Raw genomic sequence first — 139,039 nt, forward strand, 5'->3', positions numbered from 1 at the left:
TAGGCCCCCGGTGAGGCTGAGGGTCGAGATCGGGGAGCGGATGCGTGTTCGGGGGCGTGGGCGTCATAGGGCGCGGCGTGCCGTTAGGCTAGTGCTCAGGCTTAAGGCTGCGGGGGAGGCCCAGAGGTCAGGGTCAGAGCTGGGGCTAGGGTTAGGGTTAGGCCCCCGGTGAGGCTGAGGGTCGAGATCGGGGTGCGGATGCGTGTTAGCGAGCCTGAGCGTCGTAGAGCGCGCCGTGCCGATAGGCTAGGCCTCAGGCTTCAGGGTGCGGGGGTGGCCTAGGTGTCAGGTTCAGGGCTGGGGTAGGGTTATGGTTAGGCCCCCGGTGAGGCTGAGGGTCGAGATCGGGGTGCGGATGCGTGTTTGGGGGCGTGTGCGTCGTAGGACGCGGCGTGCCATTAGGCTAGGACTCAAGCTTCAGGCTGCGGGGGCTGCCTAGGGGTCAGGGTCAGGGCTGGGGATAGGGTTAGGGTTAGGCCCCCGGTGAGGCTGAGGGTCGAGATCGGGATGCGGATGCTTGTTAGGGGGCGTGTGCGTTGTAGGGCGCGGTGTGCTGTTAGGCTACGCCTCAGGCTTCAGGCTGCGGGTGTGGCCTAGGTGTCAGTTTCAGGGCTGGGGCTAGGGTTAGGGTTAGGCCCCCGGTGAGGCTGACGGTCGAGATCAGAGTGCGGATGCGTGTTCGGGGGCGTGGGCGTCATAGGGCGCGGCGTGCCGTTAGGCTAGGCCTCAGGCTTCAGACTGCGGGGGAGGCCCAGAGTTCAGGGTCAGAGCTGGGGCTAGAGATAGGCTTAGGCCCTCGGTGAGGCTGAGGGTCGAGATCGCGATGCGGGTGCGTGTTAGGGGGCGTGGGCGTCGTAGGGTGCAGCGTGCCGTTAGGTTAGGCTTCAGGCTTCAGGCAGCAGGGGAGGCCTAGGGGTCAGGGTCAGGGCCGGGGCTAGGGTTAGGATTAGGCCCCCGGTGAGGCTGAGGGTCGAGATCGGGGTGCGGATGCGTGTTAGGGGGCGTGTGCGTCGTAGGGCACGGCGTGCCGTTAGGCTAGGCCACAGGCTTCAGGCTGCAGGGGAGGCCTAGGGGTCAAGGTCAGGGCTGGGGCTAGGGTTATGATTAGGCCCCCGGTGAGGCTGAGGGTCGAGATCGGGGTGCGGATGCGTGTTAGGGGGCGTGGGCGTCGTAGGGCGTGGCGTGCCCTTAGGCTACGCCTCAGGCTTCAGGCTGCAGGTGAGGCCTAGGTGGCAGGACCTGGGCTGGGGCTAGGGTTAGGGTTAGGCCCCCGGTGAGGCTGAGGGTCGAGATCGGGGTGCGGATGCCTGTTCGCGGGCCTGTGCATCGTAGAGTGCGCCATGCCGATAGGCTACGCCTCAGGCTTCAGGCTGCGGGTGTGGCCTAGGTGTCAGGTTCAGGGCTGGGGCTAGGGTTAGGTTTAGGCCCCCGGTGAGGCTGAGGGTCGAGATCGGGGTGCGGATGCATGTTAGGGGGCGTGTGTGTCGTAGGGGTTGGCGTGCCGTTAGGCTAGGCCTCAGGCTTCAGGCTGCGGGGGAGGCCTAGGGGTCAGGGTCAGGGCTGGGGCTAGGGTTAGGGTTAGGACCTCGGTGAGGCTGAGGGTCGAAATCGGGGTGTAGATGCGTGTTAGGGGGCGTGGGCATCGTAGGGCGCGGCGTGAAGTTAGGCTAGGCCTCAGGCTTCAGGCTGCGGGGGAGGCCTAGTGGTCAGGGTCAGGGCTGGGGCTATTGTTAGGGTTAGGCCCCCGGTGAGGCTGAGGGTCGAGATCGGGGTGCGGATGCGTGTTCGGGGGCGTGGGCGTCGTAGGGCGCGGCGTGCCATTAGGTTAGGCCTCAGGCTTCAGGCTGTGGGGGAGGCCTAGGGGTCAGGGTCACGGCTGGGGCTAGGGTTAGGGTTAGGCCCCCGGTGAGGCTGAGGGTCGAGATCGGGGTGCGGATGCGTGTTAGGGGGCGTATGCTTCGAAGGGCGTGGCTTGCCGTTAGGCTAGGCCTCAGGCTTCAGGCTGTGGGGGAGGCCTAGTGTCAGGGTCAAGCCTGGGGCTGGGGTTAGTGTTAGGCCCCCGGTGAGGCTGAGGGTCGAGATCGGGGTGCGGATGCGTGTTCGGGGGCGTGGGCATCGTAGGGCGCAGAGTGCCGTTAGGCTAGGACTCAGGCTTCAGGCTGTGGGGGAGGCCGAGGTGTCTGGGTCAGGGCTGGGTCTAGGGTTAGGGTTAGGACCTCGGTGAGGCTGAGGGTCGAGATCGGGGTGCGGATGCGTGTTAGGGGGCGTGGGCGTCGTAGGACGCGGCGTGCCATTAGGTTAGGCCTCAGGCTTCAGTCTGTGGGGGAGGCCTAGTGGTCAGGGTCAGGGCTGGGGCTAGGGTTAGGGTTAGGCCCCCGGTGAGGCTGAGGGTCGAGATCAGGGTGCGGATGCGTGTTAGGGGGCATGTGCGTCTTAGGGCGCGGCGTGCCATTAGGCTAGGCCTCATGCTTCAGGCTGCGGGGGAGGCCTAGAGGTCAGGGTCTGGGCTGGGGCTAGGGTTAGGGTTAGGCCCCCGATGAGGCTGAGGGTCGAGATCGGGGTGCGGATGCGTGTTAGGGGGCGTGTGCGTCGTAGGGCGCGTCGTGCCATTAGGCTAGTCCTCAGGCTTAAGGCTGCGGGGCCGGCCTAGGGATCAGGGTCAGCGCTGGGGCTAGGGTTAGGGTTAGGCCCCCGGTGAGGCTGAGAGTCGAGATCAGGCTGCGGATGCGTGTTAGGGGGCCTGGGCATCGTAGGGCGCAGCGTGCCGTTAGTCTAGGCCTCAGGCTTCAGGCTGCGAGGGAGGCCTAGGGGTCAGGGTCAGGGCTGGGGCTAGGGTTAGTGTTAGGCCCCCGGTGAGGCTGAGTGTCGAGATCGGGGTGCGGATGTGTGTTAGGGAGCGTGGACGTCGTAGGGCGCAGCGTGACGTTAGGCTAGGACTCAGGCTTTAGGCTGCGGCGGAGGCCTAGGGGTCAGTGTCAGGGCTGGGGCTAGGGTTAGGGTTAGGCCCCAGGTGAGGCTGAGGGTCGAGATCGGGGTGCGGATGCGTGTTAGGGGGCGTGTGCGTGGTAGGGCGCGGTGTGCTGTTCGGCTACGCCTCAGGCTTCAGGCTGAGGATATGACCTAGGTGTTAGTTTCAGGGCTGGGGCTAGGGTTAGGGTTAGGCCCCCGGTGAGGCTGAGGGTCGAGATCGGGGTGCGGATGCGTGTTCGGGGGCGTGGGCGTCATAGGCCGCGGCGTGCCGTTAGGCTAGGCCACAGGCTTCAGGCTGCGGGGGAGGCCTAGGGGTCAGGGTCTGGGCTGGGGCTAGGGTTAGGGTTAGGCCCCCGGTGAGGCTGAGGGTCGAGATCGGGGTGCGGATGCCTGTTAGCGGGCCTGTGTGTCGTAGAGTGCGCCATGCCGATAGGCTACGCCTCAGGCTTCAGGCTGCGGGTGTGGCCTAGGTGTCAGGTTCAGGGCTGGGGCTAGGGTTAGGGTTAGGCCCCCGGGGAGGCTGAGGGTCGAGATCGGTGTTCGGATGCATGTTAGGGGGCGTGTGTGTCGTAGGGGGTGGCGTGCCGTTAGGCTAGGCCTCAGGCTTCAGGCTGCGGGGGAGTCCTAGGGGTCAGGGTCAGGGCTGGTGCTAGGGTTAGGGTTAGGACCTCGGTGAGGCTGAGGGTCGAAATCGGGGTGTGGATGCGTGTTAGGGGGCGTGGGCATCGTAGGGCGCGGCGTGAAGTTAGGCTAGGCCTCAGGCTTCAGGCTGCGGGGGAGGCCTAGGGGTTAGGGTCAGGGCTGGGGCTAGGGTTAGGGTTAGGCCCCCGGTGAGGCTGAGGGTCGAGATCCGGGTGCGGATGCGTGTTCGGGGTCGTGGGCGTCGTAGGGCGCGGCGTGCCATTAGGTTAGGTCTCAGGCTTCAGGCTGTGGGGGAGGCCTAGGGGTCAGGGTCAGGGCTGGGGCTAGGGTTAGGGTTAGGGCCACGGTGAGGCTGAGGGTCGAGATCGGGGTGCGGATGCGTGTTAGTGGGCGTGTGCGTCCTAATGCGCAGCGTGCCATAAGGCTAGGCCTCAGGCTTCATGCTACGGGGGAGGCCTAGGGGTCAGGGCCAGGGCTGGGGCTAGTGTTAGGGTTAGGCCCCCGGTGAGGCTGAGGATCGAGATCGGGGTGCGGATGCGTGTTATGGGTCGTGTGCATCGTAGGGCGTGGCGTGCCGTTAGGCTAGGCCTCAGGCTTCAGGCTGCGGGGGATGACTAGGTGTCAGGGTCAGGGCTGGGGATAGGGTTAGGGTTAGGCCCCCGGTGAGGCTGAGGGTCGAGATCGGGTTGCGGATGCGTGTTAGGGGGCATGAGCGTCGTAGGGCGTGGCGTGCCGTTAGGCTAGACCTCAGGCTTCAGGCTGCGGGGGAGGCCTAGGAGTCAGGGTCAGGTCTGGCGCTAGGGTTAGGGTTACGCCCACGGTGAGGCTGAGGGTCAAGATAGGGGTGCGGATGCGTGTTCGGGGGCGTGGGTGTCGTAGGGCGCGGCGAGCCCTTAGGCTAGGCCTCAGGCTTCAGGCTTTGGGGGATGCCTAGTGGTCAGGGTCAAGGCTGGGGCTAGGGTTAGGGTTAGGCCCCCGGTGAGGCTGAGGGTCGAGATCGGGGTGCGGATGCGTGTTAGGGGTCGTGCGCGTCGTAGGGCACGGCGTGCTGTTAGGTTAGTCCTCAGGCTTCAGGCTGCGGGGGAGGCCTGGGGGTCAGGGTCATCGCTGGGGCTAGGGTTAGGATTAGGCCCCCGGTGAGGCTGAGGGTCGAGATCGGGGTGCGGATGCGTGTTAGGGGGCGTGGGCGTCGTAGGGCGCGGCGTGCCGTTAGGCTAGGCCTCAGGATTCACGCTGCGGGGGAGGCCTAGGGTTCAGGGTCAGGGCTGGGGTAGGGTTAGGGTTAGGCCCCCTGTGAGGCTGAGGGTCGAGATCGGGGTGCGGATGCGTGTTAGGGGGCGTGTGCGTCGTAGGGCGCTGCGTGCCGTTTGGCTAGGCCTCAGGCTTCAGGCTGCGGGGGTGGCCTAGGTGTCAGGTTCAGGGCTAGGGCTAGGGTTAGGGTTAGGCCCCCGGTGAGGCTGTGGGTCGAGATCGGGGTGCGGATGCGTGTTAGGGGGCGTGTGCGTCGATGGGCGTGGCGTGCCGTTAGGCTAGGCCTCAGGCTTCAGGCTGCGGGGGAGGCCTAGCGTCAGGGTCAAGCGTGGGGCTGGGGTTAGTGTTAGGCCCCCGGTGAGGCTGAGTGACGAGATCGGGGTGCGGATTCGTCTTAGCGTGCGTGGGCTTCGTAGAGCGCGGCGTGCCCTTAGGCTAGGCCTCAGGCTTCAGGCTGCGGGGGAGGCCTAGGTGTCAGAGTCTGGGCTGGGGCTAGGGTAAGGATTAGGCCCCCGGTGAGGCTGAGGGTCGAGATCGGGGTGCGGATGCGTGTTAGGGGGCGTGTGCTTCGAAGGGCGTGGCGTGCTTTTAGGCTAAGCCTCAGGCTTCAGGCTGTGGGGGAGGCCTAGTGGTCAGTGTCAGGGCTGGTGCTAGGGTTAGGGTTAGGCCCCCGGTGAGGCTGAGGGTCGAGATCAGGGTGCGGATGCGTGTTAGGGGGCATGTGCGTCTTAGGGCGCGGCGTGCCATTAGGCTAGGCCTCATGCTTCAGGCTGCGGGGGAGGCCTAGGGGTCAGGGTCAGGGCTGGGGCTAGGGTTAGGGTTAGGCCCCCGATGAGGCTGAGGGTCGAGATCGGGGTGCGGATGCGTGTTAGGGGGCGTGTGCGTCGTAGAGCGCGGTGTGCCATTAGGCTAGTCCTCAGGCTTCAGGCTGCGGGGCAGGCCTAGGGATCAGGGTCAGCGCTGGGGCTAGGGTTAGGGTTAGGCCCCCGGTGAGGCTGAGAGTCGAGATCAGGCTGCGGATGCGTGTTAGGGGGCCTGGGCATCGTAGGGCGCAGCGTGCCGTTAGTCTAGGCCTCAGGCTTCAGGCTGCGAGGGAGGCCTAGGGGTCAGGGTCAGGGCTGGGGCTAGGGTTAGTGTTAGGCCCCCGGTGAGGCTGAGGGTCGAGATCGGGGTGCGGATGTGTGTTAGGGAGCGTGGACGTCGTAGGGCGCAGCGTGCCGTTAGGCTAGGACTCAGGCTTTAGGCTGCGGCGGAGGCCTAGGGGTCAGTGTCAGGGCTGGGGCTAGGGTTAGGGTTAGGCCCCCGGTGAGGCTGAGGGTCGAGACCGGGGTGCGGATGCGTGTTAGGGGGCGTGTGCGTGGTAGCGCGCATCGTGCCGTTAGGCTAGGCCTCAGGCTTCAGGATGCGGGGGAGGCCTAGGTGTCAGGGTCAGGGCTGGGGATAGGGTTAGGGTTAGGGCCCCGGTGAGGCTGAAGGTCGAGATCGGGGTGCGTATGCGTGTTAAGGGGCGTGTGCGTCGTAGGGCGCTGCGTGCTTTTACGCTAAGCCTCAGGCTTCAGGCTGTGGGGGCGGCCTAGGGGTCAGAGTCAGGGCTGGGGCTAGGGTTAGGTTTAGGCCCCCGGTGAGGCTGAGCGTCGAGATCGCGGTGCGGATGCGTTTTAGGGGGAGTGTGCATCGTAGAGCGCGGCGTGCCGTTTGCCTAGGCCTCAGGCTTCCGGCTGCGGGGGAGTCCTAGGGGTCAGGGTCAAGCTGGGGCTAGGGTTAGGTTTAGGCCCCCGGTGAGGCTGAGGGTCGAGATCGGTGTGCGGATGCGTGTTAGGGGGCGTGTGCGTCGTAGGGCGTGGCGTGCCGTTAGGCTAGGTCTCAGGCTTCAGGCTGCGGGTGAGGCCAAGGGGTCAGGGTCACGGCTGGGGCTAGGGTTAGGGTTAGGCCCCCAGTGAGGCTAAGGGTCGAGATCGGGGTGCGGATGCGTGTTAGGGGGCGTGGGCGTCGTAGGGCGCAGCGAGACGTTAGGCTAGGCCTCAGGCTTCAGGATGCGGGGGAGGCCTAGGTGTCATCGTCAGGGCTGGGGATAGAGTTAGGGTTAGGCCCCCGGTGAGGCTGAGGGTGGAGATCGGGGTGCGGATGCGTGTCAGGGGGCGTGAGCGTCGTAGGGCGCGGCGTGCCCTTAGGCTAGGCCTCAGGCTTCAGGCTGCGGGAGAGGCCTAGGGTTGCAGGGTCAGGGCTGGGGCTAGGGTTAGGGTTAGGCCCCCGGTGCGGCTGAGGGTCGAGATCTAGGTGCGGATGCGTGTTAGGGGGCGTGTGCGTCGTAGGGCGCGGCGTGCCGTTAGGCTACGCCTCAGGCTTCAGGCTGCGGGGGAGGCTTAGGGTCAGGGTCAAGCGTGGGGCTGGGGTTAGTGTTAGGCCCCCGGTGAGGCTGAGTGACGAGATCGGGGTGCAGACTCGTCTTAGCGTGCATGGGCGTCGTAGGGCGCGGCGTGCCCTTAGGCTAGGCCTCAGGCTTCAGGCTGCGGGGGAGGCCTAGGTGTCAGAGTCTGGGCTGGGGCTAGGGTAAGGATTCGGCCCCCGGTGAGGCTGAGGGTCGAGATCGGGGTGCGGATGCGTGTTAGGGGGCGTATGCTTCGAAGGGCGTGGCGTGCCGTTAGGCTAGGTCTCAGGCTTCAGGCTGCGGCGGAGGCCTAGTGTCAGGGTCAAGCCTGGGGCTGGGGTTAGTGTTAGGCCCCCGGTGAGGCTGAGGGTCGAGATCGGGGTGCGGATTCGTCTTAGCGTGCGTGGGCTTCGTAGGGCGCGGCGTGCCCTTAGGCTAGGCCTCAGGCTTCAGGCTGCGGGGGAGGCCTAGGGGTCAGGGTCAGGGCTGGGGCTAGGGTTAGGTTTAGACCCCGGTGAGGCTGAGGGTCGAGATCGGGGTGCGGATGCGTGTTCGGGGGCGTGGGCGTCGTAGGACGCAGAGTGCCGTTAGGCTAGGACTCAGGCTTCAGGCTGCGGGGGAGGCCGAGGTGTCTGGGTCCGGGCTGGGGCTAGGGTTAGGGTTAGGACCTCGGTGAGGCTGAGGGTCTAGATCGGGGTGCGGATGCGTGTTAGGGGGCGTGTGCGTCGTAGAGCGCGGCGTGCCGTTAGCCTAGGCCTCAGGCTTCAGGCTGCGGGGGAGTCCTAGGGGTCAGGGTCAAGCTGGGGCCTGGTTAGGTTTAGGCCCCCGGTGAGGCTGAGGGTCGAGATCGGCGTGCGGATGCGTGTTAGGGGGCGTGTGCGTCGTAGGGCGTGGCGTGCCGTTAGGTTAGGTCTCAGGCTTCAGGCTGCGGGGCAGGCCTAGGGATCAGGGTCAGGGCTGGGGATAGGGTTAGGGTTAGGCCCGCGGTGAGGCTGAGGGTCAAGATCGGGGTGCGGATGTGTGTTCGGGGGCGTGGGCGTCGTAGGGCGAGGCGTGCCGTTAGGCTAGGCCTCAGGCTTCAGGCTGCGGGGGAGGTCTAGGGGTCAGGGTAAGGGCTGGGGCTAGGTTTAGATTTAGGCCCCCGGTGAGGCTGAGGGTCGAGATCGGGGTGCGGACGCGTGTTAGGGGGCGTGCACGTCGTAGGGTGCAGCGTGCCGTTAGGCTAGGCCTCAGGCTTCAGGCTGCGGGGGAGTCCTATGGGTCAGGGAAAGGGCTGGGGCTAGGGTTAGTGTTAGGCCCCCGGTGACGCTGAGGGTCGAGATCGTGGTGCGGATGCGTGTTAGCGGTCGCTTGCGTCGTAGCGCGCGGCGTGCCGTTAGGCTAGGCCTCAGGCTTCAGGCTGCGGGGGAGGCCTAGGTTTCAGGGTAAGGGCTGGGGATAGGGTTAGGGTTAGGCCCCCGATGAGGCTGAGGGTCGAGATCGGGGTGCGGATGGGTGTTAGGGGGCGTGTGCGTCGTAGGGCGCTGCGTGCTTTTACGCTAAGCCTCAGGCTTCAGGCTGTGGGGGCGGCCTAGGGGTCAGAGTCAGGGCTGGGGCTAGGGTTAGGTTTAGGCCCCCGGTGAGGCTGAGCGTCGAGATCGCGGTCCGGATGCGTTTTAGGGGGAGTGTGCGTCGTAGAGCGCGGCGTGCGGTTTGCCTAGGCCTCAGGCTTCCGGCTGCGGGGGAGTCCTAGGGGTCAGGGTCAAGCTGGGGCTAGGGTTAGGTTTAGGCCCCCGGTGAGGCTGAGGGTCGAGATCGGTGTGCGGATGCGTGTTAGGGGGCGTGTGCGTCGTAGGGCGTGGCGTGCCGTTAGGCTAGGTCTCAGGCTTCAGGCTGCGGGTGAGGCCAAGGGGTCAGGGTCACGGCTGGGGCTAGGGTTAGGGTTAGGCCCCCAGTGAGGCTAAGGGTCGAGATCGGGGTGCGGATGCGTGTTAGGGGGCGTGGGCGTCGTAGGGCGCAGCGAGACGTTAGGCTAGGCCTCAGGCTTCAGGATGCGGGGGAGGCCTAGGTGTCATCGTCAGGGCTGGGGATAGAGTTAGGGTTAGGCCCCCGGTGAGGCTGAGGGTGGAGATCGGGGTGCGGATGCGTGTCAGGGGGCGTGAGCGTCGTAGGGCGCGGCGTGCCCTTAGGCTAGGCCTCAGGCTTCAGGCTGCGGGAGAGGCCTAGGGTTGCAGGGTCAGGGCTGGGGCTAGGGTTAGGGTTAGGCCCCCGGTGCGGCTGAGGGTCGAGATCTAGGTGCGGATGCGTGTTAGGGGGCGTGTGCGTCGTAGGGCGCGGCGTGCCGTTAGGCTACGCCTCAGGCTTCAGGCTGCGGGGGAGGCTTAGGGTCAGGGTCAAGCGTGGGGCTGGGGTTAGTGTTAGGCCCCCGGTGAGGCTGAGTGACGAGATCGGGGTGCAGACTCGTCTTAGCGTGCATGGGCGTCGTAGGGCGCGGCGTGCCCTTAGGCTAGGCCTCAGGCTTCAGGCTGCGGGGGAGGCCTAGGTGTCAGAGTCTGGGCTGGGGCTAGGGTAAGGATTCGGCCCCCGGTGAGGCTGAGGGTCGAGATCGGGGTGCGGATGCGTGTTAGGGGGCGTATGCTTCGAAGGGCGTGGCGTGCCGTTAGGCTAGGTCTCAGGCTTCAGGCTGCGGCGGAGGCCTAGTGTCAGGGTCAAGCCTGGGGCTGGGGTTAGTGTTAGGCCCCCGGTGAGGCTGAGGGTCGAGATCGGGGTGCGGATTCGTCTTAGCGTGCGTGGGCTTCGTAGGGCGCGGCGTGCCCTTAGGCTAGGCCTCAGGCTTCAGGCTGCGGGGGAGGCCTAGGGGTCAGGGTCAGGGCTGGGGCTAGGGTTAGGTTTAGACCCCGGTGAGGCTGAGGGTCGAGATCGGGGTGCGGATGCGTGTTCGGGGGCGTGGGCGTCGTAGGACGCAGAGTGCCGTTAGGCTAGGACTCAGGCTTCAGGCTGCGGGGGAGGCCGAGGTGTCTGGGTCCGGGCTGGGGCTAGGGTTAGGGTTAGGACCTCGGTGAGGCTGAGGGTCTAGATCGGGGTGCGGATGCGTGTTAGGGGGCGTGTGCGTCGTAGAGCGCGGCGTGCCGTTAGCCTAGGCCTCAGGCTTCAGGCTGCGGGGGAGTCCTAGGGGTCAGGGTCAAGCTGGGGCCTGGTTAGGTTTAGGCCCCCGGTGAGGCTGAGGGTCGAGATCGGCGTGCGGATGCGTGTTAGGGGGCGTGTGCGTCGTAGGGCGTGGCGTGCCGTTAGGTTAGGTCTCAGGCTTCAGGCTGCGGGGCAGGCCTAGGGATCAGGGTCAGGGCTGGGGATAGGGTTAGGGTTAGGCCCGCGGTGAGGCTGAGGGTCAAGATCGGGGTGCGGATGTGTGTTCGGGGGCGTGGGCGTCGTAGGGCGAGGCGTGCCGTTAGGCTAGGCCTCAGGCTTCAGGCTGCGGGGGAGGTCTAGGGGTCAGGGTAAGGGCTGGGGCTAGGTTTAGATTTAGGCCCCCGGTGAGGCTGAGGGTCGAGATCGGGGTGCGGACGCGTGTTAGGGGGCGTGCGTGTCGTAGGGTGCAGCGTGCCGTTAGGCTAGGCCTCAGGCTTCAGGCTGCGGGGGAGTCCTATGGGTCAGGGAAAGGGCTGGGGCTAGGGTTAGTGTTAGGCCCCCGGTGACGCTGAGGGTCGAGATCGTGGTGCGGATGCGTGTTAGCGGTCGCTTGCGTCGTAGCGCGCGGCGTGCCGTTAGGCTAGGCCTCAGGCTTCAGGCTGCGGGGGAGGCCTAGGTTTCAGGGTAAGGGCTGGGGATAGGGTTAGGGTTAGGCCCCCGATGAGGCTGAGGGTCGAGATCGGGGTGCGGATGGGTGTTAGGGGGCGTGGGCGTCGTAGGGCGCAGCGTGCCATTAGGCTAGGCCTCAGGCTTCAGGCTGCGGGGGAGGCCTAGGGGTCAGGGTCAGTGCTGGGGCTAAGGTTAGGGTTAGGCCCCCGGTGAGGCTGAGGGTCGAAATCGGGGTGCGCATGCGTGTTCGCGGGCGTGGGCGTCGTAGGTCACGGTGTGCCGTTAGGCTAGGCCTCAGGCTTCAGGCTGCGGGGGAGGCCTAGGAGTCAGGGTCAAGCCTGGGGCTAGGATTAGGGTTAGGCCCTCGGTGAGGCTGAGTGTCGAGATCGGGGTGCGGATGCGTGTTCGGGGACTTGGGCGTCGTAGGTCGCGGTGTGCCGTTAGGCAAGGCCTCAGGCTTCAGGCTGCGGGGGAGGCCTTGGGGTCAGGTTCAGGGCTGAGTCTAGGGTTAGGATTAGGCCCCCGGTGAGGCTGAGGGTCGAGATCGGGGTGCGGATGCGTGTTAGGGGGCATGTGCGTCTTAGGGCGCGGCGTGCCATTAGGCTAGGCCTCATGCTTCAGGCTGCGGGGGAGGCCTAGGGGTCAGGGTCAGGGCTGGGGCTAGAGTTAGGGTTAGGCCCCCGATGAGGCTGAGGGTCGAGATCGGGGTGCGGATGCGTGTTAGGGGGCGTGTGCGTCGTAGGGCGCGGCGTGCCATTAGGCTAGTCCTCAGGCTTCAGGCTGCGGGGCAGGTCTAGGGATCAGGGTCAGCGCTTGGGCTAGGGTTAGGGTTAGGCCCCCGGTTAGGCTGAGAGTCGAAATCAGGCTGCGGATGCGTGTTAGGGGGCCTGGGCATCGTAGGGCGCAGCGTGCCGTTAGTCTAGGCCTCAGGCTTCAGGCTGCGAGGGAGGCCTAGGGGTGAGGGTCAAGGCTGGGGCTAGGGTTAGTGTTAGGCCCCCGGTGAGGCTGAGGGTCGAGATCGGGGTGCGGATGTGTGTTAGGGAGCGTGGACGTCGTAGGGCGCAGCGTGCCGTTAGGCTAGGACTCAGGCTTTAGGCTGCGGCGGAGGCCTAGGGGTCAGTGTCAGGGCTGGGGCTAGGGTTAGGGTTAGGCCCCAGGTGAGGCTGAGGGTCGAGATCGGGGTGCGGATGCGTGTTGGGGGGCGTGTGCGTGGTAACGCGCATCGTGCCGTTAGGCTAGGCCTCAGGCTTCAGGATGTGGGGGAGGCCTAGGTGTCAGGGTCAGGGCTGGGGATAGGGTTAGGGTTAGGGCCCCGGTGAGGCTGAAGGTCGAGATCGGGGTGCGTATGCGTGTTAGGGGGCGTGTGCTTCGAAGGTCGTGGCGTGCCGTTAGGCTAGGCCTCAGGCTTCAGGCTGCGGGGGAGGCCTAGGGTCAGGGTCAAGCCTGGGGCTGGGGTTAGTGTTAGGCCCCCGGTGAGGCTGAGGGTCGAGATCGGGGTGCGGATTCGTCTTAGCGTGCGTGGGCTTCGTAGGGCGTGGCGTGCCCTTAGGCTAGGCCTCAGGCTTCAGGCTCCTGGGGAAGCCTAGGGGTCAGGGTCAGGGCTGGGGCTAGGGTTAGGGTTAGGCCCACGGTGAGGCTGAGGGTCGAGATCGGTGTGCGGATGCGTGTTAGATGGCGTGTGCGTCGTAGGGCGTGGCGTGACGTTAGGCTAGGCCTCAGACTTCAGGCTGCGGGGGAGGCCTAGGGGTCAGTGTCAAGCTGGGGCTAGGGTTAGGGTTAGGCCCCTGGTGAGGCTGAGGGTCCAGATCGGAGTGCGGATGCGTGTTCGGTGGCGTGTGCGTCGTAGGGGGCGGCGTGCACTTAGGCTAGGCCTCAGGCTTCAGGCTGCGGGGGAGGCCTAGGTGTCAGGGTCAGGGCTGGGGCTAGGTTTAGGGTTAGGCCCCCGGTGCGGCTGAGGGTCGAGATCGGGGTGCGGATGCGTGTTAGGGGGCGTGTGCGTCGTAGGGCGCTGCGTGCCGTTAGGCTAGGCCTCAGGCTTCAGGCTGCGGGAGTTTCCTAGGTGTCAGGTTCAGGGCTGGGGCTAGGGTTAGGGTTAGGCCCCCGGTGAGGCTGAGGGTCGAGATCGGGGTGCGGATGCGTGTTAGGGGGCCTGTGCGTCGAAGGGCATGGCGTGCCGTTAGGCTACGCCTCAGGCTTCAGGCTGCGGGGGAGGCCTAAGGTCAGGGTCAAGCGTGGGGCTGGGGTTAGTGTTAGGCCCCCGGTGAGGCTGAGGGTCGAGATCGGGGAGCGGATGCGTGTTCGGGGGCGTGGGCGTCATAGGGCGCGGCGTGCCGTTAGGCTAGTGCTCAGGCTTAAGGCTGCGGGGGAGGCCCAGAGGTCAGGGTCAGAGCTGGGGCTAGGGTTAGGGTTAGGCCCCCGGTGAGGCTGAGGGTCGAGATCGGGGTGCGGATGCGTGTTAGCGAGCCTGAGCGTCGTAGAGCGCGCCGTGCCGATAGGCTAGGCCTCAGGCTTCAGGGTGCGGGGGTGGCCTAGGTGTCAGGTTCAGGGCTGGGGTAGGGTTATGGTTAGGCCCCCGGTGAGGCTGAGGGTCGAGATCGGGGTGCGGATGCGTGTTTGGGGGCGTGTGCGTCGTAGGACGCGGCGTGCCATTAGGCTAGGACTCAAGCTTCAGGCTGCGGGGGCTGCCTAGGGGTCAGGGTCAGGGCTGGGGATAGGGTTAGGGTTAGGCCCCCGGTGAGGCTGAGGGTCGAGATCGGGATGCGGATGCTTGTTAGGGGGCGTGTGCGTTGTAGGGCGCGGTGTGCTGTTAGGCTACGCCTCAGGCTTCAGGCTGCGGGTGTGGCCTAGGTGTCAGTTTCAGGGCTGGGGCTAGGGTTAGGGTTAGGCCCCCGGTGAGGCTGACGGTCGAGATCAGAGTGCGGATGCGTGTTCGGGGGCGTGGGCGTCATAGGGCGCGGCGTGCCGTTAGGCTAGGCCTCAGGCTTCAGACTGCGGGGGAGGCCCAGAGTTCAGGGTCAGAGCTGGGGCTAGAGATAGGCTTAGGCCCTCGGTGAGGCTGAGGGTCGAGATCGCGATGCGGGTGCGTGTTAGGGGGCGTGGGCGTCGTAGGGTGCAGCGTGCCGTTAGGTTAGGCTTCAGGCTTCAGGCAGCAGGGGAGGCCTAGGGGTCAGGGTCAGGGCCGGGGCTAGGGTTAGGATTAGGCCCCCGGTGAGGCTGAGGGTCGAGATCGGGGTGCGGATGCGTGTTAGGGGGCGTGTGCGTCGTAGGGCACGGCGTGCCGTTAGGCTAGGCCACAGGCTTCAGGCTGCAGGGGAGGCCTAGGGGTCAAGGTCAGGGCTGGGGCTAGGGTTATGATTAGGCCCCCGGTGAGGCTGAGGGTCGAGATCGGGGTGCGGATGCGTGTTAGGGGGCGTGGGCGTCGTAGGGCGTGGCGTGCCCTTAGGCTACTCCTCAGGCTTCAGGCTGCAGGTGAGGCCTAGGTGGCAGGGCCTGGGCTGGGGCTAGGGTTAGGGTTAGGCCCCCGGTGAGGCTGAGGGTCGAGATCGGGGTGCGGATGCCTGTTCGCGGGCCTGTGCATCGTAGAGTGCGCCATGCCGATAGGCTACGCCTCAGGCTTCAGGCTGCGGGTGTGGCCTAGGTGTCAGGTTCAGGGCTGGGGCTAGGGTTAGGTTTAGGCCCCCGGTGAGGCTGAGGGTCGAGATCGGGGTGCGGATGCATGTTAGGAGGCGTGTGTGTCGTAGGGGTTGGCGTGCCGTTAGGCTAGGCCTCAGGCTTCAGGCTGCGGGGGAGGCCTAGGGGTCAGGGTCAGGGCTGGGGCTAGGGTTAGGGTTAGGACCTCGGTGAGGCTGAGGGTCGAAATCGGGGTGTAGATGCGTGTTAGGGGGCGTGGGCATCGTAGGGCGCGGCGTGAAGTTAGGCTAGGCCTCAGGCTTCAGGCTGCGGGGGAGGCCTAGTGGTCAGGGTCAGGGCTGGGGCTATTGTTAGGGTTAGGCCCCCGGTGAGGCTGAGGGTCGAGATCGGGGTGCGGATGCGTGTTCGGGGGCGTGGGCGTCGTAGGGCGCGGCGTGCCATTAGGTTAGGCCTCAGGCTTCAGGCTGTGGGGGAGGCCTAGGGGTCAGGGTCACGGCTGGGGCTAGGGTTAGGGTTAGGCCCCCGGTGAGGCTGAGGGTCGAGATCGGGGTGCGGATGCGTGTTAGGGGGCGTATGCTTCGAAGGGCGTGGCTTGCCGTTAGGCTAGGCCTCAGGCTTCAGGCTGTGGGGGAGGCCTAGTGTCAGGGTCAAGCCTGGGGCTGGGGTTAGTGTTAGGCCCCCGGTGAGGCTGAGGGTCGAGATCGGGGTGCGGATGCGTGTTCGGGGGCGTGGGCATCGTAGGGCGCAGAGTGCCGTTAGGCTAGGACTCAGGCTTCAGGCTGTGGGGGAGGCCGAGGTGTCTGGGTCAGGGCTGGGTCTAGGGTTAGGGTTAGGACCTCGGTGAGGCTGAGGGTCGAGATCGGGGTGCGGATGCGTGTTAGGGGGCGTGGGCGTCGTAGGACGCGGCGTGCCATTAGGTTAGGCCTCAGGCTTCAGGCTGTGGGGGAGGCCTAGTGGTCAGGGTCAGGGCTGGGGCTAGGGTTAGGGTTAGGCCCCCGGTGAGGCTGAGGGTCGAGATCAGGGTGCGGATGCGTGTTAGGGGGCATGTGCGTCTTAGGGCGCGGCGTGCCATTAGGCTAGGCCTCATGCTTCAGGCTGCGGGGGAGGCCTAGAGGTCAGGGTCTGGGCTGGGGCTAGGGTTAGGGTTAGGCCCCCGATGAGGCTGAGGGTCGAGATCGGGGTGCGGATGCGTGTTAGGGGGCGTGTGCGTCGTAGGGCGCGTCGTGCCATTAGGCTAGTCCTCAGGCTTAAGGCTGCGGGGCCGGCCTAGGGATCAGGGTCAGCGCTGGGGCTAGGGTTAGGGTTAGGCCCCCGGTGAGGCTGAGAGTCGAGATCAGGCTGCGGATGCGTGTTAGGGGGCCTGGGCATCGTAGGGCGCAGCGTGCCGTTAGTCTAGGCCTCAGGCTTCAGGCTGCGAGGGAGGCCTAGGGGTCAGGGTCAGGGCTGGGGCTAGGGTTAGTGTTAGGCCCCCGGTGAGGCTGAGTGTCGAGATCGGGGTGCGGATGTGTGTTAGGGAGCGTGGACGTCGTAGGGCGCAGCGTGATGTTAGGCTAGGACTCAGGCTTTAGGCTGCGGCGGAGGCCTAGGGGTCAGTGTCAGGGCTGGGGCTAGGGTTAGGGTTAGGCCCCAGGTGAGGCTGAGGGTCGAGATCGGGGTGCGGATGCGTGTTAGGGGGCGTGTGCGTGGTAGGGCGCGGTGTGCTGTTCGGCTACGCCTCAGGCTTCAGGCTGCGGATGTGACCTAGGTGTTAGTTTCAGGGCTGGGGCTAGGGTTAGGGTTAGGCCCCCGGTGAGGCTGAGGGTCGAGATCGGGGTGCGGATGCGTGTTCGGGGGCGTGGGCGTCATAGGCCGCGGCGTGCCGTTAGGCTAGGCCACAGGCTTCAGGCTGCGGGGGAGGCCTAGGGGTCAGGGTCTGGGCTGGGGCTAGGGTTAGGGTTAGGCCCCCGGTGAGGCTGAGGGTCGAGATCGGGGTGCGGATGCCTGTTAGCGGGCCTGTGTGTCGTAGAGTGCGCCATGCCGATAGGCTACGCCTCAGGCTTCAGGCTGCGGGTGTGGCCTAGGTGTCAGGTTCAGGGCTGGGGCTAGGGTTAGGGTTAGGCCCCCGGGGAGGCTGAGGGTCGAGATCGGTGTTCGGATGCATGTTAGGGGGCGTGTGTGTCGTAGGGGGTGGCGTGCCGTTAGGCTAGGCCTCAGGCTTCAGGCTGCGGGGGAGGCCTAGGGGTCAGGGTCAGGGCTGGGGCTAGGGTTAGGGTTAGGACCTCGGTGAGGCTGAGGGTCGAAATCGGGGTGTGGATGCGTGTTAGGGGGCGTGGGCATCGTAGGGCGCGGCGTGAAGTTAGGCTAGGCCTCAGGCTTCAGGCTGCGGGGGAGGCCTAGGGGTTAGGGTCAGGGCTGGGGCTAGGGTTAGGGTTAGGCCCCCGGTGAGGCTGAGGGTCGAGATCCGGGTGCGGATGCGTGTTCGGGGTCGTGGGCGTCGTAGGGCGCGGCGTGCCATTAGGTTAGGTCTCAGGCTTCAGGCTGTGGGGGAGGCCTAGGGGTCAGGGTCAGGGCTGGGGCTAGGGTTAGGGTTAGGGCCACGGTGAGGCTGAGGGTCGAGATCGGGGTGCGGATGCGTGTTAGTGGGCGTGTGCGTCCTAATGCGCGGCGTGCCATAAGGCTAGGCCTCAGGCTTCAGGCTGCGGGGGAGGCCTAGGGGTTAGGGTCAGGGCTGGGGCTAGGGTTAGGGTTAGGCCCCCGGTGAGGCTGAGGGTCGAGATCGGGTTGCGGATGCGTGTTAGGGGGCATGAGCGTCGTAGGGCGTGGCGTGCCGTTAGGCTAGACCTCAGGCTTCAGGCTGCGGGGGAGGCCTAGGAGTCAGGGTCAGGTCTGGCGCTAGGGTTAGGGTTACGCCCACGGTGAGGCTGAGGGTCAAGATAGGGGTGCGGATGCGTGTTCGGGGGCGTGGGTGTCGTAGGGCGCGGCGAGCCCTTAGGCTAGGCCTCAGGCTTCAGGCTTTGGGGGATGCCTAGTGGTCAGGGTCAAGGCTGGGGCTAGGGTTAGGGTTAGGCCCCCGGTGAGGCTGAGGGTCGAGATCGGGGTGCGGATGCGTGTTAGGGGTCGTGCGCGTCGTAGGGCACGGCGTGCTGTTAGGTTAGTCCTCAGGCTTCAGGCTGCGGGGGAGGCCTGGGGGTCAGGGTCATCGCTGGGGCTAGGGTTAGGATTAGGCCCCCGGTGAGGCTGAGGGTCGAGATCGGGGTGCGGATGCGTGTTAGGGGGCGTGGGCGTCGTAGGGCGCGGCGTGCCGTTAGGCTAGGCCTCAGGATTCACGCTGCGGGGGAGGCCTAGGGTTCAGGGTCAGGGCTGGGGTAGGGTTAGGGTTAGGCCCCCTGTGAGGCTGAGGGTCGAGATCGGGGTGCGGATGCGTGTTAGGGGGCGTGTGCGTCGTAGGGCGCTGCGTGCCGTTTGGCTAGGCCTCAGGCTTCAGGCTGCGGGGGTGGCCTAGGTGTCAGGTTCAGGGCTAGGGCTAGGGTTAGGGTTAGGCCCCCGGTGAGGCTGTGGGTCGAGATCGGGGTGCGGATGCGTGTTAGGGGGCGTGTGCGTCGATGGGCGTGGCGTGCCGTTAGGCTAGGCCTCAGGCTTCAGGCTGCGGGGGAGGCCTAGGGTCAGGGTCAAGCGTGGGGCTGGGGTTAGTGTTAGGCCCCCGGTGAGGCTGAGTGACGAGATCGGGGTGCGGATTCGTCTTAGCGTGCGTGGGCTTCGTAGAGCGCGGCGTGCCCTTAGGCTAGGCCTCAGGCTTCAGGCTGCGGGGGAGGCCTAGGTGTCAGAGTCTGGGCTGGGGCTAGGGTAAGGATTAGGTCCCCGGTGAGGCTGAGGGTCGAGATCGGGGTGCGGATGCGTGTTAGGGGGCGTGTGCTTCGAAGGGCGTGGCGTGCTTTTAGGCTAAGCCTCAGGCTTCAGGCTGTGGGGGAGGCCTAGTGGTCAGTGTCAGGGCTGGTGCTAGGGTTAGGGTTAGGCCCCCGGTGAGGCTGAGGGTCGAGATCAGGGTGCGGATGCGTGTTAGGGGGCATGTGCGTCTTAGGGCGCGGCGTGCCATTAGGCTAGGCCTCATGCTTCAGGCTGCGGGGGAGGCCTAGGGGTCAGGGTCAGGGCTGGGGCTAGGGTTAGGGTTAGGCCCCCGATGAGGCTGAGGGTCGAGATCGGGGTGCGGATGCGTGTTAGGGGGCGTGTGCGTCGTAGAGCGCGGCGTGCCATTAGGCTAGTCCTCAGGCTTCAGGCTGCGGGGCAGGCCTAGGGATCAGGGTCAGCGCTGGGGCTAGGGTTAGGGTTAGGCCCCCGGTGAGGCTGAGAGTCGAGATCAGGCTGCGGATGCGTGTTAGGGGGCCTGGGCATCGTAGGGCGCAGCGTGCCGTTAGTCTAGGCCTCAGGCTTCAGGCTGCGAGGGAGGCCTAGGGGTCAGGGTCAGGGCTGGGGCTAGGGTTAGTGTTAGGCCCCCGGTGAGGCTGAGGGTCGAGATCGGGGTGCGGATGTGTGTTAGGGAGCGTGGACGTCGTAGGGCGCAGCGTGCCGTTAGGCTAGGACTCAGGCTTTAGGCTGCGGCGGAGGCCTAGGGGTCAGTGTCAGGGCTGGGGCTAGGGTTAGGGTTAGGCCCCCGGTGAGGCTGAGGGTCGAGACCGGGGTGCGGATGCGTGTTAGGGGGCGTGTGCGTGGTAGCGCGCATCGTGCCGTTAGGCTAGGCCTCAGGCTTCAGGATGCGGGGGAGGCCTAGGTGTCAGGGTCAGGGCTGGGGATAGGGTTAGGGTTAGGGCCCCGGTGAGGCTGAAGGTCGAGATCGGGGTGCGTATGCGTGTTAAGGGGCGTGTGCGTCGTAGGGCGCTGCGTGCTTTTACGCTAAGCCTCAGGCTTCAGGCTGTGGGGGCGGCCTAGGGGTCAGAGTCAGGGCTGGGGCTAGGGTTAGGTTTAGGCCCCCGGTGAGGCTGAGCGTCGAGATCGCGGTGCGGATGCGTTTTAGGGGGAGTGTGCGTCGTAGAGCGCGGCGTGCCGTTTGCCTAGGCCTCAGGCTTCCGGCTGCGGGGGAGTCCTAGGGGTCAGGGTCAAGCTGGGGCTAGGGTTAGGTTTAGGCCCCCGGTGAGGCTGAGGGTCGAGATCGGTGTGCGGATGCGTGTTAGGGGGCGTGTGCGTCGTAGGGCGTGGCGTGCCGTTAGGCTAGGTCTCAGGCTTCAGGCTGCGGGTGAGGCCAAGGGGTCAGGGTCACGGCTGGGGCTAGGGTTAGGGTTAGGCCCCCAGTGAGGCTAAGGGTCGAGATCGGGGTGCGGATGCGTGTTAGGGGGCGTGGGCGTCGTAGGGCGCAGCGAGACGTTAGGCTAGGCCTCAGGCTTCAGGATGCGGGGGAGGCCTAGGTGTCATCGTCAGGGCTGGGGATAGAGTTAGGGTTAGGCCCCCGGTGAGGCTGAGGGTGGAGATCGGGGTGCGGATGCGTGTCAGGGGGCGTGAGCGTCGTAGGGCGCGGCGTGCCCTTAGGCTAGGCCTCAGGCTTCAGGCTGCGGGAGAGGCCTAGGGTTGCAGGGTCAGGGCTGGGGCTAGGGTTAGGGTTAGGCCCCCGGTGCGGCTGAGGGTCGAGATCTAGGTGCGGATGCGTGTTAGGGGGCGTGTGCGTCGTAGGGCGCGGCGTGCCGTTAGGCTACGCCTCAGGCTTCAGGCTGCGGGGGAGGCTTAGGGTCAGGGTCAAGCGTGGGGCTGGGGTTAGTGTTAGGCCCCCGGTGAGGCTGAGTGACGAGATCGGGGTGCAGACTCGTCTTAGCGTGCATGGGCGTCGTAGGGCGCGGCGTGCCCTTAGGCTAGGCCTCAGGCTTCAGGCTGCGGGGGAGGCCTAGGTGTCAGAGTCTGGGCTGGGGCTAGGGTAAGGATTCGGCCCCCGGTGAGGCTGAGGGTCGAGATCGGGGTGCGGATGCGTGTTAGGGGGCGTATGCTTCGAAGGGCGTGGCGTGCCGTTAGGCTAGGTCTCAGGCTTCAGGCTGCGGCGGAGGCCTAGTGTCAGGGTCAAGCCTGGGGCTGGGGTTAGTGTTAGGCCCCCGGTGAGGCTGAGGGTCGAGATCGGGGTGCGGATTCGTCTTAGCGTGCGTGGGCTTCGTAGGGCGCGGCGTGCCCTTAGGCTAGGCCTCAGGCTTCAGGCTGCGGGGGAGGCCTAGGGGTCAGGGTCAGGGCTGGGGCTAGGGTTAGGTTTAGACCCCGGTGAGGCTGAGGGTCGAGATCGGGGTGCGGATGCGTGTTCGGGGGCGTGGGCGTCGTAGGACGCAGAGTGCCGTTAGGCTAGGACTCAGGCTTCAGGCTGCGGGGGAGGCCGAGGTGTCTGGGTCCGGGCTGGGGCTAGGGTTAGGGTTAGGACCTCGGTGAGGCTGAGGGTCTAGATCGGGGTGCGGATGCGTGTTAGGGGGCGTGTGCGTCGTAGAGCGCGGCGTGCCGTTAGCCTAGGCCTCAGGCTTCAGGCTGCGGGGGAGTCCTAGGGGTCAGGGTCAAGCTGGGGCCTGGTTAGGTTTAGGCCCCCGGTGAGGCTGAGGGTCGAGATCGGCGTGCGGATGCGTGTTAGGGGGCGTGTGCGTCGTAGGGCGTGGCGTGCCGTTAGGTTAGGTCTCAGGCTTCAGGCTGCGGGGCAGGCCTAGGGATCAGGGTCAGGGCTGGGGATAGGGTTAGGGTTAGGCCCGCGGTGAGGCTGAGGGTCAAGATCGGGGTGCGGATGTGTGTTCGGGGGCGTGGGCGTCGTAGGGCGAGGCGTGCCGTTAGGCTAGGCCTCAGGCTTCAGGCTGCGGGGGAGGTCTAGGGGTCAGGGTAAGGGCTGGGGCTAGGTTTAGATTTAGGCCCCCGGTGAGGCTGAGGGTCGAGATCGGGGTGCGGACGCGTGTTAGGGGGCGTGCGCGTCGTAGGGTGCAGCGTGCCGTTAGGCTAGGCCTCAGGCTTCAGGCTGCGGGGGAGTCCTATGGGTCAGGGAAAGGGCTGGGGCTAGGGTTAGTGTTAGGCCCCCGGTGACGCTGAGGGTCGAGATCGTGGTGCGGATGCGTGTTAGCGGTCGCTTGCGTCGTAGCGCGCGGCGTGCCGTTAGGCTAGGCCTCAGGCTTCAGGCTGCGGGGGAGGCCTAGGTTTCAGGGTAAGGGCTGGGGATAGGGTTAGGGTTAGGCCCCCGATGAGGCTGAGGGTCGAGATCGGGGTGCGGATGGGTGTTAGGGGGCGTGGGCGTCGTAGGGCGCAGCGTGCCATTAGGCTAGGCCTCAGGCTTCAGGCTGCGGGGGAGGCCTAGGGGTCAGGGTCAGTGCTGGGGCTAAGGTTAGGGTTAGGCCCCCGGTGAGGCTGAGGGTCAAAATCGGGGTGCGCATGCGTGTTCGCGGGCGTGGGCGTCGTAGGTCACGGTGTGCCGTTAGGCTAGGCCTCAGGCTTCAGGCTGCGGGGGAGGCCTAGGAGTCAGGGTCAAGCCTGGGGCTAGGATTAGGGTTAGGCCCTCGGTGAGGCTGAGTGTCGAGATCGGGGTGCGGATGCGTGTTCGGGGACTTGGGCGTCGTAGGTCGCGGTGTGCCGTTAGGCAAGGCCTCAGGCTTCAGGCTGCGGGGGAGGCCTAGGGGTCAGGGTCAGTGCTGGGGCTAGGGTTAGGGTTAGGGCCACGGTGAGGCTGAGGGTCGAGATCGGGGTGCGGATGCGTGTTAGTGGGCGTGTGCGTCCTAATGCGCGGCGTGCCATAAGGCTAGGCCTCAGGCTTCAGGCTACGGGGGAGGCCTAGGGGTCAGGGCCAGGGCTGGGGCTAGTGTTAGGGTTAGGCCCCCGGTGAGGCTGAGGATCGAGATCGGGGTGCGGATGCGTGTTATGGGTCGTGTGCATCGTAGGGCGTGGCGTGCCGTTAGGCTAGGCCTCAGGCTTCAGGCTGCGGGGGATGACTAGGTGTCAGGGTCAGGGCTGGGGATAGGGTTAGGGTTAGGCCCCCGGTGAGGCTGAGGGTCGAGATCGGGTTGCGGATGCGTGTTAGGGGGCATGAGCGTCGTAGGGCGTGGCGTGAAGTTAGGCTAGGCCTCAGGCTTCAGGCTGCGGGGGAGGCCTAGGGGTTAGGGTCAGGGCTGGGGCTAGGGTTAGGGTTAGGCCCCCGGTGAGGCTGAGGGTCGAGATCCGGGTGCGGATGCGTGTTCGGGGGCGTGGGCGTCGTAGGGCGCGGCGTGCCATTAGGTTAGGTCTCAGGCTTCAGGCTGTGGGGGAGGCCTAGGGGTCAGGGTCAGGGCTGGGGCTAGGGTTAGGGTTAGGGCCACGGTGAGGCTGAGGGTCGAGATCGGGGTGCGGATGCGTGTTAGTGGGCGTGTGCGTCCTAATGCGCGGCGTGCCATAAGGCTAGGCCTCAGGCTTCAGGCTACGGGGGAGGCCTAGGGGTCAGGGCCAGGGCTGGGGCTAGTGTTAGGGTTAGGCCCCCGGTGAGGCTGAGGATCGAGATCGGGGTGCGGATGCGTGTTATGGGTCGTGTGCATCGTAGGGCGTGGCGTGCCGTTAGGCTAGGCCTCAGGCTTCAGGCTGCAGGGGAGGCCTATGGGTCAGTGTCAGGGCTGGGGCTAGGGTTAGGGTTAGGCCCCCGGTGAGGCTGAGGGTCGAGATCGGGGTCCGGATGCGTGTTAGGGGGCGTGTGCGTGGTAGCGCGCGGCGTGCCGTTAGGCTAAGCCTCAGGCTTCAGCCTGCGGGGGAGGCCTAGGTGTCAGAGTCAGGGCTGGGGCTAGGGTTAGGTTTAGGCCCCCGGTGAGGCTGAGCGTTGAGATCGCGGTGCGGATGCGTTTTAGGGGGCGTGTGCGTCGTAGAGCGTGGCGTGCCCTTAGCCTAGGCCTCAGGCTTCCGGCTGCGGGTGAGTCTTAGGGGTCAGGGTCAAGCTGGGGCTAGGGTTAGGTTTAGGCCCCTGGTGAGGTTGAGGGTCGACATCGGGGTGCGGATGCGTGTTCGGGGGCGTGGGCGTCGTAGGGTGCAGCGTGCCGTTAGGCTAGGCCTCAGGCTTCAGGCTGCGGGAGAGGCCTAGGAGTCAGGGTCAGGTCTGGCGCTAGGGTTAGGGTTACGCCCACGGTGAGGCTGAGGGTCAAGATCGGGGTGCGGATGCGTGTTCGGGGGCGTGGGTGTCGTAGGGCGCGGCGAGCCCTTAGGCTAGGCCTCAGGCTTCAGGCTTTGGGGGATGCCTAGTGGTCAGGGTCAAGGCTGGGGCTAGGGTTAGGGTTAGGCCCCCGGTGAGGCTGAGGGTCGAGATCGGGGTGCGGATGCGTGTTAGGGGTCGTGCGCGTCGTAGGGCACGGCGTGCTGTTAGGTTAGTCCTCAGGCTTCAGGCTGCGGGGGAGGCCTGGGGGTCAGGGTCATCGCTGGGGCTAGGGTTAGGATTAGGCCCCCGGTGAGGCTGAGGGTCGAGATCGGGGTGCGGATGCGTGTTAGGGGGCGTGGGCGTCGTAGGGCGCGGCGTGCGGTTAGGCTAGGCCTCAGGATTCACGCTGCGGGGGAGGCCTAGGGTTCAGGGTCAGGGCTGGGGTAGGGTTAGGGTTAGGCCCCCTGTGAGGCTGAGGGTCGAGATCGGGGTGCGGATGCGTGTTAGGGGGCGTGTGCGTCGTAGGGCGCTGCGTTCCGTTTGGCTAGGCCTCAGGCTTCAGGCTGCGGGGGTGGCCTAGGTGTCAGGTTCAGGGCTAGGGCTAGGGTTAGGGTTAGGCCCCCGGTGAGGCTGTGGGTCGAGATCGGGGTGCGGATGCGTGTTAGGGGGCGTGTGCGTCGATGGGCGTGGCGTGCCGTTAGGCTAGGCCTCAGGCTTCAGGCTGCGGGGGAGGCCTAGCGTCAGGGTCAAGCGTGGGGCTGGGGTTAGTGTTAGGCCCCCGGTGAGGCTGAGTGACGAGATCGGGGTGCGGATTCGTCTTAGCGTGCGTGGGCTTCGTAGAGCGCGGCGTGCCCTTAGGCTAGGCCTCAGGCTTCAGGCTGCGGGGGAGGCCTAGGTGTCAGAGTCTGGGCTGGGGCTAGGGTAAGGATTAGGCCCCCGGTGAGGCTGAGGGTCGAGATCGGGGTGCGGATGCGTGTTAGGGGGCGTGTGCTTCGAAGGGCGTGGCGTGCTTTTAGGCTAAGCCTCAGGCTTCAGGCTGTGGGGGAGGCCTAGTGGTCAGTGTCAGGGCTGGTGCTAGGGTTAGGGTTAGGCCCCCGGTGAGGCTGAGGGTCGAGATCAGGGTGCGGATGCGTGTTAGGGGGCATGTGCGTCTTAGGGCGCGGCGTGCCATTAGGCTAGGCCTCATGCTTCAGGCTGCGGGGGAGGCCTAGGGGTCAGGGTCAGGGCTGGGGCTAGGGTTAGGGTTAGGCCCCCGATGAGGCTGAGGGTCGAGATCGGGGTGCGGATGCGTGTTAGGGGGCGTGTGCGTCGTAGAGCGCGGCGTGCCAATTGGCTAGTCCTCAGGCTTCAGGCTGCGGGGCAGGCCTAGGGATCAGGGTCAGCGCTGGGGCTAGGGTTAGGGTTAGGCCCGCGGTGAGGCTGAGAGTCGAGATCAGGCTGCGGATGCGTGTTAGGGGGCCTGGGCATCGTAGGGCGCAGCGTGCCGTTAGTCTAGGCCTCAGGCTTCAGGCTGCGAGGGAGGCCTAGGGGTCAGGGTCAGGGCTGGGGCTAGGGTTAGTGTTAGGCCCCCGGTGAGGCTGAGGGTCGAGATCGGGGTGCGGATGTGTGTTAGGGAGCGTGGACGTCGTAGGGCGCAGCGTGCCGTTAGGCTAGGACTCAGGCTTTAGGCTGCGGCGGAGGCCTAGGGGTCAGTGTCAGGGCTGGGGCTAGGGTTAGGGTTAGGCCCCCGGTGAGGCTGAGGGTCGAGACCGGGGTGCGGATGCGTGTTAGGGGGCGTGTGCGTGGTAGCGCGCATCGTGCCGTTAGGCTAGGCCTCAGGCTTCAGGATGCGGGGGAGGCCTAGGTGTCAGGGTCAGGGCTGGGGATAGGGTTAGGGTTAGGGCCCCGGTGAGGCTGAAGGTCGAGATCGGGGTGCGTATGCGTGTTAAGGGGCGTGTGCGTCGTAGGGCGCTGCGTGCTTTTACGCTAAGCCTCAGGCTTCAGGCTGTGGGGGCGGCCTAGGGGTCAGAGTCAGGGCTGGGGCTAGGGTTAGGTTTAGGCCCCCGGTGAGGCTGAGCGTCGAGATCGCGGTGCGGATGCGTTTTAGGGGGAGTGTGCGTCGTAGAGCGCGGCGTGCCGTTTGCCTAGGCCTCAGGCTTCCGGCTGCGGGGGAGTCCTAGGGGTCAGGGTCAAGCTGGGGCTAGGGTTAGGTTTAGGCCCCCGGTGAGGCTGAGGGTCGAGATCGGTGTGCGGATGCGTGTTAGGGGGCGTGTGCGTCGTAGGGCGTGGCGTGCCGTTAGGCTAGGTCTCAGGCTTCAGGCTGCGGGTGAGGCCAAGGGGTCAGGGTCACGGCTGGGGCTAGGGTTAGGGTTAGGCCCCCAGTGAGGCTAAGGGTCGAGATCGGGGTGCGGATGCGTGTTAGGGGGCGTGGGCGTCGTAGGGCGCAGCGAGACGTTAGGCTAGGCCTCAGGCTTCAGGATGCGGGGGAGGCCTAGGTGTCATCGTCAGGGCTGGGGATAGAGTTAGGGTTAGGCCCCCGGTGAGGCTGAGGGTGGAGATCGGGGTGCGGATGCGTGTCAGGGGGCGTGAGCGTCGTAGGGCGCGGCGTGCCCTTAGGCTAGGCCTCAGGCTTCAGGCTGCGGGAGAGGCCTAGGGTTGCAGGGTCAGGGCTGGGGCTAGGGTTAGGGTTAGGCCCCCGGTGCGGCTGATGGTCGAGATCTAGGTGCGGATGCGTGTTAGGGGGCGTGTGCGTCGTAGGGCGCGGCGTGCCGTTAGGCTACGCCTCAGGCTTCAGGCTGCGGGGGAGGCTTAGGGTCAGGGTCAAGCGTGGGGCTGGGGTTAGTGTTAGGCCCCCGGTGAGGCTGAGTGACGAGATCGGGGTGCAGACTCGTCTTAGCGTGCATGGGCGTCGTAGGGCGCGGCGTGCCCTTAGGCTAGGCCTCAGGCTTCAGGCTGCGGGGGAGGCCTAGGTGTCAGAGTCTGGGCTGGGGCTAGGGTAAGGATTCGGCCCCCGGTGAGGCTGAGGGTCGAGATCGGGGTGCGGATGCGTGTTAGGGGGCGTATGCTTCGAAGGGCGTGGCGTGCCGTTAGGCTAGGTCTCAGGCTTCAGGCTGCGGCGGAGGCCTAGTGTCAGGGTCAAGCCTGGGGCTGGGGTTAGTGTTAGGCCCCCGGTGAGGCTGAGGGTCGAGATCGGGGTGCGGATTCGTCTTAGCGTGCGTGGGCTTCGTAGGGGGCGGCGTGCCCTTAGGCTAGGCCTCAGGCTTCAGGCTGCGGGGGAGGCCTAGGGGTCAGGGTCAGGGCTGGGGCTAGGGTTAGGTTTAGACCCCGGTGAGGCTGAGGGTCGAGATCGGGGTGCGGATGCGTGTTCGGGGGCGTGGGCGTCGTAGGACGCAGAGTGCCGTTAGGCTAGGACTCAGGCTTCAGGCTGCGGGGGAGGCCGAGGTGTCTGGGTCCGGGCTGGGGCTAGGGTTAGGGTTAGGACCTCGGTGAGGCTGAGGGTCTAGATCGGGGTGCGGATGCGTGTTAGGGGGCGTGTGCGTCGTAGAGCGCGGCGTGCCGTTAGCCTAGGCCTCAGGCTTCAGGCTGCGGGGGAGTCCTAGGGGTCAGGGTCAAGCTGGGGCCTGGTTAGGTTTAGGCCCCCGGTGAGGCTGAGGGTCGAGATCGGCATGCGGATGCGTGTTAGGGGGCGTGTGCGTCGTAGGGCGTGGCGTGCCGTTAGGTTAGGTCTCAGGCTTCAGGCTGCGGGGCAGGCCTAGGGATCAGGGTCAGGGCTGGGGATAGGGTTAGGGTTAGGCCCGCGGTGAGGCTGAGGGTCAAGATCGGGGTGCGGATGTGTGTTCGGGGGCGTGGGCGTCGTAGGGCGAGGCGTGCCGTTAGGCTAGGCCTCAGGCTTCAGGCTGCGGGGGAGGTCTAGGGGTCAGGGTAAGGGCTGGGGCTAGGTTTAGATTTAGGCCCCCGGTGAGGCTGAGGGTCGAGATCGGGGTGCGGACGCGTGTTAGGGGGCGTGCGCGTCGTAGGGTGCAGCGTGCCGTTAGGCTAGGCCTCAGGCTTCAGGCTGCGGGGGAGTCCTATGGGTCAGGGAAAGGGCTGGGGCTAGGGTTAGTGTTAGGCCCCCGGTGACGCTGAGGGTCGAGATCGTGGTGCGGATGCGTGTTAGCGGTCGCTTGCGTCGTAGCGCGCGGCGTGCCGTTAGGCTAGGCCTCAGGCTTCAGGCTGCGGGGGAGGCCTAGGTTTCAGGGTAAGGGCTGGGGATAGGGTTAGGGTTAGGCCCCCGATGAGGCTGAGGGTCGAGATCGGGGTGCGGATGGGTGTTAGGGGGCGTGGGCGTCGTAGGGCGCAGCGTGCCATTAGGCTAGGCCTCAGGCTTCAGGCTGCGGGGGAGGCCTAGGGGTCAGGGTCAGTGCTGGGGCTAAGGTTAGGGTTAGGCCCCCGGTGAGGCTGAGGGTCGAAATCGGGGTGCGCATGCGTGTTCGCGGGCGTGGGCGTCGTAGGTCACGGTGTGCCGTTAGGCTAGGCCTCAGGCTTCAGGCTGCGGGGGAGGCCTAGGAGTCAGGGTCAAGCCTGGGGCTAGGATTAGGGTTAGGCCCTCGGTGAGGCTGAGTGTCGAGATCGGGGTGCGGATGCGTGTTCGGGGACTTGGCCGTCGTAGGTCGCGGTGTGCCGTTAGGCAAGGCCTCAGGCTTCAGGCTGCGGGGGAGGCCTTGGGGTCAGGTTCAGGGCTGAGTCTAGGGTTAGGATTAGGCCCCCGGTGAGGCTGAGGGTCGAGATCGGGGTGCGGATGTGTGTTAGGGGGCGTGGGCGTCGTAGGGCGCAGCGTGCCGTTAGGCTAGGCCTCAGGCTTTAGGCTGCAGGGGAGGCCTATGGGTCAGTGTCAGGGCTGGGGCTAGGGTTAGGGTTAGGCCCCCGGTGAGGCTGAGGGTCGAGATCGGGTTGCGGATGCGTGTTAGGGGGCATGAGCGTCGTAGGGCGTGGCGTGAAGTTAGGCTAGGCCTCAGGCTTCAGGCTGCGGGGGAGGCCTAGGGGTTAGGGTCAGGGCTGGGGCTAGGGTTAGGGTTAGGCCCCCGGTGAGGCTGAGGGTCGAGATCCGGGTGCGGATGCGTGTTCGGGGGCGTGGGCGTCGTAGGGCGCGGCGTGCCATTAGGTTAGGTCTCAGGCTTCAGGCTGTGGGGGAGGCCTAGGGGTCAGGGTCAGGGCTGGGGCTAGGGTTAGGGTTAGGGCCACGGTGAGGCTGAGGGTCGAGATCGGGGTGCGGATGCGTGTTAGTGGGCGTGTGCGTCCTAATGCGCGGCGTGCCATAAGGCTAGGCCTCAGGCTTCAGGCTACGGGGGAGGCCTAGGGGTCAGGGCCAGGGCTGGGGCTAGTGTTAGGGTTAGGCCCCCGGTGAGGCTGAGGATCGAGATCGGGGTGCGGATGCGTGTTATGGGTCGTGTGCATCGTAGGGCGTGGCGTGCCGTTAGGCTAGGCCTCAGGCTTCAGGCTGCGGGGGATGACTAGGTGTCAGGGTCAGGGCTGGGGATAGGGTTAGGGTTAGGCCCCCGGTGAGGCTGAGGGTCGAGATCGGGTTGCGGATGCGTGTTAGGGGGCATGAGCGTCGTAGGGCGTGGCGTGCCGTTAGGCTAGACCTCAGGCTTCAGGCTGCGGGGGAGGCCTAGGAGTCAGGGTCAGGTCTGGCGCTAGGGTTAGGGTTACGCCCACGGTGAGGCTGAGGGTCAAGATCGGGGTGCGGATGCGTGTTCGGGGGCGTGGGTGTCGTAGGGCGCGGCGAGCCCTTAGGCTAGGCCTCAGGCTTCAGGCTTTGGGGGATGCCTAGTGGTCAGGGTCAAGGCTGGGGCTAGGGTTAGGGTTAGGCCCCCGGTGAGGCTGAGGGTCGAGATCGGGGTGCGGATGCGTGTTAGGGGTCGTGCGCGTCGTAGGGCACGGCGTGCTGTTAGGTTAGTCCTCAGGCTTCAGGCTGCGGGGGAGGCCTGGGGGTCAGGGTCATCGCTGGGGCTAGGGTTAGGATTAGGCCCCCGGTGAGGCTGAGGGTCGAGATCGGGGTGCGGATGCGTGTTAGGGGGCGTGGGCGTCGTAGGGCGCGGCGTGCCGTTAGGCTAGGCCTCAGGATTCACGCTGCGGGGGAGGCCTAGGGTTCAGGGTCAGGGCTGGGGTAGGGTTAGGGTTAGGCCCCCTGTGAGGCTGAGGGTCGAGATCGGGGTGCGGATGCGTGTTAGGGGGCGTGTGCGTGGTAGCGCGCATCGTGCCGTTTGGCTAGGCCTCAGGCTTCAGGCTGCGGGGTGGCCTAGGTGTCAGGTTCAGGGCTAGGGCTAGGGTTAGGGTTAGGCCCCCGGTGAGGCTGTGGGTCGAGATCGGGGTGCGGATGCGTGTTAGGGGGCGTGTGCGTCGATGGGCGTGGCGTGCCGTTAGGCTAGGCCTCAGGCTTCAGGCTGCGGGGGAGGCCTAGTGTCAGGGTCAAGCGTGGGACTGGGGTTAGTGTTAGGCCCCCGGTGAGGCTGAGTGACGAGATCGGGGTGCGGATTCGTCTTAGCGTGCGTGGGCTTCGTAGAGCGCGGCGTGCCCTTAGGCTAGGCCTCAGGCTTCAGGCTGCGGGGGAGGCCTAGGTGTCAGAGTCTGGGCTGGGGCTAGGGTAAGGATTAGGCCCCCGGTGAGGCTGAGGGTCGAGATCGGGGTGCGGATGCGTGTTAGGGGGCGTGTGCTTCGAAGGGCGTGGCGTGCTTTTAGGCTAAGCCTCAGGCTTCAGGCTGTGGGGGAGGCCTAGTGGTCAGTGTCAGGGCTGGTGCTAGGGTTAGGGTTAGGCCCCCGGTGAGGCTGAGGGTCGAGATCAGGGTGCGGATGCGTGTTAGGGGGCATGTGAGTCTTAGGGCGCGGCGTGCCATTAGGCTAGGCCTCATGCTTCAGGCTGCGGGGGAGGCCTAGGGGTCAGGGTCAGGGCTGGGGCTAGGGTTAGGGTTAGGCCCCCGATGAGGCTGAGGGTCGAGATCGGGGTGCGGATGCGTGTTAGGGGGCGTGTGCGTCGTAGAGCGCGGCGTGCCATTAGGCTAGTCCTCAGGCTTCAGGCTGCGGGGCAGGCCTAGGGATCAGGGTCAGCGCTGGGGCTAGGGTTAGGGTTAGGCCCCCGGTGAGGCTGAGAGTCGAGATCAGGCTGCGGATGCGTGTTAGGGGGCCTGGGCATCGTAGGGCGCAGCGTGCCGTTAGTCTAGGCCTCAGGCTTCAGGCTGCGAGGGAGGCCTAGGGGTCAGGGTCAGGGCTGGGGCTAGGGTTAGTGTTAGGCCCCCGGTGAGGCTGAGGGTCGAGATCGGGGTGCGGATGTGTGTTAGGGAGCGTGGACGTCGTAGGGCGCAGCGTGCCGTTAGGCTAGGACTCAGGCTTTAGGCTGCGGCGGAGGCCTAGGGGTCAGTGTCAGGGCTGGGGCTAGGGTTAGGGTTAGGCCCCCGGTGAGGCTGAGGGTCGAGACCGGGGTGCGGATGCGTGTTAGGGGGCGTGTGCGTGGTAGCGCGCATCGTGCCGTTAGGCTAGGCCTCAGGCTTCAGGATGCGGGGGAGGCCTAGGTGTCAGGGTCAGGGCTGGGGATAGGGTTAGGGTTAGGGCCCCGGTGAGGCTGAAGGTCGAGATCGGGGTGCGTATGCGTGTTAAGGGGCGTGTGCGTCGTAGGGCGCTGCGTGCTTTTACGCTAAGCCTCAGGCTTCAGGCTGTGGGGGCGGCCTAGGGGTCAGAGTCAGGGCTGGGGCTAGGGTTAGGTTTAGGCCCCCGGTGAGGCTGAGCGTCGAGATCGCGGTGCGGATGCGTTTTAGGGGGAGTGTGCGTCGTAGAGCGCGGCGTGCCGTTTGCCTAGGCCTCAGGCTTCCGGCTGCGGGGGAGTCCTAGGGGTCAGGGTCAAGCTGGGGCTAGGGTTAGGTTTAGGCCCCCGGTGAGGCTGAGGGTCGAGATCGGTGTGCGGATGCGTGTTAGGGGGCGTGTGCGTCGTAGGGCGTGGCGTGCCGTTAGGCTAGGTCTCAGGCTTCAGGCTGCGGGTGAGGCCAAGGGGTCAGGGTCACGGCTGGGGCTAGGGTTAGGGTTAGGCCCCCAGTGAGGCTAAGGGTCGAGATCGGGGTGCGGATGCGTGTTAGGGGGCGTGGGCGTCGTAGGGCGCAGCGAGACGTTAGGCTAGGCCTCAGGCTTCAGGATGCGGGGGAGGCCTAGGTGTCATCGTCAGGGCTGGGGATAGAGTTAGGGTTAGGCCCCCGGTGAGGCTGAGGGTGGAGATCGGGGTGCGGATGCGTGTCAGGGGGCGTGAGCGTCGTAGGGCGCGGCGTGCCCTTAGGCTAGGCCTCAGGCTTCAGGCTGCGGGAGAGGCCTAGGGTTGCAGGGTCAGGGCTGGGGCTAGGGTTAGGGTTAGGCCCCCGGTGCGGCTGAGGGTCGAGATCTAGGTGCGGATGCGTGTTAGGGGGCGTGTGCGTCGTAGGGCGCGGCGTGCCGTTAGGCTACGCCTCAGGCTTCAGGCTGCGGGGGAGGCTTAGGGTCAGGGTCAAGCGTGGGGCTGGGGTTAGTGTTAGGCCCCCGGTGAGGCTGAGTGACGAGATCGGGGTGCAGACTCGTCTTAGCGTGCATGGGCGTCGTAGGGCGCGGCGTGCCCTTAGGCTAGGCCTCAGGCTTCAGGCTGCGGGGGAGGCCTAGGTGTCAGAGTCTGGGCTGGGGCTAGGGTAAGGATTCGGCCCCCGGTGAGGCTGAGGGTCGAGATCGGGGTGCGGATGCGTGTTAGGGGGCGTATGCTTCGAAGGGCGTGGCGTGCCGTTAGGCTAGGTCTCAGGCTTCAGGCTGCGGTGGAGGCCTAGTGTCAGGGTCAAGCCTGGGGCTGGGGTTAGTGTTAGGCCCCCGGTGAGGCTGAGGGTCGAGATCGGGGTGCGGATTCGTCTTAGCGTGCGTGGGCTTCGTAGGGCGCGGCGTGCCCTTAGGCTAGGCCTCAGGCTTCAGGCTGCGGGGGAGGCCTAGGGGTCAGGGTCAGGGCTGGGGCTAGGGTTAGGTTTAGACCCCGGTGAGGCTGAGGGTCGAGATCGGGGTGCGGATGCGTGTTCGGGGGCGTGGGCGTCGTAGGACGCAGAGTGCCGTTAGGCTAGGACTCAGGCTTCAGGCTGCGGGGGAGGCCGAGGTGTCTGGGTCCGGGCTGGGGCTAGGGTTAGGGTTAGGACCTCGGTGAGGCTGAGGGTCTAGATCGGGGTGCGGATGCGTGTTAGGGGGCGTGTGCGTCGTAGAGCGCGGCGTGCCGTTAGCCTAGGCCTCAGGCTTCAGGCTGCGGGGGAGTCCTAGGGGTCAGGGTCAAGCTGGGGCCTGGTTAGGTTTAGGCCCCCGGTGAGGCTGAGGGTCGAGATCGGCGTGCGGATGCGTGTTAGGGGGCGTGTGCGTCGTAGGGCGTGGCGTGCCGTTAGGTTAGGTCTCAGGCTTCAGGCTGCGGGGCAGGCCTAGGGATCAGGGTCAGGGCTGGGGATAGGGTTAGGGTTAGGCCCGCGGTGAGGCTGAGGGTCAAGATCGGGGTGCGGATGTGTGTTCGGGGGCGTGGGCGTCGTAGGGCGAGGCGTGCCGTTAGGCTAGGCCTCAGGCTTCAGGCTGCGGGGGAGGTCTAGGGGTCAGGGTAAGGGCTGGGGCTAGGTTTAGATTTAGGCCCCCGGTGAGGCTGAGGGTCGAGATCGGGGTGCGGACGCGTGTTAGGGGGCGTGCGCGTCGTAGGGTGCAGCGTGCCGTTAGGCTAGGCCTCAGGCTTCAGGCTGCGGGGGAGTCCTATGGGTCAGGGAAAGGGCTGGGGCTAGGGTTAGTGTTAGGCCCCCGGTGACGCTGAGGGTCGAGATCGTGGTGCGGATGCGTGTTAGCGGTCGCTTGCGTCGTAGCGCGCGGCGTGCCGTTAGGCTAGGCCTCAGGCTTCAGGCTGCGGGGGAGGCCTAGGTTTCAGGGTAAGGGCTGGGGATAGGGTTAGGGTTAGGCCCCCGATGAGGCTGAGGGTCGAGATCGGGGTGCGGATGGGTGTTAGGGGGCGTGGGCGTCGTAGGGCGCAGCGTGCCATTAGGCTAGGCCTCAGGCTTCAGGCTGCGGGGGAGGCCTAGGGGTCAGGGTCAGTGCTGGGGCTAAGGTTAGGGTTAGGCCCCCGGTGAGGCTGAGGGTCGAAATCGGGGTGCGCATGCGTGTTCGCGGGCGTGGGCGTCGTAGGTCACGGTGTGCCGTTAGGCTAGGCCTCAGGCTTCAGGCTGCGGGGGAGGCCTAGGAGTCAGGGTCAAGCCTGGGGCTAGGATTAGGGTTAGGCCCTCGGTGAGGCTGAGTGTCGAGATCGGGGTGCGGATGCGTGTTCGGGGACTTGGGCGTCGTAGGTCGCGGTGTGCCGTTAGGCAAGGCCTCAGGCTTCAGGCTGCGGGGGAGGCCTTGGGGTCAGGTTCAGGGCTGAGTCTAGGGTTAGGATTAGGCCCCCGGTGAGGCTGAGGGTCGAGATCGGGGTGCGGATGTGTGTTAGGGGGCGTGGGCGTCGTAGGGCGCAGCGTGCCGTTAGGCTAGGCCTCAGGCTTTAGGCTGCAGGGGAGGCCTATGGGTCAGTGTCAGGGCTGGGGCTAGGGTTAGGGTTAGGCCCCCGGTGAGGCTGAGGGTCGAGATCGGGGTCCGGATGCGTGTTAGGGGGCGTGTGCGTGGTAGCGCGCGGCGTGCCGTTAGGCTAAGCCTCAGGCTTCAGCCTGCGGGGGAGGCCTAGGTGTCAGAGTCAGGGCTGGGGCTAGGGTTAGGTTTAGGCCCCCGGTGAGGCTGAGCGTTGAGATCGCGGTGCGGATGCGTTTTAGGGGGCGTGTGCGTCGTAGAGCGTGGCGTGCCCTTAGCCTAGGCCTCAGGCTTCCGGCTGCGGGTGAGTCTTAGGGGTCAGGGTCAAGCTGGGGCTAGGGTTAGGTTTAGGCCCCTGGTGAGGTTGAGGGTCGACATCGGGGTGCGGATGCGTGTTCGGGGGCGTGGGCGTCGTAGGGTGCAGCGTGCCGTTAGGCTAGGCCTCAGGCTTCAGGCTGCGGGAGAGGCCTAGGAGTCAGGGTCAGGTCTGGCGCTAGGGTTAGGGTTACGCCCACGGTGAGGCTGAGGGTCAAGATCGGGGTGCGGATGCGTGTTCGGGGGCGTGGGTGTCGTAGGGCGCGGCGAGCCCTTAGGCTAGGCCTCAGGCTTCAGGCTTTGGGGGATGCCTAGTGGTCAGGGTCAAGGCTGGGGCTAGGGTTAGGGTTAGGCCCCCGGTGAGGCTGAGGGTCGAGATCGGGGTGCGGATGCGTGTTAGGGGTCGTGCGCGTCGTAGGGCACGGCGTGCTGTTAGGTTAGTCCTCAGGCTTCAGGCTGCGGGGGAGGCCTGGGGGTCAGGGTCATCGCTGGGGCTAGGGTTAGGATTAGGCCCCCGGTGAGGCTGAGGGTCGAGATCGGGGTGCGGATGCGTGTTAGGGGGCGTGGGCGTCGTAGGGCGCGGCGTGCCGTTAGGCTAGGCCTCAGGATTCACGCTGCGGGGGAGGCCTAGGGTTCAGGGTCAGGGCTGGGGTAGGGTTAGGGTTAGGCCCCCTGTGAGGCTGAGGTTCGAGATCGGGGTGCGGATGCGTGTTAGGGGGCGTGTGCGTCGTAGGGCGCTGCGTGCCGTTTGGCTAGGCCTCAGGCTTCAGGCTGCGGGGGTGGCCTAGGTGTCAGGTTCAGGGCTAGGGCTAGGGTTAGGGTTAGGCCCCCGGTGAGGCTGTGGGTCGAGATCGGGGTGCGGATGCGTGTTAGGGGGCGTGTGCGTCGATGGGCGTGGCGTGCCGTTAGGCTAGGCCTCAGGCTTCAGGCTGCGGGGGAGGCCTAGCGTCAGGGTCAAGCGTGGGGCTGGGGTTAGTGTTAGGCCCCCGGTGAGGCTGAGTGACGAGATCGGGGTGCGGATTCGTCTTAGCGTGCGTGGGCTTCGTAGAGCGCGGCGTGCCCTTAGGCTAGGCCTCAGGCTTCAGGCTGCGGGGGAGGCCTAGGTGTCAGAGTCTGGGCTGGGGCTAGGGTAAGGATTAGGCCCCCGGTGAGGCTGAGGGTCGAGATCGGGGTGCGGATGCGTGTTAGGGGGCGTGTGCTTCGAAGGGCGTGGCGTGCTTTTAGGCTAAGCCTCAGGCTTCAGGCTGTGGGGGAGGCCTAGTGGTCAGTGTCAGGGCTGGTGCTAGGGTTAGGGTTAGGCCCCCGGTGAGGCTGAGGGTCGAGATCAGGGTGCGGATGCGTGTTAGGGGGCATGTGCGTCTTAGGGCGCGGCGTGCCATTAGGCTAGGCCTCATGCTTCAGGCTGCGGGGGAGGCCTAGGGGTCAGGGTCAGGGCTGGGGCTAGGGTTAGGGTTAGGCCCCCGATGAGGCTGAGGGTCGAGATCGGGGTGCGGATGCGTGTTAGGGGGCGTGTGCGTCGTAGAGCGCGGCGTGCCATTAGGCTAGTCCTCAGGCTTCAGGCTGCGGGGCAGGCCTAGGGATCAGGGTCAGCGCTGGGGCTAGGGTTAGGGTTAGGCCCCCGGTGAGGCTGAGAGTCGAGATCAGGCTGCGGATGCGTGTTAGGGGGCCTGGGCATCGTAGGGCGCAGCGTGCCGTTAGTCTAGGCCTCAGGCTTCAGGCTGCGAGGGAGGCCTAGGGGTCAGGGTCAGGGCTGGGGCTAGGGTTAGTGTTAGGCCCCCGGTGAGGCTGAGGGTCGAGATCGGGGTGCGGATGTGTGTTAGGGAGCGTGGACGTCGTAGGGCGCAGCGTGCCGTTAGGCTAGGACTCAGGCTTTAGGCTGCGGCGGAGGCCTAGGGGTCAGTGTCAGGGCTGGGGCTAGGGTTAGGGTTAGGCCCCCGGTGAGGCTGAGGGTCGAGACCGGGGTGCGGATGCGTGTTAGGGGGCGTGTGCGTGGTAGCGCGCATCGTGCCGTTAGGCTAGGCCTCAGGCTTCAGGATGCGGGGGAGGCCTAGGTGTCAGGGTCAGGGCTGGGGATAGGGTTAGGGTTAGGGCCCCGGTGAGGCTGAAGGTCGAGATCGGGGTGCGTATGCGTGTTAAGGGGCGTGTGCGTCGTAGGGCGCTGCGTGCTTTTACGCTAAGCCTCAGGCTTCAGGCTGTGGGGGCGGCCTAGGGGTCAGAGTCAGGGCTGGGGCTAGGGTTAGGTTTAGGCCCCCGGTGAGGCTGAGCGTCGAGATCGCGGTGCGGATGCGTTTTAGGGGGAGTGTGCGTCGTAGAGCGCGGCGTGCCGTTTGCCTAGGCCTCAGGCTTCCGGCTGCGGGGGAGTCCTAGGGGTCAGGGTCAAGCTGGGGCTAGGGTTAGGTTTAGGCCCCCGGTGAGGCTGAGGGTCGAGATCGGTGTGCGGATGCGTGTTAGGGGGCGTGTGCGTCGTAGGGCGTGGCGTGCCGTTAGGCTAGGTCTCAGGCTTCAGGCTGCGGGTGAGGCCAAGGGGTCAGGGTCACGGCTGGGGCTAGGGTTATGGTTAGGCCCCCAGTGAGGCTAAGGGTCGAGATCGGGGTGCGGATGCGTGTTAGGGGGCGTGGGCGTCGTAGGGCGCAGCGAGACGTTAGGCTAGGCCTCAGGCTTCAGGATGCGGGGGAGGCCTAGGTGTCATCGTCAGGGCTGGGGATAGAGTTAGGGTTAGGCCCCCGGTGAGGCTGAGGGTGGAGATCGGGGTGCGGATGCGTGTCAGGGGGCGTGAGCGTCGTAGGGCGCGGCGTGCCCTTAGGTTAGGCCTCAGGCTTCAGGCTGCGGGAGAGGCCTAGGGTTGCAGGGTCAGGGCTGGGGCTAGGGTTAGGGTTAGGCCCCCGGTGCGGCTGAGGGTCGAGATCTAGGTGCGGATGCGTGTTAGGGGGCGTGTGCGTCGTAGGGCGCGGCGTGCCGTTAGGCTACGCCTCAGGCTTCAGGCTGCGGGGGAGGCTTAGGGTCAGGGTCAAGCGTGGGGCTGGGGTTAGTGTTAGGCCCCCGGTGAGGCTGAGTGACGAGATCGGGGTGCAGACTCGTCTTAGCGTGCATGGGCGTCGTAGGGCGCGGCGTGCCGTTAGGCAAGGCCTCAGGCTTCAGGCTGCGGGGGAGGCCTAGGGGTCAGGGTCAGTGCTGGGGCTAGGGTTAGGGTTAGGGCCACGGTGAGGCTGAGGGTCGAGATCGGGGTGCGGATGCGTGTTAGTGGGCGTGTGCGTCCTAATGCGCGGCGTGCCATAAGGCTAGGCCTCAGGCTTCAGGCTACGGGGGAGGCCTAGGGGTCAGGGCCAGGGCTGGGGCTAGTGTTAGGGTTAGGCCCCCGGTGAGGCTGAGGATCGAGATCGGGGTGCGGATGCGTGTTATGGGTCGTGTGCATCGTAGGGCGTGGCGTGCCGTTAGGCTAGGCCTCAGGCTTCAGGCTGCGGGGGATGACTAGGTGTCAGGGTCAGGGCTGGGGATAGGGTTAGGGTTAGGCCCCCGGTGAGGCTGAGGGTCGAGATCGGGTTGCGGATGCGTGTTAGGGGGCATGAGCGTCGTAGGGCGTGGCGTGAAGTTAGGCTAGGCCTCAGGCTTCAGGCTGCGGGGGAGGCCTAGGGGTTAGGGTCAGGGCTGGGGCTAGGGTTAGGGTTAGGCCCCCGGTGAGGCTGAGGGTCGAGATCCGGGTGCGGATGCGTGTTCGGGGGCGTGGGCGTCGTAGGGCGCGGCGTGCCATTAGGTTAGGTCTCAGGCTTCAGGCTGTGGGGGAGGCCTAGGGGTCAGGGTCAGGGCTGGGGCTAGGGTTAGGGTTAGGGCCACGGTGAGGCTGAGGGTCGAGATCGGGGTGCGGATGCGTGTTAGTGGGCGTGTGCGTCCTAATGCGCGGCGTGCCATAAGGCTAGGCCTCAGGCTTCAGGCTACGGGGGAGGCCTAGGGGTCAGGGCCAGGGCTGGGGCTAGTGTTAGGGTTAGGCCCCCGGTGAGGCTGAGGATCGAGATCGGGGTGCGGATGCGTGTTATGGGTCGTGTGCATCGTAGGGCGTGGCGTGCCGTTAGGCTAGGCCTCAGGCTTCAGGCTGCGGGGGATGACTAGGTGTCAGGGTCAGGGCTGGGGATAGGGTTAGGGTTAGGCCCCCGGTGAGGCTGAGGGTCGAGATCGGGTTGCGGATGCGTGTTAGGGGGCATGAGCGTCGTAGGGCGTGGCGTGCCGTTAGGCTAGACCTCAGGCTTCAGGCTGCGGGGGAGGCCTAGGAGTCAGGGTCAGGTCTGGCGCTAGGGTTAGGGTTACGCCCACGGTGAGGCTGAGGGTCAAGATCGGGGTGCGGATGCGTGTTCGGGGGCGTGGGTGTCGTAGGGCGCGGCGAGCCCTTAGGCTAGGCCTCAGGCTTCAGGCTTTGGGGGATGCCTAGTGGTCAGGGTCAAGGCTGGGGCTAGGGTTAGGGTTAGGCCCCCGGTGAGGCTGAGGGTCGAGATCGGGGTGCGGATGCGTGTTAGGGGTCGTGCGCGTCGTAGGGCACGGCGTGCTGTTAGGTTAGTCCTCAGGCTTCAGGCTGCGGGGGAGGCCTGGGGGTCAGGGTCATCGCTGGGGCTAGGGTTAGGATTAGGCCCCCGGTGAGGCTGAGGGTCGAGATCGGGGTGCGGATGCGTGTTAGGGGGCGTGGGCGTCGTAGGGCGCGGCGTGCCGTTAGGCTAGGCCTCAGGATTCACGCTGCGGGGGAGGCCTAGGGTTCAGGGTCAGGGCTGGGGTAGGGTTAGGGTTAGGCCCCCTGTGAGGCTGAGGGTCGAGATCGGGGTGCGGATGCGTGTTAGGGGGCGTGTGCGTCGTAGGGCGCTGCGTGCCGTTTGGCTAGGCCTCAGGCTTCAGGCTGCGGGGTGGCCTAGGTGTCAGGTTCAGGGCTAGGGCTAGGGTTAGGGTTAGGCCCCCGGTGAGGCTGTGGGTCGAGATCGGGGTGCGGATGCGTGTTAGGGGGCGTGTGCGTCGATGGGCGTGGCGTGCCGTTAGGCTAGGCCTCAGGCTTCAGGCTGCGGGGGAGGCCTAGGGTCAGGGTCAAGCGTGGGACTGGGGTTAGTGTTAGGCCCCCGGTGAGGCTGATTGACGAGATCGGGGTGCGGATTCGTCTTAGCGTGCGTGGGCTTCGTAGAGCGCGGCGTGCCCTTAGGCTAGGCCTCAGGCTTCAGGCTGCGGGGGAGGCCTAGGTGTCAGAGTCTGGGCTGGGGCTAGGGTAAGGATTAGGCCCCCGGTGAGGCTGAGGGTCGAGATCGGGGTGCGGATGCGTGTTAGGGGGCGTGTGCTTCGAAGGGCGTGGCGTGCTTTTAGGCTAAGCCTCAGGCTTCAGGCTGTGGGGGAGGCCTAGTGGTCAGTGTCAGGGCTGGTGCTAGGGTTAGGGTTAGGCCCCCGGTGAGGCTGAGGGTCGAGATCAGGGTGCGGATGCGTGTTAGGGGGCATGTGCGTCTTAGGGCGCGGCGTGCCATTAGGCTAGGCCTCATGCTTCAGGCTGCGGGGGAGGCCTAGGGGTCAGGGTCAGGGCTGGGGCTAGGGTTAGGGTTAGGCCCCCGATGAGGCTGAGGGTCGAGATCGGGGTGCGGATGCGTGTTAGGGGGCGTGTGCGTCGTAGAGCGCGGCGTGCCATTAGGCTAGTCCTCAGGCTTCAGGCTGCGGGGCAGGCCTAGGGATCAGGGTCAGCGCTGGGGCTAGGGTTAGGGTTAGGCCCCCGGTGAGGCTGAGAGTCGAGATCAGGCTGCGGATGCGTGTTAGGGGGCCTGGGCATCGTAGGGCGCAGCGTGCCGTTAGTCTAGGCCTCAGGCTTCAGGCTGCGAGGGAGGCCTAGGGGTCAGGGTCAGGGCTGGGGCTAGGGTTAGTGTTAGGCCCCCGGTGAGGCTGAGGGTCGAGATCGGGGTGCGGATGTGTGTTAGGGAGCGTGGACGTCGTAGGGCGCAGCGTGCCGTTAGGCTAGGACTCAGGCTTTAGGCTGCGGCGGAGGCCTAGGGGTCAGTGTCAGGGCTGGGGCTAGGGTTAGGGTTAGGCCCCCGGTGAGGCTGAGGGTCGAGACCGGGGTGCGGATGCGTGTTAGGGGGCGTGTGCGTGGTAGCGCGCATCGTGCCGTTAGGCTAGGCCTCAGGCTTCAGGATGCGGGGGAGGCCTAGGTGTCAGGGTCAGGGCTGGGGATAGGGTTAGGGTTAGGGCCCCGGTGAGGCTGAAGGTCGAGATCGGGGTGCGTATGCGTGTTAAGGGGCGTGTGCGTCGTAGGGCGCTGCGTGCTTTTACGCTAAGCCTCAGGCTTCAGGCTGTGGGGGCGGCCTAGGGGTCAGAGTCAGGGCTGGGGCTAGGGTTAGGTTTAGGCCCCCGGTGAGGCTGAGCGTCGAGATCGCGGTGCGGATGCGTTTTAGGGGGAGTGTGCGTCGTAGAGCGCGGCGTGCCGTTTGCCTAGGCCTCAGGCTTCCGGCTGCGGGGGAGTCCTAGGGGTCAGGGTCAAGCTGGGGCTAGGGTTAGGTTTAGGCCCCCGGTGAGGCTGAGGGTCGAGATCGGTGTGCGGATGCGTGTTAGGGGGCGTGTGCGTCGTAGGGCGTGGCGTGCCGTTAGGCTAGGTCTCAGGCTTCAGGCTGCGGGTGAGGCCAAGGGGTCAGGGTCACGGCTGGGGCTAGGGTTAGGGTTAGGCCCCCAGTGAGGCTAAGGGTCGAGATCGGGGTGCGGATGCGTGTTAGGGGGCGTGGGCGTCGTAGGGCGCAGCGAGACGTTAGGCTAGGCCTCAGGCTTCAGGATGCGGGGGAGGCCTAGGTGTCATCGTCAGGGCTGGGGATAGAGTTAGGGTTAGGCCCCCGGTGAGGCTGAGGGTGGAGATCGGGGTGCGGATGCGTGTCAGGGGGCGTGAGCGTCGTAGGGCGCGGCGTGCCCTTAGGCTAGGCCTCAGGCTTCAGGCTGCGGGAGAGGCCTAGGGTTGCAGGGTCAGGGCTGGGGCTAGGGTTAGGGTTAGGCCCCCGGTGCGGCTGAGGGTCGAGATCTAGGTGCGGATGCGTGTTAGGGGGCGTGTGCGTCGTAGGGCGCGGCGTGCCGTTAGGCTACGCCTCAGGCTTCAGGCTGCGGGGGAGGCTTAGGGTCAGGGTCAAGCGTGGGGCTGGGGTTAGTGTTAGGCCCCCGGTGAGGCTGAGTGACGAGATCGGGGTGCAGACTCGTCTTAGCGTGCATGGGCGTCGTAGGGCGCGGCGTGCCCTTAGGCTAGGCCTCAGGCTTCAGGCTGCGGGGGAGGCCTAGGTGTCAGAGTCTGGGCTGGGGCTAGGGTAAGGATTCGGCCCCCGGTGAGGCTGAGGGTCGAGATCGGGGTGCGGATGCGTGTTAGGGGGCGTATGCTTCGAAGGGCGTGGCGTGCCGTTAGGCTAGGTCTCAGGCTTCAGGCTGCGGCGGAGGCCTAGTGTCAGGGTCAAGCCTGGGGCTGGGGTTAGTGTTAGGCCCCCGGTGAGGCTGAGGGTCGAGATCGGGGTGCGGATTCGTCTTAGCGTGCGTGGGCTTCGTAGGGCGCGGCGTGCCCTTAGGCTAGGCCTCAGGCTTCAGGCTGCGGGGGAGGCCTAGGGGTCAGGGTCAGGGCTGGGGCTAGGGTTAGGTTTAGACCCCGGTGAGGCTGAGGGTCGAGATCGGGGTGCGGATGCGTGTTCGGGGGCGTGGGCGTCGTAGGACGCAGAGTGCCGTTAGGCTAGGACTCAGGCTTCAGGCTGCGGGGGAGGCCGAGGTGTCTGGGTCCGGGCTGGGGCTAGGGTTAGGGTTAGGACCTCGGTGAGGCTGAGGGTCTAGATCGGGGTGCGGATGCGTGTTAGGGGGCGTGTGCGTCGTAGAGCGCGGCGTGCCGTTAGCCTAGGCCTCAGGCTTCAGGCTGCGGGGGAGTCCTAGGGGTCAGGGTCAAGCTGGGGCCTGGTTAGGTTTAGGCCCCCGGTGAGGCTGAGGGTCGAGATCGGCGTGCGGATGCGTGTTAGGGGGCGTGTGCGTCGTAGGGCGTGGCGTGCCGTTAGGTTAGGTCTCAGGCTTCAGGCTGCGGGGCAGGCCTAGGGATCAGGGTCAGGGCTGGGGATAGGGTTAGGGTTAGGCCCGCGGTGAGGCTGAGGGTCAAGATCGGGGTGCGGATGTGTGTTCGGGGGCGTGGGCGTCGTAGGGCGAGGCGTGCCGTTAGGCTAGGCCTCAGGCTTCAGGCTGCGGGGGAGGTCTAGGGGTCAGGGTAAGGGCTGGGGCTAGGTTTAGATTTAGGCCCCCGGTGAGGCTGAGGGTCGAGATCGGGGTGCGGACGCGTGTTAGGGGGCGTGCGCGTCGTAGGGTGCAGCGTGCCGTTAGGCTAGGCCTCAGGCTTCAGGCTGCGGGGGAGTCCTATGGGTCAGGGAAAGGGCTGGGGCTAGGGTTAGTGTTAGGCCCCCGGTGACGCTGAGGGTCGAGATCGTGGTGCGGATGCGTGTTAGCGGTCGCTTGCGTCGTAGCGCGCGGCGTGCCGTTAGGCTAGGCCTCAGGCTTCAGGCTGCGGGGGAGGCCTAGGTTTCAGGGTAAGGGCTGGGGATAGGGTTAGGGTTAGGCCCCCGATGAGGCTGAGGGTCGAGATCGGGGTGCGGATGGGTGTTAGGGGGCGTGGGCGTCGTAGGGCGCAGCGTGCCATTAGGCTAGGCCTCAGGCTTCAGGCTGCGGGGGAGGCCTAGGGGTCAGGGTCAGTGCTGGGGCTAAGGTTAGGGTTAGGCCCCCGGTGAGGCTGAGGGTCGAAATCGGGGTGCGCATGCGTGTTCGCGGGCGTGGGCGTCGTAGGTCACGGTGTGCCGTTAGGCTAGGCCTCAGGCTTCAGGCTGCGGGGGAGGCCTAGGAGTCAGGGTCAAGCCTGGGGCTAGGATTAGGGTTAGGCCCTCGGTGAGGCTGAGTGTCGAGATCGGGGTGCGGATGCGTGTTCGGGGACTTGGGCGTCGTAGGTCGCGGTGTGCCGTTAGGCAAGGCCTCAGGCTTCAGGCTGCGGGGGAGGCCTAGGGGTCAGGGTCAGTGCTGGGGCTAGGGTTAGGGTTAGGGCCACGGTGAGGCTGAGGGTCGAGATCGGGGTGCGGATGCGTGTTAGTGGGCGTGTGCGTCCTAATGCGCGGCGTGCCATAAGGCTAGGCCTCAGGCTTCAGGCTACGGGGGAGGCCTAGGGGTCAGGGCCAGGGCTGGGGCTAGTGTTAGGGTTAGGCCCCCGGTGAGGCTGAGGATCGAGATCGGGGTGCGGATGCGTGTTATGGGTCGTGTGCATCGTAGGGCGTGGCGTGCCGTTAGGCTAGGCCTCAGGCTTCAGGCTGCGGGGGATGACTAGGTGTCAGGGTCAGGGCTGGGGATAGGGTTAGGGTTAGGCCCCCGGTGAGGCTGAGGGTCGAGATCGGGTTGCGGATGCGTGTTAGGGGGCATGAGCGTCGTAGGGCGTGGCGTGAAGTTAGGCTAGGCCTCAGGCTTCAGGCTGCGGGGGAGGCCTAGGGGTTAGGGTCAGGGCTGGGGCTAGGGTTAGGGTTAGGCCCCCGGTGAGGCTGAGGGTCGAGATCCGGGTGCGGATGCGTGTTCGGGGGCGTGGGCGTCGTAGGGCGCGGCGTGCCATTAGGTTAGGTCTCAGGCTTCAGGCTGTGGGGGAGGCCTAGGGGTCAGGGTCAGGGCTGGGGCTAGGGTTAGGGTTAGGGCCACGGTGAGGCTGAGGGTCGAGATCGGGGTGCGGATGCGTGTTAGTGGGCGTGTGCGTCCTAATGCGTGGCGTGCCATAAGGCTAGGCCTCAGGCTTCAGGCTACGGGGGAGGCCTAGGGGTCAGGACCAGGGCTGGGGCTAGTGTTAGGGTTAGGCCCCCGGTGAGGCTGAGGATCGAGATCGGGGTGCGGATGCGTGTTATGGGTCGTGTGCATCGTAGGGCGTGGCGTGCCGTTAGGCTAGGCCTCAGGCTTCAGGCTGCGGGGGATGACTAGGTGTCAGGGTCAGGGCTGGGGATAGGGTTAGGGTTAGGCCCCCGGTGAGGCTGAGGGTCGAGATCGGGTTGCGGATGCGTGTTAGGGGGCATGAGCGTCGTAGGGCGTGGCGTGCCGTTAGGCTAGACCTCAGGCTTCAGGCTGCGGGGGAGGCCTAGGAGTCAGGGTCAGGTCTGGCGCTAGGGTTAGGGTTACGCCCACGGTGAGGCTGAGGGTCAAGATCGGGGTGCGGATGCGTGTTCGGGGGCGTGGGTGTCGTAGGGCGCGGCGAGCCCTTAGGCTAGGCCTCAGGCTTCAGGCTTTGGGGGATGCCTAGTGGTCAGGGTCAAGGCTGGCGCTAGGGTTAGGGTTAGGCCCCCGGTGAGGCTGAGGGTCGAGATCGGGGTGCGGATGCGTGTTAGGGGTCGTGCGCGTCGTAGGGCACGGCGTGCTGTTAGGTTAGTCCTCAGGCTTCAGGCTGCGGGGGAGGCCTGGGGGTCAGGGTCATCGCTGGGGCTAGGGTTAGGATTAGGCCCCCGGTGAGGCTGAGGGTCGAGATCGGGGTGCGGATGCGTGTTAGGGGGCGTGGGCGTTGTAGGGCTTGGCGTGCCGTTAGGCTAGGCCTCAGGATTCACGCTGCGGGGGAGGCCTAGGGTTCAGGGTCAGGGCTGGGGTAGGGTTAGGGTTAGGCCCCCTGTGAGGCTGAGGGTCGAGATCGGGGTGCGGATGCGTGTTAGGGGGCGTGTGCGTCGTAGGGCGCTGCGTGCCGTTTGGCTAGGCCTCAGGCTTCAGGCTGCGGGGTGGCCTAGGTGTCAGGTTCAGGGCTAGGGCTAGGGTTAGGGTTAGGCCCCCGGTGAGGCTGTGGGTCGAGATCGGGGTGCGGATGCGTGTTAGGGGGCGTGTGCGTCGATGGGCGTGGCGTGCCGTTAGGCTAGGCCTCAGGCTTCAGGCTGCGGGGGAGGCCTAGGGTCAGGGTCAAGCGTGGGACTGGGGTTAGTGTTAGGCCCCCGGTGAGGCTGAGTGACGAGATCGGGGTGCGGATTCGTCTTAGCGTGCGTGGGCTTCGTAGAGCGCGGCGTGCCCTTAGGCTAGGCCTCAGGCTTCAGGCTGCGGGGGAGGCCTAGGTGTCAGAGTCTGGGCTGGGGCTAGGGTAAGGATTAGGCCCCCGGTGAGGCTGAGGGTCGAGATCGGGGTGCGGATGCGTGTTAGGGGGCGTGTGCTTCGAAGGGCGTGGCGTGCTTTTAGGCTAAGCCTCAGGCTTCAGGCTGTGGGGGAGGCCTAGTGGTCAGTGTCAGGGCTGGTGCTAGGGTTAGGGTTAGGCCCCCGGTGAGGCTGAGGGTCGAGATCAGGGTGCGGATGCGTGTTAGGGGGCATGTGCGTCTTAGGGCGCGGCGTGCCATTAGGCTAGGCCTCATGCTTCAGGCTGCGGGGGAGGCCTAGGGGTCAGGGTCAGGGCTGGGGCTAGGGTTAGGGTTAGGCCCCCGATGAGGCTGAGGGTCGAGATCGGGGTGCGGATGCGTGTTAGGGGGCGTGTGCGTCGTAGAGCGCGGCGTGCCGTTAGTCTAGGCCTCAGGCTTCAGGCTGCGAGGGAGGCCTAGGGGTCAGGGTCAGGGCTGGGGCTAGGGTTAGTGTTAGGCCCCCGGTGAGGCTGAGGGTCGAGATCGGGGTGCGGATGTGTGTTAGGGAGCGTGGACGTCGTAGGGCGCAGCGTGCCGTTAGGCTAGGACTCAGGCTTTAGGCTGCGGCGGAGGCCTAGGGGTCAGTGTCAGGGCTGGGGCTAGGGTTAGGGTTAGGCCCCCGGTGAGGCTGAGGGTCGAGACCGGGGTGCGGATGCGTGTTAGGGGGCGTGTGCGTGGTAGCGCGCATCGTGCCGTTAGGCTAGGCCTCAGGCTTCAGGATGCGGGGGAGGCCTAGGTGTCAGGGTCAGGGCTGGGGATAGGGTTAGGGTTAGGGCCCCGGTGAGGCTGAAGGTCGAGATCGGGGTGCGTATGCGTGTTAAGGGGCGTGTGCGTCGTAGGGCGCTGCGTGCTTTTACGCTAAGCCTCAGGCTTCAGGCTGTGGGGGCGGCCTAGGGGTCAGAGTCAGGGCTGGGGCTAGGGTTAGGTTTAGGCCCCCGGTGAGGCTGAGCGTCGAGATCGCGGTGCGGATGCGTTTTAGGGGGAGTGTGCGTCGTAGAGCGCGGCGTGCCGTTTGCCTAGGCCTCAGGCTTCCGGCTGCGGGGGAGTCCTAGGGGTCAGGGTCAAGCTGGGGCTAGGGTTAGGTTTAGGCCCCCGGTGAGGCTGAGGGTCGAGATCGGTGTGCGGATGCGTGTTAGGGGGCGTGTGCGTCGTAGGGCGTGGCGTGCCGTTAGGCTAGGTCTCAGGCTTCAGGCTGCGGGTGAGGCCAAGGGGTCAGGGTCACGGCTGGGGCTAGGGTTAGGGTTAGGCCCCCAGTGAGGCTAAGGGTCGAGATCGGGGTGCGGATGCGTGTTAGGGGGCGTGGGCGTCGTAGGGCGCAGCGAGACGTTAGGCTAGGCCTCAGGCTTCAGGATGCGGGGGAGGCCTAGGTGTCATCGTCAGGGCTGGGGATAGAGTTAGGGTTAGGCCCCCGGTGAGGCTGAGGGTGGAGATCGGGGTGCGGATGCGTGTCAGGGGGCGTGAGCGTCGTAGGGCGCGGCGTGCCCTTAGGCTAGGCCTCAGGCTTCAGGCTGCGGGAGAGGCCTAGGGTTGCAGGGTCAGGGCTGGGGCTAGGGTTAGGGTTAGGCCCCCGGTGCGGCTGAGGGTCGAGATCTAGGTGCGGATGCGTGTTAGGGGGCGTGTGCGTCGTAGGGCGCGGCGTGCCGTTAGGCTACGCCTCAGGCTTCAGGCTGCGGGGGAGGCTTAGGGTCAGGGTCAAGCGTGGGGCTGGGGTTAGTGTTAGGCCCCCGGTGAGGCTGAGTGACGAGATCGGGGTGCAGACTCATCTTAGCGTGCATGGGCGTCGTAGGGCGCGGCGTGCCCTTAGGCTAGGCCTCAGGCTTCAGGCTGCGGGGGAGGCCTAGGTGTCAGAGTCTGGGCTGGGGCTAGGGTAAGGATTCGGCCCCCGGTGAGGCTGAGGGTCGAGATCGGGGTGCGGATGCGTGTTAGGGGGCGTATGCTTCGAAGGGCGTGGCGTGCCGTTAGGCTAGGTCTCAGGCTTCAGGCTGCGGCGGAGGCCTAGTGTCAGGGTCAAGCCTGGGGCTGGGGTTAGTGTTAGGCCCCCGGTGAGGCTGAGGGTCGAGATCGGGGTGCGGATTCGTCTTAGCGTGCGTGGGCTTCGTAGGGCGCGGCGTGCCCTTAGGCTAGGCCTCAGGCTTCAGGCTGCGGGGGAGGCCTAGGGGTCAGGGTCAGGGCTGGGGCTAGGGTTAGGTTTAGACCCCGGTGAGGCTGAGGGTCGAGATCGGGGTGCGGATGCGTGTTCGGGGGCGTGGGCGTCGTAGGACGCAGAGTGCCGTTAGGCTAGGACTCAGGCTTCAGGCTGCGGGGGAGGCCGAGGTGTCTGGGTCCGGGCTGGGGCTAGGGTTAGGGTTAGGACCTCGGTGAGGCTGAGGGTCTAGATCGGGGTGCGGATGCGTGTTAGGGGGCGTGTGCGTCGTAGAGCGCGGCGTGCCGTTAGCCTAGGCCTCAGGCTTCAGGCTGCGGGGGAGTCCTAGGGGTCAGGGTCAAGCTGGGGCCTGGTTAGGTTTAGGCCCCCGGTGAGGCTGAGGGTCGAGATCGGCGTGCGGATGCGTGTTAGGGGGCGTGTGCGTCGTAGGGCGTGGCGTGCCGTTAGGTTAGGTCTCAGGCTTCAGGCTGCGGGGCAGGCCTAGGGATCAGGGTCAGGGCTGGGGATAGGGTTAGGGTTAGGCCCGCGGTGAGGCTGAGGGTCAAGATCGGGGTGCGGATGTGTGTTCGGGGGCGTGGGCGTCGTAGGGCGAGGCGTGCCGTTAGGCTAGGCCTCAGGCTTCAGGCTGCGGGGGAGGTCTAGGGGTCAGGGTAAGGGCTGGGGCTAGGTTTAGATTTAGGCCCCCGGTGAGGCTGAGGGTCGAGATCGGGGTGCGGACGCGTGTTAGGGGGCGTGCGCGTCGTAGGGTGCAGCGTGCCGTTAGGCTAGGCCTCAGGCTTCAGGCTGCGGGGGAGTCCTATGGGTCAGGGAAAGGGCTGGGGCTAGGGTTAGTGTTAGGCCCCCGGTGACGCTGAGGGTCGAGATCGTGGTGCGGATGCGTGTTAGCGGTCGCTTGCGTCGTAGCGCGCGGCGTGCCGTTAGGCTAGGCCTCAGGCTTCAGGCTGCGGGGGAGGCCTAGGTTTCAGGGTAAGGGCTGGGGATAGGGTTAGGGTTAGGCCCCCGATGAGGCTGAGGGTCGAGATCGGGGTGCGGATGGGTGTTAGGGGGCGTGGGCGTCGTAGGGCGCAGCGTGCCAGTAGGCTAGGCCTCAGGCTTCAGGCTGCGGGGGAGGCCTAGGGGTCAGGGTCAGTGCTGGGGCTAAGGTTAGGGTTAGGCCCCCGGTGAGGCTGAGGGTCGAAATCGGGGTGCGCATGCGTGTTCGCGGGCGTGGGCGTCGTAGGTCACGGTGTGCCGTTAGGCTAGGCCTCAGGCTTCAGGCTGCGGGGGAGGCCTAGGAGTCAGGGTCAAGCCTGGGGCTAGGATTAGGGTTAGGCCCTCGGTGAGGCTGAGTGTCGAGATCGGGGTGCGGATGCGTGTTCGGGGACTTGGGCGTCGTAGGTCGCGGTGTGCCGTTAGGCAAGGCCTCAGGCTTCAGGCTGCGGGGGAGGCCTAGGGGTCAGGGTCAGTGCTGGGGCTAGGGTTAGGGTTAGGGCCACGGTGAGGCTGAGGGTCGAGATCGGGGTGCGGATGCGTGTTAGTGGGCGTGTGCGTCCTAATGCGCGGCGTGCCATAAGGCTAGGCCTCAGGCTTCAGGCTACGGGGGAGGCCTAGGGGTCAGGGCCAGGGCTGGGGCTAGTGTTAGGGTTAGGCCCCCGGTGAGGCTGAGGATCGAGATCGGGGTGCGGATGCGTGTTATGGGTCGTGTGCATCGTAGGGCGTGGCGTGCCGTTAGGCTAGGCCTCAGGCTTCAGGCTGCGGGGGATGACTAGGTGTCAGGGTCAGGGCTGGGGATAGGGTTAGGGTTAGACCCCCGGTGAGGCTGAGGGTCGAGATCGGGTTGCGGATGCGTGTTAGGGGGCATGAGCGTCGTAGGGCGTGGCGTGAAGTTAGGCTAGGCCTCAGGCTTCAGGCTGCGGGGGAGGCCTAGGGGTTAGGGTCAGGGCTGGGGCTAGGGTTAGGGTTAGGCCCCCGGTGAGGCTGAGGGTCGAGATCCGGGTGCGGATGCGTGTTCGGGGGCGTGGGCGTCGTAGGGCGCGGCGTGCCATTAGGTTAGGTCTCAGGCTTCAGGCTGTGGGGGAGGCCTAGGGGTCAGGGTCAGGGCTGGGGCTAGGGTTAGGGTTAGGGCCACGGTGAGGCTGAGGGTCGAGATCGGGGTGCGGATGCGTGTTAGTGGGCGTGTGCGTCCTAATGCGCGGCGTGCCATAAGGCTAGGCCTCAGGCTTCAGGCTACGGGGGAGGCCTAGGGGTCAGGACCAGGGCTGGGGCTAGTGTTAGGGTTAGGCCCCCGGTGAGGCTGAGGATCGAGATCGGGGTGCGGATGCGTGTTATGGGTCGTGTGCATCGTAGGGCGTGGCGTGCCGTTAGGCTAGGCCTCAGGCTTCAGGCTGCGGGGGATGACTAGGTGTCAGGGTCAGGGCTGGGGATAGGGTTAGGGTTAGGCCCCCGGTGAGGCTGAGGGTCGAGATCGGGTTGCGGATGCGTGTTAGGGGGCATGAGCGTCGTAGGGCGTGGCGTGCCGTTAGGCTAGACCTCAGGCTTCAGGCTGCGGGGGAGGCCTAGGAGTCAGGGTCAGGTCTGGCGCTAGGGTTAGGGTTACGCCCACGGTGAGGCTGAGGGTCAAGATCGGGGTGCGGATGCGTGTTCGGGGGCGTGGGTGTCGTAGGGCGCGGCGAGCCCTTAGGCTAGGCCTCAGGCTTCAGGCTTTGGGGGATGCCTAGTGGTCAGGGTCAAGGCTGGGGCTAGGGTTAGGGTTAGGCCCCCGGTGAGGCTGAGGGTCGAGATCGGGGTGCGGATGCGTGTTAGGGGTCGTGCGCGTCGTAGGGCACGGCGTGCTGTTAGGTTAGTCCTCAGGCTTCAGGCTGCGGGGGAGGCCTGGGGGTCAGGGTCATCGCTGGGGCTAGGGTTAGGATTAGGCCCCCGGTGAGGCTGAGGGTCGAGATCGGGGTGCGGATGCGTGTTAGGGGGCGTGGGCGTCGTAGGGCGCGGCGTGCCGTTAGGCTAGGCCTCAGGATTCACGCTGCGGGGGAGGCCTAGGGTTCAGGGTCAGGGCTGGGGTAGGGTTAGGGTTAGGCCCCCTGTGAGGCTGAGGGTCGAGATCGGGGTGCGGATGCGTGTTAGGGGGCGTGTGCGTCGTAGGGCGCTGCGTGCCGTTTGGCTAGGCCTCAGGCTTCAGGCTGCGGGGTGGCCTAGGTGTCAGGTTCAGGGCTAGGGCTAGGGTTAGGGTTAGGCCCCCGGTGAGGCTGTGGGTCGAGATCGGGGTGCGGATGCGTGTTAGGGGGCGTGTGCGTCGATGGGCGTGGCGTGCCGTTAGGCTAGGCCTCAGGCTTCAGGCTGCGGGGGAGGCCTAGGGTCAGGGTCAAGCGTGGGACTGGGGTTAGTGTTAGGCCCCCGGTGAGGCTGAGTGACGAGATCGGGGTGCGGATTCGTCTTAGCGTGCGTGGGCTTCGTAGAGCGCGGCGTGCCCTTAGGCTAGGCCTCAGGTTTCAGGCTGCGGGGGAGGCCTAGGTGTCAGAGTCTGGGCTGGGGCTAGGGTAAGGATTAGGCCCCCGGTGAGGCTGAGGGTCGAGATCGGGGTGCGGATGCGTGTTAGGGGGCGTGTGCTTCGAAGGGCGTGGCGTGCTTTTAGGCTAAGCCTCAGGCTTCAGGCTGTGGGGGAGGCCTAGTGGTCAGTGTCAGGGCTGGTGCTAGGGTTAGGGTTAGGCCCCCGGTGAGGCTGAGGGTCGAGATCAGGGTGCGGATGCGTGTTAGGGGGCATGTGCGTCTTAGGGCGCGGCGTGCCATTAGGCTAGGCCTCATGCTTCAGGCTGCGGGGGAGGCCTAGGGGTCAGGGTCAGGGCTGGGGCTAGGGTTAGGGTTAGGCCCCCGATGAGGCTGAGGGTCGAGATCGGGGTGCGGATGCGTGTTAGGGGGCGTGTGCGTCGTAGAGCGCGGCGTGCCATTAGGCTAGTCCTCAGGCTTCAGGCTGCGGGGCAGGCCTAGGGATCAGGGTCAGCGCTGGGGCTAGGGTTAGGGTTAGGCCCCCGGTGAGGCTGAGAGTCGAGATCAGGCTGCGGATGCGTGTTAGGGGGCCTGGGCATCGTAGGGCGCAGCGTGCCGTTAGTCTAGGCCTCAGGCTTCAGGCTGCGAGGGAGGCCTAGGGGTCAGGGTCAGGGCTGGGGCTAGGGTTAGTGTTAGGCCCCCGGTGAGGCTGAGGGTCGAGATCGGGGTGCGGATGTGTGTTAGGGAGCGTGGACGTCGTAGGGCGCAGCGTGCCGTTAGGCTAGGACTCAGGCTTTAGGCTGCGGCGGAGGCCTAGGGGTCAGTGTCAGGGCTGGGGCTAGGGTTAGGGTTAGGCCCCCGGTGAGGCTGAGGGTCGAGACCGGGGTGCGGATGCGTGTTAGGGGGCGTGTGCGTGGTAGCGCGCATCGTGCCGTTAGGCTAGGCCTCAGGCTTCAGGATGCGGGGGAGGCCTAGGTGTCAGGGTCAGGGCTGGGGATAGGGTTAGGGTTAGGGCCCCGGTGAGGCTGAAGGTCGAGATCGGGGTGCGTATGCGTGTTAAGGGGCGTGTGCGTCGTAGGGCGCTGCGTGCTTTTACGCTAAGCCTCAGGCTTCAGGCTGTGGGGGCGGCCTAGGGGTCAGAGTCAGGGCTGGGGCTAGGGTTAGGTTTAGGCCCCCGGTGAGGCTGAGCGTCGAGATCGCGGTGCGGATGCGTTTTAGGGGGAGTGTGCGTCGTAGAGCGCGGCGTGCCGTTTGCCTAGGCCTCAGGCTTCCGGCTGCGGGGGAGTCCTAGGGGTCAGGGTCAAGCTGGGGCTAGGGTTAGGTTTAGGCCCCCGGTGAGGCTGAGGGTCGAGATCGGTGTGCGGATGCGTGTTAGGGGGCGTGTGCGTCGTAGGGCGTGGCGTGCCGTTAGGCTAGGTCTCAGGCTTCAGGCTGCGGGTGAGGCCAAGGGGTCAGGGTCACGGCTGGGGCTAGGGTTAGGGTTAGGCCCCCAGTGAGGCTAAGGGTCGAGATCGGGGTGCGGATGCGTGTTAGGGGGCGTGGGCGTCGTAGGGCGCAGCGAGACGTTAGGCTAGGCCTCAGGCTTCAGGATGCGGGGGAGGCCTAGGTGTCATCGTCAGGGCTGGGGATAGAGTTAGGGTTAGGCCCCCGGTGAGGCTGAGGGTGGAGATCGGGGTGCGGATGCGTGTCAGGGGGCGTGAGCGTCGTAGGGCGCGGCGTGCCCTTAGGCTAGGCCTCAGGCTTCAGGCTGCGGGAGAGGCCTAGGGTTGCAGGGTCAGGGCTGGGGCTAGGGTTAGGGTTAGGCCCCCGGTGCGGCTGAGGGTCGAGATCTAGGTGCGGATGCGTGTTAGGGGGCGTGTGCGTCGTAGGGCGCGGCGTGCCGTTAGGCTACGCCTCAGGCTTCAGGCTGCGGGGGAGGCTTAGGGTCAGGGTCAAGCGTGGGGCTGGGGTTAGTGTTAGGCCCCCGGTGAGGCTGAGTGACGAGATCGGGGTGCAGACTCATCTTAGCGTGCATGGGCGTCGTAGGGCGCGGCGTGCCCTTAGGCTAGGCCTCAGGCTTCAGGCTGCGGGGGAGGCCTAGGTGTCAGAGTCTGGGCTGGGGCTAGGGTAAGGATTCGGCCCCCGGTGAGGCTGAGGGTCGAGATCGGGGTGCGGATGCGTGTTAGGGGGCGTATGCTTCGAAGGGCGTGGCGTGCCGTTAGGCTAGGTCTCAGGCTTCAGGCTGCGGCGGAGGCCTAGTGTCAGGGTCAAGCCTGGGGCTGGGGTTAGTGTTAGGCCCCCGGTGAGGCTGAGGGTCGAGATCGGGGTGCGGATTCGTCTTAGCGTGCGTGGGCTTCGTAGGGCGCGGCGTGCCCTTAGGCTAGGCCTCAGGCTTCAGGCTGCGGGGGAGGCCTAGGGGTCAGGGTCAGGGCTGGGGCTAGGGTTAGGTTTAGACCCCGGTGAGGCTGAGGGTCGAGATCGGGGTGCGGATGCGTGTTCGGGGGCGTGGGCGTCGTAGGACGCAGAGTGCCGTTAGGCTAGGACTCAGGCTTCAGGCTGCGGGGGAGGCCGAGGTGTCTGGGTCCGGGCTGGGGCTAGGGTTAGGGTTAGGACCTCGGTGAGGCTGAGGGTCTAGATCGGGGTGCGGATGCGTGTTAGGGGGCGTGTGCGTCGTAGAGCGCGGCGTGCCGTTAGCCTAGGCCTCAGGCTTCAGGCTGCGGGGGAGTCCTAGGGGTCAGGGTCAAGCTGGGGCCTGGTTAGGTTTAGGCCCCCGGTGAGGCTGAGGGTCGAGATCGGCGTGCGGATGCGTGTTAGGGGGCGTGTGCGTCGTAGGGCGTGGCGTGCCGTTAGGTTAGGTCTCAGGCTTCAGGCTGCGGGGCAGGCCTAGGGATCAGGGTCAGGGCTGGGGATAGGGTTAGGGTTAGGCCCGCGGTGAGGCTGAGGGTCAAGATCGGGGTGCGGATGTGTGTTCGGGGGCGTGGGCGTCGTAGGGCGAGGCGTGCCGTTAGGCTAGGCCTCAGGCTTCAGGCTGCGGGGGAGGTCTAGGGGTCAGGGTAAGGGCTGGGGCTAGGTTTAGATTTAGGCCCCCGGTGAGGCTGAGGGTCGAGATCGGGGTGCGGACGCGTGTTAGGGGGCGTGCGCGTCGTAGGGTGCAGCGTGCCGTTAGGCTAGGCCTCAGGCTTCAGGCTGCGGGGGAGTCCTATGGGTCAGGGAAAGGGCTGGGGCTAGGGTTAGTGTTAGGCCCCCGGTGACGCTGAGGGTCGAGATCGTGGTGCGGATGCGTGTTAGCGGTCGCTTGCGTCGTAGCGCGCGGCGTGCCGTTAGGCTAGGCCTCAGGCTTCAGGCTGCGGGGGAGGCCTAGGTTTCAGGGTAAGGGCTGGGGATAGGGTTAGGGTTAGGCCCCCGATGAGGCTGAGGGTCGAGATCGGGGTGCGGATGGGTGTTAGGGGGCGTGGGCGTCGTAGGGCGCAGCGTGCCATTAGGCTAGGCCTCAGGCTTCAGGCTGCGGGGGAGGCCTAGGGGTCAGGGTCAGTGCTGGGGCTAAGGTTAGGGTTAGGCCCCCGGTGAGGCTGAGGGTCGAAATCGGGGTGCGCATGCGTGTTCGCGGGCGTGGGCGTCGTAGGTCACGGTGTGCCGTTAGGCTAGGCCTCAGGCTTCAGGCTGCGGGGGAGGCCTAGGAGTCAGGGTCAAGCCTGGGGCTAGGATTAGGGTTAGGCCCTCGGTGAGGCTGAGTGTCGAGATCGGGGTGCGGATGCGTGTTCGGGGACTTGGGCGTCGTAGGTCGCGGTGTGCCGTTAGGCAAGGCCTCAGGCTTCAGGCTGCGGGGGAGGCCTAGGGGTCAGGGTCAGTGCTGGGGCTAGGGTTAGGGTTAGGGCCACGGTGAGGCTGAGGGTCGAGATCGGGGTGCGGATGCGTGTTAGTGGGCGTGTGCGTCCTAATGCGCGGCGTGCCATAAGGCTAGGCCTCAGGCTTCAGGCTACGGGGGAGGCCTAGGGGTCAGGGCCAGGGCTGGGGCTAGTGTTAGGGTTAGGCCCCCGGTGAGGCTGAGGATCGAGATCGGGGTGCGGATGCGTGTTATGGGTCGTGTGCATCGTAGGGCGTGGCGTGCCGTTAGGCTAGGCCTCAGGCTTCAGGCTGCGGGGGATGACTAGGTGTCAGGGTCAGGGCTGGGGATAGGGTTAGGGTTAGGCCCCCGGTGAGGCTGAGGGTCGAGATCGGGTTGCGGATGCGTGTTAGGGGGCATGAGCGTCGTAGGGCGTGGCGTGAAGTTAGGCTAGGCCTCAGGCTTCAGGCTGCGGGGGAGGCCTAGGGGTTAGGGTCAGGGCTGGGGCTAGGGTTAGGGTTAGGCCCCCGGTGAGGCTGAGGGTCGAGATCCGGGTGCGGATGCGTGTTCGGGGGCGTGGGCGTCGTAGGGCGCGGCGTGCCATTAGGTTAGGTCTCAGGCTTCAGGCTGTGGGGGAGGCCTAGGGGTCAGGGTCAGGGCTGGGGCTAGGGTTAGGGTTAGGGCCACGGTGAGGCTGAGGGTCGAGATCGGGGTGCGGATGCGTGTTAGTGGGCGTGTGCGTCCTAATGCGCGGCGTGCCATAAGGCTAGGCCTCAGGCTTCAGGCTACGGGGGAGGCCTAGGGGTCAGGGCCAGGGCTGGGGCTAGTGTTAGGGTTAGGCCCCCGGTGAGGCTGAGGATCGAGATCGGGGTGCGGATGCGTGTTATGGGTCGTGTGCATCGTAGGGCGTGGCGTGCCGTTAGGCTAGGCCTCAGGCTTCAGGCTGCGGGGGATGACTAGGTGTCAGGGTCAGGGCTGGGGATAGGGTTAGGGTTAGGCCCCCGGTGAGGCTGAGGGTCGAGATCGGGTTGCGGATGCGTGTTAGGGGGCATGAGCGTCGTAGGGCGTGGCGTGCCGTTAGGCTAGACCTCAGGCTTCAGGCTGCGGGGGAGGCCTAGGAGTCAGGGTCAGGTCTGGCGCTAGGGTTAGGGTTACGCCCACGGTGAGGCTGAGGGTCAAGATCGGGGTGCGGATGCGTGTTCGGGGGCGTGGGTGTCGTAGGGCGCGGCGAGCCCTTAGGCTAGGCCTCAGGCTTCAGGCTTTGGGGGATGCCTAGTGGTCAGGGTCAAGGCTGGGGCTAGGGTTAGGGTTAGGCCCCCGGTGAGGCTGAGGGTCGAGATCGGGGTGCGGATGCGTGTTAGGGGTCGTGCGCGTCGTAGGGCACGGCGTGCTGTTAGGTTAGTCCTCAGGCTTCAGGCTGCGGGGGAGGCCTGGGGGTCAGGGTCATCGCTGGGGCTAGGGTTAGGATTAGGCCCCCGGTGAGGCTGAGGGTCGAGATCGGGGTGCGGATGCGTGTTAGGGGGCGTGGGCGTCGTAGGGCGCGGCGTGCCGTTAGGCTAGGCCTCAGGATTCACGCTGCGGGGGAGGCCTAGGGTTCAGGGTCAGGGCTGGGGTAGGGTTAGGGTTAGGCCCCCTGTGAGGCTGAGGGTCGAGATCGGGGTGCGGATGCGTGTTAGGGGGCGTGTGCGTCGTAGGGCGCTGCGTGCCGTTTGGCTAGGCCTCAGGCTTCAGGCTGCGGGGTGGCCTAGGTGTCAGGTTCAGGGCTAGGGCTAGGGTTAGGGTTAGGCCCCCGGTGAGGCTGTGGGTCGAGATCGGGGTGCGGATGCGTGTTAGGGGGCGTGTGCGTCGATGGGCGTGGCGTGCCGTTAGGCTAGGCCTCAGGCTTCAGGCTGCGGGGGAGGCCTAGGGTCAGGGTCAAGCGTGGGACTGGGGTTAGTGTTAGGCCCCCGGTGAGGCTGAGTGACGAGATCGGGGTGCGGATTCGTCTTAGCGTGCGTGGGCTTCGTAGAGCGCGGCGTGCCCTTAGGCTAGGCCTCAGGCTTCAGGCTGCGGGGGAGGCCTAGGTGTCAGAGTCTGGGCTGGGGCTAGGGTAAGGATTAGGCCCCCGGTGAGGCTGAGGGTCGAGATCGGGGTGCGGATGCGTGTTAGGGGGCGTGTGCTTCGAAGGGCGTGGCGTGCTTTTAGGCTAAGCCTCAGGCTTCAGGCTGTGGGGGAGGCCTAGTGGTCAGTGTCAGGGCTGGTGCTAGGGTTAGGGTTAGGCCCCCGGTGAGGCTGAGGGTCGAGATCAGGGTGCGGATGCGTGTTAGGGGGCATGTGCGTCTTAGGGCGCGGCGTGCCATTAGGCTAGGCCTCATGCTTCAGGCTGCGGGGGAGGCCTAGGGGTCAGGGTCAGGGCTGGGGCTAGGGTTAGGGTTAGGCCCCCGATGAGGCTGAGGGTCGAGATCGGGGTGCGGATGCGTGTTAGGGGGCGTGTGCGTCGTAGAGCGCGGCGTGCCATTAGGCTAGTCCTCAGGCTTCAGGCTGCGGGGCAGGCCTAGGGATCAGGGTCAGCGCTGGGGCTAGGGTTAGGGTTAGGCCCCCGGTGAGGCTGAGAGTCGAGATCAGGCTGCGGATGCGTGTTAGGGGGCCTGGGCATCGTAGGGCGCAGCGTGCCGTTAGTCTAGGCCTCAGGCTTCAGGCTGCGAGGGAGGCCTAGGGGTCAGGGTCAGGGCTGGGGCTAGGGTTAGTGTTAGGCCCCCGGTGAGGCTGAGGGTCGAGATCGGGGTGCGGATGTGTGTTAGGGAGCGTGGACGTCGTAGGGCGCAGCGTGCCGTTAGGCTAGGACTCAGGCTTTAGGCTGCGGCGGAGGCCTAGGGGTCAGTGTCAGGGCTGGGGCTAGGGTTAGGGTTAGGCCCCCGGTGAGGCTGAGGGTCGAGACCGGGGTGCGGATGCGTGTTAGGGGGCGTGTGCGTGGTAGCGCGCATCGTGCCGTTAGGCTAGGCCTCAGGCTTCAGGATGCGGGGGAGGCCTAGGTGTCAGGGTCAGGGCTGGGGATAGGGTTAGGGTTAGGGCCCCGGTGAGGCTGAAGGTCGAGATCGGGGTGCGTATGCGTGTTAAGGGGCGTGTGCGTCGTAGGGCGCTGCGTGCTTTTACGCTAAGCCTCAGGCTTCAGGCTGTGGGGGCGGCCTAGGGGTCAGAGTCAGGGCTGGGGCTAGGGTTAGGTTTAGGCCCCCGGTGAGGCTGAGCGTCGAGATCGCGGTGCGGATGCGTTTTAGGGGGAGTGTGCGTCGTAGAGCGCGGCGTGCCGTTTGCCTAGGCCTCAGGCTTCCGGCTGCGGGGGAGTCCTAGGGGTCAGGGTCAAGCTGGGGCTAGGGTTAGGTTTAGGCCCCCGGTGAGGCTGAGGGTCGAGATCGGTGTGCGGATGCGTGTTAGGGGGCGTGTGCGTCGTAGGGCGTGGCGTGCCGTTAGGCTAGGTCTCAGGCTTCAGGCTGCGGGTGAGGCCAAGGGGTCAGGGTCACGGCTGGGGCTAGGGTTAGGGTTAGGCCCCCAGTGAGGCTAAGGGTCGAGATCGGGGTGCGGATGCGTGTTAGGGGGCGTGGGCGTCGTAGGGCGCAGCGAGACGTTAGGCTAGGCCTCAGGCTTCAGGATGCGGGGGAGGCCTAGGTGTCATCGTCAGGGCTGGGGATAGAGTTAGGGTTAGGCCCCCGGTGAGGCTGAGGGTGGAGATCGGGGTGCGGATGCGTGTCAGGGGGCGTGAGCGTCGTAGGGCGCGGCGTGCCCTTAGGCTAGGCCTCAGGCTTCAGGCTGCGGGAGAGGCCTAGGGTTGCAGGGTCAGGGCTGGGGCTAGGGTTAGGGTTAGGCCCCCGGTGCGGCTGAGGGTCGAGATCTAGGTGCGGATGCGTGTTAGGGGGCGTGTGCGTCGTAGGGCGCGGCGTGCCGTTAGGCTACGCCTCAGGCTTCAGGCTGCGGGGGAGGCTTAGGGTCAGGGTCAAGCGTGGGGCTGGGGTTAGTGTTAGGCCCCCGGTGAGGCTGAGTGACGAGATCGGGGTGCAGACTCGTCTTAGCGTGCATGGGCGTCGTAGGGCGCGGCGTGCCCTTAGGCTAGGCCTCAGGCTTCAGGCTGCGGGGGAGGCCTAGGTGTCAGAGTCTGGGCTGGGGCTAGGGTAAGGATTCGGCCCCCGGTGAGGCTGAGGGTCGAGATCGGGGTGCGGATGCGTGTTAGGGGGCGTATGCTTCGAAGGGCGTGGCGTGCCGTTAGGCTAGGTCTCAGGCTTCAGGCTGCGGCGGAGGCCTAGTGTCAGGGTCAAGCCTGGGGCTGGGGTTAGTGTTAGGCCCCCGGTGAGGCTGAGGGTCGAGATCGGGGTGCGGATTCGTCTTAGCGTGCGTGGGCTTCGTAGGGCGCGGCGTGCCCTTAGGCTAGGCCTCAGGCTTCAGGCTGGGGGGAGGCCTAGGGGTCAGGGTCAGGGCTGGGGCTAGGGTTAGGTTTAGACCCCGGTGAGGCTTAGGGTCGAGATCGGGGTGCGGATGCGTGTTCGGGGGCGTGGGCGTCGTAGGACGCAGAGTGCCGTTAGGCTAGGACTCAGGCTTCAGGCTGCGGGGGAGGCCGAGGTGTCTGGGTCCGGGCTGGGGCTAGGGTTAGGGTTAGGACCTCGGTGAGGCTGAGGGTCTAGATCGGGGTGCGGATGCGTGTTAGGGGGCGTGTGCGTCGTAGAGCGCGGCGTGCCGTTACCCTAGGCCTCAGGCTTCAGGCTGCGGGGGAGTCCTAGGGGTCAGGGTCAAGCTGGGGCCTGGTTAGGTTTAGGCCCCCGGTGAGGCTGAGGGTCGAGATCGGCGTGCGGATGCGTGTTAGGGGGCGTGTGCGTCGTAGGGCGTGGCGTGCCGTTAGGTTAGGTCTCAGGCTTCAGGCTGCGGGGCAGGCCTAGGGATCAGGGTCAGGGCTGGGGATAGGGTTAGGGTTAGGCCCGCGGTGAGGCTGAGGGTCAAGATCGGGGTGCGGATGTGTGTTCGGGGGCGTGGGCGTCGTAGGGCGAGGCGTGCCGTTAGGCTAGGCCTCAGGCTTCAGGCTGCGGGGGAGGTCTAGGGGTCAGGGTAAGGGCTGGGGCTAGGTTTAGATTTAGGCCCCCGGTGAGGCTGAGGGTCGAGATCGGGGTGCGGACGCGTGTTAGGGGGCGTGCGCGTCGTAGGGTGCAGCGTGCCGTTAGGCTAGGCCTCAGGCTTCAGGCTGCGGGGGAGTCCTATGGGTCAGGGAAAGGGCTGGGGCTAGGGTTAGTGTTAGGCCCCCGGTGACGCTGAGGGTCGAGATCGTGGTGCGGATGCGTGTTAGCGGTCGCTTGCGTCGTAGCGCGCGGCGTGCCGTTAGGCTAGGCCTCAGGCTTCAGGCTGCGGGGGAGGCCTAGGTTTCAGGGTAAGGGCTGGGGATAGGGTTAGGGTTAGGCCCCCGATGAGGCTGAGGGTCGAGATCGGGGTGCGGATGGGTGTTAGGGGGCGTGGGCGTCGTAGGGCGCAGCGTGCCATTAGGCTAGGCCTCAGGCTTCAGGCTGCGGGGGAGGCCTAGGGGTCAGGGTCAGTGCTGGGGCTAAGGTTAGGGTTAGGCCCCCGGTGAGGCTGAGGGTCGAAATCGGGGTGCGCATGCGTGTTCGCGGGCGTGGGCGTCGTAGGTCACGGTGTGCCGTTAGGCTAGGCCTCAGGCTTCAGGCTGCGGGGGAGGCCTAGGAGTCAGGGTCAAGCCTGGGGCTAGGATTAGGGTTAGGCCCTCGGTGAGGCTGAGTGTCGAGATCGGGGTGCGGATGCGTGTTCGGGGACTTGGGCGTCGTAGGTCGCGGTGTGCCGTTAGGCAAGGCCTCAGGCTTCAGGCTGCGGGGGAGGCCTAGGGGTCAGGGTCAGTGCTGGGGCTAGGGTTAGGGTTAGGGCCACGGTGAGGCTGAGGGTCGAGATCGGGGTGCGGATGCGTGTTAGTGGGCGTGTGCGTCCTAATGCGCGGCGTGCCATAAGGCTAGGCCTCAGGCTTCAGGCTACGGGGGAGGCCTAGGGGTCAGGGCCAGGGCTGGGGCTAGTGTTAGGGTTAGGCCCCCGGTGAGGCTGAGGATCGAGATCGGGGTGCGGATGCGTGTTATGGGTCGTGTGCATCGTAGGGCGTGGCGTGCCGTTAGGCTAGGCCTCAGGCTTCAGGCTGCGGGGGATGACTAGGTGTCAGGGTCAGGGCTGGGGATAGGGTTAGGGTTAGGCCCCCGGTGAGGCTGAGGGTCGAGATCGGGTTGCGGATGCGTGTTAGGGGGCATGAGCGTCGTAGGGCGTGGCGTGAAGTTAGGCTAGGCCTCAGGCTTCAGGCTGCGGGGGAGGCCTAGGGGTTAGGGTCAGGGTTAGGCCCCCGGTGAGGCTGAGGGTCGAGATCCGGGTGCGGATGCGTGTTCGGGGGCGTGGGCGTCGTAGGGCGCGGCGTGCCATTAGGTTAGGTCTCAGGCTTCAGGCTGTGGGGGAGGCCTAGGGGTCAGGGTCAGGGCTGGGGCTAGGGTTAGGGTTAGGGCCACGGTGAGGCTGAGGGTCGAGATCGGGGTGCGGATGCGTGTTAGTGGGCGTGTGCGTCCTAATGCGCGGCGTGCCATAAGGCTAGGCCTCAGGCTTCAGGCTACGGGGGAGGCCTAGGGGTCAGGGCCAGGGCTGGGGCTAGTGTTAGGGTTAGGCCCCCGGTGAGGCTGAGGATCGAGATCGGGGTGCGGATGCGTGTTATGGGTCGTGTGCATCGTAGGGCGTGGCGTGCCGTTAGGCTAGGCCTCAGGCTTCAGGCTGCGGGGGATGACTAGGTGTCAGGGTCAGGGCTGGGGATAGGGTTAGGGTTAGGCCCCCGGTGAGGCTGAGGGTCGAGATCGGGTTGCGGATGCGTGTTAGGGGGCATGAGCGTCGTAGGGCGTGGCGTGCCGTTAGGCTAGACCTCAGGCTTCAGGCAGCGGGGGAGGCCTAGGAGTCAGGGTCAGGTCTGGCGCTAGGGTTAGGGTTACGCCCACGGTGAGGCTGAGGGTCAAGATCGGGGTGCGGATGCGTGTTCGGGGGCGTGGGTGTCGTAGGGCGCGGCGAGCCCTTAGGCTAGGCCTCAGGCTTCAGGCTTTGGGGGATGCCTAGTGGTCAGGGTCAAGGCTGGGGCTAGGGTTAGGGTTAGGCCCCCGGTGAGGCTGAGGGTCGAGATCGGGGTGCGGATGCGTGTTAGGGGTCGTGCGCGTCGTAGGGCACGGCGTGCTGTTAGGTTAGTCCTCAGGCTTCAGGCTGCGGGGGAGGCCTGGGGGTCAGGGTCATCGCTGGGGCTAGGGTTAGGATTAGGCCCCCGGTGAGGCTGAGGGTCGAGATCGGGGTGCGGATGCGTGTTAGGGGGCGTGGGCGTCGTAGGGCGCGGCGTGCCGTTAGGCTAGGCCTCAGGATTCACGCTGCGGGGGAGGCCTAGGGTTCAGGGTCAGGGCTGGGGTAGGGTTAGGGTTAGGCCCCCTGTGAGGCTGAGGGTCGAGATCGGGGTGCGGATGCGTGTTAGGGGGCGTGTGCGTCGTAGGGCGCTGCGTGCCGTTTGGCTAGGCCTCAGGCTTCAGGCTGCGGGGTGGCCTAGGTGTCAGGTTCAGGGCTAGGGCTAGGGTTAGGGTTAGGCCCCCGGTGAGGCTGTGGGTCGAGATCGGGGTGCGGATGCGTGTTAGGGGGCGTGTGCGTCGATGGGCGTGGCGTGCCGTTAGGCTAGGCCTCAGGCTTCAGGCTGCGGGGGAGGCCTAGGGTCAGGGTCAAGCGTGGGACTGGGGTTAGTGTTAGGCCCCCGGTGAGGCTGAGTGACGAGATCGGGGTGCGGATTCGTCTTAGCGTGCGTGGGCTTCGTAGAGCGCGGCGTGCCCTTAGGCTAGGCCTCAGGCTTCAGGCTGCGGGGGAGGCCTAGGTGTCAGAGTCTGGGCTGGGGCTAGGGTAAGGATTAGGCCCCCGGTGAGGCTGAGGGTCGAGATCGGGGTGCGGATGCGTGTTAGGGGGCGTGTGCTTCGAAGGGCGTGGCGTGCTTTTAGGCTAAGCCTCAGGCTTCAGGCTGTGGGGGAGGCCTAGTGGTCAGTGTCAGGGCTGGTGCTAGGGTTAGGGTTAGGCCCCCGGTGAGGCTGAGGGTCGAGATCAGGGTGCGGATGCGTGTTAGGGGGCATGTGCGTCTTAGGGCGCGGCGTGCCATTAGGCTAGGCCTCATGCTTCAGGCTGCGGGGGAGGCCTAGGGGTCAGGGTCAGGGCTGGGGCTAGGGTTAGGGTTAGGCCCCCGATGAGGCTGAGGGTCGAGATCGGGGTGCGGATGCGTGTTAGGGGGCGTGTGCGTCGTAGAGCGCGGCGTGCCATTAGGCTAGTCCTCAGGCTTCAGGCTGCGGGGCAGGCCTAGGGATCAGGGTCAGCGCTGGGGCTAGGGTTAGGGTTAGGCCCCCGGTGAGGCTGAGAGTCGAGATCAGGCTGCGGATGCGTGTTAGGGGGCCTGGGCATCGTAGGGCGCAGCGTGCCGTTAGTCTAGGCCTCAGGCTTCAGGCTGCGAGGGAGGCCTAGGGGTCAGGGTCAGGGCTGGGGCTAGGGTTAGTGTTAGGCCCCCGGTGAGGCTGAGGGTCGAGATCGGGGTGCGGATGTGTGTTAGGGAGCGTGGACGTCGTAGGGCGCAGCGTGCCGTTAGGCTAGGACTCAGGCTTTAGGCTGCGGCGGAGGCCTAGGGGTCAGTGTCAGGGCTGGGGCTAGGGTTAGGGTTAGGCCCCCGGTGAGGCTGAGGGTCGAGACCGGGGTGCGGATGCGTGTTAGGGGGCGTGTGCGTGGTAGCGCGCATCGTGCCGTTAGGCTAGGCCTCAGGCTTCAGGATGCGGGGGAGGCCTAGGTGTCAGGGTCAGGGCTGGGGATAGGGTTAGGGTTAGGGCCCCGGTGAGGCTGAAGGTCGAGATCGGGGTGCGTATGCGTGTTAAGGGGCGTGTGCGTCGTAGGGCGCTGCGTGCTTTTACGCTAAGCCTCAGGCTTCAGGCTGTGGGGGCGGCCTAGGGGTCAGAGTCAGGGCTGGGGCTAGGGTTAGGTTTAGGCCCCCGGTGAGGCTGAGCGTCGAGATCGCGGTGCGGATGCGTTTTAGGGGGAGTGTGCGTCGTAGAGCGCGGCGTGCCGTTTGCCTAGGCCTCAGGCTTCCGGCTGCGGGGGAGTCCTAGGGGTCAGGGTCAAGCTGGGGCTAGGGTTAGGTTTAGGCCCCCGGTGAGGCTGAGGGTCGAGATCGGTGTGCGGATGCGTGTTAGGGGGCGTGTGCGTCGTAGGGCGTGGCGTGCCGTTAGGCTAGGTCTCAGGCTTCAGGCTGCGGGTGAGGCCAAGGGGTCAGGGTCACGGCTGGGGCTAGGGTTAGGGTTAGGCCCCCAGTGAGGCTAAGGGTCGAGATCGGGGTGCGGATGCGTGTTAGGGGGCGTGGGCGTCGTAGGGCGCAGCGAGACGTTAGGCTAGGCCTCAGGCTTCAGGATGCGGGGGAGGCCTAGGTGTCATCGTCAGGGCTGGGGATAGAGTTAGGGTTAGGCCCCCGGTGAGGCTGAGGGTGGAGATCGGGGTGCGGATGCGTGTCAGGGGGCGTGAGCGTCGTAGGGCGCGGCGTGCCCTTAGGCTAGGCCTCAGGCTTCAGGCTGCGGGAGAGGCCTAGGGTTGCAGGGTCAGGGCTGGGGCTAGGGTTAGGGTTAGGCCCCCGGTGCGGCTGAGGGTCGAGATCTAGGTGCGGATGCGTGTTAGGGGGCGTGTGCGTCGTAGGGCGCGGCGTGCCGTTAGGCTACGCCTCAGGCTTCAGGCTGCGGGGGAGGCTTAGGGTCAGGGTCAAGCGTGGGGCTGGGGTTAGTGTTAGGCCCCCGGTGAGGCTGAGTGACGAGATCGGGGTGCAGACTCGTCTTAGCGTGCATGGGCGTCGTAGGGCGCGGCGTGCCCTTAGGCTAGGCCTCAGGCTTCAGGCTGCGGGGGAGGCCTAGGTGTCAGAGTCTGGGCTGGGGCTAGGGTAAGGATTCGGCCCCCGGTGAGGCTGAGGGTCGAGATCGGGGTGCGGATGCGTGTTAGGGGGCGTATGCTTCGAAGGGCGTGGCGTGCCGTTAGGCTAGGTCTCAGGCTTCAGGCTGCGGCGGAGGCCTAGTGTCAGGGTCAAGCCTGGGGCTGGGGTTAGTGTTAGGCCCCCGGTGAGGCTGAGGGTCGAGATCGGGGTGCGGATTCGTCTTAGCGTGCGTGGGCTTCGTAGGGCGCGGCGTGCCCTTAGGCTAGGCCTCAGGCTTCAGGCTGCGGGGGAGGCCTAGGGGTCAGGGTCAGGGCTGGGGCTAGGGTTAGGTTTAGACCCCGGTGAGGCTGAGGGTCGAGATCGGGGTGCGGATGCGTGTTCGGGGGCGTGGGCGTCGTAGGACGCAGAGTGCCGTTAGGCTAGGACTCAGGCTTCAGGCTGCGGGGGAGGCCGAGGTGTCTGGGTCCGGGCTGGGGCTAGGGTTAGGGTTAGGACCTCGGTGAGGCTGAGGGTCTAGATCGGGGTGCGGATGCGTGTTAGGGGGCGTGTGCGTCGTAGAGCGCGGCGTGCCGTTAGCCTAGGCCTCAGGCTTCAGGCTGCGGGGGAGTCCTAGGGGTCAGGGTCAAGCTGGGGCCTGGTTAGGTTTAGGCCCCCGGTGAGGCTGAGGGTCGAGATCGGCGTGCGGATGCGTGTTAGGGGGCGTGTGCGTCGTAGGGCGTGGCGTGCCGTTAGGTTAGGTCTCAGGCTTCAGGCTGCGGGGCAGGCCTAGGGATCAGGGTCAGGGCTGGGGATAGGGTTAGGGTTAGGCCCGCGGTGAGGCTGAGGGTCAAGATCGGGGTGCGGATGTGTGTTCGGGGGCGTGGGCGTCGTAGGGCGAGGCGTGCCGTTAGGCTAGGCCTCAGGCTTCAGGCTGCGGGGGAGGTCTAGGGGTCAGGGTAAGGGCTGGGGCTAGGTTTAGATTTAGGCCCCCGGTGAGGCTGAGGGTCGAGATCGGGGTGCGGACGCGTGTTAGGGGGCGTGCGCGTCGTAGGGTGCAGCGTGCCGTTAGGCTAGGCCTCAGGCTTCAGGCTGCGGGGGAGTCCTATGGGTCAGGGAAAGGGCTGGGGCTAGGGTTAGTGTTAGGCCCCCGGTGACGCTGAGGGTCGAGATCGTGGTGCGGATGCGTGTTAGCGGTCGCTTGCGTCGTAGCGCGCGGCGTGCCGTTAGGCTAGGCCTCAGGCTTCAGGCTGCGGGGGAGGCCTAGGTTTCAGGGTAAGGGCTGGGGATAGGGTTAGGGTTAGGCCCCCGATGAGGCTGAGGGTCGAGATCGGGGTGCGGATGGGTGTTAGGGGGCGTGGGCGTCGTAGGGCGCAGCGTGCCATTAGGCTAGGCCTCAGGCTTCAGGCTGCGGGGGAGGCCTAGGGGTCAGGGTCAGTGCTGGGGCTAAGGTTAGGGTTAGGCCCCCGGTGAGGCTGAGGGTCGAAATCGGGGTGCGCATGCGTGTTCGCGGGCGTGGGCGTCGTAGGTCACGGTGTGCCGTTAGGCTAGGCCTCAGGCTTCAGGCTGCGGGGGAGGCCTAGGAGTCAGGGTCAAGCCTGGGGCTAGGATTAGGGTTAGGCCCTCGGTGAGGCTGAGTGTCGAGATCGGGGTGCGGATGCGTGTTCGGGGACTTGGGCGTCGTAGGTCGCGGTGTGCCGTTAGGCAAGGCCTCAGGCTTCAGGCTGCGGGGGAGGCCTTGGGGTCAGGTTCAGGGCTGAGTCTAGGGTTAGGATTAGGCCCCCGGTGAGGCTGAGGGTCGAGATCGGGGTGCGGATGTGTGTTAGGGGGCGTGGGCGTCGTAGGGCGCAGCGTGCCGTTAGGCTAGGCCTCAGGCTTTAGGCTGCAGGGGAGGCCTATGGGTCAGTGTCAGGGCTGGGGCTAGGGTTAGGGTTAGGCACCCGGTGAGGCTGAGGGTCGAGATCGGGGTGCGGATGCGTGTTAGGGGGCGTGTGCGTGGTAGCGCGCGGCGTGCCGTTAGGCTAAGCCTCAGGCTTCAGCCTGCGGGGGAGGCCTAGGGGTCAGAGTCAGGGCTGGGGCTAGGGTTAGGTTTAGGCCCCCGGTGAGGCTGAGCGTTGAGATCGCGGTGCGGATGCGTTTTAGGGGGCGTGTGCGTCATAGAGCGTGGCGTGCCCTTAGCCTAGGCCTCAGGCTTCCGGCTGCGGGTGAGTCTTAGGGGTCAGGGTCAAGCTGGGGCTAGGGTTAGGTTTAGGCCCCTGGTGAGGTTGAGGGTCGACATCGGGGTGCGGATGCGTGTTCGGGGGCGTGGGCGTCGTAGGGTGCAGCGTGCCGTTAGGCTAGGCCTCAGGCTTCAGGCTGCGGGAGAGGCCTAGGGGTCAGGGTCAGGGCTGGGGCTAGGGTTAGGGTTAGGCCCCCGGTGAGGCGTTTCTGTCGACTGGATTTGCATGGCTTTATTAATTCCTGATGTTGAGCATTTTTCCATGCCCTTTTATTTATCACAAGATAAAGAAAGAAAGAGAAGACAAAATGTGCATAGATCATGCCTCTTGAAATTGTCGTTTTGAAATGTGCACGTCTTTTGAGTTTTTTTCCTCGATTGACGACCGAAGAATCGTTTTTGAGGGCAGGTGTCATTTATAGGCCTGCAATGATTTTGAATATCAAGTGACCATTAGCACTGGGTTTAAAGCTGCTGTTTTGAGAAATAGCCACAAGGCGGCAGCAGGTCTCCTTTACCAAACCTGGTTAGTCGGGCAACAGAACCTCTGTGGAAGTCGTATTCTAGGTTGTCAATTAGAATGGACTGTGCCAGGAAAAAGCCCATTATGTTTGTGTCTCACGACTGACTTGTTCGTTTTTTAATTCAATGTTTATTTTTTCTCACAGCAAGTTTGATTACAATGTTTTGCTTGTTGTAGGTGTGAAAGATGTGGCTCTTTTACACATAAACACATATCTAGTCTTCTTTGGATCCTTTTCCCATGTAGCTTATGACACAATGTTGAGTACTCTTCTCTTGGTATTCCGTAGGCCTTTGGTGATTTTGTATTTCACCTGTGTTTGTATCTCTCTCTTAAACCTAATTTACTAATGTACACAATTCTCACACCTGTCCATGGGTGAACCATAAATCTGTTTATTGCATCTGTGATTGCCTTTCTCTGTGGAAATATCTTCAGTGATATCAATTTTTAGGGAACACCTATAAGTGATATCGTAGGCTATGTATCTTTCGCTCTGTGACTTACTGCAAGGTGCGTGATGAACTCTAGCCTCACTGATGGTGCTGTTGATGGCATTGTTTCCTTTTGTTCCTTGGCTAACATTCCATCTGTACAGGTCCCTGTTCTTCTTTGTCCACTCATCTGTTGATGGACTTTCTGCTTGCTTCCATGTCCTGGCTGTTGTAATACTCCTGCAATGCAGATTTGCCTGCCTGTGTCTTTCCACTTCTGTCTTCTTTCTTAGGTTATAGGCCCACGAGTGGGCCTGCTGGATCATATCGTAACTCAGTGTTTACCTTGTAAAGGCACCTCCATTCTGTTCCCATTAGTGCCTCTTACCAGGTGAAGTCCTGTGGCGAGCATTGCCCTCTGAGGAAGGCGCCACTAAGACCCTCATAAGCCTCAGGGCCCGACTGTACTCTCCTTGGTATGCATCCTGGACCTTTATGGTATGAACATACAAAAGGAGATGGTCTTTGGCCAAATCACTCCAGGGACCTGCTCAGTTACTGGGAGTCCCTGGTTGTTCCCTAAAGCTAGGAAAAGCAACCCTGGAGGGGAAATTGGTGCCTTTGAGGGAGAAGCCGAGCAGCCAACCAACCAGCTGATGCTGATAAGGTGTGACTAAGCCGATAAGCCAACCAACCAGCTGATGCCGATAAGGCGTGACGAAGCAAATTCCCTGCTTTAGGGGTCTATATACGGCTAGGCTTTGTTATTAAACTTGCCTTGCAAGCGTCAGTTGCTTGTGCCCTTCTGATCCCATACCTTGGTGCGTTCAGTTCCCTACCCCCTCTCGTCGGTTGTTGCTACACTTTGAGGACCCGCCGCGGCTGGCGGCAAAGTCCCACTTAACCTAGAGGGTATGCACTTCTCCACAACCCCTTCAGCATGAATTGTTGGTAGTTTTGTTGCTGATGGTTCTTCTGACTGGTGTGAGCCGATACCTCTGTGGTTGGATTTGCATGCGTCTCATAAAGCCTTGAAATTGAGCTTTCAGGGATGTCCTTTTTTTCTTCAAACTGTGTTTGTAGCTTACCTCATCACATTCTTTTCTTGAACTATGTGCCGCCTTTTGAAATATTTTGGCCACTACCTCCCTCAAGACATTTTGAGGGCAGGTTTCATTGACAGCCCTCCAGGACTTGTGCACACGAAGTGACCATTAGCACGGGTTTTCAAGCTGCCGTTACAGGTAACGGCCAGAGGGCTGCAGCATTTCTGCGTTTCCCACTCTGGTAACTAGTGAAACAGACCTTCCTGCCAGTGGTGTTCCTCGGTTATCAATGACGGTGGGATGTGTCTGGAGAAACCCCCCAAAGCTGATGTCTCCTTACTTATATCTGTTTTTAAACTGGAATTTCTACTTTTTCACTGGAGTACTCTTCCATTGTGTCCATGGACCACTGCTCCTTTCTGCATTCCTCTGTGGCTGGGCATTTTCATTGCTTCCAAGTGTTGGCTACGGTAAACATTGCTGGATTGCAGGATTGCCAGCCCGTGTCTTTTTGATTCTCATCCTCTCAGGTGATAGACCCAGCAGTGGCTGTGCTTGATTGAACGGTCGCTCAATGTTGACCCTTTCCAGGCAACTCCACTGTGTTTTCCTTAGGGGCTCTTACCACGTCCCACTTAGAACCGAGGGTACGCATTTCTTCACCACCCCGTCAGCATTTCTTGTTTGCAGAAGTTTTGCTGCTGGCCATGCTGAGTCGTGTGACATGATAGGTTTTTGTAACGTGTATTTTCGTGTCTAATAATTCCTAAGGTTCAGCATTTTTCCACGCCTTTTTTTATTCTGTTAAACAAAAACAGAAAAAAAAAAAAAACCGTGAGTACAATAAACCTCTCGAAATTGTCTTCTTGGAAGGTTGCCCTCTTTTGACTTTTTTGGTCGATTTTCGACCCCAGGATTTTGCTTTGGAGGGCAGGTGTCATTTACAAGCCTGCAATGGCTGTGAATATTGAGTGACCATTAGCACTGACTTTAAAGCTGCTGCTGTGGGAAACGGCCACAAGGCGTCAGCATTGCTACATTCCCACATACGGTTACTAGGGCAGCAGAGCCTTCTGGAAGTCCTGTTCCCAGGTTGTCAATTAGAATGGAATGTGCCAGGAAAAAACCCCAGAAGTTTATGTCACATTACTTCTTGTTCGCTCTTTTAATTTTTTTAAATCGGGGTAATGATTAGAATATTCTTGGTCCTAGATGTACAGAATCTGGTTGATTTGTATGTTTTATATATATATATATATATATATATATATTCTTGTACAGATCCTCTTCCCATGTAAATTATTGCAGACTGTTCTGGTGACCTCCCTTGCTATATGGTCGGTCTGTTTGATATATGTATTTAATATGTATTTGTACACATATGGTGACACTAATCTTAATTTATCCATTCCCCCCACCTTTCATTTCACATAAGCTTAGTTTGTTTTCTAAGTCTGTGAGTGTCTTTCTTTGTGGAAATATGTTCATTTGTGTCAGCTGTTAGATAACGCCTATAGGTGATGTCATACGGTATGCCTTTTGCTTTCCGACTTAACTCATGTTCTGTGATGATCTCTAGGCTCATCTCGGGTGCCTCAAAGAGCAGTGTTTCCTTGTTTTCCATGGCTAATAGTCCACTGTGTCCACGGACCAGCTCTTCTTATCCATTCATCTGTTGATGGACATTTGGGTTGCTTCGGTGTCTTGGCTACTGTGAAAACTCGTGGAGTGCAGCTCTTGCAGCCTGTCTTCTCAGGTGAGAGGCTCAGCTGTGGGTGTTCTGGATGGAAGGGTGGCTCAATTTTTAATTGAAAACGCAGCTCCTTTCTGTTCTCATTATTGGCTGTTACAACTAGACATGTCCTCCGCAGACAGAGGGAACAGAGTTCTCTAAAACCCCTTCAGCATTTATTGTTTGTAGTCTTTTGGCTGACGGTAGTTAACTTGGGTGAGCTGAAAGCTTTTTGTAGGTTAGAGGAGTCTGATGATTCCTGATGTTGAGCTTTTCTCCATTTTCCTTTTTTTGATAAAGAGTGAGTAAAACTTACCTCTATCATACTATCTCTTTGACACATTTGCCTGCTTTGAATTTTTTTGGCCACGGCCGAGCTCAGGACATTTTTTTTGTTGAGGGCAGGTGTCTTTTAGAGGCCTGAGTCCTTGTGAATGTTAAGTGACCCATAGCTATGCGTTTGAAGCCGCTCTTGCGGGAAACGGCCACAAGGCGGCAGCATTTCTCCATTTCCAACTCTGGGTTTTCCTGCAACAGAGGCTTCCTGGAAATTGTGTTAGTAGGCTGCAAATGAGAGTGCAGTGTGCCAGGGCAAACCCCCAGGAGCCTATATCTCCTTACTTCTCGTGTGTTTTTTAAAATTTAATTGTTATCTAGTATCACAGCCAATTGGATAAAAATGTGGTGTGTGTTCTAGGTGTACTGCATCTGGTTCATCATATGTATGTATCAATCTATTCATCTTTGGATCCTTTCCCGTGTAGGTTATTACAGAGTGTTGAGTCGACCTCTCTTGGTATTCCTTAGGTATTTTGTGATTATATATTTCATATGTATCAGTACATGTCTGTAAACCCCCATATCCAAATTCATACATTCCTTACACCTTTCCACTTGGTTAAGCAGAGTTGGTTTTCTGCATCTATGCACGGCCTTCTCTTGGAAATGACTTCATGGGTATCAATGTTGAAGTAACAGCTATAAGTGATGTCATAGGATATTTATATTTCGGTTTCTTTCGTACTTCCTTTTGGGTGGGTATCTCTAGATCCTTCTACGGTGGTGCCAGCGGCACTGTTGCATGCTTTTCCGTGGCTCATGTTCCATTGTGCACATGGGCCCCTTCTTCTTGGTGCATTGCTCTGTTGATGGACATTTGGGTTTCTTCCAAGTCTTGGCGATGGTACATGTTGCTGCAGTGCAGGATGGCCAGCCTGTGTCTTTTTGATTTTGGTCTACTCGGGAGATAGGCCCATCAGTTAGCTCAATTTTTTCCTTTCAACGCACCTCCACGGTGTTCTCACTACTAGCTGTTCCCAGGTTACGTCCCAGCGGCCGCTAGAGGGCACAGAGTTCTCTAAAACACCTTGAGCATTTATTCTTTGTAGACTCTGTGGCTGATGATCATTCTGACGACGGTGGGTGAACGTTTTTGTCGACTGGATTTGCATGGCTTTAATTAATTCCTGATGTTGAGCATTTTTTCCATGCCCTTTTATTTATCACAAGAGAAAGAAAGCAAGAGAAGACAAACTGTGCGCAAACTATGCCTCTTGAAATTGTCGTTTTGAAATGTGCACGTCTTTTGAGTTTTTTTCCTCGATGTACGACCCAAGAATTGTTTTTGAGGGCAGGTGTCATTTATAGGCCTGCAATGATTTTGAATATCAAGTGACCATTAGCACTGGGTTTAAAGCTGCTGTTTTGAGAAACGGCCACAAGGCGGCAGCAGGTCAGGTCTCCTTTACCAAACCTGGTTACTCGGGCAACAGAGCCTCCGTGGAAGTCGTATTCTCGGTTGTCAATTAGAATGGACTGTGCCAGGAAAAAGCCCCTTAAGTTTGTGTCTCACGACTGACTTGTTCGTTTTTTAATTCAATGTTTATTTTTTCTCACAGCAAGTTTGATTACAATGTTTTGCTTGTTGTAGGTGTGAAAGATGTGGCTCTTTTACACATAAACATGTATCTAGTCTTCTTTGGATCCTTTTCCCATGTAGCTTATGACACAATGTTGAGTACTCTTCTCATGGTATTCCGTAAGCCTTTGGTGATTTTGTATTTCACCTGTGTTTGTATCTCTCTCTTAAACCCAATTTCCTAATGTACACAATTCTCACACCTGTCCATGGGTGAACCATAAATCTGTTTATTGCACCTGTGATTGCCTTTCTCTGTGGAAATATCTTCAGTGATATCAATTTTTAGGGAACACCTATAAGTGATATCGTAGGCTATGTATCTTTCGCTCTGTGACTTACTGCAAGGTGCGTGATGAACTCTAGCCTCACCGATGGTGCTGTTGATGGCATTGTTTCCTTTTGTTCCTTGGCTAACATTCCATCTGTACAGGTCCCTGTTCTTCTTTGTCCACTCATCTGTTGATGGACTTTCTGCTTGCTTCCATGTCCTGGCTGTTGTAATACTCCTGCAATGCAGATTTGCCTGCCTGTGTCTTTCCACTTCTGTCTTCTTTCTTAGGTTATAGGCCCACGAGTGGGCCTGCTGGATCATATCGTAACTCAGTGTTTACCTTGTAAAGGCACCTCCATTCTGTTCCCATTAGTGCCTCTTACCAGGTGAAGTCCTGTGGCGAGCATTGCCCTCTGAGGAAGGCGCCACTAAGACCCTCATAAGCCTCAGGGCCCGACTGTACTCTCCTTGGTATGCATCCTGGACCTTTATGGTATGAACATACAAAAGGAGATGGTCTTTGGCCAAATCGCTCCAGGGACCTGCTCAGTTACTGGGAGTCCCTGGTTGTTCCCTAAAGCTAGGAAAAGCAACCCTGGAGGGGAAATTGGTGCCTTTGAGGGAGAAGCCGAGCAGCCAACCAACCAGCTGATGCCGATAAGGCGTGACGAAGCAAATTCCCTGCTTTAGGGGTCTATATACGGCTAGGCTTTGTTATTAAACTTGCCTTGCAAGCGTCAGTTGCTTGTGCCCTTCTGATCCCATACCTTGGTGCGTTCAGTTCCCTACCCCCTCTCGTCGGTTGTTGCTACACTTTGAGGACCCGCCGCGGCTGGCGGCAAAGTCCCACTTAACCTAGAGGGTATGCACTTCTCCACAACCCCTTCAGCATGAATTGTTGGTAGTTTTGTTGCTGATGGTTCTTCTGACTGGTGTGAGCCGATACCTCTGTGGTTGGATTTGCATGCGTCTCATAAAGCCTTGAAATTGAGCTTTCAGGGATGTCCTTTTTTCTTCAAACTGTGTGTGTAGCTTACCTCATCACATTCTTTTCTTGAAGTATGTGCCACCTTTTGAAATATTTTGGCCACTACCTCCCTCAAGACATTTTGAGGGCAGGTTTCATTGACAGCCCTCCAGGACTTGTGCACATGAAGTGACCATTAGCACGGGTTTTCAAGCTGCCGTTGCAGGTAACGGCCAGAGGGCTGCAGCATTTCTGTGTTTCCCACTCTGACAACTAGTGAAGCAGACCTTCCTGCCAGTGGTGTTCCTCGGTTATCAATGACGGTGGGATGTGTCTGGAGAAACCCCCCAAAGCTGATGTCTCCTTACTTATATCTGTTTTTAAAATGGAATTTCTACTTTTCACTGGAGCACTCTTCCATTGTGTCCATGGACCACTTCTCCTTTCTGCATTCCTCTGTGGCTGGACATTTTCATTGCTTCCAAGTGTTGGCTACGGTAAACATTGCTGGATTGCAGGATTGCCAGCCCGTGTCTTTTTTGATTCTCATCCTCTCAGGCGATAGACCCAGCAGTGGGTATGCTTGATTGAACGGTCGCTCAATGTTGACCCTTTCCAGGCAACTCCACTGTTTTTCCCTTAGGGGCTCTTACCACCACCCACTTAGAACCGAGGGTACGCATTTCTTCACCACCCCTTCAGCATTTCTTGTTTGCAGAAGTTTCGCTGATGGCCATGCTGAGTGGTGTGACATGATAGGTTTTTGTAACGTGTATTTTCGTGTCTAATAATTCCTAAGGTTCAGCATTTTTCCACGCCTTTTTTTATTCTGTTAAACAAAAACAGAAAAAAAAAAACCGTGAGTACAATAAACCTCTTGAAATTGTCTTCTTGGAAGGTTGCCCTCTTTTGACTTTTTTGGTCGATTTTCGACCCCAGGATATTTTTTGGAGGGCAGGTGTCATTTACAAGCCTGCAATGGGTGTGAATATTGAGTGACCATTAGCACTGACTTTAAAGCTGCTGCTGTGGGAAACGGCCACAAGGCGTCAGCATTGCTACATTCCCACATACGGTTACTAGGGCAGCGGAGCCCTTCTGGAAGTCCTGTTCCCAGGTTGTCAATTAGAATGGAATGTGCCAGGAAAAAACCCCAGAAGTTTATGTCACATTACTTCTTGTTCGCTCTTTTAATTTTTTTAAATCGGGGTAATGATTAGAATATTCTTGGTCCTAGATGTACAGAATCTGGTTGATTTGTATGTTTTATATATATATATATATATATATATATATATATATATATATATATATATATATATTCTTGTACAGATCCTCTTCCCATGTAAATTATTGCAGACTGTTCTGGTGACCTCCCTTGCTATATGGTCGGTCTGTTTGATATATGTATTTAATATGTATTTGTACACATATGGTGACACTAATCTTAATTTATCCATTCCCCCCACCTTTCATTTCACATAAGCTTAGTTTGTTTTCTAAGTCTGTGAGTGTCTTTCTTTGTGGAAATATGTTCATTTGTGTCAGCTGTTAGATAACGCCTATAGGTGATGTCATACGGTATGCCTTTTGCTTTCCGACTTAACTCATGTTCTGTGATGATCTCTAGGCTCATCTCGGGTGCCTCAAAGAGCAGTGTTTCCTTGTTTTCCATGGCTAATAGTCCACTGTGTCCACGGACCAGCTCTTCTTATCCATTCATCTGTTGATGGACATTTGGGTTGCTTCGGTGTCTTGGCTACTGTGAAAACTCGTGGAGTGCAGCTCTTGCAGCCTGTCTTCTCAGGTGAGAGGCTCAGCTGTGGGTGTTCTGGATGGAAGGGTGGCTCAATTTTTAATTGAAAACGCAGCTCCTTTCTGTTCTCATTATTGGCTGTTACAACTAGACATGTCCTCCGCAGACAGAGGGAACAGAGTTCTCTAAAACCCCTTCAGCATTGATTGTTTGTAGTCTTTTGGCTGACGGTAGTTAACTTGGGTGAGCTGAAAGCTTTTTGTAGGTTAGAGGAGTCTGATGATTCCTGATGTTGAGCTTTTCTCCATTTTCCTTTTTTTGATAAAGAGTGAGTAAAACTTACCTCTATCATACTATCTCTTTGACACATTTGCCTGCTTTGAATTTTTTTGGCCACGGCCGAGCTCAGGACATTTTTTTTGTTGAGGGCAGGTGTCTTTTAGAGGCCTGAGTCCTTGTGAATGTTAAGTGACCCATAGCTATGCGTTTGAAGCCGCTCTTGCGGGAAACGGCCACAAGGCGGCAGCATTTCTCCATTTCCAACTCTGGGTTTTCCTGCAACAGAGGCTTCCTGGAAATTGTGTTAGTAGGCTGCAAATGAGAGTGCAGTGTGCCAGGGCAAACCCCCAGGAGCCTATATCTCCTTACTTCTCGTGTGTTTTTTAAAATTTAATTGTTATCTAGTATCACAGCCAATTGGATAAAAATGTGGTGTGTGTTCTAGGTGTACTGCATCTGGTTCATCATATGTATGTATCAATCTATTCATCTTTGGATCCTTTCCCGTGTAGGTTATTACAGAGTGTTGAGTCGACCTCTCTTGGTATTCCTTAGGTATTTTGTGATTATATATTTCATATGTATCAGTACATGTCTGTAAACCCCCATATCCAAATTCATACATTCCTTACACCTTTCCACTTGGTTAAGCAGAGTTGGTTTTCTGCATCTATGCACGGCCTTCTCTTGGAAATGACTTCATGGGTATCAATGTTGAAGTAACAGCTATAAGTGATGTCATAGGATATTTATATTTCGGTTTCTTTCGTACTTCCTTTTGGGTGGGTATCTCTAGATGCTTCTACGGTGGTGCCAGCGGCACTGTTGCATGCTTTTCCGTGGCTCATGTTCCATTGTGCACATGGGCCCCTTCTTCTTGGTGCATTGCTCTGTTGATGGACATTTGGGTTTCTTCCAAGTCTTGGCGATGGTACATGTTGCTGCAGTGCAGGATGGCCAGCCTGTGTCTTTTTGATTTTGGTCTACTCGGGAGATAGGCCCATCAGTTAGCTCAATTTTTTCCTTTCAACGCACCTCCACGGTGTTCTCACTACTAGCTGTTCCCAGGTTACGTCCCAGCGGCCGCTAGAGGGCACAGAGTTCTCTAAAACACCTTGAGCATTTATTCTTTGTAGACTCTGTGGCTGATGATCATTCTGACGACGGTGGGTGAACGTTTTTGTCGACTGGATTTGCATGGCTTTAATTAATTCCTGATGTTGAGCATTTTTTCCATGCCCTTTTATTTATCACAAGAGAAAGAAAGCAAGAGAAGACAAACTGTGCGCAAACTATGCCTCTTGAAATTGTCGTTTTGAAATGTGCACGTCTTTTGAGTTTTTTTCCTCGATGTACGACCCAAGAATTGTTTTTGAGGGCAGGTGTCATTTATAGGCCTGCAATGATTTTGAATATCAAGTGACCATTAGCACTGGGTTTAAAGCTGCTGTTTTGAGAAACGGCCACAAGGCGGCAGCAGGTCAGGTCTCCTTTACCAAACCTGGTTACTCGGGCAACAGAGCCTCCGTGGAAGTCGTATTCTCGGTTGTCAATTAGAATGGACTGTGCCAGGAAAAAGCCCCTTAAGTTTGTGTCTCACGACTGACTTGTTCGTTTTTTAATTCAATGTTTATTTTTTCTCACAGCAAGTTTGATTACAATGTTTTGCTTGTTGTAGGTGTGAAAGATGTGGCTCTTTTACACATAAACATGTATCTAGTCTTCTTTGGATCCTTTTCCCATGTAGCTTATGACACAATGTTGAGTACTCTTCTCTTGGTATTCCGTAGGCCTTTGGTGATTTTGTATTTCACCTGTGTTTGTATCTCTCTCTTAAACCCAATTTCCTAATGTACACAATTCTCACACCTGTCCATGGGTGAACCATAAATCTGTTTATTGCATCTGTGATTGCCTTTCTCTGTGGAAATATCTTCAGTGATATCAATTTTTAGGGAACACCTATAAGTGATATCGTAGGCTATGTATCTTTCGCTCTGTGACTTACTGCAAGGTGCGTGATGAACTCTAGCCTCACCGATGGTGCTGTTGATGGCATTGTTTCCTTTTGTTCCTTGGCTAACATTCCATCTGTACAGGTCCCTGTTCTTCTTTGTCCACTCATCTGTTGATGGACTTTCTGCTTGCTTCCATGTCCTGGCTGTTGTAATACTCCTGCAATGCAGATTTGCCTGCCTGTGTCTTTCCACTTCTGTCTTCTTTCTTAGGTTATAGGCCCACGAGTGGGCCTGCTGGATCATATCGTAACTCAGTGTTTACCTTGTAAAGGCACCTCCATTCTGTTCCCATTAGTGCCTCTTACCAGGTGAAGTCCTGTGGCGAGCATTGCCCTCTGAGGAAGGCGCCACTAAGACCCTCATAAGCCTCAGGGCCCGACTGTACTCTCCTTGGTATGCATCCTGGACCTTTATGGTATGAACATACAAAAGGAGATGGTCTTTGGCCAAATCGCTCCAGGGACCTGCTCAGTTACTGGGAGTCCCTGGTTGTTCCCTAAAGCTAGGAAAAGCAACCCTGGAGGGGAAATTGGTGCCTTTGAGGGAGAAGCCGAGCAGCCAACCAACCAGCTGATGCCGATAAGGCGTGACGAAGCAAATTCCCTGCTTTAGGGGTCTATATACGGCTAGGCTTTGTTATTAAACTTGCCTTGCAAGCGTCAGTTGCTTGTGCCCTTCTGATCCCATACCTTGGTGCGTTCAGTTCCCTACCCCCTCTCGTCGGTTGTTGCTACACTTTGAGGACCCGCCGCGGCTGGCGGCAAAGTCCCACTTAACCTAGAGGGTATGCACTTCTCCACAACCCCTTCAGCATGAATTGTTGGTAGTTTTGTTGCTGATGGTTCTTCTGACTGGTGTGAGCCGATACCTCTGTGGTTGGATTTGCATGCGTCTCATAAAGCCTTGAAATTGAGCTTTCAGGGATGTCCTTTTTTCTTCAAACTGTGTGTGTAGCTTACCTCATCACATTCTTTTCTTGAAGTATGTGCCACCTTTTGAAATATTTTGGCCACTACCTCCCTCAAGACATTTTGAGGGCAGGTTTCATTGACAGCCCTCCAGGACTTGTGCACATGAAGTGACCATTAGCACGGGTTTTCAAGCTGCCGTTGCAGGTAACGGCCAGAGGGCTGCAGCATTTCTGTGTTTCCCACTCTGACAACTAGTGAAGCAGACCTTCCTGCCAGTGGTGTTCCTCGGTTATCAATGACGGTGGGATGTGTCTGGAGAAACCCCCCAAAGCTGATGTCTCCTTACTTATATCTGTTTTTAAAATGGAATTTCTACTTTTCACTGGAGCACTCTTCCATTGTGTCCATGGACCACTTCTCCTTTCTGCATTCCTCTGTGGCTGGACATTTTCATTGCTTCCAAGTGTTGGCTACGGTAAACATTGCTGGATTGCAGGATTGCCAGCCCGTGTCTTTTTTGATTCTCATCCTCTCAGGCGATAGACCCAGCAGTGGGTATGCTTGATTGAACGGTCGCTCAATGTTGACCCTTTCCAGGCAACTCCACTGTTTTTCCCTTAGGGGCTCTTACCACCACCCACTTAGAACCGAGGGTACGCATTTCTTCACCACCCCTTCAGCATTTCTTGTTTGCAGAAGTTTCGCTGATGGCCATGCTGAGTGGTGTGACATGATAGGTTTTTGTAACGTGTATTTTCGTGTCTAATAATTCCTAAGGTTCAGCATTTTTCCACGCCTTTTTTTATTCTGTTAAACAAAAACAGAAAAAAAAAAAACCGTGAGTACAATAAACCTCTTGAAATTGTCTTCTTGGAAGGTTGCCCTCTTTTGACTTTTTTGGTCGATTTTCGACCCCAGGATATTTTTTGGAGGGCAGGTGTCATTTACAAGCCTGCAATGGGTGTGAATATTGAGTGACCATTAGCACTGACTTTAAAGCTGCTGCTGTGGGAAACGGCCACAAGGCGTCAGCATTGCTACATTCCCACATACGGTTACTAGGGCAGCGGAGCCCTTCTGGAAGTCCTGTTCCCAGGTTGTCAATTAGAATGGAATGTGCCAGGAAAAAACCCCAGAAGTTTATGTCACATTACTTCTTGTTCGCTCTTTTAATTTTTTTAAATCGGGGTAATGATTAGAATATTCTTGGTCCTAGATGTACAGAATCTGGTTGATTTGTATGTTTTATATATATATATATATATATATATATATATATATATATATATATATATATATATATATTCTTGTACAGATCCTCTTCCCATGTAAATTATTGCAGACTGTTCTGGTGACCTCCCTTGCTATATGGTCGGTCTGTTTGATATATGTATTTAATATGTATTTGTACACATATGGTGACACTAATCTTAATTTATCCATTCCCCCCACCTTTCATTTCACATAAGCTTAGTTTGTTTTCTAAGTCTGTGAGTGTCTTTCTTTGTGGAAATATGTTCATTTGTGTCAGCTGTTAGATAACGCCTATAGGTGATGTCATACGGTATGCCTTTTGCTTTCCGACTTAACTCATGTTCTGTGATGATCTCTAGGCTCATCTCGGGTGCCTCAAAGAGCAGTGTTTCCTTGTTTTCCATGGCTAATAGTCCACTGTGTCCACGGACCAGCTCTTCTTATCCATTCATCTGTTGATGGACATTTGGGTTGCTTCGGTGTCTTGGCTACTGTGAAAACTCGTGGAGTGCAGCTCTTGCAGCCTGTCTTCTCAGGTGAGAGGCTCAGCTGTGGGTGTTCTGGATGGAAGGGTGGCTCAATTTTTAATTGAAAACGCAGCTCCTTTCTGTTCTCATTATTGGCTGTTACAACTAGACATGTCCTCCGCAGACAGAGGGAACAGAGTTCTCTAAAACCCCTTCAGCATTGATTGTTTGTAGTCTTTTGGCTGACGGTAGTTAACTTGGGTGAGCTGAAAGCTTTTTGTAGGTTAGAGGAGTCTGATGATTCCTGATGTTGAGCTTTTCTCCATTTTCCTTTTTTTGATAAAGAGTGAGTAAAACTTACCTCTATCATACTATCTCTTTGACACATTTGCCTGCTTTGAATTTTTTTGGCCACGGCCGAGCTCAGGACATTTTTTTTGTTGAGGGCAGGTGTCTTTTAGAGGCCTGAGTCCTTGTGAATGTTAAGTGACCCATAGCTATGCGTTTGAAGCCGCTCTTGCGGGAAACGGCCACAAGGCGGCAGCATTTCTCCATTTCCAACTCTGGGTTTTCCTGCAACAGAGGCTTCCTGGAAATTGTGTTAGTAGGCTGCAAATGAGAGTGCAGTGTGCCAGGGCAAACCCCCAGGAGCCTATATCTCCTTACTTCTCGTGTGTTTTTTAAAATTTAATTGTTATCTAGTATCACAGCCAATTGGATAAAAATGTGGTGTGTGTTCTAGGTGTACTGCATCTGGTTCATCATATGTATGTATCAATCTATTCATCTTTGGATCCTTTCCCGTGTAGGTTATTACAGAGTGTTGAGTCGACCTCTCTTGGTATTCCTTAGGTATTTTGTGATTATATATTTCATATGTATCAGTACATGTCTGTAAACCCCCATATCCAAATTCATACATTCCTTACACCTTTCCACTTGGTTAAGCAGAGTTGGTTTTCTGCATCTATGCACGGCCTTCTCTTGGAAATGACTTCATGGGTATCAATGTTGAAGTAACAGCTATAAGTGATGTCATAGGATATTTATATTTCGGTTTCTTTCGTACTTCCTTTTGGGTGGGTATCTCTAGATGCTTCTACGGTGGTGCCAGCGGCACTGTTGCATGCTTTTCCGTGGCTCATGTTCCATTGTGCACATGGGCCCCTTCTTCTTGGTGCATTGCTCTGTTGATGGACATTTGGGTTTCTTCCAAGTCTTGGCGATGGTACATGTTGCTGCAGTGCAGGATGGCCAGCCTGTGTCTTTTTGATTTTGGTCTACTCGGGAGATAGGCCCATCAGTTAGCTCAATTTTTTCCTTTCAACGCACCTCCACGGTGTTCTCACTACTAGCTGTTCCCAGGTTACGTCCCAGCGGCCGCTAGAGGGCACAGAGTTCTCTAAAACACCTTGAGCATTTATTCTTTGTAGACTCTGTGGCTGATGATCATTCTGACGACGGTGGGTGAACGTTTTTGTCGACTGGATTTGCATGGCTTTAATTAATTCCTGATGTTGAGCATTTTTTCCATGCCCTTTTATTTATCACAAGAGAAAGAAAGCAAGAGAAGACAAACTGTGCGCAAACTATGCCTCTTGAAATTGTCGTTTTGAAATGTGCACGTCTTTTGAGTTTTTTTCCTCGATGTACGACCCAAGAATTGTTTTTGAGGGCAGGTGTCATTTATAGGCCTGCAATGATTTTGAATATCAAGTGACCATTAGCACTGGGTTTAAAGCTGCTGTTTTGAGAAACGGCCACAAGGCGGCAGCAGGTCAGGTCTCCTTTACCAAACCTGGTTACTCGGGCAACAGAGCCTCCGTGGAAGTCGTATTCTCGGTTGTCAATTAGAATGGACTGTGCCAGGAAAAAGCCCCTTAAGTTTGTGTCTCACGACTGACTTGTTCGTTTTTTAATTCAATGTTTATTTTTTCTCACAGCAAGTTTGATTACAATGTTTTGCTTGTTGTAGGTGTGAAAGATGTGGCTCTTTTACACATAAACATGTATCTAGTCTTCTTTGGATCCTTTTCCCATGTAGCTTATGACACAATGTTGAGTACTCTTCTCTTGGTATTCCGTAGGCCTTTGGTGATTTTGTATTTCACCTGTGTTTGTATCTCTCTCTTAAACCCAATTTCCTAATGTACACAATTCTCACACCTGTCCATGGGTGAACCATAAATCTGTTTATTGCATCTGTGATTGCCTTTCTCTGTGGAAATATCTTCAGTGATATCAATTTTTAGGGAACACCTATAAGTGATATCGTAGGCTATGTATCTTTCGCTCTGTGACTTACTGCAAGGTGCGTGATGAACTCTAGCCTCACCGATGGTGCTGTTGATGGCATTGTTTCCTTTTGTTCCTTGGCTAACATTCCATCTGTACAGGTCCCTGTTCTTCTTTGTCCACTCATCTGTTGATGGACTTTCTGCTTGCTTCCATGTCCTGGCTGTTGTAATACTCCTGCAATGCAGATTTGCCTGCCTGTGTCTTTCCACTTCTGTCTTCTTTCTTAGGTTATAGGCCCACGAGTGGGCCTGCTGGATCATATCGTAACTCAGTGTTTACCTTGTAAAGGCACCTCCATTCTGTTCCCATTAGTGCCTCTTACCAGGTGAAGTCCTGTGGCGAGCATTGCCCTCTGAGGAAGGCGCCACTAAGACCCTCATAAGCCTCAGGGCCCGACTGTACTCTCCTTGGTATGCATCCTGGACCTTTATGGTATGAACATACAAAAGGAGATGGTCTTTGGCCAAATCGCTCCAGGGACCTGCTCAGTTACTGGGAGTCCCTGGTTGTTCCCTAAAGCTAGGAAAAGCAACCCTGGAGGGGAAATTGGTGCCTTTGAGGGAGAAGCCGAGCAGCCAACCAACCAGCTGATGCCGATAAGGCGTGACGAAGCAAATTCCCTGCTTTAGGGGTCTATATACGGCTAGGCTTTGTTATTAAACTTGCCTTGCAAGCGTCAGTTGCTTGTGCCCTTCTGATCCCATACCTTGGTGCGTTCAGTTCCCTACCCCCTCTCGTCGGTTGTTGCTACACTTTGAGGACCCGCCGCGGCTGGCGGCAAAGTCCCACTTAACCTAGAGGGTATGCACTTCTCCACAACCCCTTCAGCATGAATTGTTGGTAGTTTTGTTGCTGATGGTTCTTCTGACTGGTGTGAGCCGATACCTCTGTGGTTGGATTTGCATGCGTCTCATAAAGCCTTGAAATTGAGCTTTCAGGGATGTCCTTTTTTCTTCAAACTGTGTGTGTAGCTTACCTCATCACATTCTTTTCTTGAAGTATGTGCCACCTTTTGAAATATTTTGGCCACTACCTCCCTCAAGACATTTTGAGGGCAGGTTTCATTGACAGCCCTCCAGGACTTGTGCACATGAAGTGACCATTAGCACGGGTTTTCAAGCTGCCGTTGCAGGTAACGGCCAGAGGGCTGCAGCATTTCTGTGTTTCCCACTCTGACAACTAGTGAAGCAGACCTTCCTGCCAGTGGTGTTCCTCGGTTATCAATGACGGTGGGATGTGTCTGGAGAAACCCCCCAAAGCTGATGTCTCCTTACTTATATCTGTTTTTAAAATGGAATTTCTACTTTTCACTGGAGCACTCTTCCATTGTGTCCATGGACCACTTCTCCTTTCTGCATTCCTCTGTGGCTGGACATTTTCATTGCTTCCAAGTGTTGGCTACGGTAAACATTGCTGGATTGCAGGATTGCCAGCCCGTGTCTTTTTTGATTCTCATCCTCTCAGGCGATAGACCCAGCAGTGGGTATGCTTGATTGAACGGTCGCTCAATGTTGACCCTTTCCAGGCAACTCCACTGTTTTTCCCTTAGGGGCTCTTACCACCACCCACTTAGAACCGAGGGTACGCATTTCTTCACCACCCCTTCAGCATTTCTTGTTTGCAGAAGTTTCGCTGATGGCCATGCTGAGTGGTGTGACATGATAGGTTTTTGTAACGTGTATTTTCGTGTCTAATAATTCCTAAGGTTCAGCATTTTTCCACGCCTTTTTTTATTCTGTTAAACAAAAACAGAAAAAAAAAAAAACCGTGAGTACAATAAACCTCTTGAAATTGTCTTCTTGGAAGGTTGCCCTCTTTTGACTTTTTTGGTCGATTTTCGACCCCAGGATATTTTTTGGAGGGCAGGTGTCATTTACAAGCCTGCAATGGGTGTGAATATTGAGTGACCATTAGCACTGACTTTAAAGCTGCTGCTGTGGGAAACGGCCACAAGGCGTCAGCATTGCTACATTCCCACATACGGTTACTAGGGCAGCGGAGCCCTTCTGGAAGTCCTGTTCCCAGGTTGTCAATTAGAATGGAATGTGCCAGGAAAAAACCCCAGAAGTTTATGTCACATTACTTCTTGTTCGCTCTTTTAATTTTTTTAAATCGGGGTAATGATTAGAATATTCTTGGTCCTAGATGTACAGAATCTGGTTGATTTGTATGTTTTATATATATATATATATATATATATATATATATATATATATATATATATATATATTCTTGTACAGATCCTCTTCCCATGTAAATTATTGCAGACTGTTCTGGTGACCTCCCTTGCTATATGGTCGGTCTGTTTGATATATGTATTTAATATGTATTTGTACACATATGGTGACACTAATCTTAATTTATCCATTCCCCCCACCTTTCATTTCACATAAGCTTAGTTTGTTTTCTAAGTCTGTGAGTGTCTTTCTTTGTGGAAATATGTTCATTTGTGTCAGCTGTTAGATAACGCCTATAGGTGATGTCATACGGTATGCCTTTTGCTTTCCGACTTAACTCATGTTCTGTGATGATCTCTAGGCTCATCTCGGGTGCCTCAAAGAGCAGTGTTTCCTTGTTTTCCATGGCTAATAGTCCACTGTGTCCACGGACCAGCTCTTCTTATCCATTCATCTGTTGATGGACATTTGGGTTGCTTCGGTGTCTTGGCTACTGTGAAAACTCGTGGAGTGCAGCTCTTGCAGCCTGTCTTCTCAGGTGAGAGGCTCAGCTGTGGGTGTTCTGGATGGAAGGGTGGCTCAATTTTTAATTGAAAACGCAGCTCCTTTCTGTTCTCATTATTGGCTGTTACAACTAGACATGTCCTCCGCAGACAGAGGGAACAGAGTTCTCTAAAACCCCTTCAGCATTGATTGTTTGTAGTCTTTTGGCTGACGGTAGTTAACTTGGGTGAGCTGAAAGCTTTTTGTAGGTTAGAGGAGTCTGATGATTCCTGATGTTGAGCTTTTCTCCATTTTCCTTTTTTTGATAAAGAGTGAGTAAAACTTACCTCTATCATACTATCTCTTTGACACATTTGCCTGCTTTGAATTTTTTTGGCCACGGCCGAGCTCAGGACATTTTTTTTGTTGAGGGCAGGTGTCTTTTAGAGGCCTGAGTCCTTGTGAATGTTAAGTGACCCATAGCTATGCGTTTGAAGCCGCTCTTGCGGGAAACGGCCACAAGGCGGCAGCATTTCTCCATTTCCAACTCTGGGTTTTCCTGCAACAGAGGCTTCCTGGAAATTGTGTTAGTAGGCTGCAAATGAGAGTGCAGTGTGCCAGGGCAAACCCCCAGGAGCCTATATCTCCTTACTTCTCGTGTGTTTTTTAAAATTTAATTGTTATCTAGTATCACAGCCAATTGGATAAAAATGTGGTGTGTGTTCTAGGTGTACTGCATCTGGTTCATCATATGTATGTATCAATCTATTCATCTTTGGATCCTTTCCCGTGTAGGTTATTACAGAGTGTTGAGTCGACCTCTCTTGGTATTCCTTAGGTATTTTGTGATTATATATTTCATATGTATCAGTACATGTCTGTAAACCCCCATATCCAAATTCATACATTCCTTACACCTTTCCACTTGGTTAAGCAGAGTTGGTTTTCTGCATCTATGCACGGCCTTCTCTTGGAAATGACTTCATGGGTATCAATGTTGAAGTAACAGCTATAAGTGATGTCATAGGATATTTATATTTCGGTTTCTTTCGTACTTCCTTTTGGGTGGGTATCTCTAGATGCTTCTACGGTGGTGCCAGCGGCACTGTTGCATGCTTTTCCGTGGCTCATGTTCCATTGTGCACATGGGCCCCTTCTTCTTGGTGCATTGCTCTGTTGATGGACATTTGGGTTTCTTCCAAGTCTTGGCGATGGTACATGTTGCTGCAGTGCAGGATGGCCAGCCTGTGTCTTTTTGATTTTGGTCTACTCGGGAGATAGGCCCATCAGTTAGCTCAATTTTTTCCTTTCAACGCACCTCCACGGTGTTCTCACTACTAGCTGTTCCCAGGTTACGTCCCAGCGGCCGCTAGAGGGCACAGAGTTCTCTAAAACACCTTGAGCATTTATTCTTTGTAGACTCTGTGGCTGATGATCATTCTGACGACGGTGGGTGAACGTTTTTGTCGACTGGATTTGCATGGCTTTAATTAATTCCTGATGTTGAGCATTTTTTCCATGCCCTTTTATTTATCACAAGAGAAAGAAAGCAAGAGAAGACAAACTGTGCGCAAACTATGCCTCTTGAAATTGTCGTTTTGAAATGTGCACGTCTTTTGAGTTTTTTTCCTCGATGTACGACCCAAGAATTGTTTTTGAGGGCAGGTGTCATTTATAGGCCTGCAATGATTTTGAATATCAAGTGACCATTAGCACTGGGTTTAAAGCTGCTGTTTTGAGAAACGGCCACAAGGCGGCAGCAGGTCAGGTCTCCTTTACCAAACCTGGTTACTCGGGCAACAGAGCCTCCGTGGAAGTCGTATTCTCGGTTGTCAATTAGAATGGACTGTGCCAGGAAAAAGCCCCTTAAGTTTGTGTCTCACGACTGACTTGTTCGTTTTTTAATTCAATGTTTATTTTTTCTCACAGCAAGTTTGATTACAATGTTTTGCTTGTTGTAGGTGTGAAAGATGTGGCTCTTTTACACATAAACATGTATCTAGTCTTCTTTGGATCCTTTTCCCATGTAGCTTATGACACAATGTTGAGTACTCTTCTCTTGGTATTCCGTAGGCCTTTGGTGATTTTGTATTTCACCTGTGTTTGTATCTCTCTCTTAAACCCAATTTCCTAATGTACACAATTCTCACACCTGTCCATGGGTGAACCATAAATCTGTTTATTGCACCTGTGATTGCCTTTCTCTGTGGAAATATCTTCAGTGATATCAATTTTTAGGGAACACCTATAAGTGATATCGTAGGCTATGTATCTTTCGCTCTGTGACTTACTGCAAGGTGCGTGATGAACTCTAGCCTCACCGATGGTGCTGTTGATGGCATTGTTTCCTTTTGTTCCTTGGCTAACATTCCATCTGTACAGGTCCCTGTTCTTCTTTGTCCACTCATCTGTTGATGGACTTTCTGCTTGCTTCCATGTCCTGGCTGTTGTAATACTCCTGCAATGCAGATTTGCCTGCCTGTGTCTTTCCACTTCTGTCTTCTTTCTTAGGTTATAGGCCCACGAGTGGGCCTGCTGGATCATATCGTAACTCAGTGTTTACCTTGTAAAGGCACCTCCATTCTGTTCCCATTAGTGCCTCTTACCAGGTGAAGTCCTGTGGCGAGCATTGCCCTCTGAGGAAGGCGCCACTAAGACCCTCATAAGCCTCAGGGCCCGACTGTACTCTCCTTGGTATGCATCCTGGACCTTTATGGTATGAACATACAAAAGGAGATGGTCTTTGGCCAAATCGCTCCAGGGACCTGCTCAGTTACTGGGAGTCCCTGGTTGTTCCCTAAAGCTAGGAAAAGCAACCCTGGAGGGGAAATTGGTGCCTTTGAGGGAGAAGCCGAGCAGCCAACCAACCAGCTGATGCCGATAAGGCGTGACGAAGCAAATTCCCTGCTTTAGGGGTCTATATACGGCTAGGCTTTGTTATTAAACTTGCCTTGCAAGCGTCAGTTGCTTGTGCCCTTCTGATCCCATACCTTGGTGCGTTCAGTTCCCTACCCCCTCTCGTCGGTTGTTGCTACACTTTGAGGACCCACCGCGGCTGGCGGCAAAGTCCCACTTAACCTAGAGGGTATGCACTTCTCCACAACCCCTTCAGCATGAATTGTTGGTAGTTTTGTTGCTGATGGTTCTTCTGACTGGTGTGAGCCGATACCTCTGTGGTTGGATTTGCATGCGTCTCATAAAGCCTTGAAATTGAGCTTTCAGGGATGTCCTTTTTTCTTCAAACTGTGTGTGTAGCTTACCTCATCACATTCTTTTCTTGAAGTATGTGCCACCTTTTGAAATATTTTGGCCACTACCTCCCTCAAGACATTTTGAGGGCAGGTTTCATTGACAGCCCTCCAGGACTTGTGCACATGAAGTGACCATTAGCACGGGTTTTCAAGCTGCCGTTGCAGGTAACGGCCAGAGGGCTGCAGCATTTCTGTGTTTCCCACTCTGACAACTAGTGAAGCAGACCTTCCTGCCAGTGGTGTTCCTCGGTTATCAATGACGGTGGGATGTGTCTGGAGAAACCCCCCAAAGCTGATGTCTCCTTACTTATATCTGTTTTTAAAATGGAATTTCTACTTTTCACTGGAGCACTCTTCCATTGTGTCCATGGACCACTTCTCCTTTCTGCATTCCTCTGTGGCTGGACATTTTCATTGCTTCCAAGTGTTGGCTACGGTAAACATTGCTGGATTGCAGGATTGCCAGCCCGTGTCTTTTTTGATTCTCATCCTCTCAGGCGATAGACCCAGCAGTGGGTATGCTTGATTGAACGGTCGCTCAATGTTGACCCTTTCCAGGCAACTCCACTGTTTTTCCCTTAGGGGCTCTTACCACCACCCACTTAGAACCGAGGGTACGCATTTCTTCACCACCCCTTCAGCATTTCTTGTTTGCAGAAGTTTCGCTGATGGCCATGCTGAGTGGTGTGACATGATAGGTTTTTGTAACGTGTATTTTCGTGTCTAATAATTCCTAAGGTTCAGCATTTTTCCACGCCTTTTTTTATTCTGTTAAACAAAAACAGAAAAAAAAAAAAAACCGTGAGTACAATAAACCTCTTGAAATTGTCTTCTTGGAAGGTTGCCCTCTTTTGACTTTTTTGGTCGATTTTCGACCCCAGGATATTTTTTGGAGGGCAGGTGTCATTTACAAGCCTGCAATGGGTGTGAATATTGAGTGACCATTAGCACTGACTTTAAAGCTGCTGCTGTGGGAAACGGCCACAAGGCGTCAGCATTGCTACATTCCCACATACGGTTACTAGGGCAGCGGAGCCCTTCTGGAAGTCCTGTTCCCAGGTTGTCAATTAGAATGGAATGTGCCAGGAAAAAACCCCAGAAGTTTATGTCACATTACTTCTTGTTCGCTCTTTTAATTTTTTTAAATCGGGGTAATGATTAGAATATTCTTGGTCCTAGATGTACAGAATCTGGTTGATTTGTATGTTTTATATATATATATATATATATATATATATATATATATATATATATATATATATTCTTGTACAGATCCTCTTCCCATGTAAATTATTGCAGACTGTTCTGGTGACCTCCCTTGCTATATGGTCGGTCTGTTTGATATATGTATTTAATATGTATTTGTACACATATGGTGACACTAATCTTAATTTATCCATTCCCCCCACCTTTCATTTCACATAAGCTTAGTTTGTTTTCTAAGTCTGTGAGTGTCTTTCTTTGTGGAAATATGTTCATTTGTGTCAGCTGTTAGATAACGCCTATAGGTGATGTCATACGGTATGCCTTTTGCTTTCCGACTTAACTCATGTTCTGTGATGATCTCTAGGCTCATCTCGGGTGCCTCAAAGAGCAGTGTTTCCTTGTTTTCCATGGCTAATAGTCCACTGTGTCCACGGACCAGCTCTTCTTATCCATTCATCTGTTGATGGACATTTGGGTTGCTTCGGTGTCTTGGCTACTGTGAAAACTCGTGGAGTGCAGCTCTTGCAGCCTGTCTTCTCAGGTGAGAGGCTCAGCTGTGGGTGTTCTGGATGGAAGGGTGGCTCAATTTTTAATTGAAAACGCAGCTCCTTTCTGTTCTCATTATTGGCTGTTACAACTAGACATGTCCTCCGCAGACAGAGGGAACAGAGTTCTCTAAAACCCCTTCAGCATTTATTGTTTGTAGTCTTTTGGCTGACGGTAGTTAACTTGGGTGAGCTGAAAGCTTTTTGTAGGTTAGAGGAGTCTGATGATTCCTGATGTTGAGCTTTTCTCCATTTTCCTTTTTTTGATAAAGAGTGAGTAAAACTTACCTCTATCATACTATCTCTTTGACACATTTGCCTGCTTTGAATTTTTTTGGCCACGGCCGAGCTCAGGACATTTTTTTTGTTGAGGGCAGGTGTCTTTTAGAGGCCTGAGTCCTTGTGAATGTTAAGTGACCCATAGCTATGCGTTTGAAGCCGCTCTTGCGGGAAACGGCCACAAGGCGGCAGCATTTCTCCATTTCCAACTCTGGGTTTTCCTGCAACAGAGGCTTCCTGGAAATTGTGTTAGTAGGCTGCAAATGAGAGTGCAGTGTGCCAGGGCAAACCCCCAGGAGCCTATATCTCCTTACTTCTCGTGTGTTTTTTAAAATTTAATTGTTATCTAGTATCACAGCCAATTGGATAAAAATGTGGTGTGTGTTCTAGGTGTACTGCATCTGGTTCATCATATGTATGTATCAATCTATTCATCTTTGGATCCTTTCCCGTGTAGGTTATTACAGAGTGTTGAGTCGACCTCTCTTGGTATTCCTTAGGTATTTTGTGATTATATATTTCATATGTATCAGTACATGTCTGTAAACCCCCATATCCAAATTCATACATTCCTTACACCTTTCCACTTGGTTAAGCAGAGTTGGTTTTCTGCATCTATGCACGGCCTTCTCTTGGAAATGACTTCATGGGTATCAATGTTGAAGTAACAGCTATAAGTGATGTCATAGGATATTTATATTTCGGTTTCTTTCGTACTTCCTTTTGGGTGGGTATCTCTAGATCCTTCTACGGTGGTGCCAGCGGCACTGTTGCATGCTTTTCCGTGGCTCATGTTCCATTGTGCACATGGGCCCCTTCTTCTTGGTGCATTGCTCTGTTGATGGACATTTGGGTTTCTTCCAAGTCTTGGCGATGGTACATGTTGCTGCAGTGCAGGATGGCCAGCCTGTGTCTTTTTGATTTTGGTCTACTCGGGAGATAGGCCCATCAGTTAGCTCAATTTTTTCCTTTCAACGCACCTCCACGGTGTTCTCACTACTAGCTGTTCCCAGGTTACGTCCCAGCGGCCGCTAGAGGGCACAGAGTTCTCTAAAACACCTTGAGCATTTATTCTTTGTAGACTCTGTGGCTGATGATCATTCTGACGACGGTGGGTGAACGTTTTTGTCGACTGGATTTGCATGGCTTTAATTAATTCCTGATGTTGAGCATTTTTTCCATGCCCTTTTATTTATCACAAGAGAAAGAAAGCAAGAGAAGACAAACTGTGCGCAAACTATGCCTCTTGAAATTGTCGTTTTGAAATGTGCACGTCTTTTGAGTTTTTTTCCTCGATGTACGACCCAAGAATTGTTTTTGAGGGCAGGTGTCATTTATAGGCCTGCAATGATTTTGAATATCAAGTGACCATTAGCACTGGGTTTAAAGCTGCTGTTTTGAGAAACGGCCACAAGGCGGCAGCAGGTCAGGTCTCCTTTACCAAACCTGGTTACTCGGGCAACAGAGCCTCCGTGGAAGTCGTATTCTCGGTTGTCAATTAGAATGGACTGTGCCAGGAAAAAGCCCCTTAAGTTTGTGTCTCACGACTGACTTGTTCGTTTTTTAATTCAATGTTTATTTTTTCTCACAGCAAGTTTGATTACAATGTTTTGCTTGTTGTAGGTGTGAAAGATGTGGCTCTTTTACACATAAACATGTATCTAGTCTTCTTTGGATCCTTTTCCCATGTAGCTTATGACACAATGTTGAGTACTCTTCTCTTGGTATTCCGTAGGCCTTTGGTGATTTTGTATTTCACCTGTGTTTGTATCTCTCTCTTAAACCCAATTTCCTAATGTACACAATTCTCACACCTGTCCATGGGTGAACCATAAATCTGTTTATTGCATCTGTGATTGCCTTTCTCTGTGGAAATATCTTCAGTGATATCAATTTTTAGGGAACACCTATAAGTGATATCGTAGGCTATGTATCTTTCGCTCTGTGACTTACTGCAAGGTGCGTGATGAACTCTAGCCTCACCGATGGTGCTGTTGATGGCATTGTTTCCTTTTGTTCCTTGGCTAACATTCCATCTGTACAGGTCCCTGTTCTTCTTTGTCCACTCATCTGTTGATGGACTTTCTGCTTGCTTCCATGTCCTGGCTGTTGTAATACTCCTGCAATGCAGATTTGCCTGCCTGTGTCTTTCCACTTCTGTCTTCTTTCTTAGGTTATAGGCCCACGAGTGGGCCTGCTGGATCATATCGTAACTCAGTGTTTACCTTGTAAAGGCACCTCCATTCTGTTCCCATTAGTGCCTCTTACCAGGTGAAGTCCTGTGGCGAGCATTGCCCTCTGAGGAAGGCGCCACTAAGACCCTCATAAGCCTCAGGGCCCGACTGTACTCTCCTTGGTATGCATCCTGGACCTTTATGGTATGAACATACAAAAGGAGATGGTCTTTGGCCAAATCGCTCCAGGGACCTGCTCAGTTACTGGGAGTCCCTGGTTGTTCCCTAAAGCTAGGAAAAGCAACCCTGGAGGGGAAATTGGTGCCTTTGAGGGAGAAGCCGAGCAGCCAACCAACCAGCTGATGCCGATAAGGCGTGACGAAGCAAATTCCCTGCTTTAGGGGTCTATATACGGCTAGGCTTTGTTATTAAACTTGCCTTGCAAGCGTCAGTTGCTTGTGCCCTTCTGATCCCATACCTTGGTGCGTTCAGTTCCCTACCCCCTCTCGTCGGTTGTTGCTACACTTTGAGGACCCGCCGCGGCTGGCGGCAAAGTCCCACTTAACCTAGAGGGTATGCACTTCTCCACAACCCCTTCAGCATGAATTGTTGGTAGTTTTGTTGCTGATGGTTCTTCTGACTGGTGTGAGCCGATACCTCTGTGGTTGGATTTGCATGCGTCTCATAAAGCCTTGAAATTGAGCTTTCAGGGATGTCCTTTTTTCTTCAAACTGTGTGTGTAGCTTACCTCATCACATTCTTTTCTTGAAGTATGTGCCACCTTTTGAAATATTTTGGCCACTACCTCCCTCAAGACATTTTGAGGGCAGGTTTCATTGACAGCCCTCCAGGACTTGTGCACATGAAGTGACCATTAGCACGGGTTTTCAAGCTGCCGTTGCAGGTAACGGCCAGAGGGCTGCAGCATTTCTGTGTTTCCCACTCTGACAACTAGTGAAGCAGACCTTCCTGCCAGTGGTGTTCCTCGGTTATCAATGACGGTGGGATGTGTCTGGAGAAACCCCCCAAAGCTGATGTCTCCTTACTTATATCTGTTTTTAAAATGGAATTTCTACTTTTCACTGGAGCACTCTTCCATTGTGTCCATGGACCACTTCTCCTTTCTGCATTCCTCTGTGGCTGGACATTTTCATTGCTTCCAAGTGTTGGCTACGGTAAACATTGCTGGATTGCAGGATTGCCAGCCCGTGTCTTTTTTGATTCTCATCCTCTCAGGCGATAGACCCAGCAGTGGGTATGCTTGATTGAACGGTCGCTCAATGTTGACCCTTTCCAGGCAACTCCACTGTTTTTCCCTTAGGGGCTCTTACCACCACCCACTTAGAACCGAGGGTACGCATTTCTTCACCACCCCTTCAGCATTTCTTGTTTGCAGAAGTTTCGCTGATGGCCATGCTGAGTGGTGTGACATGATAGGTTTTTGTAACGTGTATTTTCGTGTCTAATAATTCCTAAGGTTCAGCATTTTTCCACGCCTTTTTTTATTCTGTTAAACAAAAACAGAAAAAAAAAAAAACCGTGAGTACAATAAACCTCTTGAAATTGTCTTCTTGGAAGGTTGCCCTCTTTTGACTTTTTTGGTCGATTTTCGACCCCAGGATATTTTTTGGAGGGCAGGTGTCATTTACAAGCCTGCAATGGGTGTGAATATTGAGTGACCATTAGCACTGACTTTAAAGCTGCTGCTGTGGGAAACGGCCACAAGGCGTCAGCATTGCTACATTCCCACATACGGTTACTAGGGCAGCGGAGCCCTTCTGGAAGTCCTGTTCCCAGGTTGTCAATTAGAATGGAATGTGCCAGGAAAAAACCCCAGAAGTTTATGTCACATTACTTCTTGTTCGCTCTTTTAATTTTTTTAAATCGGGGTAATGATTAGAATATTCTTGGTCCTAGATGTACAGAATCTGGTTGATTTGTATGTTTTATATATATATATATATATATATATATATATATATATATATATTCTTGTACAGATCCTCTTCCCATGTAAATTATTGCAGACTGTTCTGGTGACCTCCCTTGCTATATGGTCGGTCTGTTTGATATATGTATTTAATATGTATTTGTACACATATGGTGACACTAATCTTAATTTATCCATTCCCCCCACCTTTCATTTCACATAAGCTTAGTTTGTTTTCTAAGTCTGTGAGTGTCTTTCTTTGTGGAAATATGTTCATTTGTGTCAGCTGTTAGATAACGCCTATAGGTGATGTCATACGGTATGCCTTTTGCTTTCCGACTTAACTCATGTTCTGTGATGATCTCTAGGCTCATCTCGGGTGCCTCAAAGAGCAGTGTTTCCTTGTTTTCCATGGCTAATAGTCCACTGTGTCCACGGACCAGCTCTTCTTATCCATTCATCTGTTGATGGACATTTGGGTTGCTTCGGTGTCTTGGCTACTGTGAAAACTCGTGGAGTGCAGCTCTTGCAGCCTGTCTTCTCAGGTGAGAGGCTCAGCTGTGGGTGTTCTGGATGGAAGGGTGGCTCAATTTTTAATTGAAAACGCAGCTCCTTTCTGTTCTCATTATTGGCTGTTACAACTAGACATGTCCTCCGCAGACAGAGGGAACAGAGTTCTCTAAAACCCCTTCAGCATTGATTGTTTGTAGTCTTTTGGCTGACGGTAGTTAACTTGGGTGAGCTGAAAGCTTTTTGTAGGTTAGAGGAGTCTGATGATTCCTGATGTTGAGCTTTTCTCCATTTTCCTTTTTTTGATAAAGAGTGAGTAAAACTTACCTCTATCATACTATCTCTTTGACACATTTGCCTGCTTTGAATTTTTTTGGCCACGGCCGAGCTCAGGACATTTTTTTTGTTGAGGGCAGGTGTCTTTTAGAGGCCTGAGTCCTTGTGAATGTTAAGTGACCCATAGCTATGCGTTTGAAGCCGCTCTTGCGGGAAACGGCCACAAGGCGGCAGCATTTCTCCATTTCCAACTCTGGGTTTTCCTGCAACAGAGGCTTCCTGGAAATTGTGTTAGTAGGCTGCAAATGAGAGTGCAGTGTGCCAGGGCAAACCCCCAGGAGCCTATATCTCCTTACTTCTCGTGTGTTTTTTAAAATTTAATTGTTATCTAGTATCACAGCCAATTGGATAAAAATGTGGTGTGTGTTCTAGGTGTACTGCATCTGGTTCATCATATGTATGTATCAATCTATTCATCTTTGGATCCTTTCCCGTGTAGGTTATTACAGAGTGTTGAGTCGACCTCTCTTGGTATTCCTTAGGTATTTTGTGATTATATATTTCATATGTATCAGTACATGTCTGTAAACCCCCATATCCAAATTCATACATTCCTTACACCTTTCCACTTGGTTAAGCAGAGTTGGTTTTCTGCATCTATGCACGGCCTTCTCTTGGAAATGACTTCATGGGTATCAATGTTGAAGTAACAGCTATAAGTGATGTCATAGGATATTTATATTTCAGTTTCTTTCGTACTTCCTTTTGGGTGGGTATCTCTAGATCCTTCTACGGTGGTGCCAGCGGCACTGTTGCATGCTTTTCCGTGGCTCATGTTCCATTGTGCACATGGGCCCCTTCTTCTTGGTGCATTGCTCTGTTGATGGACATTTGGGTTTCTTCCAAGTCTTGGCGATGGTACATGTTGCTGCAGTGCAGGATGGCCAGCCTGTGTCTTTTTGATTTTGGTCTACTCGGGAGATAGGCCCATCAGTTAGCTCAATTTTTTCCTTTCAACGCACCTCCACGGTGTTCTCACTACTAGCTGTTCCCAGGTTACGTCCCAGCGGCCGCTAGAGGGCACAGAGTTCTCTAAAACACCTTGAGCATTTATTCTTTGTAGACTCTGTGGCTGATGATCATTCTGACGACGGTGGGTGAACGTTTTTGTCGACTGGATTTGCATGGCTTTAATTAATTCCTGATGTTGAGCATTTTTTCCATGCCCTTTTATTTATCACAAGAGAAAGAAAGCAAGAGAAGACAAACTGTGCGCAAACTATGCCTCTTGAAATTGTCGTTTTGAAATGTGCACGTCTTTTGAGTTTTTTTCCTCGATGTACGACCCAAGAATTGTTTTTGAGGGCAGGTGTCATTTATAGGCCTGCAATGATTTTGAATATCAAGTGACCATTAGCACTGGGTTTAAAGCTGCTGTTTTGAGAAACGGCCACAAGGCGGCAGCAGGTCAGGTCTCCTTTACCAAACCTGGTTACTCGGGCAACAGAGCCTCCGTGGAAGTCGTATTCTCGGTTGTCAATTAGAATGGACTGTGCCAGGAAAAAGCCCCTTAAGTTTGTGTCTCACGACTGACTTGTTCGTTTTTTAATTCAATGTTTATTTTTTCTCACAGCAAGTTTGATTACAATGTTTTGCTTGTTGTAGGTGTGAAAGATGTGGCTCTTTTACACATAAACATGTATCTAGTCTTCTTTGGATCCTTTTCCCATGTAGCTTATGACACAATGTTGAGTACTCTTCTCTTGGTATTCCGTAGGCCTTTGGTGATTTTGTATTTCACCTGTGTTTGTATCTCTCTCTTAAACCCAATTTCCTAATGTACACAATTCTCACACCTGTCCATGGGTGAACCATAAATCTGTTTATTGCACCTGTGATTGCCTTTCTCTGTGGAAATATCTTCAGTGATATCAATTTTTAGGGAACACCTATAAGTGATATCGTAGGCTATGTATCTTTCGCTCTGTGACTTACTGCAAGGTGCGTGATGAACTCTAGCCTCACCGATGGTGCTGTTGATGGCATTGTTTCCTTTTGTTCCTTGGCTAACATTCCATCTGTACAGGTCCCTGTTCTTCTTTGTCCACTCATCTGTTGATGGACTTTCTGCTTGCTTCCATGTCCTGGCTGTTGTAATACTCCTGCAATGCAGATTTGCCTGCCTGTGTCTTTCCACTTCTGTCTTCTTTCTTAGGTTATAGGCCCACGAGTGGGCCTGCTGGATCATATCGTAACTCAGTGTTTACCTTGTAAAGGCACCTCCATTCTGTTCCCATTAGTGCCTCTTACCAGGTGAAGTCCTGTGGCGAGCATTGCCCTCTGAGGAAGGCGCCACTAAGACCCTCATAAGCCTCAGGGCCCGACTGTACTCTCCTTGGTATGCATCCTGGACCTTTATGGTATGAACATACAAAAGGAGATGGTCTTTGGCCAAATCGCTCCAGGGACCTGCTCAGTTACTGGGAGTCCCTGGTTGTTCCCTAAAGCTAGGAAAAGCAACCCTGGAGGGGAAATTGGTGCCTTTGAGGGAGAAGCCGAGCAGCCAACCAACCAGCTGATGCCGATAAGGCGTGACGAAGCAAATTCCCTGCTTTAGGGGTCTATATACGGCTAGGCTTTGTTATTAAACTTGCCTTGCAAGCGTCAGTTGCTTGTGCCCTTCTGATCCCATACCTTGGTGCGTTCAGTTCCCTACCCCCTCTCGTCGGTTGTTGCTACACTTTGAGGACCCGCCGCGGCTGGCGGCAAAGTCCCACTTAACCTAGAGGGTATGCACTTCTCCACAACCCCTTCAGCATGAATTGTTGGTAGTTTTGTTGCTGATGGTTCTTCTGACTGGTGTGAGCCGATACCTCTGTGGTTGGATTTGCATGCGTCTCATAAAGCCTTGAAATTGAGCTTTCAGGGATGTCCTTTTTTCTTCAAACTGTGTGTGTAGCTTACCTCATCACATTCTTTTCTTGAAGTATGTGCCACCTTTTGAAATATTTTGGCCACTACCTCCCTCAAGACATTTTGAGGGCAGGTTTCATTGACAGCCCTCCAGGACTTGTGCACATGAAGTGACCATTAGCACGGGTTTTCAAGCTGCCGTTGCAGGTAACGGCCAGAGGGCTGCAGCATTTCTGTGTTTCCCACTCTGACAACTAGTGAAGCAGACCTTCCTGCCAGTGGTGTTCCTCGGTTATCAATGACGGTGGGATGTGTCTGGAGAAACCCCCCAAAGCTGATGTCTCCTTACTTATATCTGTTTTTAAAATGGAATTTCTACTTTTCACTGGAGCACTCTTCCATTGTGTCCATGGACCACTTCTCCTTTCTGCATTCCTCTGTGGCTGGACATTTTCATTGCTTCCAAGTGTTGGCTACGGTAAACATTGCTGGATTGCAGGATTGCCAGCCCGTGTCTTTTTTGATTCTCATCCTCTCAGGCGATAGACCCAGCAGTGGGTATGCTTGATTGAACGGTCGCTCAATGTTGACCCTTTCCAGGCAACTCCACTGTTTTTCCCTTAGGGGCTCTTACCACCACCCACTTAGAACCGAGGGTACGCATTTCTTCACCACCCCTTCAGCATTTCTTGTTTGCAGAAGTTTCGCTGATGGCCATGCTGAGTGGTGTGACATGATAGGTTTTTGTAACGTGTATTTTCGTGTCTAATAATTCCTAAGGTTCAGCATTTTTCCACGCCTTTTTTTATTCTGTTAAACAAAAACAGAAAGAAAAAAAAAACCGTGAGTACAATAAACCTCTTGAAATTGTCTTCTTGGAAGGTTGCCCTCTTTTGACTTTTTTGGTCGATTTTCGACCCCAGGATATTTTTTGGAGGGCAGGTGTCATTTACAAGCCTGCAATGGGTGTGAATATTGAGTGACCATTAGCACTGACTTTAAAGCTGCTGCTGTGGGAAACGGCCACAAGGCGTCAGCATTGCTACATTCCCACATACGGTTACTAGGGCAGCGGAGCCCTTCTGGAAGTCCTGTTCCCAGGTTGTCAATTAGAATGGAATGTGCCAGGAAAAAACCCCAGAAGTTTATGTCACATTACTTCTTGTTCGCTCTTTTAATTTTTTTAAATCGGGGTAATGATTAGAATATTCTTGGTCCTAGATGTACAGAATCTGGTTGATTTGTATGTTTTATATATATATATATATATATATATATATATATATATATATATATATATATATTCTTGTACAGATCCTCTTCCCATGTAAATTATTGCAGACTGTTCTGGTGACCTCCCTTGCTATATGGTCGGTCTGTTTGATATATGTATTTAATATGTATTTGTACACATATGGTGACACTAATCTTAATTTATCCATTCCCCCCACCTTTCATTTCACATAAGCTTAGTTTGTTTTCTAAGTCTGTGAGTGTCTTTCTTTGTGGAAATATGTTCATTTGTGTCAGCTGTTAGATAACGCCTATAGGTGATGTCATACGGTATGCCTTTTGCTTTCCGACTTAACTCATGTTCTGTGATGATCTCTAGGCTCATCTCGGGTGCCTCAAAGAGCAGTGTTTCCTTGTTTTCCATGGCTAATAGTCCACTGTGTCCACGGACCAGCTCTTCTTATCCATTCATCTGTTGATGGACATTTGGGTTGCTTCGGTGTCTTGGCTACTGTGAAAACTCGTGGAGTGCAGCTCTTGCAGCCTGTCTTCTCAGGTGAGAGGCTCAGCTGTGGGTGTTCTGGATGGAAGGGTGGCTCAATTTTTAATTGAAAACGCAGCTCCTTTCTGTTCTCATTATTGGCTGTTACAACTAGACATGTCCTCCGCAGACAGAGGGAACAGAGTTCTCTAAAACCCCTTCAGCATTGATTGTTTGTAGTCTTTTGGCTGACGGTAGTTAACTTGGGTGAGCTGAAAGCTTTTTGTAGGTTAGAGGAGTCTGATGATTCCTGATGTTGAGCTTTTCTCCATTTTCCTTTTTTTGATAAAGAGTGAGTAAAACTTACCTCTATCATACTATCTCTTTGACACATTTGCCTGCTTTGAATTTTTTTGGCCACGGCCGAGCTCAGGACATTTTTTTTGTTGAGGGCAGGTGTCTTTTAGAGGCCTGAGTCCTTGTGAATGTTAAGTGACCCATAGCTATGCGTTTGAAGCCGCTCTTGCGGGAAACGGCCACAAGGCGGCAGCATTTCTCCATTTCCAACTCTGGGTTTTCCTGCAACAGAGGCTTCCTGGAAATTGTGTTAGTAGGCTGCAAATGAGAGTGCAGTGTGCCAGGGCAAACCCCCAGGAGCCTATATCTCCTTACTTCTCGTGTGTTTTTTAAAATTTAATTGTTATCTAGTATCACAGCCAATTGGATAAAAATGTGGTGTGTGTTCTAGGTGTACTGCATCTGGTTCATCATATGTATGTATCAATCTATTCATCTTTGGATCCTTTCCCGTGTAGGTTATTACAGAGTGTTGAGTCGACCTCTCTTGGTATTCCTTAGGTATTTTGTGATTATATATTTCATATGTATCAGTACATGTCTGTAAACCCCCATATCCAAATTCATACATTCCTTACACCTTTCCACTTGGTTAAGCAGAGTTGGTTTTCTGCATCTATGCACGGCCTTCTCTTGGAAATGACTTCATGGGTATCAATGTTGAAGTAACAGCTATAAGTGATGTCATAGGATATTTATATTTCGGTTTCTTTCGTACTTCCTTTTGGGTGGGTATCTCTAGATCCTTCTACGGTGGTGCCAGCGGCACTGTTGCATGCTTTTCCGTGGCTCATGTTCCATTGTGCACATGGGCCCCTTCTTCTTGGTGCATTGCTCTGTTGATGGACATTTGGGTTTCTTCCAAGTCTTGGCGATGGTACATGTTGCTGCAGTGCAGGATGGCCAGCCTGTGTCTTTTTGATTTTGGTCTACTCGGGAGATAGGCCCATCAGTTAGCTCAATTTTTTCCTTTCAACGCACCTCCACGGTGTTCTCACTACTAGCTGTTCCCAGGTTACGTCCCAGCGGCCGCTAGAGGGCACAGAGTTCTCTAAAACACCTTGAGCATTTATTCTTTGTAGACTCTGTGGCTGATGATCATTCTGACGACGGTGGGTGAACGTTTTTGTCGACTGGATTTGCATGGCTTTAATTAATTCCTGATGTTGAGCATTTTTTCCATGCCCTTTTATTTATCACAAGAGAAAGAAAGCAAGAGAAGACAAACTGTGCGCAAACTATGCCTCTTGAAATTGTCGTTTTGAAATGTGCACGTCTTTTGAGTTTTTTTCCTCGATGTACGACCCAAGAATTGTTTTTGAGGGCAGGTGTCATTTATAGGCCTGCAATGATTTTGAATATCAAGTGACCATTAGCACTGGGTTTAAAGCTGCTGTTTTGAGAAACGGCCACAAGGCGGCAGCAGGTCAGGTCTCCTTTACCAAACCTGGTTACTCGGGCAACAGAGCCTCCGTGGAAGTCGTATTCTCGGTTGTCAATTAGAATGGACTGTGCCAGGAAAAAGCCCCTTAAGTTTGTGTCTCACGACTGACTTGTTCGTTTTTTAATTCAATGTTTATTTTTTCTCACAGCAAGTTTGATTACAATGTTTTGCTTGTTGTAGGTGTGAAAGATGTGGCTCTTTTACACATAAACATGTATCTAGTCTTCTTTGGATCCTTTTCCCATGTAGCTTATGACACAATGTTGAGTACTCTTCTCTTGGTATTCCGTAGGCCTTTGGTGATTTTGTATTTCACCTGTGTTTGTATCTCTCTCTTAAACCCAATTTCCTAATGTACACAATTCTCACACCTGTCCATGGGTGAACCATAAATCTGTTTATTGCACCTGTGATTGCCTTTCTCTGTGGAAATATCTTCAGTGATATCAATTTTTAGGGAACACCTATAAGTGATATCGTAGGCTATGTATCTTTCGCTCTGTGACTTACTGCAAGGTGCGTGATGAACTCTAGCCTCACCGATGGTGCTGTTGATGGCATTGTTTCCTTTTGTTCCTTGGCTAACATTCCATCTGTACAGGTCCCTGTTCTTCTTTGTCCACTCATCTGTTGATGGACTTTCTGCTTGCTTCCATGTCCTGGCTGTTGTAATACTCCTGCAATGCAGATTTGCCTGCCTGTGTCTTTCCACTTCTGTCTTCTTTCTTAGGTTATAGGCCCACGAGTGGGCCTGCTGGATCATATCGTAACTCAGTGTTTACCTTGTAAAGGCACCTCCATTCTGTTCCCATTAGTGCCTCTTACCAGGTGAAGTCCTGTGGCGAGCATTGCCCTCTGAGGAAGGCGCCACTAAGACCCTCATAAGCCTCAGGGCCCGACTGTACTCTCCTTGGTATGCATCCTGGACCTTTATGGTATGAACATACAAAAGGAGATGGTCTTTGGCCAAATCGCTCCAGGGACCTGCTCAGTTACTGGGAGTCCCTGGTTGTTCCCTAAAGCTAGGAAAAGCAACCCTGGAGGGGAAATTGGTGCCTTTGAGGGAGAAGCCGAGCAGCCAACCAACCAGCTGATGCCGATAAGGCGTGACGAAGCAAATTCCCTGCTTTAGGGGTCTATATACGGCTAGGCTTTGTTATTAAACTTGCCTTGCAAGCGTCAGTTGCTTGTGCCCTTCTGATCCCATACCTTGGTGCGTTCAGTTCCCTACCCCCTCTCGTCGGTTGTTGCTACACTTTGAGGACCCGCCGCGGCTGGCGGCAAAGTCCCACTTAACCTAGAGGGTATGCACTTCTCCACAACCCCTTCAGCATGAATTGTTGGTAGTTTTGTTGCTGATGGTTCTTCTGACTGGTGTGAGCCGATACCTCTGTGGTTGGATTTGCATGCGTCTCATAAAGCCTTGAAATTGAGCTTTCAGGGATGTCCTTTTTTCTTCAAACTGTGTGTGTAGCTTACCTCATCACATTCTTTTCTTGAAGTATGTGCCACCTTTTGAAATATTTTGGCCACTACCTCCCTCAAGACATTTTGAGGGCAGGTTTCATTGACAGCCCTCCAGGACTTGTGCACATGAAGTGACCATTAGCACGGGTTTTCAAGCTGCCGTTGCAGGTAACGGCCAGAGGGCTGCAGCATTTCTGTGTTTCCCACTCTGACAACTAGTGAAGCAGACCTTCCTGCCAGTGGTGTTCCTCGGTTATCAATGACGGTGGGATGTGTCTGGAGAAACCCCCCAAAGCTGATGTCTCCTTACTTATATCTGTTTTTAAAATGGAATTTCTACTTTTCACTGGAGCACTCTTCCATTGTGTCCATGGACCACTTCTCCTTTCTGCATTCCTCTGTGGCTGGACATTTTCATTGCTTCCAAGTGTTGGCTACGGTAAACATTGCTGGATTGCAGGATTGCCAGCCCGTGTCTTTTTTGATTCTCATCCTCTCAGGCGATAGACCCAGCAGTGGGTATGCTTGATTGAACGGTCGCTCAATGTTGACCCTTTCCAGGCAACTCCACTGTTTTTCCCTTAGGGGCTCTTACCACCACCCACTTAGAACCGAGGGTACGCATTTCTTCACCACCCCTTCAGCATTTCTTGTTTGCAGAAGTTTCGCTGATGGCCATGCTGAGTGGTGTGACATGATAGGTTTTTGTAACGTGTATTTTCGTGTCTAATAATTCCTAAGGTTCAGCATTTTTCCACGCCTTTTTTTATTCTGTTAAACAAAAACAGAAAAAAAAAAAACCGTGAGTACAATAAACCTCTTGAAATTGTCTTCTTGGAAGGTTGCCCTCTTTTGACTTTTTTGGTCGATTTTCGACCCCAGGATATTTTTTGGAGGGCAGGTGTCATTTACAAGCCTGCAATGGGTGTGAATATTGAGTGACCATTAGCACTGACTTTAAAGCTGCTGCTGTGGGAAACGGCCACAAGGCGTCAGCATTGCTACATTCCCACATACGGTTACTAGGGCAGCGGAGCCCTTCTGGAAGTCCTGTTCCCAGGTTGTCAATTAGAATGGAATGTGCCAGGAAAAAACCCCAGAAGTTTATGTCACATTACTTCTTGTTCGCTCTTTTAATTTTTTTAAATCGGGGTAATGATTAGAATATTCTTGGTCCTAGATGTACAGAATCTGGTTGATTTGTATGTTTTATATATATATATATATATATATATATATATATATATATATATATATATTCTTGTACAGATCCTCTTCCCATGTAAATTATTGCAGACTGTTCTGGTGACCTCCCTTGCTATATGGTCGGTCTGTTTGATATATGTATTTAATATGTATTTGTACACATATGGTGACACTAATCTTAATTTATCCATTCCCCCCACCTTTCATTTCACATAAGCTTAGTTTGTTTTCTAAGTCTGTGAGTGTCTTTCTTTGTGGAAATATGTTCATTTGTGTCAGCTGTTAGATAACGCCTATAGGTGATGTCATACGGTATGCCTTTTGCTTTCCGACTTAACTCATGTTCTGTGATGATCTCTAGGCTCATCTCGGGTGCCTCAAAGAGCAGTGTTTCCTTGTTTTCCATGGCTAATAGTCCACTGTGTCCACGGACCAGCTCTTCTTATCCATTCATCTGTTGATGGACATTTGGGTTGCTTCGGTGTCTTGGCTACTGTGAAAACTCGTGGAGTGCAGCTCTTGCAGCCTGTCTTCTCAGGTGAGAGGCTCAGCTGTGGGTGTTCTGGATGGAAGGGTGGCTCAATTTTTAATTGAAAACGCAGCTCCTTTCTGTTCTCATTATTGGCTGTTACAACTAGACATGTCCTCCGCAGACAGAGGGAACAGAGTTCTCTAAAACCCCTTCAGCATTGATTGTTTGTAGTCTTTTGGCTGACGGTAGTTAACTTGGGTGAGCTGAAAGCTTTTTGTAGGTTAGAGGAGTCTGATGATTCCTGATGTTGAGCTTTTCTCCATTTTCCTTTTTTTGATAAAGAGTGAGTAAAACTTACCTCTATCATACTATCTCTTTGACACATTTGCCTGCTTTGAATTTTTTTGGCCACGGCCGAGCTCAGGACATTTTTTTTGTTGAGGGCAGGTGTCTTTTAGAGGCCTGAGTCCTTGTGAATGTTAAGTGACCCATAGCTATGCGTTTGAAGCCGCTCTTGCGGGAAACGGCCACAAGGCGGCAGCATTTCTCCATTTCCAACTCTGGGTTTTCCTGCAACAGAGGCTTCCTGGAAATTGTGTTAGTAGGCTGCAAATGAGAGTGCAGTGTGCCAGGGCAAACCCCCAGGAGCCTATATCTCCTTACTTCTCGTGTGTTTTTTAAAATTTAATTGTTATCTAGTATCACAGCCAATTGGATAAAAATGTGGTGTGTGTTCTAGGTGTACTGCATCTGGTTCATCATATGTATGTATCAATCTATTCATCTTTGGATCCTTTCCCGTGTAGGTTATTACAGAGTGTTGAGTCGACCTCTCTTGGTATTCCTTAGGTATTTTGTGATTATATATTTCATATGTATCAGTACATGTCTGTAAACCCCCATATCCAAATTCATACATTCCTTACACCTTTCCACTTGGTTAAGCAGAGTTGGTTTTCTGCATCTATGCACGGCCTTCTCTTGGAAATGACTTCATGGGTATCAATGTTGAAGTAACAGCTATAAGTGATGTCATAGGATATTTATATTTCGGTTTCTTTCGTACTTCCTTTTGGGTGGGTATCTCTAGATCCTTCTACGGTGGTGCCAGCGGCACTGTTGCATGCTTTTCCGTGGCTCATGTTCCATTGTGCACATGGGCCCCTTCTTCTTGGTGCATTGCTCTGTTGATGGACATTTGGGTTTCTTCCAAGTCTTGGCGATGGTACATGTTGCTGCAGTGCAGGATGGCCAGCCTGTGTCTTTTTGATTTTGGTCTACTCGGGAGATAGGCCCATCAGTTAGCTCAATTTTTTCCTTTCAACGCACCTCCACGGTGTTCTCACTACTAGCTGTTCCCAGGTTACGTCCCAGCGGCCGCTAGAGGGCACAGAGTTCTCTAAAACACCTTGAGCATTTATTCTTTGTAGACTCTGTGGCTGATGATCATTCTGACGACGGTGGGTGAACGTTTTTGTCGACTGGATTTGCATGGCTTTAATTAATTCCTGATGTTGAGCATTTTTTCCATGCCCTTTTATTTATCACAAGAGAAAGAAAGCAAGAGAAGACAAACTGTGCGCAAACTATGCCTCTTGAAATTGTCGTTTTGAAATGTGCACGTCTTTTGAGTTTTTTTCCTCGATGTATGACCCAAGAATTGTTTTTGAGGGCAGGTGTCATTTATAGGCCTGCAATGATTTTGAATATCAAGTGACCATTAGCACTGGGTTTAAAGCTGCTGTTTTGAGAAACGGCCACAAGGCGGCAGCAGGTCAGGTCTCCTTTACCAAACCTGGTTACTCGGGCAACAGAGCCTCCGTGGAAGTCGTATTCTCGGTTGTCAATTAGAATGGACTGTGCCAGGAAAAAGCCCCTTAAGTTTGTGTCTCACGACTGACTTGTTCGTTTTTTAATTCAATGTTTATTTTTTCTCACAGCAAGTTTGATTACAATGTTTTGCTTGTTGTAGGTGTGAAAGATGTGGCTCTTTTACACATAAACATGTATCTAGTCTTCTTTGGATCCTTTTCCCATGTAGCTTATGACACAATGTTGAGTACTCTTCTCTTGGTATTCCGTAGGCCTTTGGTGATTTTGTATTTCACCTGTGTTTGTATCTCTCTCTTAAACCCAATTTCCTAATGTACACAATTCTCACACCTGTCCATGGGTGAACCATAAATCTGTTTATTGCATCTGTGATTGCCTTTCTCTGTGGAAATATCTTCAGTGATATCAATTTTTAGGGAACACCTATAAGTGATATCGTAGGCTATGTATCTTTCGCTCTGTGACTTACTGCAAGGTGCGTGATGAACTCTAGCCTCACCGATGGTGCTGTTGATGGCATTGTTTCCTTTTGTTCCTTGGCTAACATTCCATCTGTACAGGTCCCTGTTCTTCTTTGTCCACTCATCTGTTGATGGACTTTCTGCTTGCTTCCATGTCCTGGCTGTTGTAATACTCCTGCAATGCAGATTTGCCTGCCTGTGTCTTTCCACTTCTGTCTTCTTTCTTAGGTTATAGGCCCACGAGTGGGCCTGCTGGATCATATCGTAACTCAGTGTTTACCTTGTAAAGGCACCTCCATTCTGTTCCCATTAGTGCCTCTTACCAGGTGAAGTCCTGTGGCGAGCATTGCCCTCTGAGGAAGGCGCCACTAAGACCCTCATAAGCCTCAGGGCCCGACTGTACTCTCCTTGGTATGCATCCTGGACCTTTATGGTATGAACATACAAAAGGAGATGGTCTTTGGCCAAATCGCTCCAGGGACCTGCTCAGTTACTGGGAGTCCCTGGTTGTTCCCTAAAGCTAGGAAAAGCAACCCTGGAGGGGAAATTGGTGCCTTTGAGGGAGAAGCCGAGCAGCCAACCAACCAGCTGATGCCGATAAGGCGTGACGAAGCAAATTCCCTGCTTTAGGGGTCTATATACGGCTAGGCTTTGTTATTAAACTTGCCTTGCAAGCGTCAGTTGCTTGTGCCCTTCTGATCCCATACCTTGGTGCGTTCAGTTCCCTACCCCCTCTCGTCGGTTGTTGCTACACTTTGAGGACCCGCCGCGGCTGGCGGCAAAGTCCCACTTAACCTAGAGGGTATGCACTTCTCCACAACCCCTTCAGCATGAATTGTTGGTAGTTTTGTTGCTGATGGTTCTTCTGACTGGTGTGAGCCGATACCTCTGTGGTTGGATTTGCATGCGTCTCATAAAGCCTTGAAATTGAGCTTTCAGGGATGTCCTTTTTTCTTCAAACTGTGTGTGTAGCTTACCTCATCACATTCTTTTCTTGAAGTATGTGCCACCTTTTGAAATATTTTGGCCACTACCTCCCTCAAGACATTTTGAGGGCAGGTTTCATTGACAGCCCTCCAGGACTTGTGCACATGAAGTGACCATTAGCACGGGTTTTCAAGCTGCCGTTGCAGGTAACGGCCAGAGGGCTGCAGCATTTCTGTGTTTCCCACTCTGACAACTAGTGAAGCAGACCTTCCTGCCAGTGGTGTTCCTCGGTTATCAATGACGGTGGGATGTGTCTGGAGAAACCCCCCAAAGCTGATGTCTCCTTACTTATATCTGTTTTTAAAATGGAATTTCTACTTTTCACTGGAGCACTCTTCCATTGTGTCCATGGACCACTTCTCCTTTCTGCATTCCTCTGTGGCTGGACATTTTCATTGCTTCCAAGTGTTGGCTACGGTAAACATTGCTGGATTGCAGGATTGCCAGCCCGTGTCTTTTTTGATTCTCATCCTCTCAGGCGATAGACCCAGCAGTGGGTATGCTTGATTGAACGGTCGCTCAATGTTGACCCTTTCCAGGCAACTCCACTGTTTTTCCCTTAGGGGCTCTTACCACCACCCACTTAGAACCGAGGGTACGCATTTCTTCACCACCCCTTCAGCATTTCTTGTTTGCAGAAGTTTCGCTGATGGCCATGCTGAGTGGTGTGACATGATAGGTTTTTGTAACGTGTATTTTCGTGTCTAATAATTCCTAAGGTTCAGCATTTTTCCACGCCTTTTTTTATTCTGTTAAACAAAAACAGAAAAAAAAAAAACCGTGAGTACAATAAACCTCTTGAAATTGTCTTCTTGGAAGGTTGCCCTCTTTTGACTTTTTTGGTCGATTTTCGACCCCAGGATATTTTTTGGAGGGCAGGTGTCATTTACAAGCCTGCAATGGGTGTGAATATTGAGTGACCATTAGCACTGACTTTAAAGCTGCTGCTGTGGGAAACGGCCACAAGGCGTCAGCATTGCTACATTCCCACATACGGTTACTAGGGCAGCGGAGCCCTTCTGGAAGTCCTGTTCCCAGGTTGTCAATTAGAATGGAATGTGCCAGGAAAAAACCCCAGAAGTTTATGTCACATTACTTCTTGTTCGCTCTTTTAATTTTTTTAAATCGGGGTAATGATTAGAATATTCTTGGTCCTAGATGTACAGAATCTGGTTGATTTGTATGTTTTATATATATATATATATATATATATATATATATATATATATATATATATTCTTGTACAGATCCTCTTCCCATGTAAATTATTGCAGACTGTTCTGGTGACCTCCCTTGCTATATGGTCGGTCTGTTTGATATATGTATTTAATATGTATTTGTACACATATGGTGACACTAATCTTAATTTATCCATTCCCCCCACCTTTCATTTCACATAAGCTTAGTTTGTTTTCTAAGTCTGTGAGTGTCTTTCTTTGTGGAAATATGTTCATTTGTGTCAGCTGTTAGATAACGCCTATAGGTGATGTCATACGGTATGCCTTTTGCTTTCCGACTTAACTCATGTTCTGTGATGATCTCTAGGCTCATCTCGGGTGCCTCAAAGAGCAGTGTTTCCTTGTTTTCCATGGCTAATAGTCCACTGTGTCCACGGACCAGCTCTTCTTATCCATTCATCTGTTGATGGACATTTGGGTTGCTTCGGTGTCTTGGCTACTGTGAAAACTCGTGGAGTGCAGCTCTTGCAGCCTGTCTTCTCAGGTGAGAGGCTCAGCTGTGGGTGTTCTGGATGGAAGGGTGGCTCAATTTTTAATTGAAAACGCAGCTCCTTTCTGTTCTCATTATTGGCTGTTACAACTAGACATGTCCTCCGCAGACAGAGGGAACAGAGTTCTCTAAAACCCCTTCAGCATTGATTGTTTGTAGTCTTTTGGCTGACGGTAGTTAACTTGGGTGAGCTGAAAGCTTTTTGTAGGTTAGAGGAGTCTGATGATTCCTGATGTTGAGCTTTTCTCCATTTTCCTTTTTTTGATAAAGAGTGAGTAAAACTTACCTCTATCATACTATCTCTTTGACACATTTGCCTGCTTTGAATTTTTTTGGCCACGGCCGAGCTCAGGACATTTTTTTTGTTGAGGGCAGGTGTCTTTTAGAGGCCTGAGTCCTTGTGAATGTTAAGTGACCCATAGCTATGCGTTTGAAGCCGCTCTTGCGGGAAACGGCCACAAGGCGGCAGCATTTCTCCATTTCCAACTCTGGGTTTTCCTGCAACAGAGGCTTCCTGGAAATTGTGTTAGTAGGCTGCAAATGAGAGTGCAGTGTGCCAGGGCAAACCCCCAGGAGCCTATATCTCCTTACTTCTCGTGTGTTTTTTAAAATTTAATTGTTATCTAGTATCACAGCCAATTGGATAAAAATGTGGTGTGTGTTCTAGGTGTACTGCATCTGGTTCATCATATGTATGTATCAATCTATTCATCTTTGGATCCTTTCCCGTGTAGGTTATTACAGAGTGTTGAGTCGACCTCTCTTGGTATTCCTTAGGTATTTTGTGATTATATATTTCATATGTATCAGTACATGTCTGTAAACCCCCATATCCAAATTCATACATTCCTTACACCTTTCCACTTGGTTAAGCAGAGTTGGTTTTCTGCATCTATGCACGGCCTTCTCTTGGAAATGACTTCATGGGTATCAATGTTGAAGTAACAGCTATAAGTGATGTCATAGGATATTTATATTTCGGTTTCTTTCGTACTTCCTTTTGGGTGGGTATCTCTAGATCCTTCTACGGTGGTGCCAGCGGCACTGTTGCATGCTTTTCCATGGCTCATGTTCCATTGTGCACATGGGCCCCTTCTTCTTGGTGCATTGCTCTGTTGATGGACATTTGGGTTTCTTCCAAGTCTTGGCGATGGTACATGTTGCTGCAGTGCAGGATGGCCAGCCTGTGTCTTTTTGATTTTGGTCTACTCGGGAGATAGGCCCATCAGTTAGCTCAATTTTTTCCTTTCAACGCACCTCCACGGTGTTCTCACTACTAGCTGTTCCCAGGTTACGTCCCAGCGGCCGCTAGAGGGCACAGAGTTCTCTAAAACACCTTGAGCATTTATTCTTTGTAGACTCTGTGGCTGATGATCATTCTGACGACGGTGGGTGAACGTTTTTGTCGACTGGATTTGCATGGCTTTAATTAATTCCTGATGTTGAGCATTTTTTCCATGCCCTTTTATTTATCACAAGAGAAAGAAAGCAAGAGAAGACAAACTGTGCGCAAACTATGCCTCTTGAAATTGTCGTTTTGAAATGTGCACGTCTTTTGAGTTTTTTTCCTCGATGTACGACCCAAGAATTGTTTTTGAGGGCAGGTGTCATTTATAGGCCTGCAATGATTTTGAATATCAAGTGACCATTAGCACTGGGTTTAAAGCTGCTGTTTTGAGAAACGGCCACAAGGCGGCAGCAGGTCAGGTCTCCTTTACCAAACCTGGTTACTCGGGCAACAGAGCCTCCGTGGAAGTCGTATTCTCGGTTGTCAATTAGAATGGACTGTGCCAGGAAAAAGCCCCTTAAGTTTGTGTCTCACGACTGACTTGTTCGTTTTTTAATTCAATGTTTATTTTTTCTCACAGCAAGTTTGATTACAATGTTTTGCTTGTTGTAGGTGTGAAAGATGTGGCTCTTTTACACATAAACATGTATCTAGTCTTCTTTGGATCCTTTTCCCATGTAGCTTATGACACAATGTTGAGTACTCTTCTCTTGGTATTCCGTAGGCCTTTGGTGATTTTGTATTTCACCTGTGTTTGTATCTCTCTCTTAAACCCAATTTCCTAATGTACACAATTCTCACACCTGTCCATGGGTGAACCATAAATCTGTTTATTGCATCTGTGATTGCCTTTCTCTGTGGAAATATCTTCAGTGATATCAATTTTTAGGGAACACCTATAAGTGATATCGTAGGCTATGTATCTTTCGCTCTGTGACTTACTGCAAGGTGCGTGATGAACTCTAGCCTCACCGATGGTGCTGTTGATGGCATTGTTTCCTTTTGTTCCTTGGCTAACATTCCATCTGTACAGGTCCCTGTTCTTCTTTGTCCACTCATCTGTTGATGGACTTTCTGCTTGCTTCCATGTCCTGGCTGTTGTAATACTCCTGCAATGCAGATTTGCCTGCCTGTGTCTTTCCACTTCTGTCTTCTTTCTTAGGTTATAGGCCCACGAGTGGGCCTGCTGGATCATATCGTAACTCAGTGTTTACCTTGTAAAGGCACCTCCATTCTGTTCCCATTAGTGCCTCTTACCAGGTGAAGTCCTGTGGCGAGCATTGCCCTCTGAGGAAGGCGCCACTAAGACCCTCATAAGCCTCAGGGCCCGACTGTACTCTCCTTGGTATGCATCCTGGACCTTTATGGTATGAACATACAAAAGGAGATGGTCTTTGGCCAAATCGCTCCAGGGACCTGCTCAGTTACTGGGAGTCCCTGGTTGTTCCCTAAAGCTAGGAAAAGCAACCCTGGAGGGGAAATTGGTGCCTTTGAGGGAGAAGCCGAGCAGCCAATCAACCAGCTGATGCCGATAAGGCGTGACGAAGCAAATTCCCTGCTTTAGGGGTCTATATACGGCTAGGCTTTGTTATTAAACTTGCCTTGCAAGCGTCAGTTGCTTGTGCCCTTCTGATCCCATACCTTGGTGCGTTCAGTTCCCTACCCCCTCTCGTCGGTTGTTGCTACACTTTGAGGACCCGCCGCGGCTGGCGGCAAAGTCCCACTTAACCTAGAGGGTATGCACTTCTCCACAACCCCTTCAGCATGAATTGTTGGTAGTTTTGTTGCTGATGGTTCTTCTGACTGGTGTGAGCCGATACCTCTGTGGTTGGATTTGCATGCGTCTCATAAAGCCTTGAAATTGAGCTTTCAGGGATGTCCTTTTTTCTTCAAACTGTGTGTGTAGCTTACCTCATCACATTCTTTTCTTGAAGTATGTGCCACCTTTTGAAATATTTTGGCCACTACCTCCCTCAAGACATTTTGAGGGCAGGTTTCATTGACAGCCCTCCAGGACTTGTGCACATGAAGTGACCATTAGCACGGGTTTTCAAGCTGCCGTTGCAGGTAACGGCCAGAGGGCTGCAGCATTTCTGTGTTTCCCACTCTGACAACTAGTGAAGCAGACCTTCCTGCCAGTGGTGTTCCTCGGTTATCAATGACGGTGGGATGTGTCTGGAGAAACCCCCCAAAGCTGATGTCTCCTTACTTATATCTGTTTTTAAAATGGAATTTCTACTTTTCACTGGAGCACTCTTCCATTGTGTCCATGGACCACTTCTCCTTTCTGCATTCCTCTGTGGCTGGACATTTTCATTGCTTCCAAGTGTTGGCTACGGTAAACATTGCTGGATTGCAGGATTGCCAGCCCGTGTCTTTTTTGATTCTCATCCTCTCAGGCGATAGACCCAGCAGTGGGTATGCTTGATTGAACGGTCGCTCAATGTTGACCCTTTCCAGGCAACTCCACTGTTTTTCCCTTAGGGGTTCTTACCACCACCCACTTAGAACCGAGGGTACGCATTTCTTCACCACCCCTTCAGCATTTCTTGTTTGCAGAAGTTTCGCTGATGGCCATGCTGAGTGGTGTGACATGATAGGTTTTTGTAACGTGTATTTTCGTGTCTAATAATTCCTAAGGTTCAGCATTTTTCCACGCCTTTTTTTATTCTGTTAAACAAAAACAGTAAAAAAAAAAACCCGTGAGTACAATAAACCTCTTGAAATTGTCTTCTTGGAAGGTTGCCCTCTTTTGACTTTTTTGGTCTATTTTCGACCCCAGGATATTTTTTGGAGGGCAGGTGTCATTTACAAGCCTGCAATGGGTGTGAATATTGAGTGACCATTAGCACTGACTTTAAAGCTGCTGCTGTGGGAAACGGCCACAAGGTGTCAGCATTGCTACATTCCCACATATGGTTACTAGGGCAGCGGAGCCCTTCTGGAAGTCCTGTTCCCAGGTTGTCAATTAGAATGGAATGTGCCAGGAAAAAACCCCAGAAGTTTATGTCACATTACTTCTTGTTCGCTCTTTTAATTTTTTTAAATCGGGGTAATGATTAGAATATTCTTGGTCCTAGATGTACAGAATCTGGTTGATTTGTATGTTTTATATATATATATATATATATATATATATATATATATATATATATATATATATATATTCTTGTACAGATCCTCTTCCCATGTAAATTATTGCAGACTGTTCTGGTGACCTCCCTTGCTATATGGTCGGTCTGTTTGATATATGTATTTAATATGTATTTGTACACATATGGTGACACTAATCTTAATTTATCCATTCCCCCCACCTTTCATTTCACATAAGCTTAGTTTGTTTTCTAAGTCTGTGAGTGTCTTTCTTTGTGGAAATATGTTCATTTGTGTCAGCTGTTAGATAACGCCTATAGGTGATGTCATACGGTATGCCTTTTGCTTTCCGACTTAACTCATGTTCTGTGATGATCTCTAGGCTCATCTCGGGTGCCTCAAAGAGCAGTGTTTCCTTGTTTTCCATGGCTAATAGTCCACTGTGTCCACGGACCAGCTCTTCTTATCCATTCATCTGTTGATGGACATTTGGGTTGCTTCGGTGTCTTGGCTACTGTGAAAACTCGTGGAGTGCAGCTCTTGCAGCCTGTCTTCTCAGGTGAGAGGCTCAGCTGTGGGTGTTCTGGATGGAAGGGTGGCTCAATTTTTAATTGAAAACGCAGCTCCTTTCTGTTCTCATTATTGGCTGTTACAACTAGACATGTCCTCCGCAGACAGAGGGAACAGAGTTCTCTAAAACCCCTTCAGCATTGATTGTTTGTAGTCTTTTGGCTGACGGTAGTTAACTTGGGTGAGCTGAAAGCTTTTTGTAGGTTAGAGGAGTCTGATGATTCCTGATGTTGAGCTTTTCTCCATTTTCCTTTTTTTGATAAAGAGTGAGTAAAACTTACCTCTATCATACTATCTCTTTGACACATTTGCCTGCTTTGAATTTTTTTGGCCACGGCCGAGCTCAGGACATTTTTTTTGTTGAGGGCAGGTGTCTTTTAGAGGCCTGAGTACTTGTGAATGTTAAGTGACCCATAGCTATGCGTTTGAAGCCGCTCTTGCGGGAAACGGCCACAAGGCGGCAGCATTTCTCCATTTCCAACTCTGGGTTTTCCTGCAACAGAGGCTTCCTGGAAATTGTGTTAGTAGGCTGCAAATGAGAGTGCAGTGTGCCAGGGCAAACCCCCAGGAGCCTATATCTCCTTACTTCTCGTGTGTTTTTTAAAATTTAATTGTTATCTAGTATCACAGCCAATTGGATAAAAATGTGGTGTGTGTTCTAGGTGTACTGCATCTGGTTCATCATATGTATGTATCAATCTATTCATCTTTGGATCCTTTCCCGTGTAGGTTATTACAGAGTGTTGAGTCGACCTCTCTTGGTATTCCTTAGGTATTTTGTGATTATATATTTCATATGTATCAGTACATGTCTGTAAACCCCCATATCCAAATTCATACATTCCTTACACCTTTCCACTTGGTTAAGCAGAGTTGGTTTTCTGCATCTATGCACGGCCTTCTCTTGGAAATGACTTCATGGGTATCAATGTTGAAGTAACAGCTATAAGTGATGTCATAGGATATTTATATTTCGGTTTCTTTCGTACTTCCTTTTGGGTGGGTATCTCTAGATCCTTCTACGGTGGTGCCAGCGGCACTGTTGCATGCTTTTCCGTGGCTCATGTTCCATTGTGCACATGGGCCCCTTCTTCTTGGTGCATTGCTCTGTTGATGGACATTTGGGTTTCTTCCAAGTCTTGGCGATGGTACATGTTGCTGCAGTGCAGGATGGCCAGCCTGTGTCTTTTTGATTTTGGTCTACTCGGGAGATAGGCCCATCAGTTAGCTCAATTTTTTCCTTTCAACGCACCTCCACGGTGTTCTCACTACTAGCTGTTCCCAGGTTACGTCCCAGCGGCCGCTAGAGGGCACAGAGTTCTCTAAAACACCTTGAGCATTTATTCTTTGTCGACTCTGTGGCTGATGATCATTCTGACGACGGTGGGTGAACGTTTTTGTCGACTGGATTTGCATGGCTTTAATTAATTCCTGATGTTGAGCATTTTTTCCATGCCCTTTTATTTATCACAAGAGAAAGAAAGCAAGAGAAGACAAACTGTGCGCAAACTATGCCTCTTGAAATTGTCGTTTTGAAATGTGCACGTCTTTTGAGTTTTTTTCCTCGATGTACGACCCAAGAATTGTTTTTGAGGGCAGGTGTCATTTATAGGCCTGCAATGATTTTGAATATCAAGTGACCATTAGCACTGGGTTTAAAGCTGCTGTTTTGAGAAACGGCCACAAGGCGGCAGCAGGTCAGGTCTCCTTTACCAAACCTGGTTACTCGGGCAACAGAGCCTCCGTGGAAGTCGTATTCTCGGTTGTCAATTAGAATGGACTGTGCCAGGAAAAAGCCCCTTAAGTTTGTGTCTCACGACTGACTTGTTCGTTTTTTAATTCAATGTTTATTTTTTCTCACAGCAAGTTTGATTACAATGTTTTGCTTGTTGTAGGTGTGAAAGATGTGGCTCTTTTACACATAAACATGTATCTAGTCTTCTTTGGATCCTTTTCCCATGTAGCTTATGACACAATGTTGAGTACTCTTCTCTTGGTATTCCGTAGGCCTTTGGTGATTTTGTATTTCACCTGTGTTTGTATCTCTCTCTTAAACCCAATTTCCTAATGTACACAATTCTCACACCTGTCCATGGGTGAACCATAAATCTGTTTATTGCATCTGTGATTGCCTTTCTCTGTGGAAATATCTTCAGTGATATCAATTTTCAGGGAACACCTATAAGTGATATCGTAGGCTATGTATCTTTCGCTCTGTGACTTACTGCAAGGTGCGTGATGAACTCTAGCCTCACCGATGGTGCTGTTGATGGCATTGTTTCCTTTTGTTCCTTGGCTAACATTCCATCTGTACAGGTCCCTGTTCTTCTTTGTCCACTCATCTGTTGATGGACTTTCTGCTTGCTTCCATGTCCTGGCTGTTGTAATACTCCTGCAATGCAGATTTGCCTGCCTGTGTCTTTCCACTTCTGTCTTCTTTCTTAGGTTATAGGCCCACGAGTGGGCCTGCTGGATCATATCGTAACTCAGTGTTTACCTTGTAAAGGCACCTCCATTCTGTTCCCATTAGTGCCTCTTACCAGGTGAAGTCCTGTGGCGAGCATTGCCCTCTGAGGAAGGCGCCACTAAGACCCTCATAAGCCTCAGGGCCCGACTGTACTCTCCTTGGTATGCATCCTGGACCTTTATGGTATGAACATACAAAAGGAGATGGTCTTTGGCCAAATCGCTCCAGGGACCTGCTCAGTTACTGGGAGTCCCTGGTTGTTCCCTAAAGCTAGGAAAAGCAACCCTGGAGGGGAAATTGGTGCCTTTGAGGGAGAAGCCGAGCAGCCAATCAACCAGCTGATGCCGATAAGGCGTGACGAAGCAAATTCCCTGCTTTAGGGGTCTATATACGGCTAGGCTTTGTTATTAAACTTGCCTTGCAAGCGTCAGTTGCTTGTGCCCTTCTGATCCCATACCTTGGTGCGTTCAGTTCCCTACCCCCTCTCGTCGGTTGTTGCTACACTTTGAGGACCCGCCGCGGCTGGCGGCAAAGTCCCACTTAACCTAGAGGGTATGCACTTCTCCACAACCCCTTCAGCATGAATTGTTGGTAGTTTTGTTGCTGATGGTTCTTCTGACTGGTGTGAGCCGATACCTCTGTGGTTGGATTTGCATGCGTCTCATAAAGCCTTGAAATTGAGCTTTCAGGGATGTCCTTTTTTCTTCAAACTGTGTGTGTAGCTTACCTCATCACATTCTTTTCTTGAAGTATGTGCCACCTTTTGAAATATTTTGGCCACTACCTCCCTCAAGACATTTTGAGGGCAGGTTTCATTGACAGCCCTCCAGGACTTGTGCACATGAAGTGACCATTAGCACGGGTTTTCAAGCTGCCGTTGCAGGTAACGGCCAGAGGGCTGCAGCATTTCTGTGTTTCCCACTCTGACAACTAGTGAAGCAGACCTTCCTGCCAGTGGTGTTCCTCGGTTATCAATGACGGTGGGATGTGTCTGGAGAAACCCCCCAAAGCTGATGTCTCCTTACTTATATCTGTTTTTAAAATGGAATTTCTACTTTTCACTGGAGCACTCTTCCATTGTGTCCATGGACCACTTCTCCTTTCTGCATTCCTCTGTGGCTGGACATTTTCATTGCTTCCAAGTGTTGGCTACGGTAAACATTGCTGGATTGCAGGATTGCCAGCCCGTGTCTTTTTTGATTCTCATCCTCTCAGGCGATAGACCCAGCAGTGGGTATGCTTGATTGAACGGTCGCTCAATGTTGACCCTTTCCAGGCAACTCCACTGTTTTTCCCTTAGGGGCTCTTACCACCACCCACTTAGAACCGAGGGTACGCATTTCTTCACCACCCCTTCAGCATTTCTTGTTTGCAGAAGTTTCGCTGATGGCCATGCTGAGTGGTGTGACATGATAGGTTTTTGTAACGTGTATTTTCGTGTCTAATAATTCCTAAGGTTCAGCATTTTTCCACGCCTTTTTTTATTCTGTTAAACAAAAACAGAAAAAAAAAAAAACCGTGAGTACAATAAACCTCTTGAAATTGTCTTCTTGGAAGGTTGCCCTCTTTTGACTTTTTTGGTCGATTTTCGACCCCAGGATATTTTTTGGAGGGCAGGTGTCATTTACAAGCCTGCAATGGGTGTGAATATTGAGTGACCATTAGCACTGACTTTAAAGCTGCTGCTGTGGGAAACGGCCACAAGGCGTCAGCATTGCTACATTCCCACATACGGTTACTAGGGCAGCGGAGCCCTTCTGGAAGTCCTGTTCCCAGGTTGTCAATTAGAATGGAATGTGCCAGGAAAAAACCCCAGAAGTTTATGTCACATTACTTCTTGTTCGCTCTTTTAATTTTTTTAAATCGGGGTAATGATTAGAATATTCTTGGTCCTAGATGTACAGAATCTGGTTGATTTGTATGTTTTATATATATATATATATATATATTCTTGTACAGATCCTCTTCCCATGTAAATTATTGCAGACTGTTCTGGTGACCTCCCTTGCTATATGGTCGGTCTGTTTGATATATGTATTTAATATGTATTTGTACACATATGGTGACACTAATCTTAATTTATCCATTCCCCCCACCTTTCATTTCACATAAGCTTAGTTTGTTTTCTAAGTCTGTGAGTGTCTTTCTTTGTGGAAATATGTTCATTTGTGTCAGCTGTTAGATAACGCCTATAGGTGATGTCATACGGTATGCCTTTTGCTTTCCGACTTAACTCATGTTCTGTGATGATCTCTAGGCTCATCTCGGGTGCCTCAAAGAGCAGTGTTTCCTTGTTTTCCATGGCTAATAGTCCACTGTGTCCACGGACCAGCTCTTCTTATCCATTCATCTGTTGATGGACATTTGGGTTGCTTCGGTGTCTTGGCTACTGTGAAAACTCGTGGAGTGCAGCTCTTGCAGCCTGTCTTCTCAGGTGAGAGGCTCAGCTGTGGGTGTTCTGGATGGAAGGGTGGCTCAATTTTTAATTGAAAACGCAGCTTCTTTCTGTTCTCATTATTGGCTGTTACAACTAGACATGTCCTCCGCAGACAGAGGGAACAGAGTTCTCTAAAACCCCTTCAGCATTGATTGTTTGTAGTCTTTTGGCTGACGGTAGTTAACTTGGGTGAGCTGAAAGCTTTTTGTAGGTTAGAGGAGTCTGATGATTCCTGATGTTGAGCTTTTCTCCATTTTCCTTTTTTTGATAAAGAGTGAGTAAAACTTACCTCTATCATACTATCTCTTTGACACATTTGCCTCCTTTGAATTTTTTTGGCCACGGCCGAGCTCAGGACATTTTTTTTGTTGAGGGCAGGTGTCTTTTAGAGGCCTGAGTCCTTGTGAATGTTAAGTGACCCATAGCTATGCGTTTGAAGCCGCTCTTGCGGGAAACGGCCACAAGGCGGCAGCATTTCTCCATTTCCAACTCTGGGTTTTCCTGCAACAGAGGCTTCCTGGAAATTGTGTTAGTAGGCTGCAAATGAGAGTGCAGTGTGCCAGGGCAAACCCCCAGGAGCCTATATCTCCTTACTTCTCGTGTGTTTTTTAAAATTTAATTGTTATCTAGTATCACAGCCAATTGGATAAAAATGTGGTGTGTGTTCTAGGTGTACTGCGTCTGGTTCATCATATGTATGTATCAATCTATTCATCTTTGGATCCTTTCCCGTGTAGGTTATTACAGAGTGTTGAGTCGACCTCTCTTGGTATTCCTTAGGTATTTTGTGATTATATATTTCATATGTATCAGTACATGTCTGTAAACCCCCATATCCAAATTCATACATTCCTTACACCTTTCCACTTGGTTAAGCAGAGTTGGTTTTCTGCATCTATGCACGGCCTTCTCTTGGAAATGACTTCATGGGTATCAATGTTGAAGTAACAGCTATAAGTGATGTCATAGGATATTTATATTTCGGTTTCTTTCGTACTTCCTTTTGGGTGGGTATCTCTAGATCCTTCTACGGTGGTGCCAGCGGCACTGTTGCATGCTTTTCCGTGGCTCATGTTCCATTGTGCACATGGGCCCCTTCTTCTTGGTGCATTGCTCTGTTGATGGACATTTGGGTTTCTTCCAAGTCTTGGCGATGGTACATGTTGCTGCAGTGCAGGATGGCCAGCCTGTGTCTTTTTGATTTTGGTCTACTCGGGAGATAGGCCCATCAGTTAGCTCAATTTTTTCCTTTCAACGCACCTCCACGGTGTTCTCACTACTAGCTGTTCCCAGGTTACGTCCCAGCGGCCGCTAGAGGGCACAGAGTTCTCTAAAACACCTTGAGCATTTATTCTTTGTCGACTCTGTGGCTGATGATCATTCTGACGACGGTGGGTGAACGTTTTTGTCGACTGGATTTGCATGGCTTTAATTAATTCCTGATGTTGAGCATTTTTTCCATGCCCTTTTATTTATCACAAGAGAAAGAAAGCAAGAGAAGACAAACTGTGCGCAAACTATGCCTCTTGAAATTGTCGTTTTGAAATGTGCACGTCTTTTGAGTTTTTTTCCTCGATGTACGACCCAAGAATTGTTTTTGAGGGCAGGTGTCATTTATAGGCCTGCAATGATTTTGAATATCAAGTGACCATTAGCACTGGGTTTAAAGCTGCTGTTTTGAGAAACGGCCACAAGGCGGCAGCAGGTCAGGTCTCCTTTACCAAACCTGGTTACTCGGGCAACAGAGCCTCCGTGGAAGTCGTATTCTCGGTTGTCAATTAGAATGGACTGTGCCAGGAAAAAGCCCCTTAAGTTTGTGTCTCACGACTGACTTGTTCGTTTTTTAATTCAATGTTTATTTTTTCTCACAGCAAGTTTGATTACAATGTTTTGCTTGTTGTAGGTGTGAAAGATGTGGCTCTTTTACACATAAACATGTATCTAGTCTTCTTTGGATCCTTTTCCCATGTAGCTTATGACACAATGTTGAGTACTCTTCTCTTGGTATTCCGTAGGCCTTTGGTGATTTTGTATTTCACCTGTGTTTGTATCTCTCTCTTAAACCCAATTTCCTAATGTACACAATTCTCACACCTGTCCATGGGTGAACCATAAATCTGTTTATTGCATCTGTGATTGCCTTTCTCTGTGGAAATATCTTCAGTGATATCAATTTTTAGGGAACACCTATAAGTGATATCGTAGGCTATGTATCTTTCGCTCTGTGACTTACTGCAAGGTGCGTGATGAACTCTAGCCTCACCGATGGTGCTGTTGATGGCATTGTTTCCTTTTGTTCCTTGGCTAACATTCCATCTGTACAGGTCCCTGTTCTTCTTTGTCCACTCATCTGTTGATGGACTTTCTGCTTGCTTCCATGTCCTGGCTGTTGTAATACTCCTGCAATGCAGATTTGCCTGCCTGTGTCTTTCCACTTCTGTCTTCTTTCTTAGGTTATAGGCCCACGAGTGGGCCTGCTGGATCATATCGTAACTCAGTGTTTACCTTGTAAAGGCACCTCCATTCTGTTCCCATTAGTGCCTCTTACCAGGTGAAGTCCTGTGGCGAGCATTGCCCTCTGAGGAAGGCGCCACTAAGACCCTCATAAGCCTCAGGGCCCGACTGTACTCTCCTTGGTATGCATCCTGGACCTTTATGGTATGAACATACAAAAGGAGATGGTCTTTGGCCAAATCGCTCCAGGGACCTGCTCAGTTACTGGGAGTCCCTGGTTGTTCCCTAAAGCTAGGAAAAGCAACCCTGGAGGGGAAATTGGTGCCTTTGAGGGAGAAGCCGAGCAGCCAATCAACCAGCTGATGCCGATAAGGCGTGACGAAGCAAATTCCCTGCTTTAGGGGTCTATATACGGCTAGGCTTTGTTATTAAACTTGCCTTGCAAGCGTCAGTTGCTTGTGCCCTTCTGATCCCATACCTTGGTGCGTTCAGTTCCCTACCCCCTCTCGTCGGTTGTTGCTACACTTTGAGGACCCGCCGCGGCTGGCGGCAAAGTCCCACTTAACCTAGAGGGTATGCACTTCTCCACAACCCCTTCAGCATGAATTGTTGGTAGTTTTGTTGCTGATGGTTCTTCTGACTGGTGTGAGCCGATACCTCTGTGGTTGGATTTGCATGCGTCTCATAAAGCCTTGAAATTGAGCTTTCAGGGATGTCCTTTTTTCTTCAAACTGTGTGTGTAGCTTACCTCATCACATTCTTTTCTTGAAGTATGTGCCACCTTTTGAAATATTTTGGCCACTACCTCCCTCAAGACATTTTGAGGGCAGGTTTCATTGACAGCCCTCCAGGACTTGTGCACATGAAGTGACCATTAGCACGGGTTTTCAAGCTGCCGTTGCAGGTAACGGCCAGAGGGCTGCAGCATTTCTGTGTTTCCCACTCTGACAACTAGTGAAGCAGACCTTCCTGCCAGTGGTGTTCCTCGGTTATCAATGACGGTGGGATGTGTCTGGAGAAACCCCCCAAAGCTGATGTCTCCTTACTTATATCTGTTTTTAAAATGGAATTTCTACTTTTCACTGGAGCACTCTTCCATTGTGTCCATGGACCACTTCTCCTTTCTGCATTCCTCGGTGGCTGGACATTTTCATTGCTTCCAAGTGTTGGCTACGGTAAACATTGCTGGATTGCAGGATTGCCAGCCCGTGTCTTTTTTGATTCTCATCCTCTCAGGCGATAGACCCAGCAGTGGGTATGCTTGATTGAACGGTCGCTCAATGTTGACCCTTTCCAGGCAACTCCACTGTTTTTCCCTTAGGGGCTCTTACCACCACCCACTTAGAACCGAGGGTACGCATTTCTTCACCACCCCTTCAGCATTTCTTGTTTGCAGAAGTTTCGCTGATGGCCATGCTGAGTGGTGTGACATGATAGGTTTTTGTAACGTGTATTTTCGTGTCTAATAATTCCTAAGGTTCAGCATTTTTCCACGCCTTTTTTTATTCTGTTAAACAAAAACAGAAAAAAAAAAAAAACCGTGAGTACAATAAACCTCTTGAAATTGTCTTCTTGGAAGGTTGCCCTCTTTTGACTTTTTTGGTCGATTTTCGACCCCAGGATATTTTTTGGAGGGCAGGTGTCATTTACAAGCCTGCAATGGGTGTGAATATTGAGTGACCATTAGCACTGACTTTAAAGCTGCTGCTGTGGGAAACGGCCACAAGGCGTCAGCATTGCTACATTCCCACATACGGTTACTAGGGCAGCGGAGCCCTTCTGGAAGTCCTGTTCCCAGGTTGTCAATTAGAATGGAATGTGCCAGGAAAAAACCCCAGAAGTTTATGTCACATTACTTCTTGTTCGCTCTTTTAATTTTTTTAAATCGGGGTAATGATTAGAATATTCTTGGTCCTAGATGTACAGAATCTGGTTGATTTGTATGTTTTATATATATATATATATATATATATATATATATATATTCTTGTACAGATCCTCTTCCCATGTAAATTATTGCAGACTGTTCTGGTGACCTCCCTTGCTATATGGTCGGTCTGTTTGATATATGTATTTAATATGTATTTGTACACATATGGTGACACTAATCTTAATTTATCCATTCCCCCCACCTTTCATTTCACATAAGCTTAGTTTGTTTTCTAAGTCTGTGAGTGTCTTTCTTTGTGGAAATATGTTCATTTGTGTCAGCTGTTAGATAACGCCTATAGGTGATGTCATACGGTATGCCTTTTGCTTTCCGACTTAACTCATGTTCTGTGATGATCTCTAGGCTCATCTCGGGTGCCTCAAAGAGCAGTGTTTCCTTGTTTTCCATGGCTAATAGTCCACTGTGTCCACGGACCAGCTCTTCTTATCCATTCATCTGTTGATGGACATTTGGGTTGCTTCGGTGTCTTGGCTACTGTGAAAACTCGTGGAGTGCAGCTCTTGCAGCCTGTCTTCTCAGGTGAGAGGCTCAGCTGTGGGTGTTCTGGATGGAAGGGTGGCTCAATTTTTAATTGAAAACGCAGCTCCTTTCTGTTCTCATTATTGGCTGTTACAACTAGACATGTCCTCCGCAGACAGAGGGAACAGAGTTCTCTAAAACCCCTTCAGCATTGATTGTTTGTAGTCTTTTGGCTGACGGTAGTTAACTTGGGTGAGCTGAAAGCTTTTTGTAGGTTAGAGGAGTCTGATGATTCCTGATGTTGAGCTTTTCTCCATTTTCCTTTTTTTGATAAAGAGTGAGTAAAACTTACCTCTATCATACTATCTCTTTGACACATTTGCCTGCTTTGAATTTTTTTGGCCACGGCCGAGCTCAGGACATTTTTTTTGTTGAGGGCAGGTGTCTTTTAGAGGCCTGAGTCCTTGTGAATGTTAAGTGACCCATAGCTATGCGTTTGAAGCCGCTCTTGCGGGAAACGGCCACAAGGCGGCAGCATTTCTCCATTTCCAACTCTGGGTTTTCCTGCAACAGAGGCTTCCTGGAAATTGTGTTAGTAGGCTGCAAATGAGAGTGCAGTGTGCCAGGGCAAACACCCAGGAGCCTATATCTCCTTACTTCTCGTGTGTTTTTTAAAATTTAATTGTTATCTAGTATCACAGCCAATTGGATAAAAATGTGGTGTGTGTTCTAGGTGTACTGCATCTGGTTCATCATATGTATGTATCAATCTATTCATCTTTGGATCCTTTCCCGTGTAGGTTATTACAGAGTGTTGAGTCGACCTCTCTTGGTATTCCTTAGGTATTTTGTGATTATATATTTCATATGTATCAGTACATGTCTGTAAACCCCCATATCCAAATTCATACATTCCTTACACCTTTCCACTTGGTTAAGCAGAGTTGGTTCTCTGCATCTATGCACGGCCTTCTCTTGGAAATGACTTCATGGGTATCAATGTTGAAGTAACAGCTATAAGTGATGTCATAGGATATTTATATTTCGGTTTCTTTCGTACTTCCTTTTGGGTGGGTATCTCTAGATCCTTCTACGGTGGTGCCAGCGGCACTGTTGCATGCTTTTCCGTGGCTCATGTTCCATTGTGCACATGGGCCCCTTCTTCTTGGTGCATTGCTCTGTTGATGGACATTTGGGTTTCTTCCAAGTCTTGGCGATGGTACATGTTGCTGCAGTGCAGGATGGCCAGCCTGTGTCTTTTTGATTTTGGTCTACTCGGGAGATAGGCCCATCAGTTAGCTCAATTTTTTCCTTTCAACGCACCTCCACGGTGTTCTCACTACTAGCTGTTCCCAGGTTACGTCCCAGCGGCCGCTAGAGGGCACAGAGTTCTCTAAAACACCTTGAGCATTTATTCTTTGTAGACTCTGTGGCTGATGATCATTCTGACGACGGTGGGTGAACGTTTTTGTCGACTGGATTTGCATGGCTTTAATTAATTCCTGATGTTGAGCATTTTTTCCATGCCCTTTTATTTATCACAAGAGAAAGAAAGCAAGAGAAGACAAACTGTGCGCAAACTATGCCTCTTGAAATTGTCGTTTTGAAATGTGCACGTCTTTTGAGTTTTTTTCCTCGATGTACGACCCAAGAATTGTTTTTGAGGGCAGGTGTCATTTATAGGCCTGCAATGATTTTGAATATCAAGTGACCATTAGCACTGGGTTTAAAGCTGCTGTTTTGAGAAACGGCCACAAGGCGGCAGCAGGTCTCCTTTACCAAACCTGGTTACTCGGGCAACAGAGCCTCCGTGGAAGTCGTATTCTCGGTTGTCAATTAGAATGGACTGTGCCAGGAAAAAGCCCCTTAAGTTTGTGTCTCACGACTGACTTGTTCGTTTTTTAATTCAATGTTTATTTTTTCTCACAGCAAGTTTGATTACAATGTTTTGCTTGTTGTAGGTGTGAAAGATGTGGCTCTTTTACACATAAACATGTATCTAGTCTTCTTTGGATCCTTTTCCCATGTAGCTTATGACACAATGTTGAGTACTCTTCTCTTGGTATTCCGTAGGCCTTTGGTGATTTTGTATTTCACCTGTGTTTGTATCTCTCTCTTAAACCCAATTTCCTAATGTACACAATTCTCACACCTGTCCATGGGTGAACCATAAATCTGTTTATTGCATCTGTGATTGCCTTTCTCTGTGGAAATATCTTCAGTGATATCAATTTTTAGGGAACACCTATAAGTGATATCGTAGGCTATGTATCTTTCGCTCTGTGACTTACTGCAAGGTGCGTGATGAACTCTAGCCTCACCGATGGTGCTGTTGATGGCATTGTTTCCTTTTGTTCCTTGGCTAACATTCCATCTGTACAGGTCCCTGTTCTTCTTTGTCCACTCATCTGTTGATGGACTTTCTGCTTGCTTCCATGTCCTGGCTGTTGTAATACTCCTGCAATGCAGATTTGCCTGCCTGTGTCTTTCCACTTCTGTCTTCTTTCTTAGGTTATAGGCCCACGAGTGGGCCTGCTGGATCATATCGTAACTCAGTGTTTACCTTGTAAAGGCACCTCCATTCTGTTCCCATTAGTGCCTCTTACCAGGTGAAGTCCTGTGGCGAGCATTGCCCTCTGAGGAAGGCGCCACTAAGACCCTCATAAGCCTCAGGGCCCGACTGTACTCTCCTTGGTATGCATCCTGGACCTTTATGGTATGAACATACAAAAGGAGATGGTCTTTGGCCAAATCGCTCCAGGGACCTGCTCAGTTACTGGGAGTCCCTGGTTGTTCCCTAAAGCTAGGAAAAGCAACCCTGGAGGGGAAATTGGTGCCTTTGAGGGAGAAGCCGAGCAGCCAATCAACCAGCTGATGCCGATAAGGCGTGACGAAGCAAATTCCCTGCTTTAGGGGTCTATATACGGCTAGGCTTTGTTATTAAACTTGCCTTGCAAGCGTCAGTTGCTTGTGCCCTTCTGATCCCATACCTTGGTGCGTTCAGTTCCCTACCCCCTCTCGTCGGTTGTTGCTACACTTTGAGGACCCGCCGCGGCTGGCGGCAAAGTCCCACTTAACCTAGAGGGTATGCACTTCTCCACAACCCCTTCAGCATGAATTGTTGGTAGTTTTGTTGCTGATGGTTCTTCTGACTGGTGTGAGCCGATACCTCTGTGGTTGGATTTGCATGCGTCTCATAAAGCCTTGAAATTGAGCTTTCAGGGATGTCCTTTTTTCTTCAAACTGTGTGTGTAGCTTACCTCATCACATTCTTTTCTTGAAGTATGTGCCACCTTTTGAAATATTTTGGCCACTACCTCCCTCAAGACATTTTGAGGGCAGGTTTCATTGACAGCCCTCCAGGACTTGTGCACATGAAGTGACCATTAGCACGGGTTTTCAAGCTGCCGTTGCAGGTAACGGCCAGAGGGCTGCAGCATTTCTGTGTTTCCCACTCTGACAACTAGTGAAGCAGACCTTCCTGCCAGTGGTGTTCCTCGGTTATCAATGACGGTGGGATGTGTCTGGAGAAACCCCCCAAAGCTGATGTCTCCTTACTTATATCTGTTTTTAAAATGGAATTTCTACTTTTCACTGGAGCACTCTTCCATTGTGTCCATGGACCACTTCTCCTTTCTGCATTCCTCGGTGGCTGGACATTTTCATTGCTTCCAAGTGTTGGCTACGGTAAACATTGCTGGATTGCAGGATTGCCAGCCCGTGTCTTTTTTGATTCTCATCCTCTCAGGCGATAGACCCAGCAGTGGGTATGCTTGATTGAACGGTCGCTCAATGTTGACCCTTTCCAGGCAACTCCACTGTTTTTCCCTTAGGGGCTCTTACCACCACCCACTTAGAACCGAGGGTACGCATTTCTTCACCACCCCTTCAGCATTTCTTGTTTGCAGAAGTTTCGCTGATGGCCATGCTGAGTGGTGTGACATGATAGGTTTTTGTAACGTGTATTTTCGTGTCTAATAATTCCTAAGGTTCAGCATTTTTCCACGCCTTTTTTTATTCTGTTAAACAAAAACAGAAAAAAAAAAAAAACCGTGAGTACAATAAACCTCTTGAAATTGTCTTCTTGGAAGGTTGCCCTCTTTTGACTTTTTTGGTCGATTTTCGACCCCAGGATATTTTTTGGAGGGCAGGTGTCATTTACAAGCCTGCAATGGGTGTGAATATTGAGTGACCATTAGCACTGACTTTAAAGCTGCTGCTGTGGGAAACGGCCACAAGGCGTCAGCATTGCTACATTCCCACATACGGTTACTAGGGCAGCGGAGCCCTTCTGGAAGTCCTGTTCCCAGGTTGTCAATTAGAATGGAATGTGCCAGGAAAAAACCCCAGAAGTTTATGTCACATTACTTCTTGTTCGCTCTTTTAATTTTTTTAAATCGGGGTAATGATTAGAATATTCTTGGTCCTAGATGTACAGAATCTGGTTGATTTGTATGTTTTATATATATATATATATATATATATATATATTCTTGTACAGATCCTCTTCCCATGTAAATTATTGCAGACTGTTCTGGTGACCTCCCTTGCTATATGGTCGGTCTGTTTGATATATGTATTTAATATGTATTTGTACACATATGGTGACACTAATCTTAATTTATCCATTCCCCCCACCTTTCATTTCACATAAGCTTAGTTTGTTTTCTAAGTCTGTGAGTGTCTTTCTTTGTGGAAATATGTTCATTTGTGTCAGCTGTTAGATAACGCCTATAGGTGATGTCATACGGTATGCCTTTTGCTTTCCGACTTAACTCATGTTCTGTGATGATCTCTAGGCTCATCTCGGGTGCCTCAAAGAGCAGTGTTTCCTTGTTTTCCATGGCTAATAGTCCACTGTGTCCACGGACCAGCTCTTCTTATCCATTCATCTGTTGATGGACATTTGGGTTGCTTCGGTGTCTTGGCTACTGTGAAAACTCGTGGAGTGCAGCTCTTGCAGCCTGTCTTCTCAGGTGAGAGGCTCAGCTGTGGGTGTTCTGGATGGAAGGGTGGCTCAATTTTTAATTGAAAACGCAGCTCCTTTCTGTTCTCATTATTGGCTGTTACAACTAGACATGTCCTCCGCAGACAGAGGGAACAGAGTTCTCTAAAACCCCTTCAGCATTGATTGTTTGTAGTCTTTTGGCTGACGGTAGTTAACTTGGGTGAGCTGAAAGCTTTTTGTAGGTTAGAGGAGTCTGATGATTCCTGATGTTGAGCTTTTCTCCATTTTCCTTTTTTTGATAAAGAGTGAGTAAAACTTACCTCTATCATACTATCTCTTTGACACATTTGCCTGCTTTGAATTTTTTTGGCCACGGCCGAGCTCAGGACATTTTTTTTGTTGAGGGCAGGTGTCTTTTAGAGGCCTGAGTCCTTGTGAATGTTAAGTGACCCATAGCTATGCGTTTGAAGCCGCTCTTGCGGGAAACGGCCACAAGGCGGCAGCATTTCTCCATTTCCAACTCTGGGTTTTCCTGCAACAGAGGCTTCCTGGAAATTGTGTTAGTAGGCTGCAAATGAGAGTGCAGTGTGCCAGGGCAAACCCCCAGGAGCCTATATCTCCTTACTTCTCGTGTGTTTTTTAAAATTTAATTGTTATCTAGTATCACAGCCAATTGGATAAAAATGTGGTGTGTGTTCTAGGTGTACTGCGTCTGGTTCATCATATGTATGTATCAATCTATTCATCTTTGGATCCTTTCCCGTGTAGGTTATTACAGAGTGTTGAGTCGACCTCTCTTGGTATTCCTTAGGTATTTTGTGATTATATATTTCATATGTATCAGTACATGTCTGTAAACCCCCATATCCAAATTCATACATTCCTTACACCTTTCCACTTGGTTAAGCAGAGTTGGTTTTCTGCATCTATGCACGGCCTTCTCTTGGAAATGACTTCATGGGTATCAATGTTGAAGTAACAGCTATAAGTGATGTCATAGGATATTTATATTTCGGTTTCTTTCGTACTTCCTTTTGGGTGGGTATCTCTAGATCCTTCTACGGTGGTGCCAGCGGCACTGTTGCATGCTTTTCCGTGGCTCATGTTCCATTGTGCACATGGGCCCCTTCTTCTTGGTGCATTGCTCTGTTGATGGACATTTGGGTTTCTTCCAAGTCTTGGCGATGGTACATGTTGCTGCAGTGCAGGATGGCCAGCCTGTGTCTTTTTGATTTTGGTCTACTCGGGAGATAGGCCCATCAGTTAGCTCAATTTTTTCCTTTCAACGCACCTCCACGGTGTTCTCACTACTAGCTGTTCCCAGGTTACGTCCCAGCGGCCGCTAGAGGGCACAGAGTTCTCTAAAACACCTTGAGCATTTATTCTTTGTAGACTCTGTGGCTGATGATCATTCTGACGACGGTGGGTGAACGTTTTTGTCGACTGGATTTGCATGGCTTTAATTAATTCCTGATGTTGAGCATTTTTTCCATGCCCTTTTATTTATCACAAGAGAAAGAAAGCAAGAGAAGACAAACTGTGCGCAAACTATGCCTCTTGAAATTGTCGTTTTGAAATGTGCACGTCTTTTGAGTTTTTTTCCTCGATGTACGACCCAAGAATTGTTTTTGAGGGCAGGTGTCATTTATAGGCCTGCAATGATTTTGAATATCAAGTGACCATTAGCACTGGGTTTAAAGCTGCTGTTTTGAGAAACGGCCACAAGGCGGCAGCAGGTCAGGTCTCCTTTACCAAACCTGGTTACTCGGGCAACAGAGCCTCCGTGGAAGTCGTATTCTCGGTTGTCAATTAGAATGGACTGTGCCAGGAAAAAGCCCCTTAAGTTTGTGTCTCACGACTGACTTGTTCGTTTTTTAATTCAATGTTTATTTTTTCTCACAGCAAGTTTGATTACAATGTTTTGCTTGTTGTAGGTGTGAAAGATGTGGCTCTTTTACACATAAACATGTATCTAGTCTTCTTTGGATCCTTTTCCCATGTAGCTTATGACACAATGTTGAGTACTCTTCTCTTGGTATTCCGTAGGCCTTTGGTGATTTTGTATTTCACCTGTGTTTGTATCTCTCTCTTAAACCCAATTTCCTAATGTACACAATTCTCACACCTGTCCATGGGTGAACCATAAATCTGTTTATTGCATCTGTGATTGCCTTTCTCTGTGGAAATATCTTCAGTGATATCAATTTTTAGGGAACACCTATAAGTGATATCGTAGGCTATGTATCTTTCGCTCTGTGACTTACTGCAAGGTGCGTGATGAACTCTAGCCTCACCGATGGTGCTGTTGATGGCATTGTTTCCTTTTGTTCCTTGGCTAACATTCCATCTGTACAGGTCCCTGTTCTTCTTTGTCCACTCATCTGTTGATGGACTTTCTGCTTGCTTCCATGTCCTGGCTGTTGTAATACTCCTGCAATGCAGATTTGCCTGCCTGTGTCTTTCCACTTCTGTCTTCTTTCTTAGGTTATAGGCCCACGAGTGGGCCTGCTGGATCATATCGTAACTCAGTGTTTACCTTGTAAAGGCACCTCCATTCTGTTCCCATTAGTGCCTCTTACCAGGTGAAGTCCTGTGGCGAGCATTGCCCTCTGAGGAAGGCGCCACTAAGACCCTCATAAGCCTCAGGGCCCGACTGTACTCTCCTTGGTATGCATCCTGGACCTTTATGGTATGAACATACAAAAGGAGATGGTCTTTGGCCAAATCGCTCCAGGGACCTGCTCAGTTACTGGGAGTCCCTGGTTGTTCCCTAAAGCTAGGAAAAGCAACCCTGGAGGGGAAATTGGTGCCTTTGAGGGAGAAGCCGAGCAGCCAATCAACCAGCTGATGCCGATAAGGCGTGACGAAGCAAATTCCCTGCTTTAGGGGTCTATATACGGCTAGGCTTTGTTATTAAACTTGCCTTGCAAGCGTCAGTTGCTTGTGCCCTTCTGATCCCATACCTTGGTGCGTTCAGTTCCCTACCCCCTCTCGTCGGTTGTTGCTACACTTTGAGGACCCGCCGCGGCTGGCGGCAAAGTCCCACTTAACCTAGAGGGTATGCACTTCTCCACAACCCCTTCAGCATGAATTGTTGGTAGTTTTGTTGCTGATGGTTCTTCTGACTGGTGTGAGCCGATACCTCTGTGGTTGGATTTGCATGCGTCTCATAAAGCCTTGAAATTGAGCTTTCAGGGATGTCCTTTTTTCTTCAAACTGTGTGTGTAGCTTACCTCATCACATTCTTTTCTTGAAGTATGTGCCACCTTTTGAAATATTTTGGCCACTACCTCCCTCAAGACATTTTGAGGGCAGGTTTCATTGACAGCCCTCCAGGACTTGTGCACATGAAGTGACCATTAGCACGGGTTTTCAAGCTGCCGTTGCAGGTAACGGCCAGAGGGCTGCAGCATTTCTGTGTTTCCCACTCTGACAACTAGTGAAGCAGACCTTCCTGCCAGTGGTGTTCCTCGGTTATCAATGACGGTGGGATGTGTCTGGAGAAACCCCCCAAAGCTGATGTCTCCTTACTTATATCTGTTTTTAAAATGGAATTTCTACTTTTCACTGGAGCACTCTTCCATTGTGTCCATGGACCACTTCTCCTTTCTGCATTCCTCTGTGGCTGGACATTTTCATTGCTTCCAAGTGTTGGCTACGGTAAACATTGCTGGATTGCAGGATTGCCAGCCCGTGTCTTTTTTGATTCTCATCCTCTCAGGCGATAGACCCAGCAGTGGGTATGCTTGATTGAACGGTCGCTCAATGTTGACCCTTTCCAGGCAACTCCACTGTTTTTCCCTTAGGGGCTCTTACCACCACCCACTTAGAACCGAGGGTACGCATTTCTTCACCACCCCTTCAGCATTTCTTGTTTGCAGAAGTTTCGCTGATGGCCATGCTGAGTGGTGTGACATGATAGGTTTTTGTAACGTGTATTTTCGTGTCTAATAATTCCTAAGGTTCAGCATTTTTCCACGCCTTTTTTTATTCTGTTAAACAAAAACAGAAAAAAAAAAAAACCGTGAGTACAATAAACCTCTTGAAATTGTCTTCTTGGAAGGTTGCCCTCTTTTGACTTTTTTGGTCGATTTTCGACCCCAGGATATTTTTTGGAGGGCAGGTGTCATTTACAAGCCTGCAATGGGTGTGAATATTGAGTGACCATTAGCACTGACTTTAAAGCTGCTGCTGTGGGAAACGGCCACAAGGCGTCAGCATTGCTACATTCCCACATACGGTTACTAGGGCAGCGGAGCCCTTCTGGAAGTCCTGTTCCCAGGTTGTCAATTAGAATGGAATGTGCCAGGAAAAAACCCCAGAAGTTTATGTCACATTACTTCTTGTTCGCTCTTTTAATTTTTTTAAATCGGGGTAATGATTAGAATATTCTTGGTCCTAGATGTACAGAATCTGGTTGATTTGTATGTTTTATATATATATATATATATATATATATATTCTTGTACAGATCCTCTTCCCATGTAAATTATTGCAGACTGTTCTGGTGACCTCCCTTGCTATATGGTCGGTCTGTTTGATATATGTATTTAATATGTATTTGTACACATATGGTGACACTAATCTTAATTTATCCATTCCCCCCACCTTTCATTTCACATAAGCTTAGTTTGTTTTCTAAGTCTGTGAGTGTCTTTCTTTGTGGAAATATGTTCATTTGTGTCAGCTGTTAGATAACGCCTATAGGTGATGTCATACGGTATGCCTTTTGCTTTCCGACTTAACTCATGTTCTGTGATGATCTCTAGGCTCATCTCGGGTGCCTCAAAGAGCAGTGTTTCCTTGTTTTCCATGGCTAATAGTCCACTGTGTCCACGGACCAGCTCTTCTTATCCATTCATCTGTTGATGGACATTTGGGTTGCTTCGGTGTCTTGGCTACTGTGAAAACTCGTGGAGTGCAGCTCTTGCAGCCTGTCTTCTCAGGTGAGAGGCTCAGCTGTGGGTGTTCTGGATGGAAGGGTGGCTCAATTTTTAATTGAAAACGCAGCTCCTTTCTGTTCTCATTATTGGCTGTTACAACTAGACATGTCCTCCGCAGACAGAGGGAACAGAGTTCTCTAAAACCCCTTCAGCATTGATTGTTTGTAGTCTTTTGGCTGACGGTAGTTAACTTGGGTGAGCTGAAAGCTTTTTGTAGGTTAGAGGAGTCTGATGATTCCTGATGTTGAGCTTTTCTCCATTTTCCTTTTTTTGATAAAGAGTGAGTAAAACTTACCTCTATCATACTATCTCTTTGACACATTTGCCTGCTTTGAATTTTTTTGGCCACGGCCGAGCTCAGGACATTTTTTTTGTTGAGGGCAGGTGTCTTTTAGAGGCCTGAGTCCTTGTGAATGTTAAGTGACCCATAGCTATGCGTTTGAAGCCGCTCTTGCGGGAAACGGCCACAAGGCGGCAGCATTTCTCCATTTCCAACTCTGGGTTTTCCTGCAACAGAGGCTTCCTGGAAATTGTGTTAGTAGGCTGCAAATGAGAGTGCAGTGTGCCAGGGCAAACCCCCAGGAGCCTATATCTCCTTACTTCTCGTGTGTTTTTTAAAATTTAATTGTTATCTAGTATCACAGCCAATTGGATAAAAATGTGGTGTGTGTTCTAGGTGTACTGCATCTGGTTCATCATATGTATGTATCAATCTATTCATCTTTGGATCCTTTCCCGTGTAGGTTATTACAGAGTGTTGAGTCGACCTCTCTTGGTATTCCTTAGGTATTTTGTGATTATATATTTCATATGTATCAGTACATGTCTGTAAACCCCCATATCCAAATTCATACATTCCTTACACCTTTCCACTTGGTTAAGCAGAGTTGGTTTTCTGCATCTATGCACGGCCTTCTCTTGGAAATGACTTCATGGGTATCAATGTTGAAGTAACAGCTATAAGTGATGTCATAGGATATTTATATTTCGGTTTCTTTCGTACTTCCTTTTGGGTGGGTATCTCTAGATCCTTCTACGGTGGTGCCAGCGGCACTGTTGCATGCTTTTCCGTGGCTCATGTTCCATTGTGCACATGGGCCCCTTCTTCTTGGTGCATTGCTCTGTTGATGGACATTTGGGTTTCTTCCAAGTCTTGGCGATGGTACATGTTGCTGCAGTGCAGGATGGCCAGCCTGTGTCTTTTTGATTTTGGTCTACTCGGGAGATAGGCCCATCAGTTAGCTCAATTTTTTCCTTTCAACGCACCTCCACGGTGTTCTCACTACTAGCTGTTCCCAGGTTACGTCCCAGCGGCCGCTAGAGGGCACAGAGTTCTCTAAAACACCTTGAGCATTTATTCTTTGTAGACTCTGTGGCTGATGATCATTCTGACGACGGTGGGTGAACGTTTTTGTCGACTGGATTTGCATGGCTTTAATTAATTCCTGATGTTGAGCATTTTTTCCATGCCCTTTTATTTATCACAAGAGAAAGAAAGCAAGAGAAGACAAACTGTGCGCAAACTATGCCTCTTGAAATTGTCGTTTTGAAATGTGCACGTCTTTTGAGTTTTTTTCCTCGATGTACGACCCAAGAATTGTTTTTGAGGGCAGGTGTCATTTATAGGCCTGCAATGATTTTGAATATCAAGTGACCATTAGCACTGGGTTTAAAGCTGCTGTTTTGAGAAACGGCCACAAGGCGGCAGCAGGTCAGGTCTCCTTTACCAAACCTGGTTACTCGGGCAACAGAGCCTCCGTGGAAGTCGTATTCTCGGTTGTCAATTAGAATGGACTGTGCCAGGAAAAAGCCCCTTAAGTTTGTGTCTCACGACTGACTTGTTCGTTTTTTAATTCAATGTTTATTTTTTCTCACAGCAAGTTTGATTACAATGTTTTGCTTGTTGTAGGTGTGAAAGATGTGGCTCTTTTACACATAAACATGTATCTAGTCTTCTTTGGATCCTTTTCCCATGTAGCTTATGACACAATGTTGAGTACTCTTCTCTTGGTATTCCGTAGGCCTTTGGTGATTTTGTATTTCACCTGTGTTTGTATCTCTCTCTTAAACCCAATTTCCTAATGTACACAATTCTCACACCTGTCCATGGGTGAACCATAAATCTGTTTATTGCATCTGTGATTGCCTTTCTCTGTGGAAATATCTTCAGTGATATCAATTTTTAGGGAACACCTATAAGTGATATCGTAGGCTATGTATCTTTCGCTCTGTGACTTACTGCAAGGTGCGTGATGAACTCTAGCCTCACCGATGGTGCTGTTGATGGCATTGTTTCCTTTTGTTCCTTGGCTAACATTCCATCTGTACAGGTCCCTGTTCTTCTTTGTCCACTCATCTGTTGATGGACTTTCTGCTTGCTTCCATGTCCTGGCTGTTGTAATACTCCTGCAATGCAGATTTGCCTGCCTGTGTCTTTCCACTTCTGTCTTCTTTCTTAGGTTATAGGCCCACGAGTGGGCCTGCTGGATCATATCGTAACTCAGTGTTTACCTTGTAAAGGCACCTCCATTCTGTTCCCATTAGTGCCTCTTACCAGGTGAAGTCCTGTGGCGAGCATTGCCCTCTGAGGAAGGCGCCACTAAGACCCTCATAAGCCTCAGGGCCCGACTGTACTCTCCTTGGTATGCATCCTGGACCTTTATGGTATGAACATACAAAAGGAGATGGTCTTTGGCCAAATCGCTCCAGGGACCTGCTCAGTTACTGGGAGTCCCTGGTTGTTCCCTAAAGCTAGGAAAAGCAACCCTGGAGGGGAAATTGGTGCCTTTGAGGGAGAAGCCGAGCAGCCAATCAACCAGCTGATGCCGATAAGGCGTGACGAAGCAAATTCCCTGCTTTAGGGGTCTATATACGGCTAGGCTTTGTTATTAAACTTGCCTTGCAAGCGTCAGTTGCTTGTGCCCTTCTGATCCCATACCTTGGTGCGTTCAGTTCCCTACCCCCTCTCGTCGGTTGTTGCTACACTTTGAGGACCCGCCGCGGCTGGCGGCAAAGTCCCACTTAACCTAGAGGGTATGCACTTCTCCACAACCCCTTCAGCATGAATTGTTGGTAGTTTTGTTGCTGATGGTTCTTCTGACTGGTGTGAGCCGATACCTCTGTGGTTGGATTTGCATGCGTCTCATAAAGCCTTGAAATTGAGCTTTCAGGGATGTCCTTTTTTCTTCAAACTGTGTGTGTAGCTTACCTCATCACATTCTTTTCTTGAAGTATGTGCCACCTTTTGAAATATTTTGGCCACTACCTCCCTCAAGACATTTTGAGGGCAGGTTTCATTGACAGCCCTCCAGGACTTGTGCACATGAAGTGACCATTAGCACGGGTTTTCAAGCTGCCGTTGCAGGTAACGGCCAGAGGGCTGCAGCATTTCTGTGTTTCCCACTCTGACAACTAGTGAAGCAGACCTTCCTGCCAGTGGTGTTCCTCGGTTATCAATGACGGTGGGATGTGTCTGGAGAAACCCCCCAAAGCTGATGTCTCCTTACTTATATCTGTTTTTAAAATGGAATTTCTACTTTTCACTGGAGCACTCTTCCATTGTGTCCATGGACCACTTCTCCTTTCTGCATTCCTCTGTGGCTGGACATTTTCATTGCTTCCAAGTGTTGGCTACGGTAAACATTGCTGGATTGCAGGATTGCCAGCCCGTGTCTTTTTTGATTCTCATCCTCTCAGGCGATAGACCCAGCAGTGGGTATGCTTGATTGAACGGTCGCTCAATGTTGACCCTTTCCAGGCAACTCCACTGTTTTTCCCTTAGGGGCTCTTACCACCACCCACTTAGAACCGAGGGTACGCATTTCTTCACCACCCCTTCAGCATTTCTTGTTTGCAGAAGTTTCGCTGATGGCCATGCTGAGTGGTGTGACATGATAGGTTTTTGTAACGTGTATTTTCGTGTCTAATAATTCCTAAGGTTCAGCATTTTTCCACGCCTTTTTTTATT

Source organism: Kogia breviceps, chromosome 3 (genome assembly GCF_026419965.1).
Source record: "Kogia breviceps isolate mKogBre1 chromosome 3, mKogBre1 haplotype 1, whole genome shotgun sequence".
NCBI classification, from domain to species: Eukaryota; Metazoa; Chordata; class Mammalia; order Artiodactyla; family Physeteridae; genus Kogia; species Kogia breviceps.